Source organism: Chiroxiphia lanceolata, chromosome 24 (assembly GCF_009829145.1).
Source record: "Chiroxiphia lanceolata isolate bChiLan1 chromosome 24, bChiLan1.pri, whole genome shotgun sequence".
NCBI lineage: Eukaryota > Metazoa > Chordata > Aves > Passeriformes > Pipridae > Chiroxiphia > Chiroxiphia lanceolata.
This window is the reverse complement of record NC_045660.1, coordinates 723,677-864,021: the sequence shown is the minus strand read 5'-3', so window position 1 is coordinate 864,021 and position 140,345 is coordinate 723,677. Positions and strand designations below refer to the sequence as shown.

Here is a 140,345-nt window from a genome sequence, read left to right as displayed (position 1 = left end):
TCCCTCTCACTGGCTGTGTTATCTATCCTTGTGCATTCCAGCTGGGATGCAGTGGGCAGTGCCTGGCAGGTGGGCAGGAATCCCACACTGCAGCCCCTGTCCCTGGAGCTGGGACCATCCAGTGTCCCCACGTGCCTCCCACAGCTGGACAGGGCAGCAGCTGGGGGTGGGATCTGAGCAAACCCTTCAGCCCCAGGGCAGTATCCACATCACACTGTGCAATTCTATGTGTCCCAAACCTTCCTGACCATGCCTTTCTCTGTCTTGGCCATGCATCCCAGCACCCTTCCCATCATTCTTACACCACTTCTTCCCACTTGCTTGTTAAAGAATAAGAAAGAAAGATTTGGTTGGACGGTTGATTGACTTCATTGTTTATGTTTTTAAGCTCCTATTCCCTATGGACAGTTTCAGTTTTTGTTAAAAGTCTTTTATCAGAATGAGCCAAAATTGTCAAAGGCTGTGTCTGGTTTTTGATTAAAAGCTGAAATCTGCAGTGGAAAAAAAAAATATTTCTCTCCATTCTTTCCCATCCCTTCTCCCCATTTTTACTGAAATCCTCCATATAGAAAATGCCTTTGCTGATAGGAGGAGCTGCCTCACATGGGATGGAGCAGGGACTCCTTTCTCCCAGGCAGAGAGAGCAGGAGCATCATTGAGCTGAGCCAGCTCCTCGGCCCAAGCACTGCTGAAACATCACAGTGAGTTCAGAGCAGAGACATGGTGCTTGCTGCCATCCTTCGCTGTCGTGGCCAAGCTGGGACATTGGTAGGAGCAGAACAGCAGGAATAGGGATGCTGGAATCTGGTGGGCTCCCCCAGGGCTGGGCCTGCCTGCACAGCCCGACTGCCCTGCCCACACGACCACTGCAGTCTTCGTAGGACCACAACAGCACTGGTGGTGGGGACCTCCAGAGGTCCCAGTCCATCCCCCCTGTTGGAGCAGGAATGTCACCAGCACAAATCAGAGCAGCCGTGGCCATGCCCAGCCAAGTCTCACCAAGGATGGGGACGCTTGTGACCTTTTAGAGCTGCACCCCCCTCCTGGGGGAAAGCTTTCCCTGGTATCCAACCTGAAGTTGCAGTCTGTGGATGCTGTCCCATGTCACTGTGTCTGCCACAGCCAAGAGGAGTTTGGCTCCCTCAGCTTTGTGTTTACCCTTCCTGGACCTGCAGGCTGGGAACAGCCCACATGTGCCCAGACTAACCCAGCCCAGCTCCCTCCTGCTCTCTGTGTGGGTCATGTGCCCAAGGCCCCTCACCCTCACCACACCTTCACTCCAGTGTCCCCACATTCCTTTTGAACTGGCACTGGACACGGTTCTCCAGAGGCAGCCTCCTCACCCGTGCTGCATGGAGGGGACAACTGCCCCCAGTCTGCTGCTGTCCCAGCAGAGCATAGATGAGGGAGAATGGCTTTTAACTGGCAGAGAGCAGATTTAGATGGGATATTGGGAAGGAATTCTTCCCTGTGAGGGTGGTGACGCCCTGGCACAGGTTGCCCAGAGAAGCTGTGGCTGCCCCATCCCTGGAAGTGTCCAAGGCCAGGTTGGACGGGGCTTGGAGCAACATGGTCAAGGAAAGGTGTCCCTGCCTATGGCAGGGGGCTGGAATGAGATGAACTTTCAGGTCCCTTCCCACCCAACCCAAATGATTCTATAATTTCTCTTACATGCAGTGAGTGTGGGCTGCTGGCCAGTGCTGCACAGACTCCACAGTGACCTCCAGGTGCTCCATAACCTGCTGCTCAGCCAGCCATGTTCCCATGTGGAGCAGGTCACTGCTCTGGACTCCTCCTTGCCCTCACAAGGAATTGAGCAGCTCAGGCTGAAGTGCCTCCCACGAGCAGCTGGGGAGCACCAGAGGTTGCAGCTCCTGCTTTCCTTCCCTGCTGGCCCCGGAGCCGCCCCTCACACTGACTTCATGTCTAATGCCCCATTCCCACTGTGTGTTCCAAACTCACACATGGCATTAAAGGCAAGGCATCTTCCAAGACCTGCATATTCCCCATCATTCACAGGTACACCAGGAGCTGCTCCAGGGGACATCCATGCACCCCTCCTGCCTCCTGCCAGAGTTTATGTCCTTGGGTCATGCTGTCTGCATCGTTATCTATGAAACGTAATTAACCTCTGCTCCTTCCCTCTCCTGCCTTGGTTCCTCTCTCTCAATCCCAACATGGTTTCTTCCAGCCCATTTTACTGTTCCTGGAGGAAATGGGTTACCTTTCCTATCTTTCCATATGTGCAAACTCGCAGCTCCTACCCCCTGGCACAGCACCACACACTAATGGGGAGGAGGCTGAGATTGAAATGCATCAAAATGTGAGAACTCAGCTTTGCTTTTGCCTCCTCTGAAGCCTTATTTTGCTTTTTGGGCCAAGCGTATTGTGTATTTTCTGTAACAATGAACTTATCACACTTATTATGATAAACTGAGAAGGCACTTCCCACAGTAGATGAAAATCCTGCAGGTTGACTTCAGCTCTCAAATATCTTTGGATACACGTACGTTTTTCCATGGATTTTCTGACAAGGGGAGTATCCTGCCTGCAGCCAGTCCTTGTATGAGCACAGCTGATCTCCTGCTGCTCCTCCCTACACTGGGAGGGTGCAGCTGATGCCATGTCCTTGCTCCCTGGGCAGTGCCAGGGCATTAATTTCCCTGCCCGGGACTCATCTAGACATACTGGAAAATGCTTGTTTTGCCACTGCAAGGTAAGTCCATCCCAACCCTGTGACCACTCAAGGCACAGGGGATTTTAGAACATCCCACCCAGCCAGTGCAACCACCCACTGAACTGCAGTGCAGAAACCCCTCTCTTGAGCACCCTCCCCCGGGTTCCAGGACAGCAGGAGGCATGGGAGAGCCTCTAGAAAATGAAGCCAGGCATATATCCCTGTAGCTTTGCCCTCTTGCTAAGAAAAATGAGAGAAGTCTCATTCACCTAATGCCCCACCACAGCTCAGACACTGCTGCAAAATCCCGAGCTAAGCAAACATGGCAATTACAGGTGGAGCAGTTCCTGGGTGACCATCCACGAGGACAGCAAATGCCCCCCTTGTACACTGGCCACGTGCATCCCAAAGTCTCTGCACTTCCCTGACTGCACCTGCCCAGTGCCACCTCGACCTGCCCCCTCACCTTTGGCACACACCTGGTTGCACATTTCTCCAGACACCAGAGATTCTCCAGTGCCTGCATCCATCACATCCCCCCCCAGCAGTGTCCAGCCAGCTGTCTCTAGGGACCGGGGACAGGAATGAGCTTAAAAACACACCAGACAGGGAATAAAAGTGTTTTCACTTAGATTGGCCAAACCTGGGAGGATGCTGTGTGGGGATAAATCCTGAGGATGTAGCAGCCCACAGCCAGCTGGCCAGCCCATCCCTTTAAGCACATTTGGAGGCAAGGGGAAATAATCATCCTGTCAAACTCTTCAGAGTGAATTCTTGGGAAACAAGAGTGCCATGCTGTGGTGAGCCAGGTGGCACAGAGCTCACCCCACGGGTGGCCCTGGGCAGCCCCCAGTCTCTACCAAGGGCAGTGGGGAGCTGTGTTTTGCCACATCACCTCCATCCTTCACCTTCAGAAAGGAAGCGTGCAGAAAATGAGACCAAAATGCCTTTGCTGACAGGCTGGAATTAAGAGATTTCAGCTTTTTATAAACAGTCTTTGGATTTCCTGAAAGTTACTGCACCGGGCGTCATTTGTATGCAGGATGTGCTGTAGCTCAAAGGTACCAGAACTAATGCTGTCCTGTTAATGAACTGAGTGAGTAATAGCCATGGGTATAGAAAGCTTATGTCTGAAACTAATCCTAGTTAATGAATCTATTGTTACAGGTATTAAATGGTGACAGGGGGTTTCATCCATCAGCCCTCCATTAATCACAGCATCCCCGCCTATGCTTATTATTTAGAAGCCAGCAAAGGGATCTTAATGATATTAGTAATAGAGCGGTTGTGGTACGTGACCCGGGACGAGCCGGGGATTGGAGGTGATAAGTGTCTGATCGCATAAGGCATTTTAGAGGTGATCCAAGCAGCTTTGCTCCCCATGGCATGTTATCTTGTCTCTGCCAGCTTGTTCTGCTCAGCCAGCCCTGCCTGGAGAGCAGCCGTGCACGAGCCGTGGTGGCCACGCCGGAGCCTCCCCTCGCCTGTTGTTGGCAGTCAGGAGATCCCACTGCTGGGGGGCTGCCCCTGCTCTCCAGAACCCCTCCCTGCAGACCCCACCGGGTGCCCCAGCGTGCAGGGGCACAGCACAGGGCCGGGGTATGCCCGGGGGGAGCTCGCACGGGCACGGGAAGAATCTGTCTGTACAAGTAGCCAGGTGCAAACCCACGTGCATGAGCACAAATACCCACACACCCACGCAGCCTCGGAGCAAATGACTCAAAGGTTTCTCTGGAAAGACGTGAGGAGCATCTGATATTCTACGCTAATTCTCCATCTGGACATTCTCGGCATGTATGTTGGGGTGGGATTCATCTCATTGTGGCCCCTGGAATCAGAGATATTTCAGCCCAGTGGAGGAACACCACCATCTCCAGGGCAAGGCAGGGTCTCTGAGAGGGCCAGGACAGTGTCCAAGGTAAAGCAGGTCACCAGGGCTTCAGGGCTGGCCTTTGCTGCCTGCAAGGTGTGGTTGGCTCCTGCTGCACGCACTACGTTGGGTTGCTGATGGTGGGAACAAGTCCCAGCTCCGCACACCTCAGCTCTGAGTGGGTGAGGCTGTGTGGTGTGAGGACTCTTAAGGGGAGCAAGGACAGGTAGCTTTGGCAGAGGTCTTGCTCTGCTGGGTTCAGTACTTTCTCTCCATTCTTCTCCTGAAGAACACTGTGCCCTGAAGGTTACTTCTCCTGAAGATTTACCACAGTGGCCCTGGGTGAGGGACATCCACTGCAGCAAAGCTCACTGGCCACCACAGCAGCAGCAGGGCCAGCAGATCATGCTGATGGGGTGGGCATGGATGCTGTGTGAGTCAGGGGCTTCCCTCGGGATGTAAGTGCAAAATCCCAAATACAAAAACCTACTGCAAATGAACAACCCACAGGTCCCTGCTCGACTTTCATCCTCAGCCACCTCTGCAGCTCCTGGTCTGCCGAGAATTTCCAGCTGACAGAGCAAGTTCCCCAGTTGGTGCCACAGCTGCAGCAATCCCAGTGATCTGCTCAAGCTGATGGGAACTGAGGGATGCCCAGGCACCACACAGGCAGCCACGGTGCTGGAAGAGCAGTGGTCCCTGAGCCCAGTGCCCAAATACCCACTGACCCACAGAGCTCACAGCACCTGTGGAGCTTCTCCCCGCCAGGCCAAGGCTGTCAGGGACGAGATGGGCTGGTTTGATGATCAAATGCAAGGCAGTTTCCTTGAGCCAAACACTTCCTCCTCTTTAGGTCTGCATTGTTCTCTATGCAACTCCTCCCTGGACAAGGGAGGTCAATGGCCCCTGTCCTGGACCAGCCATGGCGTGTCCAGCAGGACGAGAGGCTGATGGAGCTGGGGGGGCTCAGTCTGGAGAAAAGGAGCCTCAGGAGGGACCTTCTTGCTTTCTCCAACTCCCTGACAGGAGGTTGGAGCCAGGTAGGGGTCAGGCTCTGCTCCCAGGAAACAAGAGGAAATAGTCTCAAGTTGCACCAGAGGAAGTTTAAGTTGGATACTGGGGAACATTCCTGTCCTCAGGAGGGGAACCTGCTCTGGCAGCAGTGTGGGAGCCTCATGTGACATCCACCCTGTATGTCCTGCTCTGGGGGAAGAGCTGATCAATGCTGGGTGTCCACACACAGGCTGGGCACCCTCAGGGTTTCTCTCCTCCATGCCCATTCTGCAGGGCATCCCGTGGTGCATTGGCACCAAGAAGCTGGACACAGAACAGCTCTGGAGACCTGCAGGTGGATCAGTCCTTTTCTGTTCTCTGCAAGGACTCCAAACCCTACATTTCTATGAAAAACCAAGACAGGTAATCTGCCACTTGGTTATATTTTTAGGTTAATAACAGATGTGTAAATACATATATGTCTCATCTTCACAGGTACTCGGAGCCAGTAGCTCACCACTTGCCAATGTTTAAAACAAGCCCAGAGCTAACTCGATAAGTTGACTGTAAATCCAGCTCTAACCTGAGTTCCAGAGCCCAGGCTGTGGCTGCAGACCTTCCTACACAGCTGACACCAAAATCTGCCCACAAGCACGAGGGTGATATCTCCAGCTGAGTGCTCACCCCAAACCCTCCTGCCTCAGGAATGATGCGTTTTGAGGGTTGCGTTTTCTTGCAGTGTCCAGAAACCGTCCTCACTTTCCTGCCTCCTCCAGAGGGAGAAGATGAATAATGGCTCCAAGGGATGCAGACACCCAAAAACCAGGAGATGTCTTTGTAAAACAGTAAGGAATCTCAGTGCCTTTGCCTTGGCAGTTGGTACTCACAGCTTTCTCCCCCGTCAAAGAAGAAGAAAGCTGTTTTTATCTCACAAGGGGAGCTGAGATCCTCCCATCACCTGCTTCCAAGAGCTGGGGTTTTCAACGAAATCTCTGGGGATGCAGGGTCTATCAAGCAAGGCTAAGCCCTGGCCAAGTCTGGCCAGAAAAAGCAACAGGAGTTGATCTGCCTGTGCCACATGAGCCCTGGCACGGAGCAGGTGGGTACCTGGTCTGCAGTAGTGCCACACTGCACTAGGACAGCAGCCAGCAGAGGAGGAAAAGGGAAGGGATAATTATTAGTGATTGAAAGTGATTGCATGAAAGAAGGACAGATGTTTCTTGTTGTGCTTGTGTGCCTGAGGCTACAGAGCCGTGCAAGGGACCGGGGAAAACTCCTTCTCAGCCTGGGAATGCTGTGGCACTGAGCTGCATTCAAATGAGGCTGAGATCCACACACACTTTCCCTCTGACTCTTGCAAATCCACACAGGCTCTGGTTAAATCCCAATCTCCTCATTTCCCCCGTACAGGCAGGTGATGTCCATACAAGACCCCTCTGGCCAAGGTGCTGTAGAGATCCCCCAGCTCCCCCCACAGCCCTTCCAGCAAGGCCCAGGCACTGGGAGCCGATGGGACTGGAGGCAGAGCAGCCAGGCCAGGCACAGCAGGAGGGGGGTTGAAATTTTGAGCACAGCATTGTATAAAGGCACAGGACTGAAGGCAGGGAAAGCTCCTGGTCACCCTGCTGCCAGAGCAAAACTGGCTTTTCTATGAGAGCAGAAGGATTTACCAGTCACCATCCTCCCTTGCAGGACCTGGGATGGGGGATGGTGCTGGTGTTTTCCCTCAGAAAGGATGGGTCACCATGGGGAGAGCCAGCTGGTGTCCCCCACGAGGCTGAGGAGTGGCTGTCGAGGGGGCACAGAGCCCCTGTGGTGTGTTCTGTGGGCTGCAATGCATGTTTAATGCTATAAAATATGCAAATAGAGGCTTGTCTTAGCAATGTTACTGATGGTGGTGATGTGCTTCTGGCACTGGTTCAGCTGGCTCTGGTGCCAAGGCAGGATGGAACTGGAGAAGTGTTAAGGGAGCTGAGAAGGGGTCTTGTCCCACCATGGAAGGAATCAGCCCCCTCCAACGTGGCCTGAGCTCCTCCTTTGGCCGAGGCCCTTGGAGGGACCATCCTATTTGCGACCACTGGGTCACACCAGCCACAGGCAGAGCTCCAGCCTTGGGGCACATAGGCTGGAAAGCCGCTTGGCAGGAAAAGGCCCTGGAGGTGCTGGTGACAGTGGCTGAACATGAGCCCAGGTGAGCCCAGGTGGGCAAAAAGACCAATGGCCCCTGGGCTGTACCAGCCATGGTGTGTCCAGCAGGACCAGGGTAGTGCCTGTCCCTGTGCTGGCCCTGCTGGGGCACCTCCAGTCCTGGAGGCAGTTCTGGGCCCCTCACAACAAGAGAGACATGGAGGGGCTGGAGCGTGTCCAGGGAAGGGAAGGGAGCTGGGGAAGGGGCTGGAGCAGCAGGAGCAACTGAGGGAGCTGGGGGGGCTCAACCTGGAGAAAAGGAGGCTCAGGGGGGACCTTCTGGCTCTGCAACCCCCTGACAGGAGGGGGGAGCTGGGGGGGGTCGGGCTCTGCTCCCAGGGAACAAGGGACAGGAGGAGAGGGAACGGCCTCCAGTTGCACCAGGTGAGGATTAGATTGGATATTTGGGAAAATTTCTTCATGGAAAGGGTAGTCAAGCCCTGGCACAGGCTACCCGGGGCAGTGGTGGAGGAATCACTATCCCTGGAGGGATTTAAAACATGTAGATGTGGCAGTTGGGGATATGGCTTAATGGTGGACATGGCAGTGCTGGAAAACAGCTGATCTTGGTGATCGTAAAGGTCTGTCTCAACGTTAATGATCCTGTGGTTCTATCCAGACTCAGACCTGTGCTGGTTTCACTTAAAAGAACAGTTTGGTGGCCTTGGATACCGGGAGGCTCCGGGGAGGGCCCAGGGAGGCAGCAGGGCTCAGCCCAGCGCGGGTCTCGCTCCAGAGGGGATCGAAGGGAGATCCAAGGAGCCGATGGTGCAGGGGTGGGAGAAGGTGTCGCTCAACAGTGGAGGTGTCGCCGGCGAGGGGAGGAGAGGGTGGTCACCCCCCGGCAGGTCCATGTCCCCGCTGACCCCAGGGCGCCCGGGACCCCCGGGGGGATGGTTTTGGATGCCCCGGGGATGAGCAGGGGGAGATCCCCACCCCCGCGGGGGGCCAGCCTGGAGCCCCTTCCCCACCCCGGGCCGGACAGGGCGGGACCCCCTCGGTGCCGGCGTGTCCCAGGGCCGGGTCCCCCCCGCTCCGCCGCCCCCGGCCCGGCCCCTCCCGGGCCCGGCGCATCCACGCGCGGCCACTGCCCTCTGGTGGGGACCGGCCGCCGGGACACGCGGTTGCCACGGAAACGGGATGTTCCGCTGCCATCAGCACCGAGCCCGGCGGGGACCCCGGGGACGGCGGGGACTGGGGGGGCACACCCGGCTCCTCCTGGCACGGGTGGGCGCGCAGGGGCCGCTGCCAGGGTGAGGCTGGGTGAGAGCACGGCTGCCCATGCCCCATCCCACGAGGATCCCCCTTCATTGCCACAGATCCGCCGACCCAGGGAATGGTCTGGGTTGGGAGGCACCTTAAAGACCATCCCATCCCACCCCTTGCCGTGGGCAGGGACACCTCCCACTAGCCCAGGTTGCTCCAAGCCCCGTCCAACCTGGCCTTGGACACTTCCAGGGGTGGGGCAGCCACAGCTTCTCTGGGCAGCCTCTGCCAGGGCTTCTCCACCCTCACAGGGTAGTGAGATATTTCTAATATCTAATATAAATCTCTCCTCTTTTAGCTCAAAACCACTCCCCCCTTTTCCTGTGACTGAATGCCCATGTAAAAAGTCATTCTCCCTCTTTCCCATTAAACCCCAAAGCACAGTGGCCCTTTTCCCACACAAGCCCCGGGTGCCCTGGTTCCTCTCCAGCTGCCCCTGCTCTGACACTGTGCAGAGGCATCACACACTTGCCTCTTCAGTTCGGGGGAAAGGCCCTGATCTTCAGGATACTCTTCCTTTTAGGCTGCTCCTGCTCATTTTGGGAACACCCACACACGTACAGCCTTTGGATGGGGCCACAGGGGCCTGGTGCAAGTCTGGGTCCAGCACCAGGGTTTCTTCAGTTGCTCCTGCCCTGCATTGGCCACTGCCAAGGCACTGCAGTGGTCTTCCCACTGCCAAAAATCTCCTGCTTCCAGCAGGGGAGGGCACCAAGTCAAGTCTTGTTCCTCCCACTCTTTAGACACTCCTTGGATACTCCATGTCATTCTCCCAGGCTGGGTAGGTGCCTCCCTGCACCAAGGTACAAGCCAATGACCACTCCATGCCCATCCACAGCTGTCCCCTGCCCACGGAGCAGCTTCTCCAACCCCATAGGGCCTCTCTCACACCTGTGCTGGTCTCACTTCAGAAGGAATGAGGCAAAGATCAGCCCCAGTCTCCTCCCCATCCCCTGAGAGCAGTCAGGAGCTTGGGGGCCAGGGTAAGCTGGAGCTGGAGGTCTCCTGGTACTTGGAATGTGCACCTGGGAAGGCCCTGGAGTCATTCTGGGGCCTTGGAGAAGGAGGAATCCTCTTTCCATTACCTTCTTCACGTCTTCTTGGGAAGATCTCCTCATCCAAGGCAGCTGTTCCATGGTTTGGGTGTTCACTTGGACACATCTTTCACCAGCCCTGTGCAAACTGACCCAGCCCTGGAGTGTGGGGTTGAGGTAGCAGCAGGGCAGTGCCAGCCCATGGCAGGAGGAAACAACCCTGGCAGCTGCAGCCAGCCCAGCACAGCCCTGCCCCTGCTGTGCCCAGCACTGCTCCTGCACCAGGGCTCACACCCAGTGATGGGCACTGCTCACAGAAGGGGTGCAGGAGGCAGGAAAGCAGGCAGAGGAGGTGGAGGGATTATTTATTCATCCTGGAGCTGCCCTAATGGGTCCAGGCTGCTGGAGGCTGATGTGCACCATCCCCAAACCTCCCCTGGGCGCTGGCAGCCACGAGCCCAGGGTGGGGGAAGTCCCAGCACTCCCTGGGACAGCCCCAGTCCCAGCTGGTAGCAGGGACAGCCACCTGGCACCGCTGGCTCCCATCCTCTCGACTGCTTCAAATAAAATATCGCGCCAAGTACACTCTCATGGAGGAACTGGGCCCCCAAACTGCCACCTGAGAGAAGGGCCTACAGAATCCCTGATGCTCAGGCACCTGCATCTCTCTCCCAGGTCCCTGTCACTGTGCAGTCCCAGGAGGCTACCCCTGCCTGATGCTCAGTCCCAGCCTGGCACACGGAGTTCTAGCCAGACCAGTCCCTTCAGGACTTCATCCCTTCATCTTTGACTCTGCTGCAACCCAAGGATGCTCTTCCCACCTTCATCTCCTTTATCCCACACTGTGTCCAGTCAGGTCCATCCTGCCCCCAGACCTGGCAGCCTCAACTACTGCCTGTGGGCCAAAAATGGATCCAGAACAATGGGGTGCAGACACCAGCCCCCGCAGTCTCCACCGCCCTGAGACACATTAGGTGTGCTGCCCAGGCAGCTCAGCCCCATGGTGAGAAGCCCTCTGGCATCAGCTGCATCCTGCCAGCTGCAGCTCTGTGCCCACCAGCACCAGGGCAGGGCAGGCAATGCCACAGCCCCCTCGGCCCCTCTGGGACGTGCTGCTGGCGTGGGGTCACGGCAGAGAGGAGTGTGGTCAACAAAGGGGACACCAGGCAGGGCTTGGAGCTGCCCAGGGCATCCCCAGAGCATTTGCCTCCCACAGAGTTTGGGGTGGAGCTGGAGCACAGCCCCACCACAGCAGCCAGGACAACCCATCATCCACCCCCGCTCCTGCCGGTGTGCACAGCCCCGGGGAGGGCTCAGTGTGGGTGTCCTGTGTGCTGGGGAGGAAGACAAAGCATTGCAGTCCACAAACCACCCTCTCTCCTGCCTTGTCCTGGGCTTGGAGCCCTGCTCCAGGCAGCTGGAGGGATGGCTGGGCTGGTCCTCCCTCACAGCTCTGCTCTAGGGCCACAGGCCCTGCTCCACTCTGGGATCACAGGTCCTGCCCAGGACGTCCGTGGAGATACAACCTGTCCAGAGGCTCAGCTCACCCCAGCACACCTCCCACAGCCCAGCATTGCAGCAGGAGCCCAAGCCAGGCTGTGTGTGCAGCTGCCAGTTTTGCCATCTCTCCCCACACCTCTTGCAAAGATCAAACCGTTCCCAGAGTGAGAGAACACTGAGGCTGAAAGAAACCTCTGGAGATGGTCTGCTCTGAGCCCTGCTCACAGCATCCATCTGTGTGTGTGTGTGTGTGTGTGAGCAAGCACACGCCTGTTCACATGTGTCTGCTGGGGTGTGTCCCTGTGAGCCTCGCTCTCCCCCTGCAGCTCCACCCGGGATTGCAGCTCAGCACAGCAGAGCAGGGCTGGGGTTTGAAGAAGCTGCTTCTCCAGACATCAGCACTGCCTTTCAAAGCACATGAAAGGTGGCAGTTCACGAGCAACCAAAGCCCAGCTCAAGGACACAAATGTCCTTCTCTGCACCCTCAGCCTTTTCCTGCCACACGTGTGACCTTCCCGCTCTCCTGGGCGCTGGGGTTTGGAAGGCTGAGGTTGGACTGGGGGCTGCAAGCACTTAGGAGGATCAGCACCCCAGGAAGGGGCCTGGCTTGGGTTTGGGGCTGCTGGAGACATGACAGCACTGGCCCCAAGGGCCTCGTGTGTGGGGATGTGGGAGCAAGAGAAGCAGCATCTCAGCCCCCCAGCGCTGTCCCAGCACCTCTCCCACTGTCCTGGCCTTTCACAGGGACCAGTCCCTGGAAACCTCAGCCTCTCCTGCACTCCCTGCCTGGGGCAGGACCAGCCGTCCTGCCCCTCCATCGGGGTTCAACCTCAGCCTGAAACTAAATATCAACCCCTGGGTTGAGATAAGAGCAGGTTAATAATGGAAATAAAGTAAAATATAATTATTAGAATTATAATGAAAAGGAAGATAATAAGAGGAGAGAGAGGAATAAAACCCAAGAGAAACAAGTGATACCCAATACAATTGCTCACCACCCACTGCCCAGCCCATTCCCCAGCTGCAATCAGCAGCCCCCAGGCAACTCTTCCCTGTTTCTATACTGGGCATGATGCCCTATGGTGTGGAATATCCTCTGGCCAGTTGGAGTCAGCTCTCCTGGCCGTGCTCCCTCCCACCTTCTCATGCAGCTCCTCACTGGCAGAACATGGGACACTGAAAAGTTCTTGATTCAGAGGACTCAGCCAACAGCTAAAACACGACTTTATCACCATTATTGTCATTCCAAAACCCAGCACTGTGCCAGTTACTGGGAAGAAAATTAATTCTCTCCCAGACAAAAGCAGGACACCCTCTGCCAGGCCAGCCTGGCACTGAAGCAGACAAGGACCATCCCCTGGCAGGGGCTGTGCAAGTGCCACCCCTGAGGCTCTGATGCACCACTAACCCACTACTCTGCTTTACAAACCCACCTTGGCTGCACTGCCTGCACTCCAGGAGACCCATGGCATGGGGCAACCTCCTTCTTCTGTTCCCCAGACAGTGCCTGAGCACAGGTCTCCTACCTGGACCTGCAGCAGGCGAGGCCACACTCACAGTGACTGCCCAACACCATTCATGACCCAGCCCCCCAAAGTCACAACTGTCCTCCAGCTTGTGCTCCAGCCTTGGCCAACCTTCTCTGCAGTCTCCCAAGACCAGGAATCATGCTCTGGACCGGAGGGAAGCTCTTGACAATGGTTTAATCACAATCAAAACCTTTCTGCAGGAAGTTTGGGGTTCGGGAAGTCGCCACTCAACTTTTGTCCTGGTGTAACTTGGTGTTCCCGACTCATCTCAAAAAGCCTCTTGTTCTTTCATCACTTCTCCCCTCACGCTGGAGAATAATATTTTCACTCACACTCTGAAATTAGATCCCGATGTTTCTGCCAGCAAGGCTTTCAATAACTCACTTATGTTCCTGGATGGAATTGCCTGGCAGACTGTTGGCCCCTGCATGCTCAGGGTGAGGAGGAGTGTGGAAAAATTCCCGTTAATCTCCCAGAGCAGCCCCCAGCCCGTGTTGGCTGCACCGTCAGAGCCCAGGAGAAGGACAGGCAGAGGAGAGCAGAGGGTGAGCATGGACAGGGATGACCCCTCAGCGTGGCTCCAAGGGGGTGGGTGAGCTCTGCAGGAACCAGGATCCTCTGCTCAGAGCTGTGCAGCTCCCTAATGCACACCCACAACACCCAGATCCTTCCCAGGAGCTTGCCAGGAGACCTGAGCTGCCCCTCAGCCTGGAGGGCTCTGACAGCGGACAAAGGGTGCCAGTGAGTGCGGTAGCAGAGCCCAGACCCTAAAGCACTGCAGTACCAGACACGGGATTTAGTTTTGGGGTTCCCCAAGTTCCCGGCTCTCCTGGCAGTCCCGGTGGTCCCGGGTGCTCAGCATCATCCCAGGGTACCACAGCTGGGTCAGTGCCCTGGGGATGGGCCAGCCCAGGGATGCCAACAGCCAGCACAGAGCAGAGGAGCCCTGCCAGCCAGGGGTCTGTCTGGAGAGCTGGAGAGTGGTTTGGCAACCCCTCCTGTGCAGCAACCTGCATAGCAAGCTGCTGAGGACTCAGCCAGCCTGGAACCACGGGTGCCCATCTGCCAGCCTGGCAGGCATCCGGCAGCAGAGGAGCCCTGGCTCCCAGTGCCAGCAGGGTGGAGCTGGGAGGCAGGAGAACATCCTGCAGGTCACTGCCAGGAGTCCTAGCAAGGGGCTGGAGAGCCCCAAACGCTCTGAGCCACTCTCATATTTCAGGAAATCAAGCTGGGGAGGAACCTCCCTTGCCCATCAGGAAATCACAATTCTCCAGGCTGCTGTTCCAAAGTTATCCTTGAACCACATTTCCAGCCAGGGTGTCATAGCTCTGTGTGGCTGATGCATCATGTGGGATCACAGCTGTACACCATATCCTGAGGCTCCAGGAGCTGCTGGCAGTGCCCACACATTCCTGCACCCCCCTGGGCACAGACCACCCCTGCGACTGCCTGACCCCGGGGCTCAAGACTACCTCTCCCCATAATTTCCCATGTCCAAGACAATACTACCCACAATTTCCCATTCCCAAGGCCACTAGTCCCCACAGTTTCCCACTTCCAAGCTTGGTGACCCATCCAAACCACAATTTGAAGTGTCTGGGCTTGGTGCTGGAAGTGCTGGGTGCACTGAGCCCCTCATCAGCACGTGTTGTGGATTCCAGCATTTCCCATGGGCTCTTCCAGCTGCAGAGCTGAACTTTTTGAAAAGACAAGAAGTTGTTTATAAACAATGGGGAAATAATATCTGTCTCTTCACGTCCTCAGAAGTATCATGGTAATTTTCCTTTGTTTTTCCCAAAACAGCTCATCCTCTAGCACAGACAGCACATAGGGAGTTGAGCTGAATGTTTCAGACAATTATGAACATCTACAGAAATATCTGTAAGTGGTCCCCAGTCTGCCCATAAACCCACCCTCCAGCGAGCAGAGTGTCTGTCCCAAGGCGCAAGGCAGGAGACCTGTGTGCCCCGAGGAGAGCTGAGTCCCATTCCTTGGAATTGCCCTACAGCACCTGGCAGGGATGTCAGCCTTCCTCCAGCCCTGTCCTCCTGCTCAGAGATGATGCTCAGCAGCTCCAGGAGATGAAGCCTCCTCAGGTCTTCGTGAGGTGACCCAATTTAAGCTGCCCCAGAGGCACGGAAGGAAGGCCACGCTGAGCAGTGAAGGGCAACACCGGCCTGGTGCTTAATCCTTCACTGCTTCCAGTGGGTTTTGAAACAACACTCACTGTAAGTCATTTATGTTTTTATCAGCTCTTGGGAACTGTGTCTCTTCCCACCTCCAAGCGCCTGAATCCCTGCCCGCACGTCTGGTGGTTTCAGCTGCTGAACAGGAGCCTGGAATGAGGAGAGGAACGACCATCCGCTCCTCTCCCTGAGCCACGTTTTCCAACAGCACTTGCTGGTAATTTGTGCCATGATCAACTGTGTAATTTGGAGATATTTCCCCTGGTGAGTGCACTGGCATGGGAGTGGGGGATCCCACGGCTCCCAGGCAGCCAGGGCTCAGCTCTCCCCTTATGCCAAGCAGGAGTCAGCTGGAGAAGGTCTGGCAGGATTTACAGCCTCTATAAAGGGGCAGGAGGTGGATGTTTGTTATTACTATGGGCTGTATTTCTTTCCTGCAGCAACCTGCAGCTTTTACCCCTTCCAGCAGGTTGCTGCTGCCATCCCTTGCTGGAGCCTGACAGGGCGAGAAGAGCTTGGCGTGAGCTCACACAGCTCCAGGGACTCACACATCAGCTCTTTGTAGGATTTTTCTTATGGTCTTGTTTCTTCTCCCTTACTAAAATTCCCCCAGGTTTTTACCTCCACACTGCTCATGGACCCACATCTCTTCCTGTGCTTAAACTGCCACAGCCACTCACTGACACAGTCATTGGAAAGTGTCTGATCCCTGAGCGCCTCCTGGAGCTCATCTCATTCCACCCTTTCCAAGACACATCATGTTCTTCTGGATTATCAATGGGAAATCACTGCTGGACACGCTCCAGGATGCCACGAGCAGCCACAAGCTCAGCACTATTATGCCCCTAAAATAAGAGCTGCTTCCTAAGGGGGAGGCAGAGCTCTCGAAAAAGAGTAATTTTTTGATTTTCAACCATTGCATGAACACTACTCCAGTGTCTTCTCCACCACAAGATTTTGGTCAAAAAGGGACTTGCCCTTCCCTGACCTGACAAAGACCAGTGGAGTTTTTACTTCCTTCACATCAGGAGCACTCACACTCTTCACCTCCTACTCATCTGGCTTATTTTCCCTAATTTTTGGAAAGCAGGAGCAGGAACTCAAGGCACTGGCAATGCCCATTCTCCTGCCTCCCGTAGGCCACCGCAGGCTCCAAGGTTCCATGTTCAGCATCCTGGAGATCCCGTGTCTCTGGCACAGCTGGTGACACTGTAATAAACACTACCACTAATAGCAGGTATTTTTGAGCCATGTTCTGTTCTCTGCAAAATGTTAATAGAGAAAAATCTGCAGCACCATGCCAGGAAATCTTTTTATATCTTATTTCCAGAATACCCTAATATCGATTTATATCTGCAATTCAATTAACGTTCTGGGAGAGGCAAATTAGCATCCCCGGGTCCCTCCGTTCTCAGCAAAGCAAGTTCCCATGAGGAGGGAAAGTCTGGCATGGCCTCTCTCAGTGTCCCAGAGTGGACCAGTGCAAGACCCCAAACACACAGAGATGCCCTAAAAAGCCAGGCGGAGGCTTCAGCCATGCCCTGAAACACTCTTTGTGTCACAGAACGGCACTTTCCCCTTCCTGACACTGCTGATGGGGTGTGTGACACTTCACCTGCTAATCTGCCTGCTATTAAGTGCATTTTGTTTGAGCTGTATAGATTGTAAAATCTGAATCAAATCAGGTGATGTCACTCAGTTGTGCACGTAAGCGCTGGATTTTATGCTCACAGAAGCAGCAGGATGCTGCAATTTTAATTTAAGTGGAACAAGGGAGCTGGTCTTAAAAGACAATCAGGGCCCTGTGGCAAAGAGGGCATAGCCTCGAGTTGCTCCAGGGAAGATTTAAGTTGGATAATAGGAAAAATTTCTTCACTGAAAGGGTGGTCAGGCATTGGAACAGGCTGCCCAGGGCAGGGGTGGAGTGACCATCCCTGGAAATGTGCAAAAGGAGACGTTTTAGGTGTAGGCTTGGCCTTGTGGTTAATGGTTGAACAAAAATCAACTTAGAGGTGTTTTCCAACAGTAATGGTTCTGTGATTCTATGGCCAGGGAACTTGTGTCTCTTAGTGTTTTGGAAACAACCAGCCTGGTAATTAGTGCCAGGAGAAAGGAAGGATCCTCATACCAATCCTACGGACCATTTCCCCCTTGGTGTCCCTGTTTGCAGCCAAAGCAGCACAACTGGAGTTGGGAGAACACCCAGAAGGCACCACTGCAGGACTCTGTGTTGCCTTGGAACAGGGACACATCTGCTCCAGGACACTCAGATTTTAGGTGGGCAGGACCCAGCTCCTCCAGCATGGCCAGAGAGATGCTGGAACAGCCCACACAAGACCTGTGGGCTGCACCGTTACAGCTCCCAGGCAGAGCAAACAACACCCTGGCCTGCTGGAGAAGCATCTCAGCTCATGCCTGACCTTGGCTGGTGAGAGCAAAGCAGCTCATCCCTGTTTCACATTTCCCAGCTGTCGGGATTCCCGGGTACAGCCACATCCAGCACCACCTGCCAGGCCGGGTGAGATGAGCTGGCTGTCCACAAATTCACATAAGTGCCCAAAACAACCCTGATTTCATGCTCCATGAGGTCAGGCCTAGAGGAAGAGGGAAGGTGGAGGGAACAGCATTCTCTTCCCCCTGGGTAGCCCAAACACACGCAGGTTTGAGGCTGTTTGGGCCTGGCAGGGTGACTGGTGTGGTTATGTCACCGCAGAGCCTGTGCTGCTTGCTCTGCCTGTCCTGCCCTCACCAATCCATCCATGTGGAGAAGGACTTCCAGAAAACTACCTGCACTGCTGGGACATCCTTCTCTGCTCCTCCAACAACACCAGGTTAGCTTCCCAAAGTCCACCCAAAGGCTCTCCCAGGAACTGCACAGATCATTTTAGGCACCAGCATGAAAACAAGCTGCTTAATTGCCTGTGAGGGTGGTGAGGCCCTGGCACAGGTTGCCCAGAGAAGCTGTGGCTGCCCCAGCCCTGGAAGTGTCCAAGGCCAGGTTGGATGGGGCTTGGAGCAACCTGGGCTGGTGGAAGGTGTCCCTGTCCATGGCAGAGTGTTTGAACAAGATGAGCTTTAAAGTCCTTTCCAACCCCAACTGTTCTGTGACACTGCAAGGGAAGACGGTGCAAAGCAGAGTCCATGGCTGCAGGCAGTGCCTGGTGCAGGCAGGGCTGTGAGGGTGCCCCAGGGTGCAGCACTGGCAGCAGGCAGTGCTCAGGGCTGGCACTGTGTGTCACTGCAGGCAGAGAATGGTGCCACAGGCAGCAACAGCAGCAGGGCAGGCACTTCAGGCAGCACAGGGCACAGGAGTGCAGAGCAGTGCAGGGCACTGCCAGCAGTGCACAAGGCAGGCAGGGCATGGGGGAAGTGGCATTTGGGCTAGGTAGATGCAGGCAGTGCCCAGTGTCACAGGCAGGGCAGGAGCAGGCAGCCCCAGGACTGCAGGCAGTGCCCCGTGCAGTGGGCAGGGCACACACCTGCCCATCACTTGGAGGCCTCATCTCTCCCCTCCTGTGTCCTTGCTTCGGCCCCTCCACTTCTCTCATCCCCCAAACCAACCTCATTTGAAGCCCTTGCAGTGGCCACACTTTGCCCCAGGCCCCCAGTGCTGACCTTGGAGACCTTCGAGCAGGGGACAAGCTCAGGAGCCTGAAAACTTGAGGCTGAAGTGGAGGCAACAGGAAACCCCCAGTTCTCCTCAACATCCCGCCCTGCACAGCCCCTGTGGGCAGGGTGGGACCCTCTGCTCCATGGTTTGGGCAGAGGCAAAGCCCTCAGAAAGCAAAAACCTCCTCATGCAAGTCTCCTCAGCGTGCTGGCAGCATCCCGAGGAGAGCGAAGACATTATGTAGGAAAAGTACTTTTGAGAGCAGACAGCTCCATTTCCATAGCGAACAGCCTGACTTCCAAGTTCATGTCCTGAAATAGCCCCGGGAGCCATTTATCAGCAGGATTGCACAGGAACCGCCCCCTTTGTCTAACACACTCCCTGGGTTCTTATCTGTATCCGTGGGCAATAAATAACCAAGTAACACATCTGCAGGAGAGCACAGGGATGCCCTGGAAAACTCTGCCAACCCCAGGAGCTGCCCGTGGCCCCCGGCACCCTCCTGCATGGGAGCTGTGTCCCACAGAGCCCGGCCACCCGTTAATAATCTGAGGGAACAACTCACAAATTAATTCACCAAAATGATTTCCCAGCCAGCTCCGAGCTGAGTCAAGGATCTGCTGCAAGTGGTGACGAGGAAAAGGCAAATGCTGGGTAGAAATGGTTGCCAGCTATGGATCAAGGGAGGAGGTAGTCTTGGCAGGAGTATCCCTGTGGCACCACGGTGATCCTGCCGGAGCAGAGAGTGAGGAGCTTTGGAGTTCAAGCTCTGCCAGCCCTGCAGGAATGACCAAGGGCTGGCCCTGTCTTCCCACCATCACTGGTTACAGGATTTATCCCCCCCCGGGCAAAGGAAAGCAGCTGAGATCTCTTGACCTGGAAGATGTTCATCCCATGCAAACAGGAAATAATGCTATTTAATTTGGAAGAGATGAATGGGCTGTGCAGCCATTCCTGCTCACAGAGGGGCTGCAAAAATTAAAGCCAAAAGTGACTGTTAGAGACCACTTATTGCAACTTTTATCTGTCGTAAGTCTCACAGAAATGCTCTCTGCTGAGCCCGAAGACTGTATTGAGGCTGGATATTTCCATCCTGTCGGACCCAGCTGCCAGCAGAAGGGGACCAGCAGGGCCACTGGATGGGTTGGGATCCATCATGATCCCCCCAGGTGAGCCTGGCAAACCACACGCTCCGAGTGAGATGGAAACCCCTCAGGTCTCTGCCAGCACAAGGAGCAGATCCTGCCAGGGTTTGTGCTCCAGTAACAGACATCACTCAGGGCCAGCGGAGGCTCTCTGTCGTAGGTGGAAGCAGAGTCCACCATGCTGCATCTCCAAGTGGCCTGGAGATGCCTGCAAGAATTTGTAGAAAGGAAATGCCAGAAAGGCAGGACAAGTCTTTCTACAGATATAAACAGAAGCTCTGTTAAATGCAATCACTGCTCCAGGGCAGGAATTTCCCTCTTCCACTAGGATCAGGGTGGGAGAGAGACGCTCATCTTCCCTGGCCCTGGTCAGGCCACCTGTGGCACTGACACCTCTTCCTGTTCTTCATCACTCCCGTTTTCATTCCCAGCTCCTTCATTTCATTGCAACTTCCAACTGCTTCTGTGCAAGCAGGCACATGCCATGGCAAAGATCCTCCAGCTTTCTGTGTCAAGGATGAAGAGCTCCTTGACCTCGAGTCAAGGGTGTTTTTTAGCCCCCAGAAGACCTTTGTAGCTTTCCTTGCAGCCCCCTTTGTGCTCCTGCAAGCCCTGTGGGGGGCTGGCAGCAGAGTTGCTGCGGTGTTCCTGGAATAGCTTTTCCGATGCATGTGAAGGATCTGGGTCACTCCTCACTCCTCGCTGTTCCCCTTTTGTTAGCGCCGTGTCAGGCGGATGCACAGAATGACTCTGAAGCTTCTCTGAGTGATGCCTTGTGAGACAGAGCCTCTCATCCTGAGGAATGCATTTTCCAGGTTCTCAGGTGTGGATTTGTGGATGCCTCCTCAAATGCAGTGGTTGGACTGGGGCTATTTAATGAGGGTTTGGCAGCACTAACCTGTCCTGCTCAAGCTTTTTGTCACCTGCAAACCTTACTGTAGATTTTATGATTGTCATCCACATTTTTACTAACATGACCCCATAGCTCTGTCTTTCTAATTTGTGGTCCCAGCAGGAGCAGCACCTCTCCACACACTGGTGTTGGTCAGGAGCTCTGTCACAGAGCACAGCTGACGTTTAGCATTCCCAGTTTAGAGCATTTAATGATTTCCTTGCTGGTGCTGTTTCCTCCCTGATCTGTATTCAGGCTCCCCACCTCATGGTGCTGCCAAGGTGCCTGCTTAGAACTGCTCAGGCATGGCCTGGACCAGCGAGGGTGTTTTCACCATCCCCAGTCACTCACAGCAAAGACCAGGAGTCTGTCCAGCCTGACCTATTTTTCATGCCAAAAGCCATTAATTGGGCTGTTTAGCCTGGCTGTTTAGCCAGGAACCCAATTATCCTTCCCACCATCTGATCTGGGTTTGTGGCTTCCTTTCTCCAATCATCATAATTTTGTACACCCTCAGTCCCTTGAGATTTTCCACATTTCCAAGGCTTGCTAAGTAAGTCTCTTGGTTCACAGCTCAGACAGCTTCCCAGCTGACTCCCTTGTGCATCCTGGCTTTAGGCTCTAAAATATTGAATGTCATTGAGCTTGCACCCTCCTCAGTGCAAAATGACTGATTTTCCAAGGAAAACCAGTTAAGCTAGAGCAGGATTTCACAGAATCACAGAACCATAGAATGGTTTGGGTTGGAAGGGACCTTAAAGACAACCTTGTTCCACTCCCCTGTCACTAGCCCAGGTTGCTCCAAGCCCCATTCAGCCTGGCCTTGGACACTTCCAGGGATGGGGCAGCCACAGCTTCTCTGGGCAGCCTCTGCCAGGGCCTCCCCACCCTCACAGCAGAGAATTTCTTCTTGATATCCAATCTAAACATACCCTCTTTCAGCTTGAAGCCATTCCCCCTTGTCCTGTCACAAAGAAAAGATGAATACAACCTTCAGTCACGTGTGGACTCTACATTCTTGTTTGTTGATTATGCATTCTGTCAATTAGCATAAAATAATATTATTTTGCATTCTAAAGGGATGTTCTGTTCTGAAGGGACTAGAAAGGTGTCACATTCACTGGAGGGTGAGTCCAGCCAGCAGACAATGACTCTGTTGTTCTAAAGGAACTGCAAGCTATTGGCTGTATTTTTTGGAGGGCAGAATTTAGTCAGAAAAACTGAATGGAGATGGGGAGTGCCTGGAGAAACTTTTTTTCAGATACTCGAAATGGTCACGACATTGTAAGGAGAGCGACAGCTGGAATCTGTCCTATTTCACTGGAAAAGGAAGGGAAAAAATAGTAAATTGATGATCCCAAATTGACATGTATGTGTTGAAGAGCAGTAAGGGCAAACAAATAGCAAGACATATAAATGATAATATTTTGTATTGATCAGTGAGTCCAAGATGACCCTGAATCTAAGCAATGCCAGAAATTCAATGGGTGATTTGAGAAAAGATGACTCAAATTGAATCAATAACTTGAGCTGTTTCCTCTGTCCAACAGTTTATTATGATTCTGAAAAATCTCTTGCTTAAAATTTTTTACAATAATTTGAGAAGCTGAGCAGATGCTGTGTTGGGAGAAAATGGCAAAAAGGAAAGAAGGGAGAAAGTGCAAGGGGAGGACTGAACATGAGAATGTTCCTATTAAATTACATTAAATACCTCAAACAGTTGATTTCAAAGTTTGGGTGGGGGTGGAAAGGTCAAAAACCTGAAAATGTTCCTCCAGCTCTGACCTGCGTGGTGTTGCTCCTGCGTGCCAGGTGTGGTGGGACAGGACTTAGAGGTGTGATTTACAGTCTCCCACATCCTTTGGGAAGGATGCCTCCGCTCTCTTGGCACGGGCAAGGTGCGGGCAGTGAGCAGCTCGTTCCTGCCCCTGCTGCTCCATCCCCGCGGGGCAGTGGCTCAGCCCCTGCCCCTGGCTCGCCCCTTGCCGCTGGCTGGGAGCCCACCAGCAGCCACGGCACTAATGACCCATCGCAGCAGCTCCTCGTATCCTGGGGAACAGTGTTTCTTTCCAGCACGTGGATCAAAGAGGGCTCTTGAGTCGTGAATCCCTATGGGAGGATGAGGGGTCGGTATGGATTAAGACGTGCAGTAATTTGTGAAGGGTATGAACAGAAGAAACGAGCTATTAGAGGAAGGATTCGTGGCTGGTAGGATCAAAGAGCATCAGTAGGAAATGTTTAGAAGACGCTGGGAACAAAGGGAATTCAAACCCATATGGGTCTATTAATAGACACACGAAATTTATTAACAGCAGCAACAAATCAAGTGTTCAATAACTTCCTAAATTCTGCCTTTGGAGAGAACACGGATCTTTTTTCATAAGGCTGATGAAGGACTTGCAGGACTGTTATTAGCAAAGAACTTTAAACAATATACACTGAAAATAAACTGATTTTTTTACACCTAAACCTGGATAACCCAAACAGAAGCATCCTTAAACTGTTGACAGAAGAATATAGCAGGCTTTGGAAATACCAGTCAACTGCTGAGTCAGCCTGAAATCAGATAATTATGGGTTGTATGTTGGTATTAAATAATAATTATATAATCATCTCATATTAGAATAACAGAAATATGATAAATATGCACCCAAGCTTGACGGGGTGCTAATGGCAAAGGAGGGGTGGGATCAAGAAAGCAGCAACTCTGGAAAGAAGTTCAGGGCGAGCAAAGCAGATCTGAACTGCAAGAGGGATTCTTTACAGAGGGATTTTAGCTTAAATTTGGGTGCATTTACTGACGGAAAGGGGTGTGTTGAACCAGGCAGGGGAGGGGAGGGGAGTGAGCCCTGGACGTGGCATGGTGACACCTTGGCACTTTGCACCCACACTTGGTGTCCACCTGGCATGTGGAAAAGACAGAAACAGTTGAAAAGAGCCATGAGAAATAGAAGGAGAGACGTGTTATAATGAGAAAATGTGTTCGTTTGCCTCACAAGGAGGTGGAAGGGGGGCTCATATGGGTTTGCAGTGGGCAGCCTTCACGCAGTGGATCACTCTGCAATTGTGACTGCTCGTTTGGGGCACAAGGCCAGGCAATTTCCCACTACCAAAATTCACTGCATTGGTATTCACAAAGGTGATTTTTCAGGCCACGAAATCTTCACTACAAAAATAGACTCTCTGGGGCAGACAGACCCTGGTAAATTCAACAGCTGGTCTCAATATGAGACTGCTTTGGGAAAGGAAATGTATGGGAGGTCCTGCAAGGTGATCTGCTGCTTGTCAGGGCTTTAATCTCTGTAAATAACCTTTCAAGGCATGGGGAAAAGACTCCCATGTCCCGTCTCCAAGGGAGATGTCAGGTCGAAGAGCATATGGATGAGAGAGGCAGGAATACTGGGTGCACATGTTCCTCTAGATCTTCCTGATGCCCTATTACTCACCTTTTTATTAAGTATCAGATTTAGGATAAGAAAGTCACAGACCAGATGACATTAGGCTTGCTTGCTTTCTTTCTTTCTTTCTTTCTTTCTTTCTTTCTTTCTTTCTTTCTTTCTTTCTCTCTTTCTCTCTTTCTCTCTTTCTCTCTTTCTCTCTTTCTCTCTTTCTCTCTTTCAAGCAGAAAATGGTTTATATTTATGTCATCCATGCCAGACTGAGGATCAATTTGTGGCAGAAAACACAGTTCATCAATGGGAACATTGCAATTAGTGGGAACCAACCTAGGAGGGCGTTTGGTGACGGATGTTGGCGGGCGATAACGCGAGAGGCAGAGGGAGGGCAGAAGGACAGCCCAGGAGGTTTTCTTCCCAGTCACTGCCTTATATTCCCCTGCCTTATATTCTCTCCTTCTGCAGGCACTGGGTACCAGTGCCCCTTTGAGGCTGTTCCCTCCCAGCCATCCATCACCCTGGCACTCTCTGAGAGCTGGCCCAAACCAGGCTGCAAATGCGCTGAGCTCTTCTGGCAACACTTCAGAATAAATGGCAAACCATTTCTGCAGCTCGTTTCCATTCTAGTATTAATCAAACTGAATTCCTGTGGTGCTCATATGGATGTCATATGTAAATCCCTCTGAACTCGGCTGCTGCTCATTCCAAATTAAAGTCAATGAAGAAATTTTGCTCCTGCCTCCATCTTGCAGCTCTGAGTTCTTGTGCATTTATTCCATTCATGAAATCCTGATTATTGTGGAAATGAGGAAATACCAGAGTTGATGAAACCCATGAAGAGCATTGGTAATACTTGTGAATTCATATAGAAGGTGCTCAGATGCCAGGTTGAGAGGCAGCACCATGAAGGAAGCAAACACACCTCTGTGTCCTACCATAACTGTGTGCTCTACATCTTAAAACAGAGTGCACAGTCCTCACCAGAATTTCCAACTGTCCATTTCTCAGTGTGAATATTTTAGGAACAAGAGGTTTTCCAGGCCAGTGCTGGTCCACGGCATGGTCAGTGCCACCATTCAGAAGACATGAGAAGCCTCCAAACAGCAGCTCTGGAACAGCTCTGTTTGATTAACTATGCCCCTTTTCCTGGGGGGGGGGGGGGGGGAGAGAGAGGGAAGAAAGAGGCAAATACAGGTTTATTTTGCTCTGAGAGTATTGATTCCTTTTTATTCCCCTGAGAAGGGGGTTGAAGACCTGTGGACTAGTTATTGTACCCCAGAAGTCAGCTGCTGGTCAGGCAGAAGCTTATTTGGCCTTGGGCAGGACCTTCAGCCTTACAGAGGCTGAACCGAGTTCAGCACCTGAGTGTGAGCACCTCTGTGGTGTCTCTTGTCTTCAGCAGAGTCCAGCCACGAGATCCAGTCCCTTGGGAATCCTGCAGCCTTCAGCCCAACACAGCCATGGCATTCACTCCTCTGAAGGGAAGCACTGGAGGAAGCACAGGAGCACAGGAATGGGCTGAGGTGCTTCCAGCCCTTCCTGAAGGCCTGGGCAGTGGTGGGAAGGTCCCCCATCTCGATGAACCCCAGAGCCCTTGCTCACCCTGTGCTCCCTGGCCGTCCCCAGTGCGGGTTCCCAGCCAGGACCAGGAGGTTCCACAGATTTGGCAGCAGGCAGGGAACAGCTGAATCCTGGCTTTGCCTTCCCACCATCACAGGTAACAACGCCACTCACTGCAGGCAGCCCCCAAACACAGCAGGGCTTTCTAGGAACAACCTTTCCAGACTCCATTAAGCCATGTCCACACTAGCAATGTTTCCTTCTGATCTTCTGCCTCAGTTTTGACCTAAACCACTCAAGTTTCCATGTAATCTCCCAGCACAAGAAATCACTCACGGAGAGACTCCAACGTTAGCCATGTCACTATAAGTACTTTGGAAATGGTTCAGATACTTTCTCCCTGAGAAGACTTGCCACATGCCTTTGTCACTCCAAGGGGATGGAGGAAAATATATAGGAAAATATACTAGGAAAGAATTCTTCCCTGTGAGGGTGGGGAGGCCCTGGCACAGGTTGCCCAGAGAAGCTGGGGATGCCCCAGCCCTGGAAGTGTCCAAGGCCAGGTTGGATGGAGCTCTGAGTAACCTGGGCAAGCGGAAGGTGTCCCTGTCCATGGCAGGGGTTGAAACTGGCTGGTCTTTGAGATCCCTTCCAACAGAAACCATTCTGTGATTCTGTGAAGCCTCCAATGTCCCAGTGAAATACCCAGGTCATGAGAAGTCACTGCTGCCACCAGAGGTCCTTTAGATCCACCGACCACTCACGTGAGCAGCTTTTAGATGTGAACTGAATCTCGAGAACACAAGAATTTTGTTGGGTTTTTTTTTCTCTGGGCAATCCAAGGAGCAGAGAGAGGATGTGAGGGCAAAGGTGGCCCTTGCAGTAGCCACGTGTCACACAGAACTACCGATCGTTTGGGTTGGAAAAGCCCTCTAAGATCTAGTCCAACCATTCACCCAGTGCTGCCAAGACCACCACTAACCCATGTCCCCAAGTGCCACATCTACACATCAGACTCCACCACTGCTCTGGGCAGCCTGTGCCAGGGATTGACAACCCTTTCCAAGAAGAAATTTTTCACAATATCCAATCTAAACCTCCCCTGGCACAACTTGAGGCCACTTCCTCTTGTCCTATCGCTTGTTACCTGGGAGTTCCCAAGATAAGGGGTGACAGGGAATGGTTTTCAGGTACCAGTTGCAGGCTCTGGTTGCTCTACACCACAGAGAAGTCTCTGGTCAGGAGATACCACCAAGGTCCATGGGTGTTCATGGTGTCAGCTTGCACAGGGGTCTGTCTGGATGGTGCGTGAAGGTAATGAGGTACAACAGTGGCACAAGGGATTCTCTTAGCTGGGAGTCACAGGGGTCTTACTTTGCCTGGGGGGAATTTAGGGACACTAAATTCCAAATAGTCCCCAAATACATGTGTACACCTGTGGTTTCTCTAGCTGGGACGGTGTTGCAGTGAGAGGCCCTGCCCAGTACCGGAGGAAAGGGAATATCTGGGGGTTGCCTGTCCCCAGGACCTGGCTGTGCTGTGTGGGGCCTGGCTGTCTCCAGTGGGGCCCCAGACATGGATGGACATCAGTCTGCAGTACCCAGGGGGTCTCTGATGGGCACAGAGGGTCCATCCCCAGACTGAGGGTCATAGTGGGGCTCTGCCCTATGCCCAGAGGGTCCTGGGCAGTCACTGGGGCACCACTCTGGGTGTGTAGATCATGGTGGGGGTCTGCCCCGTGCCCCTGTGTCCTGGGTGGGTGTCCTGGGTGGGCATGGGGGGCCCATCCTGAGGCTGGGGCTCACGGAGGGTCTGTCCTGCGCCAGCGGTGCTAGGACGGCACAGAAGTCAGCTGCACAGAAGTCAGGGGGGTCTGTACCCAGGCTGGGGCTCACAGTGGGGTCCAAAGGGGGGGCTGTTCCCAGGCTGGAGATCACGGTGGGGGTCTGCCCGTCCCTAGAGGGGCCCTTGTGGGCACACGGGGGTCCCTTTCCCATAGGGAAGACACTGAGGGTCTGCCCCGTGCCCGGAGTGAGCACGGCGGTCTGTCCCCGAGGGAGGACAGCCCGGAGTCGGCAGCGAGGTCGAAGGGAATTTGTGAGAGCCGAGCCGAACCTGAGCCGGGCCGGGCCGAGCCGAGCCCGAGCCCAGCCCGGCCGCTCGGCCCCCCCATCCCCGCTGTCCCCGGAGCCGCTCTGGCGGCGGGGCCGGGCCGGGCTGTCCGGTCCCTCCTCCCGCTCCCCCCGCTCCCTCCCCGCCTCCCTGCGCAGCGCGAACATGGCGGCGGCGGCGGCGGCGAGGGACTGAGGGATCGAGGGACTGAGGGACTGAGCAGCGCCAGCGCTCGGCGGCCGCGCAGGTGAGAGGGCGGCTCAGCCCGGCCCGGCCCGGCCCGGGAAGGCGCGACGGGGGCGGGCGAGGGTCGGGCCCTCAGCCGGCCCGGATCCCCTCCCGCCTGTCAGCGCGGCCCGGCCGCCTCCGCGCGGTGCCCGGGCCGGGGGCGGCTGTCACCGCCCGCACCTGCTGGGGACCGCCCGGCCCCGGCCCCCCCCGGCCCGAGGCAGCGCCCCGCGGGCCCCCCGGCCCCGCCGCTGCCCGGCCGGGCTGTGGCTCCCGGGGAAGCCGCTTCCAGGGCTTTGTTACTCTGCCGGGTGTCCCCGGGCAGGGCCTGGGGCAGCCGCGGTGCCGCCTCGCCCCGAGGCCTCGGAGCGGTGCCTGGCCCGGCCGGAGCCTCCCCCGGGCCCCGGCGCCGTTCGGTGTCGGCCGGACGCTCCCGGCAGGAAAGGGGAGGCGGGACGAGCTGCCGGAGGTTTGCAGGGGGTGGCCCCCGCCTGCGGGCTGTGCCGGGCGGTTTGTGCCCTTCCTCCCCGTCGAGCCCTGCGGGCTCAGTGACACCGTCCTGTGGCCCCAAGGGTGTGGGGATGGACCCCGGTGCTCCGAGCGGGACCCCCGCGGGATCCTGCAGCTGGAGGTGTCGGGGTGACCCCCGGGACCTGCCGGAGAAACCCCATAACCACCATCCCTGGGGAAAATCTGCACCTCCTTCACAGCCCCCCCGAGCCGGGTGCTGGGGTAGAGCTGGGAGTGAGACAACATTCGAGCGTTTCGTGCACAGTTGAGATGTTTAAAAATAACCCCCGTGTCGGCTGGCTCCTGCCGCGCAGGTTTAATCCGCAGGCTCTTTGAAGCTCCCGTGTGAAACTGTGACAGCAGTTTGGATGACTGAAGGCAGAGCTGGCAAATCCAAACAGGCGGCCCGAGTTTGGGATGCACTGAGCAGCTTGGCTCCCTCGGGCGTTGGGTGGTTTGGGTTCAGCGGCTAAATATGAAACTAATTATTTCCATGGGGAAAGTCAGAGTATGGAGACCCAGGTCCGGGGTCCCGGCTTTGGTTTTTTGGCTGAGTTTCTGTTTACTGTTTTTGTTTATAGTAAACAGCGTGCACTGAGTGGCTGGGAACAGCCATGTGGTCGCTGCTCTTCGCAGCCAGTAATATTGGGGGAAGATGTTCTCCCACCTCGGTTCAACGCCTGAGCAACGGCGTGGGCTGGGCTGGGCCTCCTCCTCCTCGTCTTGCCTTCCTCTCCTTACCCTCACACTTCTGCTGGCCAGGCTGTGCTGTCCCCACGCACTTGCTAGGAATATTTGGGGTATGGGATGGTGCTTCATCCCAGGCACTGTCTTGTGCTTGGTGTTAATATGGGGAATAAAACTGGGCTCGTGGGGGGCTCAGCTTGGCTCAAGCTGCCGTGGGCTGCAGCCCTACAGGGCCTCCATGTGCCAGCGGGTAGTTCAGGATCTGCCCAGTAGATGGTATGAAAATGCAGATGGAAATCAGGGAGTCCCGTACAAAAGGGCAGAAGGGAAATGCAGGTATTTCTGTGCTATTTAAAGGATTTGTTTAGTTAAAGGTTGGAGCCTGTTTTGTTTGAGAGAGATACGCTGCACCTTGGTCCTCCTGGTTTGGTATTTGCATCTCAGCAAGTGACAGTTCTGCACCTTGATAATCTGCTTTTCAGTCAAATATTTGGTATGAAATAAATCAGATGATTAGCTAATTAAAAGAAAGCAAATGCAGACTTTAGAACAGGAGGCCCAGTGGCACCCTCTGCAAGTGCTGAGCCTGTGCCCCTGCTTTTCCTGTGCCTAAAATTTTTATAAAGTTTAACTCTTGGCGCACTTCTTTAGAAACTTAATGAATTTTGCAAGACAATTAGGTGTCTTCAAGTGAAAGATGCTGTTGGGGTATGAAATGATGATGTTATTCATCAAGTAGCTGTGCTTCAGTCTAGGGTGAGAGTGCTCCGAGAGCTGTGTCCCTGCCCTGTGTCTAATTTAAAGCAATCTCTGAAACTTTGTTTCAAGGCCTCAGACACAGAGGACCTGCAGAGATGTCCTCATTTTTCCCAGCACTGACTAAGGTCAGGTACACAAGTCTAAACCCTTCTCAAGTAATGGTTCTTCTTCTAAGGCTCTTCCTGCTGGCAATTCCACATCCTGTACAAGTGATGTATGCCAACACTTGGGCCTCCTCACCATTAGGGAGGGTCTTTGGGGTGTTTAATCTAAATCTTTGTCACTTTAGACCTCTTCCTTCTCTGAGCTCCAGAGCATGTGGAGAACACTCTACATCCCTCCACTCCCTACATCTCTGCAGCTCAGTTTGAAGCATTTGAAGACTTTGTCTTCTCTTCCTGAGCTGACCAAGCTCTGTTTCTCTGCTCTTTTCACATGGGCTTGTCTGCCCAGCTGATCTCTGCCCCTCGCTGGGCTCTGCTTCCATCCACACTTTGCCTAAAGCGCCGTGGTCAGTCGGGGCAGGACTGTGTCAGTGGGGCTTCTGCAGAGCAGTTGTAATAATGGGCCCAAATGACCCCATTTTGAGTATGTCTGAGTACTGTTGTGTGAAAAGGAATGCAGATCACATGTTTGCAGATTTCCAGGTTGAACTGTGTGTTTGTGACAGAGGACTTTGCATGCTCCTGAGCTCCCATCTGCTCCTGGAGCAGTGTGCTGGTGACCAGGGCTCTGAGCTGGGCTGAGTTAGTTGGGGCTCTTGAATAGTTGAATAGTAATGTTTGCATGTAGCCCCCAGTCGTTCTTCCTTTTCTTTTTCTTGCCTACAACTGAAAGTCAGTTTCCGGTGACACAAAGAGATTTGGAGTCGTTTATGCCTCCGTTTATGTTTGAAAAGTTTCCTAGCAAGGAGGGGTCCCTGAGAAATGAGGCAAGATGCACTGAGGGCAGAGCAGGAGCTCTGGCTGCCAGTTTGTCTTGCAAGGTGGTTAAGCTCCTGCATATATGTAATTCAGAGACATGCCAAGGTAAAAATCATCCCCACAATTAAACTCTCAGTGTAGCAGAACTGTAATTCTGACCCCTCCCTCACCCAGCTCTACACCCTGGTGTAGCACCTGCACTCCAAGCTGCAACATGAACATTTCATCCCACTTTATTTGCAGGATAACGGGGCCTAATCCTAAAGGAATGGGTTTTTTGGTTTATTTGTGAAGAACTCTTCTTACTCAGCTTCAATACCTAACAGTGGAGGTTGTTATAAAACACTTGCTCAGTGTTTAAGCTGACAGTACAAGTCTGAGAGTAGCAAGAAGCACAAGAAAACTTCTTTCTGTATCACCAGGTCTCACTGGGCTTGGAGCAAACAGGCCTAGTGACCTGGACTGGTGGTATCAGACCAGTATCTGGTGGGAGCACCTGAGCACTGGAGATCAGCACCTCGTCCTTTTTGTGAAGCTGTACTCTGTCCTGTGTGTCCATGTCCCTTAACATTTCAGAGGTAGTTTCAGTTGTGAGCAGGAGAGTTTAGTATAGTTGGTGCTGAAAACTTTAATTCCTAGAGATCTCTATCTACATTAAATTCCCTTAAAAACCCAGAATAATACTTAGCTCTTTTACTGAGGTTTCTGACACACCACCTCTGGCAGATTTAGATGCTGTGATACACGGTTTGCAGTCTGCAGGGTTCACTCAGACACCTACCAAATGTCTCTGCCTCTGTAGCAGGGGTTTAAGCAGAGTTTGTGTCTATGCTGCTCTCACTGGGCAGAGTCTCACGCTTTTATGCAGACTCATCCTGAGCAAAAAAATCAAGAATTTGGCTGAGAACTGAAGGAAAAGATGAACGTCCGTTTTGCTGCCTCGGCTGTTTGCGTGGCAGCCGCGTCCAACAGGCCAGATGGACGGGTGATGTCTGAGCTGCGGCAGAGCAGCCGAAAGCACTTGGCTTCCTGAGGGCTGGGAAGTCACCCCTGCAGCTCCAGGGTCTGGTTAGTGTCATCAGTGGAGGTAAGGAACTAAGAGCAGAGCAGAATCGATGTGGCCATTACGAACACGAGGCAGCTGGCATGGCAGTTCAGGGCAGGACTGGTTTTTCCCTGGGACAAGCTTGTGCTTCTGAAGTACATCCTTCCCCTCTCCATTTCTTGGTCAGAAGTTTTTTTGTACATGTTGTAAATGGAATGGTGTTAGCACAGTCAGCAGCAGAACTCCTGGAGGTGCCTCCTGCCAGCTGATGTGCCCTGAGTTACCCAGCTTCAGTGAGCTCTGAGTTACCCAGCTTCAGTGAGCTTGTTTTCCAGACTGACAGTGTGAACAGTCCAGAAACCTCCCCGTGGCTTGGGTTTGTTTTCAGCAGCGGAAACTGTAGAAAGAGATGCCAGTGGAAATTTGTGAAGCTCAGTCTTTGCCCATTGAGTTTCATGCTATTCCTCCCCTCTCCTGGCCCTTCCAGGGTTTCACTGGACACTGTGCCAGGTCCTTTTTCCTGGGTGTTGTGACAAGGGAACAAGTTTGGTTCACCCCTTGCTGGAGTGACACATGCTGCAGTTTGCTTGGGGGTGAGGGGAATAGGTGCACCTTCTGATCTCCCCAGAATGCTGTTGATGCATGACTCCAGGGAAGTGTCCTGCTGGGAAAAGTGGGATTTGTGCCTGGGGGGACCTGGAGGATGCTTGTGTGGAGTTCAGTGTTGGCAGAGGCTGCACAGGGCGAAGCCCGGCATTTCTCCACCGAGTGAGCCACGGTCCCTTTGGCTGCTGCTTGCAGTCTCACACCACTGTCACCCACCTGGACAAGGCAGTGCTGGAACGCCTCCCCGTGCCATGGCCACACCTTATCCCTGCTCCTGGGATAAGGGAGCTCCCTGCTCCCTTCCCGTTTGGAACAGCCCCTGCCTCCTCCCCCGCACCGAGCCCTGTCCCCCCAGGTTGGCAGCACTCGGAGCGTGGGGCTGTGTGAGCAGCGAGTGGGGGGACAGCTGGTGTTCCCTCTGCTCCTCCCAGCTGTGGGAGCCTCCTTGCCTGCCCTGGCTGCGTCCCTGCCCTTGCCTTTCCTGCCCAAGTGGCACCCATAAGGGAGAAGAAACTTCTGCTCTCTCCACGTTAGTTAAGCGAAGGCACAAAGAGCAGGCAGAAGAGCTGATGGAGTCAGGATCGAAGAGGAAGTTGTACCAATTCCACTTTCTAAAAATAAGTCCAGTGACTGTTCCCGCAGCCCGGAGACTGCTGCTCCCTGCATGCTGGCTGTGGTTGCTTTTGGTTTTTTTTTTCTTGTTCCAGCAAATCTTAAAAAAAGATGCTGCAGTCCATCAAAATAGTGCAGTGGCTGTGTGATCAGAGAGGTGCTTATGGAGGCAGTCTTGTGGTTTCAGTGTTTCTAGAAGTGACCTTGAAGGATCACCTACATGTAGTGTTTCCTAGTAGCTTGTCTAAACTCTTCTTAAAGATTTCCAATGATGGTGATTCTGACTTTTCCTCAGCAATCCATTCCAGTGCCTGACTATTCTGAGATTAAGAAGCATTGCTTGATTTCAGGCCGGTATTGCTGCACTTTAACCCCATCATTTCAACATTTCACCTTCTCTTTGGCAGGCTAACAAAGAGAAGAAAAATTCTGTAAATGTAAAAGCAATCCTTGTGCAGGGTTTGATCTTTCTCTCTGCCTTTCCTTTCTGTGCTCAGAGAACATCTGCTGGCTCTGGGGCACTGCTGTGGATTTAATGACACGTGTGTGGCAGCTGGGCAGCCCCAGTCCCAGATCCGTGTGTTGTGCTGGCCATGACCAACAGTCCTGGATCTGTGCTGATGTCACGGAAAATGCGGTGCATGAGGTGACATGGGTTTTATTAAAATTGTATATCACAAATTCCCCAGTTGTCTTATACTTCTGTAGCAAAATGCGTATCTTGAACATTTAAAGAGTTTTAGTTAGTGATACATTTTATGAAGATGTCGTTAAAAGTCATTAGTCATTAACAGTCATTAAAAACCATTAGTTCAAAATGTTGTTGCCCAGAGAAGCTGTGGCTGCCTCATCCCTGGAAGTGTCCAAGGCCAGGTTGGACGGGGCTTGGAGCAACCTGAGTTAGTGGAAGGTGTCCCTGCCCATGGCAGGGCTGGAATGGAATGAGCTTCAAGGTCCCTTCCAACCCAGGCTGTTCAGTGATTCTGTGTGTGCACACACCAGCTCTCCAGACCTGTGGCACTGGTGAGAGGTACCTGGCAGTGTCAAACTCCCTGCTTTTCTCTGGCTGCAGGCCCAGGGTGAGGCAGCCCTGACTCAGGAGCTGGGATGCTGCATTTGGGCTGGCATGAGTCCAACTCAAATTTTCTGGTGTCTGGGGAGCTTGTGCCTGCTTTCAAAAAAGGCCGTGGAGACATCCTCCTCGTCAAGTGGTGTCCTAAGTTATTAATCACACTCTTCAAGAAAATAACTCTTGAGGCATTATGGCGTCAGTGAAAAGTATTTTCAGGTGGGATCTCTCAGCTTCGGGTGGAGAACTGAGACCTGCTGATGTAGTGAAGGGCCACCAGCCATGAAATGTTGTGATTATTGTTAGTTTACATCTGTGTTGGAAGTGGTTCCTAGTTCAGTAACTGGATAATACATGGTTCCCATGTTGTTCCCTAGGTGATGGAAGTTTAAATCTTTTGAGTTTTGGTGCTTAGCACGTCCTTGTGTGCAATAAAATGTTGATTTTTTTCTGTAGCAGAGTCCCTGCTGTGCCTGATGTTATGTCCAGTTGACACCATCCAGAGGATATTATCACTGACTGGCAGCAGGTATCAGCTCTATCCAGCAAGGCCACCACCTTGGTGCTTACCTGGAGCCCTTGACTCCTACCTCGAGGGCAATAACCCCTGGCAGCTGGCCCATCTCCTGGCTGCTCCTGTGCCTCCAGAGGGGAAGTGCACGTTGTCATTTCCACAGCCCCAGCCTGGAGGGGTTTGGGTGGCTGTATCCACATGTCCCCAGCATGGCAGGAGGTAGTGGCTCTCTTGGCAGTGAATTGCTGTGCCTGGAGAGGGCAGGAGGAACTGCTTCCACTTGGGCATTGTCCAAGCCCTGTGCTGTAGATCTGGGCTGTTGTTCCAGCATTACAGTGAGGCTAAGGGATGGCTTTGGAATCTTGGCTCCTCGTCCATCACCCTGAGCTTTGGTCTGATCTTGTGCAGTGCTGGCAGAGTCTCCAGTTGTGTGTGTGGCAGTGTCTGTTCAGTGTTATCCTCTGCCTGCCCAGAGGACTCGGGGTGTTCCGTGACTGCTCAGTTATTTCATGTCGTTGTCAGCTGGAAAATCTGTAAATGCTCTGTGATATTTTATGGCTTTATAAGCTGTACAAAATGTCCAGCAGGTACTTAAATGTCGAGCAGATACAGTCTGTAAGAGGGCCTTGTTTTCATTAGCTCGTTGGCAGACACTGAACATACTTGCAGAGCTGCAGGATGGACTTTTGGTTACTTGTGGTCATGGTTTGTTGTTTTTTTTTTTTATTGGCATCTACTGTGTGTTGTACAGAAAACAGTGAAGGGCCTCAAAATATACTTTTTAGTTGTCCAAACTCTTGGCCCTTCAGGAATGTAAAGCAGCCTAACAACTTTTTCTTTCCATAATTAACAGCCATCTGTTCAGGGTTTCCTACAGGAACTGGCTAGTGATTTTTCCTCTCTGGGAGTAATTCTCCTGAGATAATATTTCTGTGTACTGCTAGATTGTTCTTTCTTTTCTTATTAAAATTGACTGAAGTTTTGATGGGCACTTGTTAGAATTTCTCTATATCCAGACTTTGCACCCTGTAAAGGATCTTTCACCTGTTTCAGTAGATACACAGTTTTGGCTCCTGGGATTTTAGCTCCTTAAGTCATAGATGAGACCAGAGTTATACACAGGATAAAAATAGCAAGCAGTAATTAATACCCATCCTCAGTGAGCCTGGTTTCTCTTGACGTGTTGCACTGCTGCAATTTCCTTTCCTTTTCCTAAGAAACAGACAAATTAATATCTCTCTACATGAGTGAGAAAATAAAACAAAGATGCTTGTTTCCTGCCCTGACACGCCATTCCCTCGGGGTACAGTGAGTTTCTGGGAGCTGTTCTCCTGGGCAGCCCTTTGCCTTGGCAGGCTGCTGCTGGGCTGGAGCGGGCCAGGCACCAGGAGGAATGTCACAGCCTCTCCCTTCACCCTCCCTGACATCCCTCTTTCCCCCTGTGAGGGCTGGATTATCTCTGTCTCAGTGCTCCAAGTAGCAGAGACCAACTCCTCTTCAGCTCTAGCAGAGGTAAATAAAGGTTTTGTGGCTCTGCTCCATACCCTGAGGGTTTGGATATTTTATCTTTCTCATTTCTTTAGCAGATGGGGCAGAACAGTAGGAACTGTTTCTCATCTGTCCTCCGTTTGCACAAGAAGAATCAGTTACTGGGAGTGCTGGAGGGGAGAGCTTGACTGTGAGTCTGGCTCTGCTGCTTGGCAGGGAGACCCTGCGTTTTGTCACTCTAAGGATAGATTTTTATATATATATATATACTAAAGGGATCATTTTACCTTGCCTTCTTTGAGAGAGCAGGTTCAGGAGGGCAGAGAGAGTTGTATTTGGAAGGTATGGGAAGGTTGACTGTGTGGCTGTTCAGTCAGGGACAGTGGTTCGTATACGGATCTGTGAAAAATTCAGCCTTGAGTGTGACTGAAGTCGTGGGGCCCCCACTCCTTGTCAGTAGGGACATGCTCGTGTTGGTGCTGGACCCCAGGAAGTTAAGAAATACTTAACTCCAGGGAAGGTTGTTCCTTTGTGCTGGATGAGGGAAGAGAGCACCTTGCACACTCCAGTAACACGCTCAGTGATTGCTTTGATGCCATCAGAGGCTTCAGGATGACAGTTTTCATCCAGTGTATTTTCCCAGGGGACGTTGCTAAGCATTCCATTTAATTGTTAGGATTGGTTATAGAAGGAAAGCAGAAGGAAAATGTAAGTGTAGGTGTATGTAATGATCATCATCCCCCACATCTTAATATTTAGCTCATTAGAGAGTGGTGATTTCGTCCCTCACCTTTTCCTCAGGGCTGGTTTGCTCTCCTCTGCTCCTGGAGCTCTCATCTCCCTTCCTGCCGTTTCAGTGGAAACCTTTGCCCCCATGTGTCTGTCCCTGAGGATCATCCTCCTCCCCTGTGCTTGTGAGGTGCAGGGTATTGTAAGAGACTGGGTCATCTCCTTCCCGTCTCTTTCCAAGGTTTTCCTCATTTACATTTCTGTTTTGTCCCCTAATTACCATCCCTTTGGTTTTTTATTCCCCCTCAAGCTGCCTTTCCTTGCTTATGGTCTCCTGAGGATGTTCTGCTGAAACTGTGTCAAACTGACATTACTAGAAATAGTTAATGCAAAATCTTCTTTGAGGAGTTCTCCCGTCCTGCTTGTGACATTTCCAATAGGGACATGACTGGAAGTCAGAGCCTCTGGATTGCCTCCTGTTTCCCCTTACTAGGGAATACATTGTCCTGGCATTTAGATGTATTTATTTCATTAGTTAATATTACAAACCATGTATATATTTATCCACCTGATCCTCCCCTCCCGTATCTTTCATCCATAAAGAGCTTATTTTTTAATAAGATACAGTCCAGTAGAGAATTAAGTATAAGGTTAATTAAACATTTTTTATATAGATATATATTCTGAAAGTTGACCTGTGCAGCATTTCCAGACTGGAGCCCATTCTGGGGCCACATCCATCACATGTGTAACTGCTGTCTGGGAAAGCAGCCATGGTAGTCTGTGGGAGGGGGACTCTACTGGCCTGTCTGGTGATGATATGGAAACCATGCACTGGTTTTTAATGTACCCCTGTTTAAATTCTTATTTAAAGACTTTGAAGCATCCTATTGTGTGCTTTTGTGTGGAGTGACTTTGTAACTGCCACGTGCAGAATCCCATTTCAAGGTCCCCTGTAAGCCATCTGCTTTTGGTAATAGCTCTTGGCTTTGGCTTGGGGCTCAGTGCACACTGAAACAGCCCCATTGCTGCAAAACTTCCTTTACTGCTTGCAGCAGTTTGGCCTCCCCACTGTACCCCCTGGGCTGGGTGTCCCCTTGGGGGGCTCTGCATCACACCCTGCCCTCAGTGGGCACCCTCCAGCTTGTCCCTGGGCAGTGGGGGAGGCATGACCCAGCCCAGAGGTATGTGAGGTTCACCATATTCCACACCTCTCCGTGTTCCTGGGATTGCCATGAAAGGAAACCCAGGTATGTGCAGAACTGGCCTGTGGCCTGGCCCCTGGTCATCAGGGGATGGTCAGAACAGGCTGGAATCAGGCTACAGAGTGGCCCATGCATGATAATCTCCTCTGCTTCCAGGTGTCCTCAGTGGATTGGGTGTTGGGTGCACTGCCATGCCACTCTGTAACCCAGGCCATTGCTCTTCTAAAAGCAGGAGACTTGAACTTTTAGCTGTGTGAGTCGTGCTGACACCAAATAGCTGAAACACAGATGGTTCAGTGGCAGAAACAGCAGCCTAAGGCACACAGATTGACTTGCTTGCTTTGGCATGTTCTTGCCATATGGCACTGAAGTCCTGTTCTATATGGAACAGGAGCCTCAGCTGCCCAAAAAGCCAGTCCTCTCTGTTGGGTGCTGTTGCAGTGCATCTGGGAGAGCTCCACTGAGGTGCAGTGGTGGTGCAGGTGAGAAATGTCTCTGCTTTAACACCCAGAAACAGAGACCTGCCGCTTTTCCCTGAGCTTGTGCAGAACAGTTTTGGACAGCCATGGTGCTGGTGGCCTCGTTCACGTGGGGATGTGGGACAGAGGCATTGCTCACCCAGGGGAACAACAGCGACACAGAACCTCAGAGTGACTTCAGCAGCAGGACCAGCCATGAAGGGGTCGCTGAAATGATTGTGGAGCACAGTGAAGCTTCCTTAACCCCAGCTGTGGTCACAGGGGATTTGTATGATTAGCTTAAGTCTGTGTTCATGGTGGGCCATTCCCTGTCCCTGACAATGGGAGGCAGCCCAGGCCTTGGCTCCAAGCCTTGAACATGGCTCTGCCTGGGGAAGAGCAGCACAGGATCCTCTGAGTGCCGTATATCCCTGCCCATGGCAGGGGGATTGGAACACGAGGATCTTTGAGGTCTCTTCTGACCCAAACCATTCCAAGATTCCATGTTGTTCTGAATGGGAAGGCTTTAGGTTTTGCACTGTTTTCTTTCTGTTTGAGGGAGGGGAATGAGTTTGGGTTCTAAGAAACAAACCAACACCAGTCTTAGAACAAAAGCAGTTCTGATTTTTCCGCAGTGTGTGGATTTCTTACAGCAGTCAAGCCCCATCTTTCCAAGGGGGATTTGAGGGGCTGGAGGGCCCACTCCCCTCTCTACAGAAATGGCAGCCGTGGAGCAGGATGACTGTAACTCCCAGCTCGTCAGTAAACATGTCTGTACTGAGAAGATTCATCCTGGTAAGGGGCTTCCTTTACCAGACTCGAGCCAGATTATCTCACCTGGCTTTTGTTGTAAGCCCTTTCCCCTCTCAGTTCTCTCAGCCTGGGTATCCTGTTCCTGGAGCGGGCCAAACTTGTCTTTATTGCAGCCTCTTGAGTCTTCATGGAGAGCCAGGTCTGTTCACAGTGATATACATCAGGATATTTCTGGTTTGAGCCAAGGCCCATGCTGGGGGTTTTTTTGATAGGGAAGGAAACCTTTACTGGAATCCTGCAAGGTTTTATTTCATTTCCTCTGCAGTCATGAGCAGTGGTAACTGCTGTAGGTTCCCTCATGGTGATGATTCTTCCCACTGGTCCCTGGTTTTCACACTCATGCTGAAGGTGATCCCTTGAGCTCAACTCAGCAGTGTCTGATGGTCCAGCTGCCACTTTCTAGGAGGTTGACCCATCTCCTCTCCCTTCCGCCCTGAAGGTGTTCAAAAGGAAGTAATAAAGTTAATATTTTCATTGTACAGACATGATCTATCCAAGTTCTTCACATGTTTTTGTCTTTTAAAATATGTGCTCCCCTGAGACTTGGCTCAGGGGCTGAGGAAGTGTGTTACTTGTGATCACATCTTCGAGACACCTCAGTGTGTTAACACAAGAATGTGTTTGTGAGGAGCTTGTCGTGAAGTCTGGAGTTTATCAGTCCACTTCTTACGTGGTAGAAAGATAAAATTAGTTCCAGAGAAAGAGAGATGTTGGAAATGACACAAAATCCTTCTGGTAGAAAGAGGAGTAATGGTTTGCAGCCATCAGGTATTTCAGCTCACACAAGGGGATCAGTACTCCAGATGGAAATACCAACATTCATTGTACAGTACACCTCCCCCTTATCAGGGGAGGTGCTTCCAGAGGTGCTGTAGCTTCATCAGCCTTTGTTTGGAGCTGCCAAAAATGTGGCTTTGCACAGACAAGGAGAATTAAAACTCCACTCTTGTCCAGGAGGATGATAACAGGGAGATGGAAGGAAATTAACTCATTGGTCAAGAAAACTTCTGACTCCCCTCCTCAAACTCAGCAGCTGCTCCACTCCTAAGAGTTTCCTTCAGGTCCCACATAAGCATTTGTTTGGCATTTAGGTTTAGGACTCCTTGCCTGCATGTCTGGCTCCGAGCAGGCTGGTGCTCAGTCCTGGCAGCTCCTGCTGGTCTTTGGCTTCTGCCCAGGAGAGGGGTCAGTCAGCTCATCAGAGCATCGAGAGGAAAACTTTGGGTTTGTGAGTTTAGACCAGCAAAAGTTCTGGTGTCCACAGGTTAGGCAGAAATCTGAGTCAAGTGTGCTGTGAAAACCAAAAGTGATCAGAGGTGTCAGATCGTGCACTGACAGTCCTCTCGTTTCTCAGGTAGGCTGAAAGTGCCTTTCTTTCTCCACCACAGAGATTAAAAATGGCAAAAGAAGATTTTAAATGAGCAGGCTGAGGTTGGAAAAGGTTCTTCCCCCAGAGGCTGGTTGGGCACTGCCCAGGCTCCCCAGGGCAGTGGGCACAGCCCCAAGGCTACCAGAGCTCCAGGAGGGTTTGGACAACACTCCCAGGGCCAGGGTGGGATTGTTGGGGATGGTCCTGTGCAGGGCCAGGGGTTGATGGATGATCCTTGTGAGTCCCTTCCAATTCTATGACTGAATGATCTGCTCATCATGTGTCTGTGCTGGTTTTCTCATGGGGCTGAGATGCCACAGAATGCTCCCATGTAACCCATGGTACACAGATGGGCTTCCAGAACGGAGCTGAAACAGGACCTGGCACAGCCAGAGCCTCCGCCTGGGAGGTTGGAATGGCAGCAGCACTGTCACCCACGATGGGCAGGAGCTTACAGTGCTGCCCTGGCATTTCCTGAGGGAATCATAAAGGACAGCTCTTTATTGCTGGAAACTCTAATAGTGTTTGATGGAAAGATGACCGTGAGGGAAACCTCAGCTGAAGCAGAGGTTACATGGAAGGGATTTTTACTGGCTGCAGTGGTCATGGTGCTCCAGACCTGTGCTTTCATGGGGAAAAAAATCAATGACTCCAGGCGCTTTGCATCCTGAGAAACCATCAGGATTCTCTCGTGGCTGTCCCATGGGATTTCCAAGAAGCATCATTCTCACAGTCCTCTGGCAATATGCAGAATTCCCTTTTTCCCCCCCATCCTAATCTGTGGGGCATGCATCTGACCTCATAAAACCGTTTTTCAGCTTCACTGTTGGTAGTTTTCTCCCTCTCCTCTCTGGAAGCCTCTGGCCTGCTGGCAGCAGCATTGTCCAGCGAGGTTTGAAGCTTGGCACGCTGTCAACAAACCTTCAGCTCCCCTTTCAATCAAACATGGTAATGCTGAGATCCAACTTGGATTCCATCCCAAGGTTCACCATAATCATCCCTGTATAATAGGAAGTCCAAACAACCCCAGGAAATAATTCAGATGTGACTGGTGCCTTGAGTGGAATAAAGAAGTGCCTAGAAGAGACATTAAGAGCCTCAGCTTTAACTCTTTTCATAATTATGCGCTCCGAAGGAGCGGAGGCTTTGGAGATAAAGGGATTACATGCATCTCATGAGGTCTGCAGAGACGGGACAGTGTCTTCTACCCACATTTTCTCATTTTTGTTTTACTGCCATTGCAGTTGCCACATTTGGGGGAAGAATGTTGCAGAGCAGGCTCCCCTCTAACCCTGCAGGTCCCTTCCAATCTGGCACAGGTAAATTGAATCCGTCTCCCCTTAGGGATGAGCTTTTGGAAGAGCCTGTTGGTAAGAGCAGTGGGGGTGAGAGTTTAATTGGATTAAGATGCATTTCAGCAGTGCTTGTGCTGTGGGCTGTGCTCTGTGGCTGCCGGAGGGAGCCACGCTCAGAGCTGGGCATGCCCTGGGATACTCTTCCAGCCCTGGCTGCCTTTCTGCTGCCCAAGGAAAAAGCCCATACCTCAGAGGTGTGAATCTCGGTGTAACCCAGCACAGGGGTCACCAGGGTGTGAACAAACCATGTCTCGAGCTGGTGTCCTGCCTCTGACTGTTAGCCAGTACCCACAGCCAGGCAAGGGCTTGGCTTTTCCTCGCCAAACCCAGCAGCCGAGGCAGGGATGTGGTGGGCAGGGATGTGATGGGCAGGGTCCAGCTGAGGCAGGGATGTGGTGGGCAGGGTCCAGCTGGGCCAGGGATGTGATGGGCAGGGTCCAGCTGTGCACCCCACCTTCACTCAGCTCTTGCTTGGGGTCTGGGTGCCTTTGGCCTGTGCATCTTATACTTTGATACCATTATAAGTGCTCATTTGCTTTTCGATGTCTTTGTCATTTTTAAGGTTATTTAAAGGTTTGCTTCTCCTGACAGCTTCCTCCATGACAAAGTTGCACATCTGTTAGTTTCCAATAAACATTTCCTTCTCCCTGGTATATTCTTGGGAGTTTTTAGTTTTGTAGGTTTGCTCTGCTGCACTGGGAAGGGATAATTTGGAGTCCCCAGTTCACTCCCTTCATGCTACTCATTATTTTATGTGCCTCTCATGTGGTCTCTCTCCTTTTCATTACTAATCAGGTCTAGTCTTTTCAATCCTCCTTTGTGTGATAGTTTCGTTTTACAAAAGTTGAACTAGTTTCTATCAGCTCAGTTGATGTGATCTTACTCATATCAAAGGTGTTTAACAGCCGCAGTCCCGTGTACTCACTGCAAGCTGAACTTAAATTGTGTCAAGTTCTGCGCTGCTTTGCGATGGCAAGTGGGAATGTTTGTTACAGCTGTCTTTAAATTTAAATTTGGATGTTTTAAATGAATTAAATATGAACATGAATAATGCAGCTGGTAACGTAGCCTTTCTGCAATTAAATGCAAACTTTTTCATTTTGTCTCTCTGCTTTCAGGTTTTGCTATGCCGCAGTGTTTGTACTGACTCTGCTGTTATGGAGGAGTGATGGGGAACTAGAGCCCATGACAGTTCAGTGGAGCCCTTGACACTTTTGATATCTCGGTGAGTGAAAGTTGTTTGAAACTGTGGGAAAGGCACTTTATCTGCTACTAAAGGCAGCAAATCAGTTGGCCTTTTTCCATTTTTAAGGTAGCATCCTGCTGAAATGAATTTGCACATTGATCTGTCCTTTCAGGCTATAAATTCTGGAAACCAACACTGTAACACTGTGGTCCGTGCTTGGGAGATTATCTTGATCTCCACAAGCAGGAGAAACACAGCTTTTGAGAGAGTTTTAGCTCCAGCGTGCAGTTCTGTATGATTATCAGGTTCTGGAGATGGAGCATTGCAGTGTGTGCTGGGCTGTGGGAATCTCAGAGGCTTTGTTTGATGCAGCAGTAAGATTGTGTCCTTTGTGCCATGGGCTGAGCCAACAGGTCCCCAGCAGCAGCATGTTTGTGTCTGAGGTCATTCCAGATCTGTCTCCGTGGATGGATCATTTTCTCCTCTTGGATACCAAACTGTATCTCCTGCTATTTAGTACTTCCACGTTTTTTTGCTCTGCAGTGCCTGAGCAGAGCAAAGGCCGTGTCCCTCAGTACCACCGTGCTCCTGTCCTGGAGTGCCCTGAGAGCCTGTTCTGCCAGTCCCTTTCTTCCCTCTGCACTGAAGTCTGTCCCCACCAGGGCATTTCAGCCTTGGTGAAACCTTTACAGTGATTCCTCTTGCCTTCCAATCTGTTGTCAGGGAGATAAAATCCTTGGGTGTTTCAGGTTGGAAGGAGCTTATGGAGGCTGTCTGTCCAGCACCACATGCAGGGCTGGACTGACTTTGAAATCAGACTCAGTTACAAGGTTAGATCAGGCTGCTTGGGGAGGCAGCTGGTGATGTTTGGAATATCTCCAAGGGTGGAGATTTTACAGCTCCTCTGGGCAACTATAAATTACAGTCAGTGGGAATTATCAATTCCCAAGCCCCGTGTTAGTAAAACCCAGGGGCAGCAGAGGGGCAGCTCTGATCTCTGCTCTCTGTGACCAGTGACAGCACCCAGGGAATGGCTGGAGCTGTGTCAGGGCAGGCTCAGGTTGGATCTCAGGAAAAGGTTCTTCCCCCAGAGGCTGGTTGGGCACTGCCCAGGCTCCCCAGGGCAGTGGGCACAGCCCCAAGGCTGCCAGAGCTCAGGGAGGGTTTGGAAAATGCTCTGAGGGCCAGGGTGGGATTGTTGTGGTGTCTGTGCAGGGCCAGAGGTTGGATGGATGATCCTTTTGGGTCCTTCCCAACTGCGACTCTGCTCCACCACCTCCCTGGGCAGCTCATTCCAATACCTGACAGCTCTTCCTGTGAAGAAATTCTTCCTGATGTCTCACGTGAACCTCCCCTGGCACAACTGGAGGCTGTTTCCCCTTCTCCTGTCACTGATTACCCAGGAGATTGACCCCACCTGGCTCCGCTGTCCTGTCAGGGAGCTGTAGAGAGTGAGAAGGTGCTCCCTGATCCTCATTAGGGTTATTCCCTGCCTGAGGGTGGAGGGTGTAGGAGTGCACCCTTGTCTCCAGTCACAGGCTTCCACAATCTTGTGTGTGTAGGTGCTTCAGAAAAGTCCCACAGACAGAAGAGAGGCAGTGCCAGAGATTGCAAATGCTTGTCTGGTGCCTTTATGTAACACCTTTCAGCCTGGGTTTTATGTCTGGGGGACTTTTCCTGCCAGACTGCTAGTCTTTAATAAAAATGAATGAAGAAAATTATGAAAAGAAGCTTTAAATGTTTAAATAAGCTTTCACATGTAGGTTACCTTCCACTATTGAAAGGGAAAGAAACTTTACTGCTTTCACAAGTGTGTACAAACACACACAGTATTTAGAAGAGAGGCAATAAGTGACTACTGTGCACCTCTTGATTTGGATTAAAAAACAACCAGGGATTTTTTTCCTTTAGTATTTAATTCCTTCCGTATTTTTCTTCTCAGAGTATTGCTCAGTGTTGCAAGTAAAGGCTGTAGTTTATAGTGCTGTTGCAGAAAATTAAAGTCTTTATTTCTCTTAGGTTTGGAAAAAACCTGGTTTTCAAAATCCCAACTTCTTGCCAAGTTGGAGCTGTAAATAACCCTTTAAGCAGCGACTCGGCACAGTGTCCTGAGACAGCTTCCTGTTCCATCCTCCTCCTGACTGCCCCACTGTGAACAAAATGGAGTTATATTGACACAATTAATCTTTCATTAGTTAGTGGAGTGTCAAAACATGCTTTTCCTGCCTTTCCCGAGGGCTTGTTTGTGGCTCAGCCATTCATTTGGATATTTTCTGGCAGGCCTTGGTGAGGCTCGGTGTGTGCAGCAGGCACTGCCCTGGGAGAGCAGCTGTGCCAGGCACTGGACTCCCTCTATGTGCCCAGCACACATCTCCCAAGAGCCCTGATTCTCAGGAATATTTGCTTATAACAAGAATGTAAACGCTTCTACTTGTTGGGGACAGTCCAGCCAGTTTTCCTCCAACCAGGGAAAAAGAATTTGCAGCACAACTTGGACACTCGAGGCAGTGCTAACAGCAAAAGTATTTCCTGGATCATTGTCCAGTTTCTCATCCTTATTCCCCAGAACTTCTATGAGCAATTTGAATTGCAGCTGGAGAGCTGGGGATTGCTGTGCTGCTTTGCCAGAGTTAATGTTGTGTTTCCATGTGTTTTCTTTCATAAATTTCAGCTCTGCTTCCCTTTGTTAGTGAGTGGGAGCAGCCTCTCCTTCCACACACACACTCCAGACACACTGTGGGGTGAGCACAGAGATGGGCATGTGCTCCTTGTGCTTATTTATACTGCTCTTGCTGCCATGAATTTGAAGTTGTTCACAAATTGGAGGAAGTCTTGTAGTTTCAGGGGGTGACATGAACTGTGAGTGCTCTGGATGACAGAGCATGTGTTTCCCCCTCTGTGGGATGAGTTCATGGTTCAGTGTGCTCCAGAATGGGGAATTTTCTCATCTTTATTTCTTTTGTCCTAGACACCTTCAGTTCTCTAAGAGCAAGCCAGTCCCGGGGTCAGGACAGCAGCAGGTGGTAGAATGCGGAAACCAGGCCCTCAGAAAGGTGAGCAGTGATGTTGGGCACAGCCGAGGGCTGGTCGGGAGCTGGGGCAGCCTGGAGGACCCTGGGGGCGGGCACAGGCTGGAAGATGTGGTTGGAAGCCCAAAACCTGCGTGTGTCTCCATCAGTGTGCAGAGAACAGCCCATCAATCCAGCCCCAGCATGGGCTGAGCAGAGTCCCTTCTTGGGGCACCCCTGCGGCTCGTGGGGCGCGGTGTCAGCAGCGAGGGTGCTCTGCAGAACCCACGGCACACACCATCTGCCAGTGCTCCCAGTGTGAGGCAAACTGGCTCTGCTGGCACAGGCCTCCCTCTTCTAATGAGGCATGAAACCAGGGACCAGTCTACCTTTTGGAGAGGAAATCTGTCCCAGGCACCCTCGTGTCCCTTGGCCCCTCACAGCCGCACACGTGCTACCTGGGATGTGCATCCCCAACAGAAAGGGTGCAGCCGAGCCTGCTGCCTGCAGCTGAGCTGCTCTGGCTTCTTGTGCTTCACAGAACTATTGATTTCCGTTGGTGTTGTGCCCTGCCTGTGCCTTGGGCTGCAGTGATCTCATCACACGCTCCTGGGGCTGGGGGAAGGGAGGGCGGGAGGACGGAGCATCCTCCGCAGCTCTTTGTTCACATCTGCTCCACACTCCCAAGGTTTATTGCAGGAGATTTCTATGCTCCATTTCTCTCCTCCCTTATTATTTTAAGTGTCTCCTTTGCTTCTGTGGCGGTTCATCTTACGGCAGCATTAGCCTCTTCCTAACACTGCTTGTCCTTTAATGAAGTGAAAATAAATGAAGGAAAGCAGGGAATGGGGAGACCCTGCTGCGAGGCAGCTGGAGGGCTTGGCAATAAAGGAGGCAGGTTGATTAGTCAGCAGTGTGGCTGTGGACTGGGCTGACTGGATTTAGCCTCATACACAGCTTGTTCTCTGGGCTCATGGAACCTGGTGCCTCCAGCCAGCCTGGCTGTGTGCCCTGTGCTGCCAGTGCTGTGACATAGGTTGCAAAGGCAACACCTGCATCGTGCACACGTGGGTTTCTGTCCTACTTACCTGCTTTTTTAATAATGCATTGAACTTTTCACTGTTTCTTTATTTGTCTGCAGAAATTCTTGTGTTTCTCTCCCTCTCTGCTGCTTTTGTATCATGCTTAATGAGGATTTTTGCATGTTAAAGGTTAAGAACAAAATGTACCTTTGCCTGCAGAGTGTGGTGAGAGGCTCCTTTGAGTGCACAGATGCTGTTAGAGCTGTCCTGCAGCACTGAGAGGAGCCTTACCCACCCAGGGGGCTCTTTGCCTCTGACTTAAATACTTTATGTCCTTTATTCTTGCTTTCTTAGGGAGGTGGCAGAATACTGTCCTTCATGGTAATACATTTGTAGGAAGGGTGTCCTTCAATCCTTTTCATTCATTTATGTCTCTCCAAGGAGGTTCTTTGTCTGGTCTGTGTCTGGTGACGCTGTGGCCACACTCCATATGTCCCTCATGTTCATTTAAGGGATGCTGATCTGGCATCCCTCCGTTGGGATGGAGGCTGTTGGAGGCAGGGGTGGGCATCCCCTGCTTCTTGCTCTATCACTTTCCAGAGCTGTAAAACCTGTATGCCATCCTGTCCACCGTGCTAAAAAGAGCATGTCAGGAAGAGAAGATTGCAAAAATAATTGTCCAGAAGCAATCCCAGACATGTTAAGACACCCCAGGTCACTCCAGCAGCAGCTCATGCCTGCCTGTTCCAGCTGCTTGTCAGGAGATTTTGAAACTTTTCCTGTTTTCATTGTCCTTCCTTTCACAAGGAAGTGCTTTTTGTGGGGGCAAGGCACATTTAATAGGGCACTACCAAATTGTTGTTTACAATAGCCCTAAAGTGCTCTGTAAAATAAAGGAGCTGGAGTGCAGCAGCACTCCCAGGGTGCCCAGTCGAGCAGCAGCAGGTGGAGGAGCTGGCTCAGGGTGAGCCTGGCACAGAGATCTGCCATCCCTCCGTTGGGCTGGAGGCTGCTGGAGGCAGGGATGAGCATTCCCAGCCCTTTCCAGAGCTGACTTTGGGAACTTTAATTTTTTTGGAACTCTGAGGCCCAAAGCTGTCATGAGCAAAGGCAGCTCAGGTGAGCTGCTCTCCAGAGCTGGTGCTGCTTTGCCGTGCTCTCCTCTGAGCTGGGCAGGACACGTGGAAACCCGGTGTTGTGCGTGGAAAGGGCAGTTGTGCAGATTTTCAGGGAGGTCCTTTCCCCATCTCCAGAGAAGGCCGAGGCTGTTTGTGTGAAATGACCGGGAGTTGATACCCAAGGAGAGATTCAGGCTCCACTTCTCCACTTGCCCAAGATCCACGTGAGCCGTTTTCAGCGGCTGTTGTGTTTGTTCCTCTCGAGCTCTTCTTCTCATGGCTAAAATGATGGAGCTCTAGCAGTTTGCTGCTCTTTGTGTTATTGCTGATCACTGGGGGAGAACAGTGGCTGGTGGGGACTAGGCAGGGACCAAGGTGCAAATGCAGGTACCTTGTGTCAGGTATGTGCATGAGCTGTGGGGAGGAAGGGAGCACACCCCAGAGATGGGGGCAAATCATCCATGTCACCTGGGGGGCATGACAGGGAGCTCACTCTGCTCCTCTGAAGGGCCTGTAAAGCAGGCAGTGTTGAAGGATGCATTAGCTGGCTCCTTTCCCTCACACAAATGCTCTATTTCTTGTCTCAGCCATAGACTGGAAAGATGGTAAGAAGCACAAGTACAGCCGCCCGTCAGAGTCTCCGTCCCAGTACCAAGGTAAGAGAGCTCCCCTCTCCCCCTTCTTCCTCCCCCTTCTTCTTCCCCGCTCCTTCCTTCCCCCTTCTTTCTCTCCCCCAGCTCACATGGGCTGTGTGTACTCAGCCTTTGGGGTGTTGGGGGCTCCACTGCAGTTTCCCTGTGCTCCACGTCCTGCTCCATTTGCAGATGGCAGAGGATGGGCTGTTTTTCAGTGGCCACACTGACCTGAAATGGAGCTTCCTGTGAAATGCAGCACTCCTGGTGACCCAGCACACCAACCCTGCACCCACTGCATGCCAGGGCCGTGGCCCAGGGGGGCTGCAGGGGGGCTGGGGTGCACAGGGCTGCTCAACAAGCGCGTGGTGCAGCAGTGAGGATCAGGGGTCACCTCCCTGCAAGAACCTCTGTGCAGCTCATCACTGCCCGAAACTTGGGTGTACATCCTGGTAGAGTTGGGGCCTGGAGAAGAGAAGGCTCCAGAGAGAACTTGGGGCCCTTTCCAGTGCCTAAAGGGGCTCCAAGAGAGCTGAAGAGGGACTTTGGACAGGGGCCTGGAGTGACAGAACAAGGGGCAATGGCTTCCCACTGCCAGGGACAGGGTTGGATGGCATACTGGGGAGAAACTCTTGGCTGTGAGGGTAGGGAGGCCCTGGCACAGGTTGCCCAGCCCCATCCCTGGAAGTGTCCAAGGCCAGGTTGTACTGGGCTTGGAGCAACCTGGTTTGGTGGAAGGTGTCCCTGCCCATGGCAGGGGGTGGAATGAGATGAGCTTTAAGGTCCCTTCCAACCCAAACCTGTCTACGATTCTGTGATTCTATACAGTGAGGGGGAGAAACTGCAGCATCTTTCTGGCATGGCTGGAAGGATTTCTGTTCAAAGCTAACACTCCTTCTCTGAGGAGGAGCAGAGCAGACCAGACAGTCCTGGTGGTTGAAACCTCTTAGTTTTGACTCGCACGTTCTCACATTTTGCTGAGCAGGACAGGGAGTGATGGGGCTCCTGTTGTGGGCTGTAGCTGTTCCCAGTGGAGCATGTGCAGGCAGATTGATGGCTGGGCAGAGTGCCTGGGAATGGGAACGGTGGGACAGGCAGGAACCGTGCGGAGCCGGTGGCAGAGCTGAGCCCCAGGAGCCACAGTCAGACATCGGGGACAGCCCCCGTGGCCCGGGATCTGCAGCCCAGACGATGCTCTGCTCTTTTTCATACTGGGCTGCTTTCATGTGCTGCCTTGCTGCTCCTTAGCAGCCACACATATGGGCTGCAGACTTTAATGGGATGCCTTGATCTGAGCAGGGCACGTTCTCCTTCACAGATGTGACCTGAAACGCACATGTATTGTTTCAGTTGGATTGATGACCCCTCGGGAGCTGAAATGCTAATGGAGCCCAAATCAGACTTCAGTTAAACATATAAACAGAAACTCCATCTTCATTTAAATTCTGGGCAAAGGTTCAACGTTAAATGCAACATGAAGAGAATCCAAACATGAGGGTGCAGGGCTGCATTGTTCACAACTACTGGAGTTTGACCCTTTGGGTGTGCGGAGTGTTTTGTTTGGAGTAAACATTTTTGAAGGTTAAGACATCAGAGCCCAATTGTGACTCTCTGCTGCTTTCCCAAAGTAAGCACAAGTGACAGACCATCACCCTAGTGGCATTTCCAGGGCCGAGTCCCAGGGAGTCACTCAGGTTCACAGTCCTTGGCTTTTGTTTGGCTCACAGATGTTATTGCAAAAATGGGGTGTTTCTCATTAAATGTTTTTCTCCCATTTCTTCCTGTGAAAAAGATCTGATGAGTTGCAGAGAGGGACTTTGGACAAGGGCCTGATGCCAGGACAAAGGGGAATGGCTTCCCACTGCCAGAGGGCAGGGTTAGATGATATTAAGTTAGATGATATTAGGTGATATTAGGGTGAAATTCTTCCCTGTGAGGGTGGGGAGGCCCTGGCACAGGGCCTCCCAGAGAAGCTGTGGCTGCCCAGAGAAGCTGTGGCTGCCCCATCCCTGGGAATGTCCAAGGCTGGGTTAGACGGGGCTTGGAGCAACCTGGGCTAGTGGAAGGTGTCCCTGCCCGTGGCAGGGGGTGGAATGAGATGGGCTTTAAGGTTCCTTTCAACCCAAACCATTTTATCGTGTGATTCTGTGTGTGTTATCTGGAGGAACAATCCTTTCCAATGGGGATCCTTCCAGTGGTGTGTTCTGCAAGGCAAGGGAGGGAACGTGAAAGAGCAGGCAGAGACCAGATGAAATAGAGGGTGATTTTAGGGCTGGTAGGAGAGTTTGTATGTGGTACTGGAAGCCAGCAGCAGTGGAGCAAGCATTACCCTTTGCTTTTCAGGGCTAGAGAGGATTTCATTCCCTACAGTCAGCTCTGGCCTTGGACACTCCTGCTCCATCACCAATAAAAAGGACTGGCTGATGTCTCTTCAGGAAGCAAAGTGATTCATAGGCAAGTGGGGAAAAGCCATCAGGTTTTTTTGACCAACCCTCGGGAACCAGGGTTACATGCCCAGGCCAGATCAGAAACAAGCATCTTGCAGACTAAAATGTCCTGTCCCTCCACAGTAAGGCATCCAATTTATCAGTATGGATAAGAATATTGAGAGAATATAAAATATGAGACAGTTGGTCAGTGCTAAGGAGAAAGCCAGGCAACACACTGTCAGTTTTTCCCTCTGGCCTTGCACCTCTGTCCCCAGGGAGTCTGTGGAATGGCAGCAGCAGCACAGGCAGCTGTGGTGTCCTGGCTGACAGCACGGCTGGTGTGGAGCTCCAGGGGAGACCTGTCTGGGGCTGGGTGTGGAAAGTGAGTGGGGATCAGTGTGGTGAGCAGGATTTGGGTACAGGGGAGCTGAGGTTGAGAGGGTCGGGTGTGATATGTCCCTTTTCAACCACATGCCCTTCCTCGAGGACAGAGCTCAGGGCTTGTGTTCTGCTCCCCTGTTAACAAACCCTCAATGCATCCTGCTTTTTCTGTTTTATTGGCAACCAACGCTTCGTTGTAAAAAAACCCCACCTTTAGTGTTATGCCATTTTTGTCTGATTCTTCCTGCAGTCCTTAGGTTGAAGCTGCTTGTATTTGGTTAAGTTTAAGTGTACTTTGAAAGTCCTGCTTGAAAATATTATATTGTGATACTATTACTGAATTCATTTAAACCCATTCCCTACATTCTGTGCAGGATCTTCTCTCATGCTAAGGGAGTGATGACAGCCTCCAGTCTGCAGTTTTTATCCTGGTTTGAGAGTAATCCTGAAAAAGAAGTGCAGGCTCTACCTGTGCTAGTTGTGCCATCTGTGCAGGGGAATGGCCAGTAGTGAACAGAGGGGGAGGGAGGGAAGGCTGAATGCTGCTGTATCAGCTCAGTCTTTTTTTAGAAGTATTTCTGCTGCTCCTGTTTTTCTGTGCAAAATAAATCGCCAGAAACACGAGTCGTAAGACTCGGAGAATCACAGAATATCCTCAGTTGGAAGGGACCCACAAAGATCAACCATCCAACTCCTGCCCTGCACAGACACCCCAGCAATCCCACCCTGGCCCTCAGAGCATTGTCCAAACCCTCCTGGAGCTCTGGCAGCCTTGGGGCTGTGCCCACTGCCCTGGGGAGCCTGGGCAGTGCCCAACCAGCCTCTGGGGGAAGAACCTTTTCCTGAGATCCAACCTGAGCCTGCCCTGACACAGCTCCAGCATTCCCTCAGGTCCTAAAGAACTTGCAGTTCTAGTGTTGTGTGTGTCTTCATATGGTGGTTGAGTCCCAACGGGCTCTAGAATTAATCTCAAATAAGTTCCATGTCCAAACACTATTTTTGGAGGCCCACGGCTGTCTCAGGAGTTCCCTGCTCCCACTGGGATTGTGCAGGGTGGATCCCAGCTCTGGGGTGAGCTGCTGTGGGAAGCAGGAGGGCCTTGCTTGGTGTGGAGGGAGTGAAAAGTGGAAAGATTAAAATGGATTGAAACCAGCTGAGGAGAGGGGAGGGTTCGGTGGGTTTTTTTTTTTTTTTTTTTAAATTGTCAAGCACAACTGATCCTGCTCAAGCTGCTGAATTGGGGCCCGGTGCTGTCACCTGGGCATCCCCTGTGCTGCAGGGCCTCTAAAGGGCTACCCTGGTCTAAGATGAACCCAGGTCAGCAACCAGAGTTAAGGGGTGGGATGCATAAGGCATTTCTAGGCCAGGAGTGCCTGGCTTTGCTTTGCCTCCACTTTATTCATACAACGAGTTTCATTGACATAACTGAGTGTAAAATTGTAGCTTCAATTAAACCAAAAGATTTTTGGTTTGATGAGAACATCATTGCAGTAACTCACTGAATTTCTTCATTCACCCAATGTGAGGCTGTGGCTGAAAGGAAAATATGTGCCAGTGGATGTAACGGAGTACTCTGGGGCATGGAGAGCTGCTGTCAGTCTGTAAACAGCAATATTCAGCCAGTGTGGCAATGAAACTGTATTTTTTCTGTTCATTTTCCCTATATTTAACAGTGTGCTAGTCATCTGCATGGGAGGTGGCAAGAAAGCCATGTTCCTTGTATTTATTTGGAGCTCATAGATGATGAAGGCTCTTCTGTGCCCACAATGCAGCTCTGAAGCAATGTGTGCTGACCTTACTGCCTGAATTTTCAGAGGTGTGATATGTGCTGCAGTAGCTGAAGTGGCTCTTAATGTAGCTTTTGTTTTGAAAATAGGCTGATTAAGAACTTGCTGTGACTTGGGGAAGTGGTAGCTGACTTTAATTGTGCTGTCACCAGTGCTCTTGAAATGCCTTGCAAACAGTGGCCTCCTGGGAGCCCTTGGGATGAATACAAGCGAATGTCAGCCTGGAAGGATCCTCTCCCAGCTGCTCAGTTTAAATGGCAAAAGTCATGATTTGCTCAGATCACAAGAGCTTTTAATTCCTCATTTAATAACAGGTTTCCTTGGGTGGCATATTGCTGTCACCCTTCCTGCTGGACGTGTGGAAGGGGCAGGCAGGAGGAAATGTGCTGCACTCGGTGGAAGGGGACTTGTGTTGGGTGTGAGTGAGGTGCTGAGCCCAGTCAATCGCTGTTTGGAGGATCCCTGCTCCCATCCTGCCTGTGCTGTGGACTCCCTGGCCACTTCAGGGAGTTGTTTGCTGGCCTGTACTGATTGCTGGGGTTGGGCTGATCCCTGCTCTGAGCTGCTCGGTGGGCTGTGTGTGCTGGACCAGGGGGGACCATGTAGTCACTACAGAGCAGGTTCCTGTTGATTTAGAATCATGGAATTACAGAATGGCTTAGGTTGGAAGGGACCTTACAGATCATCTTGTTCCAGCCCCCAGGTTGGGCTGCTTGTAGCCCACGGTGACTGTTCATAAGCCTCAGACTGAGTGATGTGTTTAATTAATGGTTTTCAAGGGACAGTTGTCTGGAAGACCCTGCAGCTTCCCATCTGTGCTGGGTGTCTTCCATTAGGCTGTAGGTTGTTACCCTGGCTCTGTGCAGCCCCTTCTCGGCAGCACAGAGGCAGGAAGATGCCGAAGGCAGCGCTGGGCTTTGTTCTGCCTGTCACTTGCAGTTGTAAATCTTCTGTGCTCACAAACATCAGAGGTTCCTGATGAAAACATGTTGCCTGTGAGCACCTCCTCTGTGAGAAGTGCAGAACTGCCGGCGTCAGGAGTCCAGCCAGCTCTTTTTCTGAGAAATCTGCTCATCAATTTCTGTTTGATTCCTTTTGTTTTTACTTCTCAGGTCACTTCACCTGGGAGAAATACCTGAAAGAGACATGTGCCATCCCAGCTCCTGCCCATTGCTTCAAGCAGGTAAGGGTGAAAACAAGAAAGGTCAAGGGTAATGGTCCACTGGGGACCCCCAAATTCTGTACCTGGGATAGGCCCCTGGTTTGGCGAGGAAAATGCTTAAGGATATTGGAGACTTAACAGAAATCCAAGTGTACTGAAGCAAAGATTAAAGAGATACATTTAGAGTAGAACAGAAAGTTTTACTCTCGAGGTGCACAATGGGAGCATGAGTGTGCTTTTACTCTGCTGAGCAGAGGCCCTTGGAGAAAGTGTCCTGAATAGGCTGGGATCCAGCTTCTGGTGGATCCTGCCCAGTAAGGAGATTTTGTGCAGAATTCACCCATCTTTGTGAATGGAATAGCAGCCCCTGGGCAGCAGGCAGTGAGCACAGAGGTGGTTTTGCTGAGTACAGGGTTTGCAGGATAAATTGCAGTGGGACACGGGTCTGGGTGGAGGGGAGTAGCACAGGGAGGGGTTTATTTGGGTCTGGGGTTGGCTGGATGAGTCTTCCAAGAACAGGTGCAACCCTACCTGTGCTGAGCACTGGTAGGGATGCACCTCAGATTCTGGGTTCTGTTTTGGGCCCCTCACTACAAGGAAGACATTGAGAGGCTGATCCATGTCCGGGAAAGGGAACGGAACTGGTAAGGGTCTGCAGCACAAGGAACAGCTGAGGGAGCTGGGAGGCTCAGCCTGGAGAAAAGGAGGCTCAGGGGGGACCTTCTCACTCTCTTTAACAGGAGGGTGGGGCTATGTGGGGGTCGGGCTCTGCTTCCAGGGAACAAGGGACAGGACAAGAGGAAATGGCCTCAAGTTGTGCCAGTGGAGGTTTAGGTTGGATATCAGGAAAATTTCTTCACTGAAAGGGCAGTCAGGCTGTGGAACAGGCTGCCCAGGGCAGTGGTGGAGTCACCATCCCTGGAGCAGTTCAGAAAACGTGTAGATGTGGTGCTTGGGGATGTGGGTTAGTGGTGTACTTGGCAGTGCTGTGGGAATGGTTGGACTCGATGATCTTAGAGGTCTTTTCCAACCTCAGTGATGCTGTGATTGCAAGAGAACAGGCTCAGTGTAGTTGCTGAGCTGGTGCAGTGTGGAAGGACAATGCTGTGTGTCACAGAGCTGCCAGGGCTCACTGACCCTTCTGTGGTGCTGTTCCTGTGCTGTGCCCAGGGGACGCCTCGGTCCTGGCTGGGCCCCGTTCTTATGCCCTTAGCGCTTAAGCTTTGTGCCTGAGCGGGTGCTTGTGTTGGCAGTCCTGGCTCTGAGCAGCTCCCCCTTCCTCTCCTTGCAGTCATACACTCCTCCTGCCAACGAGTTCAAGATCAGTATGAAGCTGGAGGCCCAGGACCCCCGGAACACCACGTCCACGTGCATCGCCACCGTGGTGGGGCTGACGGGCGCGCGCCTGCGCCTGCGCCTCGACGGCAGCGACAACAAGAACGACTTCTGGCGCCTGGTGGACTCTGCCGAGATCCAGCCCATTGGCAACTGTGAGAAGAATGGAGGGATGCTGCAGCCTCCCCTGGGTGAGCTGGAGTTCAGCTGTCCAGCCAGGGTTATGCTGACTATGGGCAAAACTGGGGGATTTTATAGATCTGTGCTTGGGACAGAGGCCCATGGCCTGCCCCTGCCTACACTGGCAGATAGGATATAGAAACAGATGTTTCCCAGACCGGGCCTGTATTTCCATGTGGACACCGTGATGTGGATGGGGGGATGCTTTAGGGTGTAGATGAAAGAGGTCTCTGCACCAAGGTGAGCTGCTTGCCCTCGTTGCAGCTCAAGCTCAGGATTGTTGCCCTGGGTAGCTGTGGCTGCCCCATCCCTGGAAGTGTTCAAGGCCAGGTTGGACAGGGCTTGAAGCAACCTGGGCTGGTGGAAGGTGTCCCTGTCTGTGCCAGGGGGGTGGAACTTGATGATCCTTTAAGGTCCTGTGCTGGTTTGAAAGTTAACCAGCAGAGGAAACCGAGTCAACTCAAAGAGAGATTACAAGTCAGAATAACAATTTAATAAAATAATACAATAAGTACGACCACACAGACAAGCAACAGGCACTAACCCACAAAGCCCAAATGTACAACCCAGCACCCCGGGGCACAAACAAAGCGGTGCTACCTGGGCCCCCCCTTGAGTCCAAAACAAAGGGAGAGGGGAAAAAACCTGCTGGTGGGAGAGCTGCTGCAGTCCAGCCAAAAGTGGTGATTGTAGTCCGGCCGAGGGTGGTGGTGAGCTGCAGTCTGGTTGAGAGCGATGAGCTGTAGTTGAGAGCGATGAGCTGCAGTCCTCCTCTGGATCCCACGAGTGGTCCCAAAGGTTCCGAAACTCCAGGTTTATATACTCTCCAGTTCAGGTGGGAATGTTCAGTCCTCCCCTCAGAGCGGGGAATTCCATAAAAGGGTATGAGGGTGCTCATTCCATAAAAGGATATGAGGGTGCTCAGGAACATTCCCCCCCCCTCGCAGGCCTCTACTGACAACAGTTTCTGGGAAATGGCATGGAGGGCTATAGAATACACAGTTTGGGCTATACCCATTCAGTGATGAATCGGTCCCAGCTGTTCTAACCAGGACAGGTCCCTTCCAACCCAAACTGTCCTATGACTCAAAAGCAGGTTACCTGCACAGGAGACATAACATGTGAAAAGGTTCCCAGTGATTTCAGTCCTGTCTCATGTGAAGGGACACTTGCAGTAGTTCCCACTTATTTATTTAATTTTTCTTGACTACAGCTTTATAAATAGACTGGACAGTCCAACAGTTCTTCCAGTCTAGTCTTCAGTTAAACACACAGCTCTTTCCTTTTTTTTTGACACTAGCCAATTGATGAGCTGATTTGCTGATTCTTTCCTGATAATCAGCAAGATTAACCTGCTTTTGCATTCTGCTGCCCATTAGTTTTAGTGTCTTCATAAATCTCTCTCAATTAGCACATCCCCAAATAATATTTTTGAGGCCAGGTTGGACGGGGCTTGGAGCAATCTGGTCTAATGGAAGGTGTCCCTGCCCATGGCAGGGGGTGGAATGAGATGAGCTTTAAGGTCCCTTCCAACCCAAACCGTTCTGTGATTTACTAACACTAGAGCTGCCATTTTCTCTGTTACTTTCATGCCTGCTGCTGTCCATCTCTTAGAAATTTCAGTCCCTGGTGCAGATTCCAGCTCTGGTGTCCTGCCCCAACAGCTGTGGATATCTCTCCTGGCTGGCAGCTGTGGGTTGCTCCTGTACCTTGCCTGGAATTTGCCAGCAGATGGCATCAAGTTTAAGGAGCTGCAGATAAAACTCACTCCTGGTTGTGCTGGAGGTGAGGGACAAGCTCTGGGACAGGTCTGGGAGCTCTGATCTGTGTCACCTGCTTAACCTCACACCAGAGAAGAGGGCAGCTTTAGATTACATACTGGGGAGAAATTCTTCCCTGTGAGGATGGGGAGGCCCTGGCACAGGTTGTCCAGAGCAACTGTGGCTGCCCCATCCCTGGAAGTGTCCAAGGCCAGGTTGGACAGGGCTTGGAGCAACCTGGGCTGGTGGAAGGTGTCCCTGCCCATGGCAGGGGGTGGAATGGGATGATCTTGCACCAAGCATAAAGACGGGTAACAGAGCTGGTGCTGCAGTTGTCCTTCCTGCCTGCAGAGTGCAAGGGCTGAGAAAATCCAGCAAGGGTTTCCTGTGTTCCCTGTAGTGTTTTCCATGTGCACACATCTATCTGCTGCTACTCCCTCTTAACATAGATAATTCCAGTGAAAGGACCCAGGGAATGGCTGGAGCTGTGTCAGGGCAGGCTCAGGTTGGATCTCAGGGAAAGGTTCTTCCCCCAGAGGCTGGTTGGGCACTGACCAGGCTCCCCAGGGCAGTGGGCACAGCCCCAAGGCTGCCAGAGCTGCAGGAGGGTTCGGACAACGCTCTGAGGGCCAGGGTGGGATTGTTGGGGTGTCTGTGCAGGGCCAGGAGCTGAACTGGATGATCCTTTTGGGTCCCTTCCAACTGAGGATATTCTGTGATTCTGTGATTCACACAAAAGGTTATCTTTGCCCCTCTGGGAGCTGAGCTCTCCCATCTCCTGAGCTCGTGGCTGTCTGGGTTAGTGTCCAAGCTGATGAGACTGTTGAGGGCTGCAGAGGGGCTGTGCTGAGCCCTCCAACCCTGGCAAAGCTTTGCCATGTTGCTCATCATGGGCTGTTCTCGGTCCAGGTCCAGTCCCAGGGTTACCCTCAAAACCCCACAAACACAGATCAAACACAGCTGAGCAGCAGAAACTACCTGTGCAGGAAGATGCACAGTTAGCGAAGAGGATGCTTTGTGATATTCAGGGCCTCCTGTCAGTTGTGGAGTTGTACTCAGTGCTGCAGACTCAGAGCTTGTGAAATTGTGGATTTTTTTCTTCCCATAAGCCCCTTCTTATTATTTCTCTACTTTTTTAACAGAAGGTGTTGAGCCAAAACCTGCCATCCTTCCCTATAAGGGTTAAATCTGTTTCCCAGCCAAGTCACAGCCTCTATTTCTTCAGGTTAGCTTGCCTGCAGCTCACAGTAAAGGTAGAGGAGGCCACCCAGAAGGTGTGATTCCCTATTGAAGAAGAAATTCCATAGGCTGAGTGTGCACTTGCTGATTCATGTCTCCCCATAGCAGGATCCTTGGAGCTGCCAGCACTGGCACAAAGTGCTCTGCCTAGATGTTCCATGGGCAAGCTTTTGTTATGATAAGTGAACTTTGCAGTCAGACAGCTGTTTCCAGATGTTTCTTTTCAACAACACAGTACTTTGCATTCAGAGTATCTGGAAAAGGTCAAACCTGACTGCAGCATGAGGAGGAGGGTGGTGTGGAATCACAGTTGTGTGAGTTCCCGTCAGAGCAGGCATGTGCTGCCAGAGCCAGTGGCCCCCACAGCCTAAAAGTCTCCCTCTCTGCTTCCTTCTCCTCAGGCTTCCGGCTGAATGCCTCCTCCTGGCCCATGTTCCTTCTGAAGACTCTGAATGGAGCAGAGATGGCTCCTGTCCGGATTTTTCACAAGGTATTTTACTGTTTGTGCAGATCCTTCTGGCATGGCCCCCTCGCTGCAGAGCACCCACTTAGAGCTGCTGATCCCAGGGGAGGTGACATTGCTCAGCTCTGCCTTGGTGCTGCTGCTCTAGGACAGGCCTGTGCCCTCTTCAGCGGTGTCAGGATGCAGCCAGAGCTGTGCTAAACAAGTGGCCTGGGCTTCAGTGTTCGGGCTTGAGACATGATTCTGCTTTTCACCAGGGCTGCACATGCTGCTAGAAGTGGGGAGTGCAAGGTGGAGAAGTCAGCACCTCTCTGAAACTTTTTAATGTACCAGAGCTTGCAAGTAGAGCAGATACTGCTGTGAGGAACAGTATGAGTTCATGGGTTGTGTTCTCACACCCTTAGTGCAGTCAGAGAGAAACTGGCTACAGATGTGTGGGATGGGATGGGGTGGGGTGGGATGGGATGGGACAGGATGGTTGGTGAGGCTTTAGTGGATCTCAAGAGCAAGCCCCAGATAAGGGTGGATGGTGGATCTCTCACGTCTTGCAAAACTGAAGGTGGGGGAAGAATGATGGAGAGACACTACCATATCTCAGGGTTTCCAGGTCTGAGGTAATAAGGTGAGGGTATCCTCTGGAGGCTCTTTCTTTGGAGCTCTGTTTTCTGCCTATGGTGCATGACAGAGCTGTTGTAGGGCACAGTGTTCATGTGGCACATCCTGTGTCTGGTCCAGCAGCCAGCTGGGGGCAGAGCAAGCCATAGTGGACTTTGTTCCCTCTTGGTTAAGGGCATGGGGCTGTGTAGCTCAACCAGTGTGTTGTGGAGTGAACCCCACACCTGCTGGGGTTCAAATCCAGCCCACTAACTCCCTTCAGTGGAAGTTAGTTTGCTGATGAGGGCACAGCCCTGGTCTGGGGAGGCACTGGCATGTCCCCTTTGAGCACAAATTCTACTTCTTCTTGTAGGAACCACCATCTCCATCCCAAAACTTCTTCAAGACAGGTATGAAGCTGGAGGCAGTGGACAGGAAGAACCCTCACTTCATCTGCCCGGCCACCATTGGGGAGGTGAGAGGTTCTGAGGTCCTCATAACATTTGATGGCTGGAGAGGTGCCTTCGATTACTGGTGCCGATATGATTCCCGGGACATCTTTCCTGTAGGCTGGTGCTCGCTGACTGGAGATAATCTGCAGCCCCCTGGTACAAAAGGTAAGGCCCACGTTGTTGCTTTGCTGTCTTCCTCCTCCACTCAGCTCTCTAAATGCAGCCCAACAGGCAGAGACTGGCAGCAAGGACACCTGGGTGCCCGGTCTGGCTTTCTTGTACTGTTTCATGCATGGTAAAGGCACATGTGATCACACCCACAGCACTGGAGCAGCCTGGCTCGAGGTGCTGAGGAGCAGCTATCCATAAAGATGGGCAGGATGATGGCTCTGGGGAGGGACTGTGCTGTACAACACTGCTGAGGTCTACTCTGCTCCAGGGATTTCCTTGGAGTCCTTCTTGCGTCTTTGAATCACATATTCCTGTGGAGTTTTTCTCAGGGGGATTGGGATAATGAGAACTGTGGAGTTGCAGGAATGTGCCTGTTTGTACTTGGGACAGTTTCCCTGCTCTGCCTTGTGCTGTGAACGTGGGAAGAGCAGGTGTGGAGACGTACCTGCCTTGCTCACAGGGCTGTGACTGTGGGGCAGGAGTGGGACTGGGGACCTTGCTGCCTTGCCAAGGCTTGAGCAGTGACTGTTTGGACTCTGGGACGTGTCTCTGGCTTGCTCACATTGCAGTTGTGTTTAGGCCCAGGGGAGCTGTCACTGTACCCAAGCACATCCCTCTGGTGTTTGCTGGCTGGCAAGCCCTGCGTGTGCCTGTCACTGAAATAAGGGGCAGGAGAGCTGAAGGATTGCTTAGGAAAGGCATTTCTCTGATGAGACTGTTCCTCTGGAAAACCCAGGGTCATCTGGTGCTGTTCTGTGTCCCCTGGTGTGTCCCAGGGCTGTGCTCTGTGCTGCCAGGCCGGTGGCAGTGGATGGCCCAGGGTCATCTCCCATGGCCTGTGTGCAGGCCAAGCCAGGACTCCCTTGGGTGGGATGATTCCTATTTATCTTGTATTTCTACATTTTGCCTTGATGTTCCCAGCCTCCCCCTCTCTTCCTGCTGTGTCCTGCCTGCTGCTGCCCTGAGGGCTCTGCAGAGCACTGGGACCCTCCCAGCTGGTGCCTCACCCCTCTGGCAGCGCCCTGGGGTCAGGAGCCCTCACCTAACTTCTCCAGGGTGCTTTCCAGGTACTGGTCGAGTGGCTGAAGACATTTGTGCTGGCGGGAGCTTTCCTGGCAGCACACTGGAGGTGGAAGGTTTCAGGAGCACACCTTCACAGGAGAAGTGGGAACGTCCGTCTGTCCTATGGCCACTGGCACGGGGAGCTCTGTTCCTGCCCAGCCTCCCCTTGCCAGGGGCTGAAGCTATGAGTGAGCAGAGCCCAGTTAATTATCCAGAACCAGCATCCTGTGGTGGGGTGATATGGTTTGAAGCTGGCTCCCTGCCAAGTCTCCAAACCTTGCCACAAAAACTCCCCTCCACCTCCTGAACCAAGGAAAAAGAAAAAAAACCAAGAGAACCAAAATGAGAGAGAGACAGCTAAAGCAATATATATAAATATAGTTACACTTATATTACAGTTATATACAATTGAAATATATATACAATTTCAGAAGGAAAAGGGAAGGGGGAGGGGGAAGGAAAAAAGGAACAAAAACAAAATAAAATATACACCATCAATAGCCCAAGATCTAGCAACTAAAAGAATTAGCAGAATAATATCTTACTATTCCTTGAGACAGCAGCAAGTCACGCTGGAATGATCGCTGGCAACCTCCGCCTCCCAAGGTCGACAAGGCCTTACCAGGCCTCGCTCCCCAACCTGACAGACTCAACAGCAGGGAACCTGCACCTCCAAAGCCGCCGGAACGAAAGAGAGCGAAGGCCTCTCCCCCTTTCTTCTTATACCCCAGCTTACATAAAAATCGTAGGGAATACCGGGTAAATCTGGGCACTTCCTTGGTTACAAACTGGTCACCAAGGAAGGCCTAGACTAAACTACCCCATGGGGTAACGTGGAGCCATCCTGTGAAGCACATGCTTCCCCCTTGGCAGGTGGCAGGGACAGGTTCTCCCTTTCACATCAGCTCCATCGGCAGCAACTCTGCACGTACGTGAACAGTGGCCCCCGAAGTCACGGCTTCCCACTCTCAGGAAGAGGCAGCCTTCACTCTCAGGCAGATTTCTACTCTCTTTCCCATTTTTTTGAACTCCTGAGACAAGAGCAGGCATTGGCAGGGGTTGCCTGAGCCATGCAAAAATGCTATGGAGCTGAGATGAGCCTTGTCTGTGTGGTATTTTACTTCCTTCTCTGTGGCTGTCGCCTCCCTTTCCTGCCCAAGACTTTCTGACTTCCACTTTGTGAGATTAAACCACAAGAAAGGAATACTGGGAACTTTATTTTCTTTATGAAATTCCTCCCTTGTTTCCTCACTCCTCAGCCCTGCTGTGGAGGAGGGTTGAGCATGGTCCTCCCAGGCCTGAGAGTGCTGCTCCAATAAACTTTCTTCGTGTGCCAACCTGAAGCCTGGAGGACCATGCAGTGGAGTCAGGCAGTTTCCCTTTCCTGGTGGGAATTCCTCTGAAATGAGGGAGACCTGGAGAGACATGCAGGGGGTCAGTTGTGGTTATACCAGTCTCTGCTCACATACTGAACTGGCTGTGTGAGGTCTTTTGGAAGTTGAGGAGTCCTGTGAGGAGTTAACTCCATGGAGACTGATGGCTTCCTGGGGCTGAGCAAAAAGAGGCCTCATGGAATGAGCTCATGTTCAAGGGAAGCAGAACTTCAAAGAGGGCAGGCTTGTTTACTTACTACTGGTAACTTCATTCAGCTCTAATCTGTCTCTGCTGCTGGTTGCCAGTGGAGGTGGAGGAGTGCAGGGCTTCTCCCAGGCACAGCCTCTATCTGGCTCCAGGGCCTCCCACTCCCACCAGTGTTTGCTTAGCTGGGGTGGCTGGGCAGGGTGGGCAGGGTACTGGTGGAGCTGGGGCTGGCCAGCCATGCCCAGGGGAGCTTTCCTGAGGGCACTCGAGTGTGTGTGAGGGGAGGAAAGGGAGGTCAGGTGGCAAGGAGGAGCAGCCTGGATGCCGGGTTGGTAATATTACACTGCTGCCTGCTGGCTGTGCAGCAGCCTGCTGGGAGAGCCTCTCCTGTCTGGATGCAGCACACCGTGGAGCTGGGGGTCCAACATAGCACACGACCCAGGGGAAATGCAGCTCTGGGGGTGCCTCCTCACGCGGTGGGTCCCGGTCATGTCTCTGCGTCAGCCTCGAGCCGGGGTTGGGGGTCAGCTCTGCTGGGCTGCAGAGCCAGGTGGAATGTGGGAGAGCTCATCCTGTGCATCCTCAGCTTCTCCACGCCAGCCAAGCAGCCATTGGGGGGAGGCAGGTCCCAGTGGCCATCCCAAAAGGAGGGGCAGTTCTGTAGGTGTGCAGCAGACTTCCTCCGGCATCCCACTAACACCAGCAGGGTGTCCTGGGGTTGTCCACTGGCCAGGAATCCCCACTCCATTCCTCACATGTGTACAGCATCTTACATGGCTTTTCATGCCTCTTACACACGTGCTTTTTTACCCTTAAACACATATCTGGGCTTTTAGGAATACGAGGTGAGGTGGACTCTGTGTTAAGCTGCAGCTGGGGGCTGGAGCTCTGCTCAGAGGGCAGGCTGGGCAGGCACAGTGACAGTGACAGCTGCTGCTCTTGCCTTGCTCTGGAGCTGCTCAGCACCTGGGAGGTCACTTTCAGAAATTACTTTTTTTTTACTTTTCTGAGAGCTGTTGCATGGTCATTCTTGCTGAGTCAGGCACTCGTCCTAGAGAAATACTGGCTGAGAAATATTTATCACAGCACAAAGACATAAAGCAGCTGAATTAAGGTTCATGGGGCATTGAACCCCTTCAAACTTCCTGCAGAGAGTTTGGGCTTTCTGTTGCAGAGTTTAGAATTAGGGCAAGCAGAGAATGATGTTTCCCCATCTTTAGATATTGCACCACACAAAAGCAGGCCAGAATACACTGTGTGCACGTTACTAACCAACGTGGCTTTTTGTCAACAGAAGGCCCTGAAGGTGTGTTGGGTGGGGAAGGAGTTACCCACCCCTGCCAGTCTGTGTGCTTTCACACTGTGACCCAGCTGCCATCACAGCAGGTACATGCAGGAGGTAGCTGATGCTCCTCAAGCTCAGAGCTTCAAGGTTTAAATGTTGTGATGCACATAAAGAGTGCATGGGTCTGTGCACTGCAGCAGCATTTGGTAGAACAGTGATCTGGGAGGAAAGCAGAGACTGAAGGAGTATATGTCAGGTGTGGTGAGTTGTCCCAGGGGGCAGCTGAGCCCCCTCAGGGAGATGGGGGAGAGAATCAGAAGGGTAAAGGGGTGAGAACTGGTGGGCCGAGGTACAGACAGTTTACCAGGGGAAACAAAAGCTGTAGGTGCAGGCTCTCAGTCACTGCTCCCCACTGCAGGCAGGGGCTCAGCACCCCTGGGACAGGCACTGGGGACAACAAACCCCACCACTCCATCCCCCTTCCTCCTCCTTCCCCCAGCTTCACATGCTGAGCATGGGGCCCTGTGCTCTGGGATATCCCTTGGGCAGTGGGGTCCCAGCTGTGCCCCCTCCCAGCTCCCTGTGCCCCCCCAGCCTGGCACTGCCCATGAGGCCAGAGCAGAGCTTGGCTCTGTGCAGGCCTGGCCCGGCAAAGCTGAGCCGTGGTGAGTTGTGAGCCCTGACACAGCGGTCCCCGAGCTGTTAGTGCAGAGAATTAACTCAGCCCAGCCAAACCCAGTGCTTTTGGAAAACTTTCGTATGCATTTTACTTTTTCTAACCTTCCTGGTCCTTGAGGAGCCTGTGGGCTCTTAAACGGGACAGAAACTATCCTGCTCTCAGGTAAGTGGAGCATGGACTGGGGAAGCTGCTTTGGAAAGTCCCTCTCCATTATGAGCACTACAGAAAATCAATATTTAGGATCGACCTAAAGAGTAAGGATTGTTGTTTAGTTACTTTAAATCATGGCTGGGGAGAAAGAGAGAGTGAGAGAGAGACTCACGCAGAAATAGAGGTGCTGCTGTTGAGCTTCAGGGAAACAAAGAAGGAAATAACTGTGATAAAAATCAGTGAGAAGAAAGAAGAAAGAGATAAGAGGCTGGTTAATGATTGTAGTTTCTGGGGCCACCTGCCCTCAGCTGGGAGGTGGGATGATGAAAATCCCCCTTAGCCAAGGCATGGTCTTACAGAGAAATGTGTCTGCCTCTGTAATTCATGGGAAATGAGGGGTTCACAACCCATCACAGAGTAGAGGAAAGTTCAGTTCTTTGTAGTCAGGGAAGCACACATTGGAAGAGGATCCATGAGAAGTTTTTTTCCTTTATGAAGTGGTTTGTGGGATGGAGAGTTGTGAGCACCTGGGGGAAGAGAAAGCAAAGCAGGGTCTTCTCAGGTACCTCTGTGAGGCAGCTTCCAGCTCTGAGCCCTTCACCTGAGGTGATGGGGCACTGGAGGGTCTGTCTCTGCCAGGTAAAGGCACAGGGCTGGGAAAAGGGCCCGGGCAGATGGGATGGGGGCTTTCTGTGACCTGTGATTGTGGGCACAGGCAGCTGAGAATTTCTGCAAGATCTGGGTCTTTGCACAAGAAAGCAGATAGGGCTCTTATTTAAACACCAGCTTTAAATTTTGAAGAAACATGCATTTTTCTGGGATTTCTGCCACAGTATCAGGAACTTTAGATGGGATTTGTTTCAAAAAGTGTGAGACCTTTGCAGGACACTCTTACAGCCAAGTACCAGTGGCTGTGTGCACGATCCCAGCAGTGCTGCTGCTGGGAGATGCTGTGGCAAGGACAGTCTTCCCTGGACTCTTGAGAAGCAGCTCGTTTTCTAGGTCCTGAGAAATCCAGATTCAGTCCATACCTATGAAAGGATCTTCCCCCCACACACACCCCTCTTCCATTATAACAGTGTCCCTTATGTCTTCTCCCATGTTTTGTGTGTTACTGTTGGAGGGCAGGGAAATACTGCCACTGGGAACACAAGGATGCAGGGACACCCCTGCCCTCAGTGTTTGTCACTCAGAAGGTGCATTCCTCTTTGGGCTGTGCCCCCAGCTGATGCTGAGTTCCTCTGAGTTCCCCAGTGGGTTTGCTACTCCCTATTCCACCTCTGTGGATGCTCTGTGACAGAGAGAGGGGTGACTCCGTGCTGGCTGTGGGAGAGGGGCAGCAGTGAAAGCGTTAAGGCTGAGAGGGCAGAGCTGGAAGCAGCTCCAGCACTGGAATTTGGAGGAGTGGAGTTGCTGCCTTGGCACCAGCCCAGCTGGCAGAGATGCCCCGAGCCCAGCAGGGCAGAGCAGAGCTAATACAGAGCAGGTCCTGTGCTGCTGTGCCAGGGCTGGTGGCAGCTGTGGTGAGGGCACTGGGGACACTGGTTAGCAGCAGGCACTGCCTGCATGAATCTGCTGCGGGCTGTCAGCACCCTGCTCCCTGGCCCTGGGCTGGCTGCTCCGGAGCATTCCCTCTGCCTGCAGAGCCAGCAAAAGTTAATGGGTTTAGATAGTTACCATGGGGATAGGCTGAAGTGGAGCTCCCATTCTCCCTGGACTCACCAGCTGTGCATTACTCAGCCGTGCTGCCTAGGGGCTGGAGTGTGCCAGGAGCAGGGACTCCGGGAGTTATGAGATGCTGACCCTGCATAGGAGACACGTGAAGTTCTTCATCTCTCACTGGGTGATTTGTTGGTTGACTGCTTGGTGTCCTCAAAGGAAGAGGATGATCAGTGGCTAGATTTCCTGCCCAGGGGTGAAGGTAATGTGTATTTTATGACTTTATTTTGGGTGTTGCTTGGTTTCTCTTCCTTCTTCGGGGTGAGAACATAGTGGTGGGTGGAGGAGCCTTGTCAGGAGTAGCTGACAGGGCAGCACTCAGGTGAGCTCATGTGCTTTCCTGCTTGGAGGAGATGGGAAAATAGTCATTACTGTCACTTCAGGACTGAACTGGGGTTTGGAGCTCACACATCAAGCTGGGTGATGTTCTTTGCATTGGGTGGCTGGTTTTGGGACCACACAGGTAGAGCTGCTGCACTGACGGGGGGAGGAGGGTACACACAGGAGTTCGTGGTGTTACCTTTGAGTCTGAGGCACGAGCAGCCGTGGTACCTGGGTAGGGCTGCCTGTGAGAGGGCTGTTGGAAGAAACGGGCTGTTTGGAGCACAGAGAAGAGGCTCTTAGCAGTGATCTTGGCTTGGTTAGGATGTGTGCCCTGGAATATGCATTGGGTTGGAGGTCTGGGGGCTTGGATAAGAGAGCCCAGCACTGCAGGAGGATGTGTTGTTCCTGCCACCCTCTTGGTATGTTAACAGTGCCTGTGGCTCAGCAAACAGCAAATCTGTGGCTCAGTGGGAACCATGTATGTGGTGTGTCAGATACCTGAGGTTACTATGGGATGTCTTGGGGCTGGCAAGAGCCTCCTGAGAAGAGGAACTGACCTGGGAAGGGCAGTTTCCTCGTTCTCTCTGCCTGTCCTTAGTAGCAGTGTCTAGGCTTCCCTCCTAGCTTGACTTTTCCTCATGTGTTTTATTCTAAAGTATTTTGTATCCCAAAGAGGCTGGGTTGTGTTCAGGATGTTTCCTTCCCTTTTCCACCCTGCTTCCTGGTCCAAAACAAAGTTTCAGCATCTCAACTGAGCCTTATTGAGGCTTGGCAGGAGGTTTAGCAGGACCCTGCTGTTGGAACCTCCCTCTCTTTGGGTGAATAGCACTGGCGTCACCACTCCATTTCTGCAGGATCTCTGACCAGAAACAACACTCCTCCTACTGGGACATGGTGCAGAGCTGTGCCTGTGCAGGTCGAAGTCTGAGTGCTTTCAGGATGAGATTGCACAACCTCAAGGAAGAGCAGCATTCCAGGGCTTTTATTTCTGGGGGCCTAAGATTGTCAGACTGGGGATGTTCCAAGCTGCCGGTTACAGACAGGGCTGGTGTCTCTGCACAACCATCCTCTGCTGCCAGGGTTGAAAGCAGAGTTCAATAAGCTTAAAGTGTGTCCAGGATGACAGTTTGTATATCTTTAGGGGAACAATAGGGACAGCAGTTTCCCATCAAGATGAAGGGGTTTAAACACTCAGTATTACGAAGCGTCACTTCAAGGATTTAGGGCTCCACACCATGTTTCTGCCTGTCACCAGCACACATGGCCAGCCCTGGGGGACAGGAGCTTGGCCCCTTGTAGGGATGCTGATTCTGATGTGGGCAAGTGCTTGAGGAGCCAGAATGATCGACCTGACTCTTCTCACACAGACCTGTAAAGGCTGCACACGGTGACTCCCAGACTGGTTTGGGTTGGAAGGGACCTTAAAGACCATCCCATTCCAACCCCCTGTCATGGGCAGGGACACCTTCCACTAGCCCAGGTTGCTCCAACCCTGTCCAACCTGGCCTTGAACACTTACAGGGCTGGAGCATCCACAGTGGGATGGTTGTGATTGGTAAGTGGGACAGGATTTGATCATGTGTATATGGGATAAACAGCCCCATTGTGGTGGGACTTTTGACAGTGACTCTATGGGAGCAAGAACATTACATCATCTTTTCTTGACCTGCTGGGGGGGTTCTTCTTTTTTTTTCTTCCTTGTTTTTTTGGAAAGGGGAAGTGAATGCTGGTGAGCCCAGCTCTGACCCTGGCTTTGGTGAATGGTCCGTGTTGCCACAGTGTGTGTTTTTGTGGAATCTGGGAACTTCATCCTGAACACACAGCCCCACTTGTTACAAATATCAGACCTTTTACTGCTTGTCATGCTCTTCTCTTGATCTTTGGTATTTTTATAACTTCTGAACAGCTTTAAAAAGAACAGAAGGTGAACAAACTGCACCCACCTGGCAGTCTCCTCATTCTTTGTGCACTGATAAGGTGAAGGTGTTCTGCTAATATTTAACCCAGAAACCAAGCTAAAAAAAAGAGCTTCAGAGAAGACCAGAACAAGCAGAAACCCCAGGAACAGCCCTGAATAGCCTGAATATGGGGGGAGTACAGAACCATTCCCAGCAGGGAGTTTTGGAAATCCACTGGCAGTTCCCTCCCAGGGGCAGAGGACGTGTCAGTCGGTGTGGCCGTGGTGGCCTCATGGCACATTTGTCACTGAGGGTGTCCTTGAGCTGACTGGATACAAACGGCACTAAAACCATGCAAACTTCCACAGGTGTAAATGTGTGAGGAAAGCAGTTTCTCTGTGCTGCTGCAGGAGTGGCTCAGGTGGGTTGGACGTGCTGCCCAGGCTGAGGGCTCACCCAGCCTGGGGCTTGGGTGCTCGACAAGAGTTGACTCTGAGATTTCCTTGAGGACCAGACCAGACGTGTCAGTCATCCCTGGTGCTTTTGGAGTCCTCTGTGGGGACGGGCTCTGTGGCCTCTCGAAGCACCAAGCCTGGAAGAGCTGCAGTGATGGTTTTCCTAAGGTGTGGAAGTGAATTGATTTGTGTTGTTTGTGTCAGGACCAAATGTGCCAGTTCAACTCATGTTCCATCTGCTGAACAGCTCCAGGGGTCACAGGTGTCATTGCTGCTGTGTACTCACCATGTGCCCACAGGCACTGCCATGCAGGAGATGGTCTCAGCCTGGTTTTGGGGTAATCAAATTAAACTTGGGTACTGAGCTTCAGATTTTTAATTAGTTCTGCTCTGACTTTGCCAGTAAATATCGGCATTGTCATTTTTCTTGGAATGCCCTGATTTTGCCCCTCTGTCTTTTCTTTCACCCACTGGTGCATCCCCTCCATCAGGAGCTTGAGTTTCAACTGTGCTGATGGATTTCTCAGGCCAGAGCTGCCCAACTCAGTTCTCATCTGCTTTCTGTAGTTCAGAATTTCTGTTTTAATTCCAAAACTGCTTTCACAGCTGCTTAAAACAACACACTGTTATAATAGCTTTATTTTTGCAGTGGAGAAGATGAGACTGATAGAGGGAGATCACAGCAAGCAGGAACCCAGGTTGTTGCAGCCAGTTTATTTGAAATAAGAGGTGATGGGGTGGGGACAGGAGGAAAACTGCTGATTTTTGAAGTGAAAAGGGTGACTGTAGACAAATCTGGCATTTCCCTCCCTCTACCCTTGAACCATGTGCTGCAGTAGGGTCTCTGCAGCTCTTTGTTGTCCAACCTGGGAGCTGGGCTGGCAGGAGAGCCGTGCTCGGGAAGGCTGGGGGAACTGGTGCCCCCTGTGCTCTTGGCTGCACCTGAACAGGAACATCTGACAGGCCTTAGAGAACTGGACCTAGACTTCAATAGTCTGAGTGCTGGAGAAATAAAAAAGATGCTGGCACAAAGAGTGTGAGCCAAGGCCACCAGCTTGGGGCTGCACAGGTTGCTGGACACTGGCTCACACAGGTGAGTATTTCTCTGTGGCTGATGAGCATACTCTGCACAGAATAAATAACAGCCCTGCTGTAGTCCGGGCTGTAATTCTGCTGAGGGCTTTGTGCAGTCCAGGTGTGCACACTGAGTCCCTCGAGCCAGCCCTGCTGTCCAGAACTGCAGTTCTTCTCCTGTGCCAGGTTCATTCCCAGGATGACCTTTCTGCTCCTTTGCCTTCTGGGAGCTGACAGAGGGGATGGCAAGGAAAAGAGGGGCTGAAGGAGCAGGAGTGTGCTGCTCCTCCAAGCTCCACAGGTGTCATTGGCAGCGAGACGTTTGTGGCTGGTTGTGCAGGTGTTCCACAGGAAATGTACTGAGAGATGAGGGACTTTGAGCTGCTGTTGGGGGAGAATGTGCTTGGCTGCTCCAGTGGCAGGACATGAGACAGTTTTCCCTGTCCAAGCACCAGCCTTTGCAGGGTTTTACAGAAAAGGTGTGTGACTCAGTCTCCCCATTCATTTCCTAATGCTGCCCAGGGGGTACAGAGCAGTTCATTTCTTTCCGGTATGGGGAGAAGTGAAGACCTGGGTTTGGGACTGGGGAAATCTGTGTGCTCAGCACAAAGCTGAAAATGGCTTTTCCTGAGGACAACAGTTTGGGCACCCTTACTCTTCCCAGGCTGTCCCTGTGTCTGATCAGGAGCCAGTCCCTTCTCTCTGTTTGTTTTGCCTTCAGCAGAACAGGGACGGTGCTGACCCTGGGGCATTTTGGGGGATACTCTATTGTGTGGCACATCCTGCCACGCTTCTTGTGCTGAGTTTCAAAGCACTTTCCCTCTCCCTGAGGAGTATCTGCACACGGATGTTTATACTCTAAAAAGCATCAATTACTGCTAAGTAACAATAAGAGTTACTGCCTCTGAAATGATGCTGGAAACTGGTTAAAACCATTAAAAGACGTTGCATGTTGTGTACTAAGCAGAAGAGCCAAAGCAGTGTGAAGGAACTCTCAAAAATGCTTAATGTGATCAAAGAGTTTTTAACAGGACAGAGAAGGGCAGACTGGGGGGATCTCAGCAAGGCAGAGCTGAGCCCTGGCTGAAATGTCCCCAGAAAGGCTGGAATTCTGTGGAAACGAGACTCCAGGAATCAGCTGCAGGTCTGGGGGCTTTTTGTTTGATTTGTAACCGGTAAAATGAGGATTTCTATTGAGTTGGTTTCTACTGGTGACATCCAATGTCCTGATCTCTCATTTTTCCGAAGGGGACTCTTTCTCCCTGGCTCTCTCTGGCCACTGCTGTGCTTGGAGCTGATGTTCTTGTGCAGTGAATGTTGCAACCCAAGTTCTCTGTCCTGAAGGGGCACGAGGCAGCTCTGAGCCCGGTGTTGTGCAGCTGGAGGGAGCAGTGGGTTTCTCCACACTCACTGTTTTCCATTTATCAGTGTCATGGTCACCTGCTGTGTTCTTGCCATGAAACTCAGTCTCTACTCACGGGCTGCCATAGTCCTGTCTGCCCTTGGAATCATTAGAAGGCTTTCTCACCTCTCTCATCCCCTCTCCAGGTCTCTCATTGATGAGCAGATCCTGGTGTGCATCCCTGTGTTCCCCACATAGATGTCTCTCCTCTGCAAGAGTGGTTCTTTACCCCTACCTCTTCTAATCCTTGATTTGTCCCTGTAGAAACCTTTCCTCTTGTCCCATGGCTCTGGAGGTTTTATAAAAGCTTTTGGTGAGGATCTTGGAGACTTTGTGGAAAGGCAGGTGGGCTGTGTCACATCCATACACATGGGCACTGTCCAGTCCAGCCCCCTCCAGGTTTCTGTTACAGCAGCTGGATTGACACTGCCCGAGTAGGTCAGATTCCTCTTGGGGGCCATGATATTGGATAAAGCCTCTGTTTTGTTTTGGAAAATGTTTTAGGCAGTGGCACCCTGTGCTTGGGTGGAATCAGCTCCTTGGGTTCAGTGAGTGGGTAAATGGGGGTTGGTGATGCACCAACGGCAGACTTGGGGGTGGAGAGGTCTCCTGGGCCCTGAGTTCTGGTGTTTATTGGTGTAAGCAGACCCTGCAGGTCCAGAATAGGGGGTTTGTGGTCTTCAGCTCCAGTAGCACCGACTGCAGTCTCCAGTTGTTCTTTTCTACATGTCCATGGGTGGTTGTAACCAGAGGTGGGACACTTGGGCTGTTTTGCAGTGCTGTTATTGGTCTGGCACTTGAGGCAAGTCCCCAAGGCTGGGGATGCAGCCCAGCACCACTAGGACATGGGACAAGGTGCGGCAACACCTGGCAAGGCTTTCAAGATCCCTCTGTGCTGCTTCAGAGAGAGCTGGGGGTAATTGCCAGGGTGGTTTGGGGCACACGGGAATGCTGCTGTGAGAGCTGAAAATGTAAGACTTGTGCAAATAGCAAGCGGCAGTTGATGGTATCACTGTGACTCCTGAGACTTCTTTTTTTTCCCCAATTGTTTTATTTTTATAAATTTTTATAAATATAGCAACTGGAAAAACAAAACAACCCTAAAAATGCCAGAGTTGGTACCAGTGGGTGTACAGTGGCATCTGCAGTGACAGAGTTCATCTGAGCACATGCCAGCAATTAAGATGAGAAAACTGCTGCTCTGGACCGTGCAGATCTTTAAGCCTTTAAGAAGTAGGACACTCATGATGAATGTTCAGAGCCTGTCTCAGGTTCAGTAAATGTGCAAGGCATTGCTTTAGTTTGAAGCAACAACTCTTCATATGCTTGTGAATGTGCTGCCCAAAAAAAGACATTAAAATGCAGCCTGATGGTCAAGATGAGCAGGATGGAGACTGTTTTGGGGACTATGGATTTGGGTTTCTTTGTGTGCTGCCATGTTACCATTGGCCAGTGAGGTCTGGCAGAGGATCAGTGGATAAAGAACCTCAGTTCAGGAGTGGAAAGCTGAAACTAGACAAATCTTGTGTAAAAAGAGACTATCTTTGGGAGTTCAGGTTGCGGATGGTGAGAACAGGTAGAATCCAGCAGTGCTTGGATCCTCTTGCTGTGTTACTGTGTTGGATATCTCCTCTGACCTCAGCCTTAGCTCCAGCAGGTGTTCCAGGCTGGAGAGCAGGAATCCCTGCAAGAATGACTCAATTACCACAATAGTTGCCTTCTGACTTTTAAATTCCAGGATTTGGAGTCCTGTTCTGAATCCCTGTCCTTGCAAGGAGCCCATGTCTCCCACCCATGCTCTGATCCTTTCTCCTGTGTTGTGTCTGCCATGCCTGCTGAGAGCTCAGGACTGTCCCAGTCTGGAGCCTTCCCAGAGCCTGTATTTCTGTCCCAGTTGTGCTCATGGTGGCCACTGATGATGGTCTCTGCTTGGGGAAGAATCACAGGGGTTTGAAGCTTTCACAAGTTATTTTGGACAGGCACTGAGCTCTAGTTCCTGTCCAGCTCCAGCCTTCAGGATGTCTAGGATTGAAATGCCTCATCCAGGGAAGGATTCAGCCAGATCAAGATTTCTCAAGATTTCTACTCTCTGGCAAATTTGCTTTTCTTAAAGGTGTCTCTCTAACCTACCTCTGATTCCTGTGCAGTGCTGAGGGTGGGACAAGGGGCAGCTGAGCACTAAAGAACCCCTGGAGGGGTGGCCTGCAGGACAGCCTTCAGAGGGGCTTTGGGATGGGCATGAGTGGTGTGCTCAGGCTGCTCAGAAACCACCCCCTACCCCTCCAGACACTGCAGTGGTCACTACTGAGGTCTCCAGGGAGAAGTGTGGGAGCTCCAACTGCACCTGAGAGTACAGAGCTCTTGGCACAGAAAATGGAGATGTGGAGTTTGGGCTGGTAAATAGTAGAGAAAGGCAGGAAACTTTCTGCAACTTCAGTATTTCTGTTCCATATTTTCCTACATGGTTTGGCTTTGTAATTCTTGTCCCAAGGACTTAATTTTGTCTTCTTCAAGCTGTGCCAAGCCTGAGATAAGCTTGGGTGACAAATGCTGCTTTCTCTGACTACCCTCAGAGTGTGGATGGCAACTGTGAGAGCCTGCTGTAGGTGACAGTTTGAGTCACAGTGTGATGGGCAGCTGCAGGTGCTTCTGTGCCATGTGTCAGCTGGCAGGGGGCACACTGGCATTAGGAAGTAGAGCCTGAAATCCTGAATTCGCTTTGTGTCTGCAGGGAGCTCACAATTCTTGTGTAAACTAATCCTTCAGTGATCAATAACACCATGAGTGATGTCTGACTTTTCTTTGGCTCTAAGTTCAGCTGGTTTTCGTCCTGGATGTTTAGGGGAATGTTTCTCACTGTGCCAAATGGATCCGATGCCAGCCGGCCCAACAAGGAGCCAGCTCACTGCTCCGTGTCTGCCCTGGTGCTGGATGCCTGTATGACCCAAAACAAGACAGTTCAGCCAGCAGAAAACTTCTTTTGAGTAGTTTTCTGTTCCCATAATGAGCTGAAATGGTTAACCATGAGTTCAGATCGCTGAATAATTCAGGTCAGAAGGGATCTCTGGAGGCTGCTGGCTCAGCTAGCAGCTAGACCTAAAGCAAGGCCAGCTTTGGAGCTGGTTAAGTTTGCTCAGAGCTCAGGTGAGCTGTGGGGCAGAGAGATGCTGCTTTTCTCAGCAACAGCAAACTGTGGATTTTTTAAGTAAGAGGAGCCCTGCTTGATTTTCTGAAAATGTGGCTCAGTGGCTTCTACAAGGAAGAAGGAAGTGGGGATGTCTCTGGCAGCTGCTTACTGTTGGGCTGTCACTGTCTCCAGCTGAATCACAAAATCACAGAAGATCCTGAGCTGGAAGGGACCCACAAGGATCATCCAGTCCAACCCCGGGCTCTGCACAGACACCCCAACAATCCCACCCTGTCCCTCAGAGCATTGTCCAAACCCTCCTGCAGCTCTGGCAGCCTTGGGGCTGTACCCACTGCCCTGGGGAGCCTGGGCAGTGCCCAGCCAGCCTCTGGGGGAAGAACCTTTTCCTGAGATCCAACCTGAGCCTGCCCTGACACAGCTCCAGCCGTTCCCTGGCTGCTGTCCCTGCTCCCCAGAGCAGAGATCGAGCTGTCCCTCGGGAGGAGCTGCAGCCCCCACTGAGCTCTGCCCTCAGTCTGCTCTGCTCCAGCTGCACACACCAAGTGCCCTCAGCTGCTCCTTGTGTGGCCCCTCCAGACTCTTCAGCGTCTTTGTGGCCCTTCTTTGGACACTCTTTAATAGCTTTAGTTTCTTAATAATTAAGAAGCAGTAATAATATGAATAAGTTGCAGTAAATGGAAGCTTTTGGCAGTTAAAGGAGATGTGAGCAGTGGTTGGAGCGGTGAGATAATCCTGCTTGCTGGACACAGTTGTTCCCACCTCTGGAGCTCTGTGTATGCCAGGTTGGGTGCAGACAGGGCTGAGTGCTCAGCACTGCTCCTTCCACAGCAATCCTATGCTTCTAGACAAGGTCCATGTGACAGCAGGGCTTGAAATCCTGCAGGAAAATAACAGGCCACTGAAGGGAAACTTCAGACTTCTTTCGGAAGCATCCAGTCACCCCAGTGCCTGGGGGATGAGACAGAGTATGGGCAGCAGTATCCCTGTGTTTTGGAGGCTGCACCATGGCTGTGTGGGTGAGCTGTGGGATGACTCTGCTCTGGAGCTCTTGGTGTCTCCTCAGGATGAGTGCAGCTCTGCATCAGGCAGGGCAAGAGAAAGGAATTAACACTGGCTGTTGTTTTCTCACATTCTGGTTAAAATCCAACAAAAGTCCAGGCAATCTGCTGAGTGGTGTTGGATTATGGGAGTATAAGACCTCATTTCATTAAAGCACTCTGGGTCAGAAAAATGTGCATTGCATCAGTGTGGTGGCAGCAGCCCCAGGGAGAAGAGCAGTGCCTGTTCTGCAGTGTGCTCAGGGCTGTGCTCAGAGCTGTGCTCAGGGCTGTGCTCAGAGCTGGGCTCAGCACCACTGCTGGGCACACAGCACCAATGGAGCTCACAGGCTGTGTCTCTGCCCTGGGCTGGCTGCACATTTACACGTCATTTCCCTGTTCCGTTGAACAACCTCCTGAGCTGTGGCAGCTCCTGCATCCCTGCAGGAGCTGTGGCTGTGGCAGGGACCAGAATGTGCTGCCAGGGGCACAGGCACAGTGGGAACTCCTCTGGGTGGCTGAATGACATGAGGTGTCCCATCATGGGATCTGCCTGCGCCCACTTACGGGCTTTTATTGCCCAAAACCCAAACCCAATTCTCTAAGCCTGGCAAATTACTATTACCTGTGTTGTCTTTACAGCTGAAGTGGGCACCAGATGTTTCTTGCATTTATTTCACCAAAAGATGAAGTCAGTTTTTACTATAAAATTATACAGTGAGAGCTTGCACCCCAGGAGTTCACCTGGCAGCAGTTTCTTTTTCCCTGGCACTGGGTTCCCAGCAATGTGATCCCAGCCTGGGAACCAAGGGTGCAGTCCAGCTGCTCTACCTACTGCATCCCAACTTCCCAAATGCACCATTTCTGTGGGTTTGTCACAGGAAAAACTGAGATCACCGTGGGTTTGCTTCACTGCTTGTCTGTAGAATCCTCAATTTCTCCTCCAGCTTAGAGAAAGATCATTGTGGCACTTGGTTTAGACACTGAGCATTGTGCAGATCTCAAATGAAATGTCCTCCACCTTTGCTTCCACATCACTTTGATGTTTGATATTTTTTTTGAAGTATGGAATGTTTTAGAATCGTGCAGTCACAGACTGGTTTGGGTTGGAAGGGACCTTAAAGCTCCTCTAGTCCCACTCCCTGCCATGGGCAGGGACACCTTCCACCAGCCCAGGTTGCTCCAAGCCCCGTCCAACCTGGCCTTGGACACTTCCAGGGCTGGGGCAGCCACAGCTTCTCTGGGCACCCTGTGCCATTTTACTTGTGTTTATCCTTGTTCTGTCAACTTGGGGGATTCTGATAAATCCTGTAATGCAAACATTTCAGCCGTGCACACGAGGCCAGAGCCCCCACGATTCCCACCTGTGCCATTGCTCCCTGCTCAGTGCCAGATGTCACCTGTAGCAGGTGACACTGATTCTCCTGGAAAACCATCAGCTACAAGAAGCACTTGAGCTATCGTATTCATTTTCTTACCAGCATTGCTGTTAATATTAGCATTTCAGACAAGGAGTAGTAAAACCCTGTTTCTCCCACAATTCCTTGTGTCAGCCTGACACAAAAAAGTCATTACTTGGGAAGTCAGACAGATTCTGAGTGACTGTGTGCTTCTTCCCAGCTTTTGATACAGAATGCTAATGCACAAAAGCAAGGAAATAAAATTCAGACTAAATCTTACCCTACCCACATGACAAGCAGAATGGGGCTGGATCCTGCATGCACCATGTTATTTGGGTTGGAAAGGACCTTAAAGCTCATCTCCTTCCTGCAGTGGGCAGGGACACCTTCCGCTAGCCCAGGTTGCTCCATGCCCCGTCCAGCCCGGCCTTGAACACTTCTAGGATAGGGCAACCACAGCTTCATTGTGCCAAGGGAATGACTCCTTGCTCACAGTATCTGCTCATAAAATCCTCATTAAAGAACCCTAAAATCTCTGTATGTGCCCACAGTTGTGCCATCCTGGTATCAATCTTTTATTGCACTCTGTTTCCTTGGCCAAGAGTTTTTTCCTTAACTACAAAGCCCCTCACTTCAAAAGTGTTTGTGTCTTTCTAACTCCTTGCCCCTATGTTTAATACACATTGAGGTTTCCAGGTGTGAGAAACAAGACATCCTAAAGGTCACTCTGCATTTTTCAGAATACAGGAGGATGTTTGTTTGTTTCTTTTTAGCAGAATTTTAAAACTGAAGGAAATATTGGTCTGCTGAGCTGGGCCAGCTCATCTCTAGCCTTTAGCAGGACTTAGGAAAGATGAATGACCAAATTTAGAGGATCTGTGGGCAAATTTACCAGAAATCTGGTTTTGTCATGGAAAGTGTGAGAAGATAAGAAGGAACAGACTTGCCTCTGGCAGTACCTGAGAGGAGAGGAGGGGACAGCTGGTCCAGCTGAGATGAGCTATTACAGGAGCAGTGATCCTTGCAGGCATCAAGGATGGAGCTGGTCCCTTCTACTGCAGTTCAGTGGAAATTTAGGACGGAGCAAATTTGACTTCAGCCTTGAGGGAGGGATTTCCCAGCACAGTCCTGACTATCAGGCAGGTCTTGGCTGATCCTTCCCTAGGAATGCTCTCAGAGCCTTTTACGTGGTCGCTGGCAGGTCACCACTCGCAGAAGGAAGAGCTGTAGGTGTTTGTAGCTGTGTGTTTGGTTCTTGTTCTGGCACGGAGAGCAGTGCCCCCGCTCAGGGGACTGTGAGTACTCCAGGTTTTTCCGTGTGACTCTGTATAAAAATGGAGGCTGCTCTTGTTTCATTCTCGCCTGATTTAATTATATTTGCTTTTCTCTTTTATTTCAGTTGTGATTCCAAGAGCCCTTTACCTGCCTCCGAAGTAACTCGGAGAAACCTAGCATGCACAGTAGCACAAAGACTGTTTTGGGGCATCAACAAGGGGCAAAGGCGTCGCAAAACAGGGAAGAAGCGTGGTCGAACGACCAAAGCGCTAATCCACCACCCCATGCCTACACCCTCCAAGTCAGTGGAGCCTTTGAAATTCCCCAGAAAGAGAGGCCCCAAGCCTGGCAGTAAGTAAAAGCTGATGCTGATGCAGGCGGGTGAACAGCAGATGCTACAGGTCCTGCAGGATGGGCATGCGTGTGTTTTGTGCACGTTTGTCTCAGCCTCTGGCTGTGTGACTGCAGCAAGTAGGAGACCCGAGGGGTATGTGGGCTGGGAGCATCCTCAGAGTCCAACCCCAGAGCTGTAGAGAATGTCTGTGTCCTAAAGATCATTTCCATCAAGAAAACCGTGTCTTTGGAAGTGCATTGGCTGTGGAGTAGCATGGCAGATGCTGGGAGCACGACAGGGTGGCCAAACGGTAGAATAAGTTCTCCTGTCCTTGTATGTGGCTGGTCTGAGTCAAACTGAGGTGGCAGATCTCAGGCTTGTTATTTTTCAGGATTGTGGTTTATAAATACACACCTTTGATTACTACGTTCTTGGGACACCCCGTCGTCACCATCAGAAATGTGTCATGTTCCACAGTGCCTTGTCTGTTGATGCAGAGGAGGAGTTTAGTGACACGGGTGGTAAAGAAGAGCAGGGATTAAAAGGAGAAAATATCTCCTCTTTTTTCTGCAGAGGAAACCTAGGACATTGCTGAACCCAGCACCCACCTCTCCAACAACCAGTACCCCCAGAGCCAGACACAAGCCCTGTGCCCCAGGCCCTGCTACAATCCCCAGCTCTGCATGCAGGCTCCCACAGGTAAGGAAGGGTCTCAGACCACATTCTTGACAGAATTGCCACAGTTAGGAACGGCAGCAGGCAGACAGTGACACCCCCAGGAGAGTCCCCATTTCTTCCTAGCCTGTAAACCAGCAATCTTTACAGCTCCAGGAGGCTGGCTGCGAGAGGCACTGAGTCCAGATCAGCTGTTCGTTTATCTCTCTGTCCACTTGGAATAATGAAGTCGTAGGAAGATGCAAGGCCCCCTGTTGAGTGTAGAGACCCCTGTTGAGTGCATGTTGATGACTCCACAGCTCTCCAGGGACACTGCTCATGGCCCTTCATGCCTGGGGGCACTCGAGTGTGCAGTGACCTTTGTGAGCTCCTGAGCTCTCCCACACCGTGCCAGGCACAGCTGCTGGAGCTGCACAAGGGGCAGAACAGTTACCAAAGGGCTGTGATCTGTCAGGTCCAGCCAGGATACCAAGACACTCAGGGAGAGGGAGGGAGTAGGGGAGGAGGAGGAGTGGCAGTGAAGAGTATGTACACTGCTGCAGATGTGAGTGCAGCTGAGGATGAATCTGGCCAGGAAAGTCTTAATGCAAAGCTGCTTTTGTACATGTTGAGGTCAAGCTCTGGGATATGGGCTGAGCCCTCTGTTTCCCCAGAATGTAATTGACCAGTTTTTCAGAGGAACCTAAAGAACCAAGTTTCCCTAAAAAGAAAACCCTGTAGGAACCCCTAAAAAGTGGGAGTTGCGTTCCTTCATCCCCTCTGAACATGACCTGGCTGGTGTGGAAACCACTTTACAGACTGACTGCAGGGAGAAACAGCAGCAGCTTGGAAAGTAGCGTGAGGCAGGAAGGTTTTGGAGGCAGTTTCCCTCTAGAAGCAGCTCTGCTGTGAGGATGCAGACAGGCAGTCGTGGTGGATTACCCCTTGTGAGCCATTGGATAATCTTAAAATCTCAGCATCTCTCAAGTTGGATTTTAGGCATCTGTTTCTTGCTTTCTTGAGTGGGTTAATGGCAAACACATTTCTCACCTTGGCAGTTTGCATTTACTTGAACAAGAATGGCAGCACTGGGCCCCACCTAGACAAGGAAGAAGGTTCAGCAGCTGCCAGACCATTTTGGACCAGCTCGAGCTTCTGTTGTCCTGCAGCAAGCAGTACAGGCCTGCATTGATTGTGCTTATCATCAGAAAACAGTCTTCTCCTTCTTAAAACAAGGCCACGGGGGAGAGGTCATCTCAGGTGAGAATGGGCCCACAGCACTTTGCCTTCAGAGAGGTCGTTGCAAGAGTTCTCTCATTGGAAGACGTTCTGTCCTGGAGCCTGGTGCAGCCACAGGCCGGGGGCAGACAGAAGAGTTCTGTCTTCTCTTTCTTGCCACACATCTGTGTCAGTGAAGCAGCAGCTGGTGGCTGACTCGGAGCAGAGCAGTTCCCATGGCCTGCGGGCACAGCTGTGGGAGCAGGCAGTGAGCAGGCAGTGAGCAGCCCTGGCATCAGCCTGGGCACCATCCTGCCCCAACCGACCGTCCCCTGCGCTGCCCACGGCCCCGGGAGGAGGCACAGCGGGGGGGATTCTCACAGCTCCTCATGGAAAGAAAAGAAACTACCCACGTTTTTGGGTTTTTAATGGTCCTTTTAAGCCCGTGTGTAGCTGGGTCTGGGAGTGCAGGCCCCTCCTGGAATCCTTTCGGTTCCCTGGACCGTGGCTCCCCCGCGCTGCCGCCTGCCCGGTGCTGGGAGCAGCAGGCTGGTCCCGGCCTGTCCCGGCGCTGTGCCAGCCCCAGGCAGTGGCTGTTGTTGGCTCCAGACTAGCCCAGCGATGCTGAGATCCAGGAGCTGTGCGGCCCTGGGCGTAGCCTCCGCCTCGGCGGGGGGTTCACGTGTTGGGCTCTGTTTGTTTCTGTCTCCAGCTGTGTTTGATCGGGAACAGCACACTCTGAACCTGCCAGCAGTAAACAGTATCACCTACGTCCTCCGCTTCCTGGAGAAGCTGTGCCACAATCTGCGCAGTGACAACCTCTTTGGGAACCAGCCTTTCTCTCAGAACAGCCACATGCAGCGCTCACACGAGTACGACCACGACAGGTATCTACCAGGTAGGAGCTGGGGCGGGGGCGGCACTGTAGGGACCCCCAGTGCTCCATGTCTTAACCCAGATTTTATCTCTATCTCTGGAGGCAGGGCTGTGTACCAGAGCCCTCTCACAGGGTTCATTACATCACACCCAGTGTCGTGCACATGCCCGCAGGGCTCTTGCAAGAATCCAGCTGCGTTTTCTGCCTGTCAGTTTGATTTCCATCTCCGCTCTAGGTTTCCGCTCATCCGTGCTGTCTCCTTGTCTTCCCTCCTCTCCTCATCCCCCAGTCCTCCCTGCTCCCTGTAATCTGATTATGGTGACTTCATAAGGTGAGCGAGTGCATGAGAGTGATAACGTGCAGCAGGTGAACTGGAATCAGGAATGAATTAGAGCCACAGTGGCCGTGGACCCGCTGCCAGCGCGTCCAGCCCTCGGTGACAGCGTGGCCCTTCACAGGTGATGGTCGTGCAGCAATCCAAGGCAGAGGTGGTTTTGTTGTCCTTGATGGCTGATGCTCTGCTGCATTGACTGGCACACCCCAGCTAGACAGTTCATGCCACAGTACAGGTCATCAGTCTGCAAAACTGCTCTTAAGCCAAAATAAGCCCAGTAGCTCCCCCCACAGTGCTGGGTAGTGGCAGCAGTCCTGGGGCTTGGCTGCCCCCTCAGGCTTTCTGGGGGTTCTGGGGGAACTCCTGCTCTAGGAGTGCCGGTTGTGGAGAGCATCAAAGCTGTCTGCACCCTCTTAGGTGGCTGACAGGTGCTCATCTCCTCTCCTGTCTTGCTTTCTGCCTCCCCAGTCAGCAAATAGCTATTGTGTTCTTTGAGGTCTTTCCAAAGTTAATCCTTTGGATAATTATGGCTCTGACAAGAAAAGCAAGAGTTTGGAATGTAAAAGGATGAGCACTTAGGAAGAACTGTTTAAGTTGCTAAGCATGAGGTGCAGGGGCAACAGCCAAATGCCACAGTGCTTTGTTCATTGCACCTCACAAAACAGCCTCTGGGAGGGGATGAGCAAGAGGATCTTTAGAGAGAGTCTAGAGAGCGAGGATGATCCTCTGCTTTCTCCATGGCTGAGCAGAGCCGTGCTGGAGCCAGCAGTGCCAGGAGCAGGGAGCTGTGCTGTGCTGTGAGGAGCTGTAGGAAATGCAAGGACAGGAGCAGCATGATCAGTTACTGGGAGTGGAGATTGCCCCTTGGGGAACCCTCAAATAGAAGAAATCTCCATGTTTCAGTGTGGAGATACCCTGTTGTTGAGAGATAGAGCAAAACCAGAGTGGGAGGGAGAGGACTCAGGTGTGGGCATGGATGAGAGCATCCTGTAGCTCACACACAGGGTTTCCAGCCTCTCAGAGAGGTCAGTGGTAGCTCTGCCAAGAGCTGGGCTGCCAGGCAGGGTGGAGAAGTGTAAATCAGAATTCAGGGAAGCTCAGGAAGAGCACCAGTTCTGACACAATGCCCATCCTGAACTCTTGAATGGTTGCAGGGGTTAAAGAAAAATTAACCACAGTCTAGAGAAGTGACAGCACTTAGTCCTGCAGTTCATACTGATGTCTCAGAGCTCGTTGGTCATCTGGTCATCTAACACCTTTCTCAGGCACCTGAAAGAAGATGATAAACATAACTATCTACACATTACAGTGGCTTCTGGTGAGGGCAGAGAAACAGTACCGGCGATTTTGGGAGGTTTGGGCTGGTCACGGAGGAATGAGAGTGCAGTTGTACATCCTGAAATCATGCCAAGTGTCAAGGTGCCATGGTCTCACCTTCAGCTCTGCATGTCCTGCCTTGCTTCCTCTGCAGGATGGGAATGTATTGGATGGGGCTGGTTCTTCCAGTAAACAGCCACTGGGTAGGGCTGGGAGCTGCTTTCAGTTCCCAGAACAAACTGGCTTTCCAGGAGCACCCCTGGGGCTGCTGTGGAGAATTGGTGTGTGTGCTTGGGGCAGAAGGAAGGTCTGCAGCAGCCCTTGGGTCAGCTGTGTCCTGCCATTCTGTCTTACCAAGTAAGGCATGGTCATGGAAACAAGGGGAAAACAGGTCGAGTTGTACATCAGGAACAGTAGTTTGCAAGGATTCAGGAAGCTGGTTGCTGTGCCTGGGCTGGGAAATGTTCTGAATGGGTAGATCTACCCTGGAGCCATCTGAAAACACAGGACTGGAGGGACCTTCTGGCCCCCTGAGCCCTGGGTCCTGCTGTTACAGGCACCACAGCACATGGGGTTGCTTTGACTAACTCTGGAGTTACAGATTTTGCTCTTCCACTAGAAGCTGCTCCAAGGTTTTTTGCTGAGTATTTAGAAACTATATTGTAGTTTCCAGCCAAAATTTATTCTTGGGCAACTTGGTATTTGTGTCTCCTGGTCTTAACATTGTCTTTTAGCTCAACTTGGATCTCTTTCTTCTGGAAGTAGTTGGAAAGCAGTTGTATCCCTCTGGGGAACTCACCTTTTGGCTGCTCTCTGCTCTCCTCAGCCAGTGTTGGTTTGACTTAAACTTCATGGGGTTACCAGAGTACCACCCAGCCCTCTGGGGAGGAGCTCGTGGGGAGCTGGTGCCACAGCACTGTCACCACCATGGTCACAAGAAATCTCTCTACAGCCACTTTCAGTCAGTGTGTCCTTGTAACAGACGATGACCAGCCTGTCCTGGTCACGTACCTTGTTCTTCTCATCCGCTGTTGTCACCTGCTGGTTCCCAGCTCATGGGACAGTGTTTCAAGTGCACATCTTCATTTGGCTGCTGGATTTACCTCCTGACTGGTTCTTCATTCTGCCTAATTACAAATGCTACATTGACTGGCCTGACATGGGAAGACATCAGCAGATTTCATCAGTAAATCTCTAAAATTTCTGTCAAAGGTTTAAATAAAAATACTAAATGACACTGGGTTCAAGAATGATCTTCAAGCAGATTCATTGGCAGTTACTCCCCAGCCTTATGTGTCACTCAGTGCTGCCAATTGCCTTTCCTCTCAAATCAGATTTCTGTGCATAGAACAAGGCTTCTGGTAATTCATGTTCTCAGTCTCGGCCGGTGGTTCTCTGTATCTGACATCTGCTGAATTCCAGGGAAATGAGACTGACCTCTGTTCCCTCATGTGACAGATCAGGATTTCCCCATAGTAGGGAGGCTGTTGGGTCAGTCTGCTGATGGACACCTGCCATGCTATGTACCATGTGGATTTTCCCTGCCCTTTCCTTCACAGCCTACCACAAGCCTTGCGGTGCTGCTGAGGTCACACATGGGCATTTTGTTGCCAAAATCATTCACCTTCTGTTTTAAATGTTGGCACCACATCTCCAGTCACTCTGAGCAGTGTGTCGCTGAGTTCTGTTACAATTTGCTGAGTTTGCAGAGTTTCAGGTGCACCATCATTGGCTTCCTCTGCGCCCTCACGTCCCTGGTTTGAGAACATTCAGTTGACTTAGTCAGTGGTGGATATTTTCATTCCTATCCTGTTTCTTTTATCCTCTGAGCCCTGCCCCAGTGTTCAGCCTGGCTGCAGATGGAAGTGAATCCCAGAATGGTTTGGGTTGGAAGGGACATTAAGGCTCCTCTCATTCCACCCCCTGCCATGGGAAGGGACACCTTCCACTAGCCCAGGTTGCTCCAGGCCCCATCCAACCTGGCCTTGGACACTTGCAGGGCTGGGGCAGCCACAGCTTCTCTGGGCAACCTGTGCCAGGGCCTCACAGGGAAGAATTGCTTCCTGATATTCAGTCTAAATCTACCCTCTTTCAGCTTGAAATGCACTGAGTGCAGGTGGGTTTCACAGATGGAGCAACACCTGAACCAGGTGTGTAGGTGTGCTCTGCAGCCAGGGAGGAGGTGCCAGTGCCATCAGTGCAAGGCACAGTGTCCCAGAATGGGAGCCTGGAGTGACTTTGGCCTGACAGGATGAGGTGAGTGACTCTGGCTGCCTGTGAAGGTGTCCATCCCATGGCCTTGGGGTGGCCCACAGCACCATGCAAGCATGGGCAGGTGGGCTTCTCTTCCTCCCACCAGGCTCCCGAGTCGGGGATGTGAAATACCCTTCACAACTGTCCCATCATCTGCAGGCAAGGACAACCTGCTTTCCTTTTCTCTTCACCCTTACCTTTGTGCACAGTGTCCCCTCGCTCTGTTCCCCTGTGCTCGTTCCTTCTGTAGCTGAAGCACAGGCCTGTCTTTGCCTTTGCACTGTCTCAAAACACAGGATGAGTTCAAAGCCTCCCTTCCTCCCTGCACTCCCTGTGCTCTGAGGTGCACAGCTCTGTGCTGAGCAGGGCCTTTTTTTCCCACTAAATGATCTGCTTGTTCTCAGCATCCTTCTCAAAGTGAGCGTTTGTCCACTGAGATTTGGGGTCCTTCCTTCTCAGATTATTCCCTCTCTGATGATTCACATTCATGACGTTTATGGCACCTTTGAACTGAAGGTACTTTCTTTTTTGCCCCGATGATCTGCTGAGTGCAGCTCTGGATGTTACTCCATTTCTTTATTTTCTTAAAATTTGTCCTTTAAAACCAAAATTCTATTTTTGGTTTATCCTTTCATGAACTTACACCAACCTCACTTCTGATTGCTGAATTGTCTTCTGCAGCCTGACCTTCTGTGTTTGCATGACTTTTAACATCAACCACTTTAAAAAAATAACCCAAACCAAAACCTGATGAAACCTTTCCAAAGCCTCACCTTGTGTTGTGGTTCTGTGGCTGTTGGATGAAGAAGGTTGGGTGACACAGGGATATCCAGAGACATTACCAAGAGCATTTGTTCCCATCTCTGCTGGGCAGTAAATGTTTCTTACAGGGATTTGTCCTGAGGATGGAATTTGTCTTTTTAACAATGTCACAGTGATTTTTGGTCGTACTCACATGGAGTGCCAGGGCAAGCAGCTTGTCTTTCCTTTCCCTGAAGGATATTGATACAACAGGTCCTGTTCTCTACCTTTGTGTTTCGCCTTAATCAGCTCAGCTGTGCCCGTCTGGGGCTTCCCACCCGCCTGTCCCTCCGTGTGTTGGGTGTGATGCATCCCCTTGGTGTCAGTCCCCGCCGTGCCCGTCCCCCCTCCCGCACCCTGTGCCAGTTCTGGGGGCTGCTCTGGGCTGATGTTGGCTCCCGGCACATGTCTGTGCCATTCCACCCCTCTGTGCCCAGCGTGCAGTGCTGGGGGCTCACTGGAAGGGGCCTGGGAGCCGGTGGCCCATGTGGACAGAGGGCAGCTGGAGGGTCACCTCAGCTGGGACATGGTCTGCCACCCCCTGTGTCGCTCACCTGGCTCTGTCCTCATCAGTGTTGGCACTTCCATTCTGTGTCCATCCACCCACCAACACTGTGTGTACAAGGAGCTGTCCCAGCCCATCCCGACATCCCGCGTGCCCCGCGCGGCACAGAGAGCCCCATCCTTGCGGTGTGCTTGGAGAAGAGCAGCAGCCACAGCTGGGGGGTGCACTGGGGGGAAGATTGCAAACTGGAGTGGGGTTTAATCCAGCACTGTGTGTGGCACAGAGGGTGTGTAAGTCATCCCAGGGTTGTTTGCCAATTGTCCAAGGGTTACGTGCATCTGAAAGGTGAACAGTGGGATGAGCAGGAATTGTGTGGGATGAGCCAAGGGGTAGAATGAGGAGAAATGGAATTAAGTCAACTAGGGGTGATATTTGGGGTAAAATATGGCAAAATGTGGCTAAGATTCTTTGTTAGGTTTCTCGCCACCCTTTTTCTCTAACACTTGTTGAGCCCTCTCAGATGTTCTGAGTTGCAGCTTGAGCAGGGCTGGCGATGCACGCAGAGCTCAAGGGACTCTGGCAAGACTGAATTTTCCAGGGCATCTCCACTCCTAAATAGGGCTTGTTCTCTTTTCCTAGACAGAAGCAGTTCGTTAGACGGCTCTCTGCAGGGACCAGGCCGGGGTACAAAGCGCTATTCCCAAGATTCCCCTCCATACACTGCTCCTCTCTCCCCCAAGTTACCAAAGAATGACCGTCACCCTTTGGAAGGTGAGCACAGCGTCTCTTCCCAAAGCTGGCTGTTCACAGTGCCCTATCCTGGCTCAGCAGGGTCACCTCTGCCGTGCCAGACTGAGCCACAGCTTCAGGGAGCTGCTTTGCTTGTCCCTGGCATGGGTTGTGCCTGATGTTCCAGAGGGAAGGGAACTGCTCTGTGGTGAGACGGGTTCCCCACACGGATGCGTAAGGCATGTGGAATGCAGTGGGAATTCCTTCTAACCCTGATAGTCATCCTCTCATACCATGTAATTTGGGGTTTAATCACCCGTGGTTTGGCTTCTGTAGCCACGCATGGCGTTAACATCCTTAAACTGCCCAGCTGCTCCAGTCAGTCTGCCCTGGCTTGTTCCCTCAGGGTTTGCTGGGGTGTGTTGTACAGATGCTGATGTGCAGCTGGGCAGCCAGGAACCTGCTACCCTTTCCCAGGATCTCATCTTGTTCCTCACAGTCCTCCCTGAAAGAGCTGGGGGGTCTCACTGGCATGTGCTCCACTGGCTCAGCCAGATCATTCACATCCTGCTGCTGCTTCCCACAGAGTCCCTTGGAATACCACTGTTGTGCTGGGCCCACACGTTCCCAACAGCAGCTACTGGAATGTCCTCTTTGCTGTCTGATCCACAGGGGTCCCTTGCATGTGCAGGTGGGACATTTCCAGGAGGTCCAAGTAGCTGGAGGACTCCCTGAACTGAGCAACCTTCAGTAAAAATACTTCCACTTTTGTTCTGAACTGCAAACCCTCCATAATGCAGACTGGAGATTTAATCTTACTGAGGCCCTTTAATTAATGGATGGTGAAATCTACCAAGGTGTTAATCACAGTTCTTTGTAATATATCCCTGAAAAAGTGCTGGAGACTCCTGGGTGGGCTCACAGTTCAATGGCTTCGTGCTCTGTTGCTGTCCCTTTAGAATCCCCGTCTCCCTGGTTCTGCTGGGGTTGCTGATCCCAGGTGTGAGTGCCCAGCCTGCCATCCCTGTGGGTGATTTTGGTCTCCATCCATCACTGTGTCCTGTGACCCTGTCACTAAGCACAGCTGCTCTGAACTTGCACCCTGTTTCCCAGAGAAGCTGGGGCTGCCCCATCCCTGGAAGTGTCCAAGACCGGTTTGGACAGGGCTTGGAGCAACCTGGGCTAGTGGAAGGTGTCCCTTCCCATGGCGGGGGAGTGGAATGAGATGAGCTTTAAAGTCCCTTCCAACCCAAACCAGTCTGTGATTCTGTGGCAGACAGTTTTTAGTGGCCTCAGTATCTACAGTAAGAACAACTGTAGGTTTGTCATAGAGATGAAACGAAACCCAAGGTGATATGTGGGGACTGTCTCATCTATTCCAGCACACTGACAAGTCAGAAACTGTTCCCTGAGGCCCCTTCTGTTTTTCACCTCCGAATACACATCCATGCTGGTCTCTTTGCCATTCCCCTCTGATCCATCAGCCACTGCACTGAGGTACTATTAGCATGGCCCAGCCCGTCCTCCTCCCCCAGCAGGCGGGACACACAGTTCAGCCTGTTCTGGAAGTGCTGGTCTGCTCCAAAGGTTCAGGTGCCTTAGCTTGGTGGTGAATATTGCACACTCTGTATTGTCAGTGAATAGAGAAGGCTTCCATTATGGGTAATTCCAAGGAAGAATCTACATTAGATTGTCTACAAGATTGATTCTTGGTCTGCTTCAAAGTCTGTTCAGTTATCCCTTGGCCTTTGAATGGGTTGTGCCATCTGGATGCAATATACTCCAAGCCCTTCCAGAAAAACACAGACAAGTGGGCAGAAAGCGTGTCTGTGTATGAGGGGGGTGATCCTGTCAGTGTGTGACCTTCCTGCAGCAGCTTGGGCTGGTTCTGTGCTTGGTCCAAGCAGGGAGGAATGAGGTGCAGTTCCAGATTCCACCTAGAAATTCATTCTTATCCCATAGCTAAAAGCTGAAATGAATATGTCCTCCTCCACCAGGAAATTGAAGTGCAGACAGGAATACTTGCATTTCAGAGGATATATTTTAAGAATATGCACCTGAAATCCTTGGATATTGAATATTTCTTGAGCAAGAAGGTACATCTTCTCATGGAGCTGAACTCTGGCTTCAGCAGAGTGACAGACAGCAGCCCCTGAACACTTCCCAGTTTGCCAAATGGAAGGCTGTGAGCAGCAGTGGGATATCCCATTCACCATGCCTTTGGCAAAGCAGTGAGACGAGGAGGGGTTCTCACCTCTTACATTGTTTTCCTCTTGCATCCAGTGGCATTTGTGTTGCTTTTTGCTGAAACGCTGCAGTCCCAGCCCAGTGGGGACCTGCCTTCACAGCCCAGCATTTGCTGGAAGCAGTGGGTGTTCAGTAGTTGTGCAAATCAGATTTGTGCTTGTGGCCAAACTCCTGTGTTTTAGCAGTAAAATGGCACTGTTGAGTCTGTAGCACTATTTGTTTAATTAAACTTTAATTATCTGCTCCCTGCCTCTCCGCCACTAATTGTGGTGTGTTTCCCTACAATGTGCCAACTGCCAGCCTTTAGTTAACTCTAGCAGTTGGTGTAGGGAAATCTGCCTAAGAATCGACCACCTCCTCCCTCCTTCAATGCTGGCTGTGGAGGGTGAAGGATCCTAGATCATGCCTGAGCACAGTCTTGCCCTGCCCATGCCCGGGAGCATGTTTTCTGCTGCAGATGACTCACAGGGACAGTAATCATTGCCCTCTTGCCTCATCTCCCTCTCCCCTTCCTAGAGGTGTCAGTTCATCTCAGCAGTTCTCTGTGTACTTGTATTTTTAAGAAGACCCTCAATCTCTCTTGCATTGCCCCTGCCAGGAAGCCTCCAGCTCTGCTGCAAAGTTCGCAGCCCAGCCAAGTACTGCCCTGAGCTGGGATAGGGAACCTGGGGGTCAGTATGCACCTTCACTTCCACCTCCTGGCAAAGCAACGTGGTGCCCCCAGGCCTGGCCTCACCCATGGCCTCTGGGTGTGTGATCACAGTTCCTGTGAGAACAGGATCACATATTTGCAGAATGCATCACATTCCCATCAGGATAACAACAGTGTGTTGACTGTTGAGTGAAGTATTTTCTGGGGTTGAGTTTTGGATCCTCAGCATGGCACCAACATGAACCTGTGCATGTGCTCTCCCAACCTCCCAAACTGGGCCTTCTGCTAACAGTGGGGAGAGCTTTGGGGTCCTAGGGAGCAGTTAGAGACAGGTGTGCCTGACCCAGCACATCTGGGTGAGTGTCCTGGGGCTTCCTGAAGCTGTGTGTCACCTCAGGGGGGCTGTGTTCCCTTGGAGGCTGGAGATGTGCAGCATGGAGCTGTTTCCATGCCCACAGCCTGTCCTGTGGCAGTGCACAGGGCTGTGCCCACTGCCCCCTCTCTTGCCTCTGCCCTTCCCTGGCAGTCAGACAGCACCCTCTCCCAGATGTTTAATGGGAAGTCGTTTGGGGTTTAAGCAGAACTGTCCTGTTGAAGAGGAGACCAAGTGTAGTTCCTCAGAAGCAGCTCCAGTGGAGACCCCCTGGTGTACAGGATAGCCAGTGGTGGGTCTGGCTGAGCAGGGGATCTCCACCCACCCCTGGGCCAGAGCAGCCACTGTGTTCTGGCTTTGTGTCCAGCTTGGAGCTGAAATGGGATGCTGGGAGTGCAGGAGGGGTTCACAGTTATTCAGGAAAAGCCATGAGTCAGAAAACCACCCTTTATGCACTGAGAGCAGGTGAGAACACACCTGCCCGTGTGGGAAGTGAGTGACACAGGACGGGTCACCAGAGGGGGGTACAGTCTTACCACCAGCAGTTTCTAGTGAGACTGCAGGGCTGTGCTGCTGTTTTTAGGCATGTCCCAGAGACCTAAAAGGAAAAAAAGGCAGCAGTGCCTCAAGTGCAGAGTGACAAAGCCCCCGAGGTGGAAAAACAGCAGTTACCCAGGTGATAACCTCCCACTGGCCTCACCAAACTGGCCAACAGCCAGACAAGGGGGGTTCCCAATCCATACCCTTATGACCTGAAGCTCTGGAAGGTCAGGACTGGATATTTCCAGCTGAACTGGCTCTGGGATCTCTGCTGAAACACAGACAGCAGAACACTGAGACCAGAGGACCCCAGCTCACAGAACAGTCCCATAGTTCATAGAAACCACAGCAAATAAGGTGCCTTCAGGAGAGGCTGCTCCAGTCGGGTGGGACCCTGTGTCAGCAGCACTCAGGGTTAGGCTCAGGCTCTGCACCTCCCTTCCCTGGAACCTGGCATGTCAGCAGGGAATTTGGGAAAATCTCAACAGCTTTTGGATCTCGCAGGCTGCAGTATCGACTCTGCACCCTCACCACCAACCCAGCTCAGCACAGCTTTGCTGCGCTGGCTTCTCAGCTGCTGCTCCTGTGGTCTGGGAAGCCCCAGGGAGCAGACCCAGGGCCTGGCCAGAGCAGTGACTCAGGATTCTTGCCCCTTGTCACCTGCTGTGTGTTGGAGTGGCAGCAGCTCAGGGCTGTGAGCTGCTCTCGGGGTCTCTGCAGACCCTGGTAGGGGAGCTCCAGCCCCAGCCCCAGCCTTGGCCAGGGGTGCTGGCCCCGGAGTGCACTGGCCCTGCCCCTCAGTGTGGGAGCTGCTTTCCTCCTCGGTGCAGGAACTTGCCAGGTAATTCCTAGGAAAGAATGCAGGTATTTGAAGGATGACTCAGGAGGCCTAAGGGCCACGTGGGCTGAGACTTGGTTGTGCCATAGTAAAACCTACAGACACATGGCCCTGAGGTGATGCTGTCACAGCGTAACAGCAGAGGCATGTCTTCCTGGCTCAGATACAACCCTGGATAGTCTCCTCAGCCTTTCTATCCCAATAGTGCCACCAACAGCTGGAAATTCAATGGTGAGGAAGGTGAGGAAGCTGCTGTTGCCCTGGGACCCTGCATGGGGAGAACCCTCAGCCCAGTCCCTCCTGGGCATGTGCCAGCACAGGGAGTTGGTCTCCGACATGGTTAGGCTGGAAAAGGGCAGGAGGTCAGGAGGCATGAGCAGCTGGTCACCAGCATGTTGCTTTTGGGGCTGGAGGACCAGCGTGACATGGGAGCATTGCCTGGCCATGACAGTGCATGCGTTACCCTGCCATGACAGTGCAGCCCCTCCTGCCCTGCATGTGGTGCTGCCCTCCGGGATCCCGCGTGTCCCCCACCCCAATCCCAACCGCCGGGGCCAGTCCCTTGCACGCTGATGCTGAGGGTGTGCAGTGTGTGATCCCCCAGGGAACCTCCCCTTCCCTCCCTGCTCAGGGAGTGTGAGTCCTGTGTCTGTTGGCATCCAGATGGAGCAGGCCTGCCCTACCACGGAGGGGTCCAGGGCCGTCAGGGCACAGGGCGGGGCCAGAGCTGGTGGTGGCACGAGCAGAGGAGCTGCTGCCTCAGTCTGGGCACCAACCATTGTCACTGCCCACTAGTTGGACTGGCGTTTGCCAGGTGAACACCAGGCAGTGCCTGGTTTGATCCCTGTGCTGTGGAGGAGACCAGTGAGAGGGGTCAAAGCCAAGTGAGTGCTGCAGTTCTGCCCCCGAGCAGGAGCGTCGGGCCATGGGGTTCGGGTGCACTGACTGCAGCTTGGTGCGTTCCAGGTGAAACCTTTGTCCTGGGAGATGGCCTCCCAGGGCCCTTGGAGCCTCGCCTGGACCCTATGGACTCTGCCTTGAACTCTGTCAATTCCTCCAGCCACAGCAGGAGCTCCAGAGACTGTCGCCTGCCAGGATACAGGCACCTGCACCAACCCTCGAGCCTCAGCCAGGGCACCTCTGCCCTACGCAGGCCTAGCTCTGGGGGTAAGAGCTCAGAACAGCCCTGCAGCTGCACAATGGCAATAGAGGGCCTTCCTAATTCCAGTTACACCTTTCTGACTTCAGCAAGTACCAGCCTGGGCTCTGCACAGCCCCCCAGCTCTGTGAGGTTTGGTGGCACCTGGGCGGGTGGCAGTGTTGACAGTGACACTGCTCCTGTGGCTGGTGACCAGGGGGACCTGGAGGTCAGTGGAGAGGAAGGGCAGGCAGGAGCTGAACTGTGTCCAAGTGACAGATGGGCATCTGGGTCCGTGAGGATGGATTGGGAATGGCCAGGGAGTCGAGAGCTGCCTGGGGAGGCTGGGAGGGTGGGATGTGTGAACAGCACTTGTCTGTGTGGAGGGAGCGGGGCAGGAGAGCTGAGCTGGTCAGTACAGCATATCAGCACATCAGGTTGCAAAAAGTGTGATTTTGGGTACATGGTGTCAATAAAAGCCTCTCAAAAGCTCAGGCTGCTGGTGCCTCCCCCCAACCTGCGTGTGAGGGCAGAGCTGGGACAAGGGGCTGTGCCGATGTCAGAATGTTGGGAACAGGACTTGTGTCAGCTCAGGTCGTGCTTCAGGACCACAGGATATCACCTGTGGGCTCAATCTGTCAGAAAATGAAAACTTAAACCAGCTTTGCTGTGTTAAATGTGCTAAAGGTGTTGGGAGTGGAGGAGGAACTGTGTGTGAGGAGAGACGTGGGAGTGGGAAGGGTGTTCTGCAGAGGTGGGAGCTGTCAGCTGATAGTCAAGGAGGAGTGGGAATGGGGGGGCAAACAAGGGGAAATTGTGGTTGAGGGAGAGGAAAAGGGCTCAGTATAGAAGGCTGCCCTGAAAAGGAGAGGGAATAAGGCTTCCGTGCCAGACCTGCGCTGCAGGGATGTGGGGCCTGACTGGGATGTGATCCTTGCTGTGTCTCTGCCCTCGCTGTGGGAGAGGAGGCTGAGCAGTGGGTTGAGGGTCAGTAACCGTGGGCCACTGGAATAACAGCCCTGTCTGCACCCGCAGGCTCCGACAGGTACCTGGGCCCCCGGGACGTGTCCCGGCTGAGCGGCCGCGACCCCTCATCCTGGTCGGTGGAGGAGGTGATGCAGTTCATCCGCGAGTCCGACCCGCAGCTGGGCCCCCACGCCGACCTCTTCCGAAAGCACGTGAGTGCCTCTGGCTGTGGGCAAACACGTGTGTGTCACGTGGGGGGGGGGCAAAACAGCACACAAGGAAAACGCAGGAGAGTCAGAAAATGGCAGCACTTTGGACCAGCTGGAGTTCTGTGCTTAATAAAAATATCCTCATAAATCCTGCTCATCCCCTGTCCGGGATTGGGATCCTCACTCAGACCCCTTCAGGGGCAGACCTGGCAGCTTTGAATCTCAGTGCTGAGAACACAAACCCTGCTCACCCTGGAGCCTAATACTCACCTCATGGCAAATTTCTCCTGTCAAGAAGCACATTCCAAGTGGGATTCATGGAGTGCATCGCTGCTCAACTCCGTTTCCTATAGCAGGGAGTCCCCTAAGGCTCTGCTCCTTGTGCACATCTGTAAGTATAAAACAGCTGCAGACACAGCATGGAGTTTGTACCATTAAAGCTACAAGAGGTTTGGCAGCTCCATGTCCTGATTCCTGCCAGAACTGTCTTCCCTCTGCGTTTTGATTGAGTCCATGTTCTATCTGGTGCTGCTTGGGAAGTCGGAAGAGCCCTGGGAGCAAACACCCAGTGCTGCATCCTGCTCTGGGCTGTGCTGACACAACACTCCTTTTTTTAATTAGCTCTATTTTAGAACCACCAGTAATTGAAAAATGTTTGTTTTAATTATGCAAAAGCTGCCAAGGGTGGGAAGTGCCCTGGATTGGAGGTCCTGGGGAGAACCTTGCTTTTATCTGCAGAAGGGAAAACCAGATCCAACCTGGTACTGGAGATCCCTGGAGATCTCATCAGGCTGAAATCTAACTGGGCATTGACATAGGGCAGGACATTCTGTTGTTTGAGGTGGTGATTTTTATTTTTCTTTTATAAGTCCATTAACATTTTTTCATGGAAAACTGTCCAATAGCAAAGCTCTGGCCCCAGCCTGGACTGGGTCATGGAAAGGAGCACTGAAAAGGACTGTGAGACTTCCACTTGCAGATGCCAAGGACAGAGTTGTTCTCTAGTTATTCTGAGCTCATGATCCATCCCTTCCTGAGCCTCAGGTGGGACACACCTGGACTCTGCTGTAAAGCATCGGCTGCTTTGGAAGCTGCTGTGTTGGAATCAGCCCTGCTGGGGATGAGGAGCTTCACCACTCTCTGCCAGTGGCTGGGACTGTGCTGTGAACTCCAGAAACACAGAATAGAATCCCAGAATCATTCAGGTTGGAAGAGCCTCTGAGCTCATAGAGTCCAATAAGACCCCAGCCCTGCCAAGGTCACCACTAAACCATGTCCCCAAGTGCCACATCCACATGGTTTTGAACACTTTCAGGGATGGTGATTTCACCACTGCCCTGGGCAACCTGTGCCAGTACCTGACCACCCTTTCAGGGAAGAAATTTTTCATAATATCCAGTCACAGAGTGCAGACTCTTTGAGTTTCAGGGTCTGTTCCTTCACCTCCATCTTCATCCGTGACTCAGGGCTGTGTCATGGCAGGGCTGTTGTCACCATTGCTCCTGTGCTGGGGTGACAGTGCCCTGGAACGAACCACTGCTCCCCTGCCTCCGTCATTCCCCTGTCAGCAAAACCTCCCTTTTCCTCCCTCCCCACCTCCCTTCAGGATTTGCTGCCCCTCTGGCCAAGGCACCTGGATGTTGATCACCCAGCAGATTTCCTGCTGCACGTGGGGTCTGGGGCTGAGGCCTGTGCTGGAGCAGGGTGGATGCAGTTCTGTCCATGCTGAGATGTCCCTGCTGGGATGCTGCTGCCCGTTGTCCTGGCTCAGCGGGCAGGGAGGGGCTTCCAGGGGCGTCACAAGCGCTGTTGGTTCCTCCTTGCAGGAGATCGACGGGAAGGCCCTGCTCCTGCTGCGGAGCGACATGATGATGAAGTACATGGGGCTGAAGCTGGGGCCAGCCCTGAAGCTCACTTACCACATCGACAAGCTAAAGCAAGGCAAGTTCTGAGAGGACATTGGCAGGACAGATCCTGGAAGCTCCGCTCCTGGCCACCCCCACCCGCGCTCACCTGCCGACAGGTTCGCATGCACACACCCCATTTACACCGCAGACAGACAGACAGAGAGACGGACACCTCGCCGACAGCCCGGCCCTCCCCGGGTCCCGCTGCCCCCGCTCCCAGCAGGAGGAGTCCGGCACAGTTGGGCTTCACGCCAGACTCGAGCCATGGGCGCCCTGTTGGAAGCAGAGGGTCTCTCCCAGCACTCCTCCGTGGGCTCCCGGTCCTGCTTCCCCGGGATGGAGCAGCAGCTCTGGGCAGTGTCTGTGGGGACTGGGCACTGGCACCACCTCCTCCCTCTCGCCTGCTTGGGGCAGACACTGGGGGGGCTGCAGCGGAGCCGTGCCCCGACTGTGCCCTGCGGCAGCACGGTGAGCTCGGAGCATCCACCGCCTCAGCCCCTTCTGCCACACCGGGGGGAGCCCCGGGGCCACTCACCCCCCTCAGCTCTGCCTGCCCCTGGCTTCAGACCCGGCTCCAGCTGGGCACACCAGGCCAGGGATGAAAGCTTCCATATTTATTCCAGACTGGAAAGGCCACACGGCACTGGCTGGGAGCTTGGAGTGCGCTGGGAGAGCCGAGGAGCGGGGCTGGGTGCCCTTGACACGTGTTGGAGGCTGCCTGGATGCTGCAGGACTCGGCTGATACTTCTCGCCTTTTTTTTTTTTTAATTTTCTCTTTGGGAATTTTTTTTTTACTAAGGAGTTGTGTGTTTAAAACGATGAGATGATTTTCTACCTATGTTGAACTTGCAACTCTTGGTGATTTTTAGCCAGAGCTGCCAAGGTTTGTCTTCCCAGGGGCACTTCCGCTCCTCCCAGAGTTTTGGTCCGTCCCAGCTCAGCGTGTGAGAGGGTGTTGGGTCTGCCCAGAGGATCCCGGGGTGGTGACCCGTCCGGATGTTGCTCTTCCTGTGAGGGCTTTGTCCTACCCGGTGCCCCTGTTGGTCTCAGGCAGTTTAATGTATTTATTTTTGATGGCACTTGAGCGGTTCCCGCGGTCCCAGACACGTTCCTGCAGCTGCACGAGGAGTGTGGAGGCCACCGGCTGTGCCAGCGCCGTGTCCCCGGGGCAGCAGTGCCAGCTCGGGGCTGCCTGCGGGGCAGGGGCTGCCCAGACCCCCAAGTCAGGGCAGGGCTGGTGGGGCAGGCGGGGCTGACCCCATTGTGTCCCCACACACCCCCAGCACGGACCCGCCCGTGCTCACGCTCCCCTGCAGTGACCAAAGGGCTGGGACGTGATCTCCACTCCAAGCACTTCCTCCTCCTGCCCTCAGCTCACCCTCTGCATCCAGAGCCGCGGCTCAGCCCCCCCGCCACCTCGAGGGCCCTGGCCAGCAGCAGGATGGGCCCCCGCGGTGACCAACCCTCCAGGCTCTTGCACTGGGTCAGGTTTACCCCTAAGGGGCAAAGTTGCAAAAAAAAAAAAAATACCCCAACGTCCAAAGTAATGAGAAGGCAAAAGGCTTTTTGTCACAGAGCGTAGCCCGTGCTGGGCCTGGGACACCCCTTGGTGTGACCCGCGCTGGTCCCGCTGCACCCAGGGCCTGGCAGGGTCAGCCAGTGCTTTCCTCTGCACTTATTTTACGTTGATCTGTTTATAAATAAAAGGATACCAAGTTCCTCCCTGCTGTTTGTGCACTGAGCGCTGGGCTGGGCCCTGCAGTGGTTCCTGCAGGCACCTGCCATGGGGGAAGCGCAGGGACAGGCGGGTGCTGGTGCAGGACAGACCCGCGGCTCCCTGCCTGCCCTGCCCGGCCCTACCCTCCCTGCCCTGCCCTTCCTCTGGGGCTGAGGGAAGCGGAGGCACTCGCAGGGTGGCGATGGGATGACATCCATCGCGCCCTCCCGATCTCTTCCCAGCCCCTCTCATCCCCCCCAGCCTGACCCCCCTCTTGCTCTTCGCGGTGCTGCCCGTGCTGACAGAGGCTTCTGCGACTCCTCGTCCCTGCCTGAAGCTTGAAGGGGGTGTTGGGGCAGGAGCAGCCCCGGCCGAGCCCCTGAAGCCTTCACTGCCAGCACAGCTCAGCCCTCAGGCACCGGGTTGGGCAAACAGCCCCTGCAGCCGGACAGGGAGGAGAAGGGGGGGCCGATGAGCTCTGAGCCCCCACCTTGCTCCCCAAAAGAGCAGTGCCATGGCCCAGACCCCACACTGGGGCAGGTCGGCCCAGAGCCCCTGTGGGCCTCGGGGGCTGCTCCGTCCCACGGGAGGGGCAGAGGCCGAGGGGGCCCGGCCCGCCCACCCCAGGGGCTGCTCCCCCACAGCACCGCGGCCGGGGAGGGGGGGTCTCACCCCATGTGCTAAGCCGGGGTTTGTGTCCCAGCTCGAGCTAACGCCTGCAGCACCTGGAACAGCCCTGAGGGGCTGCTGGAGGGAGGGACAGCGAGGTGGGTGCTGGAAATGTCTTGGCTGGTCCAGCCCCAGGTGAGGGGGCAGAAGCCCCGGGTCTCTCCTGCAGCCTCAGGGCTTGCTGGGCACCCCGGGGTCCCTGTTGAGGTGCCTCCGGCCCAAATTCACCCCTGGGGCTGCTGTCACAGTGCAGGGTTCCGGCCCCACCCCCCCACAGCCCCGGCAGCAGAGCCTGGGAGGCAGCTGGACCCAACCGTGTTTGGGGCTGAAAGGGACGGTGCTGTTGGGGCACAGCGGTGCCGTGGCCAGGTCCCACAGCCACCAAACTCCCAAGACCTTGAAACAGCCCTACAGAGGCCAAATTTATTTGCAACATTTCACTGCATCTTCGACTTTCAATGCTCGTTTTTGTTGCCTGCCCAGTGCAGGAGCTAAAATGCAGCAGCTCAGGGTGGGCACCAAAGCAGAGCCTCCACCCCCTGGTGCACTGCCCGTGCCCCGGGGGTTGCCATGGGCCGACCCTCCCCACACCCCTACAGCAGGAGCCCTGAGGGGGCTCTGGCCAACAACCCCAGCTGTGGAGCAAGGAGGGACAAACCCTCGCAGGAGAGTTGCAGCCTCGTTCTTCCATTAGGAAGTGACTCCCCTGCCCTGCAGCACCTGCAGGCTCAGCCCAGGTTTCTCTGCTGCTGGAGGGAGATAATTTCAGCCAGCCTTGGAAATCCACATCTAAAACCACTGGAGTGCAGCTCACAAATTTTCCCTGACTTAGAAAGGATTAAAATTGAGTTGTACCTCAGCCCCTTCCCTCCCTCCCTCTCTCTCCAAGCAGGGCAGGAACAGAACGAGCTCGGGGCTCCTGGTTCAGTTTGTTACAAATGAGCATTTAATGACCGAGTAAGTGGCACAGTTTGGCCAAACAAAAACATCTCGGGAGAAAGAAAACACAGCTGTGCTGCAGCTGAGGAACAATCTCACCCTGCCCCACGCCAAGGGCAGGGGCTGGGCAGTACCAGAGCATCAAACTCAATCATTCCTCCAGAACAGCTGGAATTGGCACACGAGGAATGCTCAAAGCTCTCTGGGCTCACAGCAGCTTTACAGGGAATACTGAAAACAACTGAGGACTAAAGCAAGGGGGGCTGGGGAGGAGATCACTGAGGAGGGACAGGACAGGGTTTGGTTACGTGGCTCAGCCAGGTCTGACTGCAGCTCTCCCCAGACTCCCAGGCCCTGCCAAGAGCAGACACTCAGACAGTGCAGACACTTCCTTCCTTCCTTCCTTCCTTCCCTCTCGATCCCCACCGGCCAAACACGGTGTTCCACGGCAGCACGAGGCAGGGAACCAGGGAGTCCATCCCCCAGCACTGCACAGCACCACCCGGCCCCAGAGCTGGGCAGCACCTGGGGATGGGGAACAGCCCTTGGGAATGGCAGGAGCACAGGACACACGGCTCCGACTGTACAAAAAGGCAGTGGAAGGCTCTGCTTCCAGTCCATGAAAAAGCACCAGGAACTGTTGTGTCCAAGGCCAGGGACAGCAGGAGCAGCTCAAGGCAGCAGTGGAAGTGGTTCAGTGGTTCACTGTTCTCACCTCCCCCTTGATGCAAGGGGTGGGAGGGTCCCAACCCAAGGAGCAGCTCCAGGAGCATGGACCCCTCGGGTCAGGGCTTTCCTGGCAGCTTTGCTTTCCACCCCCCCAACTTGATCCCAGTTACTCACATCCCTGCAGTGACACGTCAGGCAGAGATGATCGTATTCCAGAGTAACACTATTCCAGGAGAAGTTTCCTGATTACAAATTCATTGTGGCAATGAATGCACTGAGAGCACCAGTGCCAAAGGTTTGTAAATACTACTGAAAAAAAAAACCAAAGAAGAATAAATCATCCTTCTTTCCCCCCAAAAAAACCTCAAAAAGGCTGCATGAGCCTGCCCAGCCCAGAGCCCTCCTCTGCAGTGCAGCCCAGCTCAGGCACTGAGCCAAACCCCAAAAGCTTGTAACATCCACATAATTTCACTAGTAAGTAAAGAGTGAGGAGGAAGCAGAAAGGCTGGAGAAAGCAACTCCACTGTCAGTGTCCAAGGCACCCTGATGCCACTATTCCCTGTGCGGAAGGACGTGTGCCATGGGATTTCCCCCCCACATCGAACCCCATGCCCAGTTTGCTTTGATCTCCAAGCTGGTGCAAACTGAAGGAACTGAAGAAGTCTGGAGGAGCCTGTGTGAACTCTCCTCCACAAATAACCAGGATCTACATGGAAAATAAAGGAAGGACAAAAGAGCTGAAGAAATAAGGGACAGGATCTCAGAATGAAAATTATAAACCCATAAGTCAGGAAAGCCCAAAGCTGAGGTGTTGAAGCTATTGCTGTAAGAACGCCTGGAAAACCGAAACGAGACTCCTCTCTGCAGCAAGGACACACCTGGAGAGGGAAAAGGAGCAGGAGTTACTGACAGGAGAGAGCCACAGGCTGGAGCTGCACAGCACTGGAGTCAGGCTGAGCCATGTCCCTGGGATACCCACACTGCCACTGCCCCTCTCCTACAGTTTCAGCTGGGGACAGCCCCCAAGCCTCCAGAGCACACAGGATGCTGTCAGGGAGCCAAGGTTCACAGTGTCTTTAGGATAAAATTTACAGGGAGAATTCTTCAGCTCTTAAGGTTGTACCAGGCTGTGGAAGAGCCCAGCACCCAGTGATCCCAGCATCCAGTTCCAGTCCTGTGCCCAGGGGTGGGGAGCACTCCTGTACCAGACAGGGGCCGACCCTGCTTTCCCTCTGCAGTTTGGACGTGTGCCTGTCAGACCAAGGGAAGGGGGAGAAGGGTCCCCTGGCACTCAGCAGTGGAGCCTCCTCTCACCCCACGGGGGTGTCCACAGATGCTGCTCAACTCCTCCAAACCAGCACACGAACCAGCCAGAGCAGGAGAAGGTCACATCCATGATCATCTACTGCATAGAGGGAGAACTTGACATTTAAGTCTGCCTGTCCTGCTGGTGCAGTCTGAGTGCCAGGTTTTAGCATCCCCTCCTTCCCTGGATTGTGTACCTCCATTTTTCACATCTGCAGCCATTACAGACCAGAGCTTGAGCCCCTGGTCTGACAGAACTGCTGTCCCAGAAGATGGGCAGAACAGCTACTTCCAAGATGTTCTTTGACATCAGTGAGAGACTGCTCCCAAAATACTGAGCTTCCTAAATCCAGGAACCCCTTGCTCAGTTCTGCCCCCATTTTCAGGAGCGTGTGCTCCAGTGGTGCTCTGGTTCTTAACCTGAATTTAATCCCGAACTCCTGCCTGTGTATTTATACTTTATTATGTGTCAGTTTGCTAAGGGAACACCACCCTCATCTGTTCCCCAGGGGCACTGCCCACCCCTCAGCACAGTGTGTGAACACCAGCACACCCCACAGCCTGCCAGCCTTCCACCAAACAATGTGCAAGTCAGATGCCAGGAGAAAAGACTGGGCAAGTAATTTTTTCCCCAAGGAAGAGGTTGAGATCATTAAACATTACCAGGGATCAGTCGTGATTGACTGAGGGGAACTTGAGCTCTGTGATCTCCAGGTCGGGGGAGCTGCTGCCACTGCGGTCACTGTAGGTGTCCCTGCAAGGGGCACAGGGTGGGTGAGAGAGCACAAGTGTCTGAGGACCCAGAGCTGCACCAGCAGGCAGAGTGCTTGGTGTGAGTGCTGCCAGCTCAGGGGGAACAGCAGAGTACACACAATTTCCAGTGTAGCCACCCCTTAGGAAACAGGGCTGGGTCAGCACCTGTTTTGAGGTTTGTCAATTAAGATGATTACACACGTAACAGGCATTTTGAAAGGCAAAGTTACTCTAAATGAAATTAATTAAATCACTGTCACATTCTGTAAAGATCCTGCTTTCATCTTTGATAACACTTTGGCCAGTGTTGTCAGGCTGCTCTTGGGTCCCCCATAACCTTCCCTTCTCCAGGCTGAGCAAGCCCAGCTCCTTCAGCCTCTGCTCACTGGCTCCTAGCAGCTCTCTGCTAACCCCTCTCCAATTGATCCATGTTTGACTTGTGCTGGGCAATCCCAAACTGCACAGAATGCTCTTGATGGGGTCTCTTAACAAATGCCACGTAAATAGACACAATCACTTCTCTCCATCTCCTGGCTCACTCTGACAGCCCAGGATGCTGTCCATGCATCCATCCCTCCTCAGGCAGCCCAGGATGCTGTCCATCTGTCCCTCCTTCACTGCCTTGCCCACTGCTGCTTCCCATTCCCTTGCTGTTCCCCAGTCCCTGGTGAGCAGAGCTGTCCCTGCCCACTCCTGGTCCCCGTCACTGTGAGGGATTCCTGGATGCAGGACTCTGCATTTGCCCTTGCTGAGCCTCGTGAGGCTCCTGCTGCTCCCCTACTCCAGCCCAGGCCCCTCCTCAGGGGTAAAGTGTGTGTGTCCCCTGGTTCTGTGTTACATGGAGCCTCATCCCAGGGCAATGACATCCACCACAAAAGGTGATGACAGGAAGAATGGGGAGCACAGGCCTAGAACTGCCACCAATACTTTTAGGTTACATGCCAGCCATGAAACTATTTGTGACCACAACACAAGAGACTCCCAGGGCAGTGGGATGCTGCAGCACAGAGAAAACTTCAGCTCCTCTGCTGTGAGGAGCCATTTCAAACTCAAATGTGCAAAACCAGGTAATTAAAATATCCCTCAACCCTCACTGAATTGAGTGACCATCACACAAGAAGCTCCCCTGGAGTATCCCTGACACACTCACCTGACTGCCCTGCTGCCAACACCAACCAGGAATCCCATGGTGCAGCTGCACTGCAGCTCAACACACGAGGCATACTTTCCTCCGGGCATTGCACTTGCCTGGGTTTGACACAGTCAGTGCTAATTCTCCTTGGCATTCAGTCTGTTTTTTGTTTAGTGCCTGTCAGCACTCAGCAGCTCCCCAGTGTTCTCTGGGAGGAGCAGAAGGGTCCCCACCACATGGTGGGTGTTTGTTGCTCAGTGTCCAGTGTTGACCAGAACTGCAGGCACTGGGGAGCAGCAGCACAAGTAACTGCACCACTAAACCTACCCAAAACATCAGCTGCTTTGCAAACTGAAATGAAGAAAGCTGAAGTCAGCAGAAGTCAGCTGCAACCACCAGGACCTGTTCTTTAAACCAGCAGCAGGAACAAGTTTCTTACAGACCAACCTGTACCTGGGACTTGTATGAGGAACGTGGGAAAAAGCCACAAGGTCTCCGCTCATCTAAAAGACAAGGCTCTGCCTCAGTTTCCCCAAACACCCCTGACCGGCAGCATGAGGCTGCAGGTCTTCTCTCCCTGAAGCCAGAGACAGCTCTGTGGCCCCAGTCAGCCCCAGCACACCAGACAAGAGCCTTCAAAGAAAGAGTGGAAAGAAGAGGTGCTGCAACACCACCAGTTATCCCCAGTAAATCTGTGCCAAGAGGATTTTCCAGTCTATTGCGCAGGAAGCAGCACTGTCCTGTGACAGGGCTGAGCAGGGTCCTTCTTAAACCCACCTGGGTGAGAGCCTGCAGCCCTTCTGTAGGTAATGGGTGAGTCTCCCTGCAGATGCCAAGAGGAGCCCAAAGTATGGGGGCGATGGCTTGATGGGCCTGGAGAGGAACTCGGGATGGTACTGAACACCAACGAAGAAAGGATGCTCTGGGGGGAACAAACAAAACATTCGGTCACATCTCTCGAGCCTGTGGCTGAGCTGCAGCTGAAATGCTGATCATGCTGAAGCCCTGCTGATGGGGAAGTGTCACTTCTATCCTGCCTTCTGTCCCTAATGGACAGCACATGGGATTCTTTTTTTACTGTCATTTCATGGATGGAATCACTCTGAGAGAGTCTGGTCTGGTTGCTCAATTACCCTCCAACCACTTTCCCTTGTCCATCCCACACCCACAAACCAATTGCTTAAGGACTCACCTTCCAGCTCAACCACTTCCATCCGCTCTCCCTCCTCATCCTGCCCTACAAACTTCAGACCTTGTTCTTCAAAGCACTTTTTCAATTCTGGATTGACCTAGAAGAGCAGAGGCAAGAAAAGCCATGATCTCTTGTGTCTGGATCACACAGAAAAGCTTAATACCTACCAGAGCATTTTTACCTCAAATCTGTGTCTGTGTCTCTCTTCCAAGAAATCATGATCTCCATACAGCTTCCCTGTACCAAGAGGAAGATGTTCCTTAGAGCAGTGATACCAAGTTTGAACACATCCATATGAACAGCATCCATCAGCACCTGACAATTCTGGAGGGGACTAAATTCCCCCGTTTCCATTTCCCTACTGGAACTGTCTGAACACCTGCCATTTAAGGATGCTTTAACATTCCCAGGTCTAGCTTCCCCATACCCACCACACATGCACAGCATTCCCAGGAAACATTTCCAGAAGAGGGAAGAAGTGCCTTACTCATGATTGAATTCTTGGTTTGAAAGAGTGTCCTCCTCTTGCCAAGCCTCATGGTCCCACCCATCTGCCCAGGATTATGTTCTGGCATGTCTATGACCTGTGAAAAACATTCAGAGAGGGAGGTGGGAATGGGGGAGGAATAACAGTCCCAGGCAGACTCTGAAACATTAAAGGGAAAAAACCCCACCAACATTCATGCAAAAAACAAGCAAACCACCCCAAGGAACATTGTCTTGACAAGGCAGACCAACAGAACTAGGTTAGTTGTCCGAGTTACTCTAGTAAAGGTTGCACAGAACATATGGAAGGTTTTTCAGGAAGCTTTCCCCATAGGAAACAGCCTAAGTCAGAGTCTACACAGATCCCGCACACCAGTTCTGTGCTATTTACTGAACTACATGTTAAACACACCAGCAAATTACAGAAACAAAACCCTTAATCACTTATACTTTGATAACTTCACAGGTTGGTTTTTGAAGACTTTCTCCTTTAGAGTAGCATTTCGAATTCTAGTAGAAGAATCATTATGGTGGACACTGTATGAGGCACACAGAGTCTGCAGACTAAGAAATGCAGACGCAAAAATCTGTCCACCAGTGTTCCAAGGAATTCATTATGACTATTATAGAACAGTTTGGGTTGGAAGGGACCTTAAAGCTCATGCAGTTCCATCCCATGCCATGGGCAGGGACACCTTCCACTAGCCCAGGTTGCTCCAAGCCCTGTCCAACCCGGTCTTGGACACTTCCAGGGATGAGGTAGCCACAGCTGCTCTGGACAAACGTGCCCAGGGATGTGCAGAGCAGTCTGACACAGTATATAAGGATATTACAAGCAAATCACCATAAACTCACCACTGGATGAGCAGTTTTGGGGTCAAATTCTGTTGAGTTCGCATCTGCAACATAACATTCAGCAATTACAAATTCCCTCACACCACGACAGGCACTTACAGGACCTGCCCCAGGTTCAGTTGCTTCCCATCCCCAACCGTGCTGAGCCCCTCACAGGCACAGAGCTCATCCCAGGCAGCAGGAATGGGGCTGTCAGCACTGCCTGGTATCCATTTCAGAGGCTGCAATCTTGGGGCAACCCACCTCATGCAGTCACTGATGAACAAAAAGGGTCATTCAGGAAAAACACACATTCAACAGCTTCAAATACAGAAATAAAGGCAGGGAAGGAGGGAGCAGAATGCTCCAAGAAACACTTTTTCTCCACTCTCACTCCTGGTGAGACTCAGAGTCAGGCTGAGAACTCAATTTAGCACCCTGTGAACGGAATTTTGTTAACAGGGACCCGCTCAGTCCAAGCAGTGGAGCTCAGAAAGCAATTGTTCTTTCTCCTTTGAATTAGCAAAGGAGATGGGAAACATTAAAAGTTACAGGTATTTTAAAAAAAAAGAAAAAAAAATCACAGGTATTACTCAAGCAATCCAAGAAACGAGCAGAAGGCAGGAAGGGTTTTGTGCCATTACCTTGCCAGCCAAGAACACTGCGAGCAAACTCCACCACGGCCAACTGCATTCCCAAACACACTCCTGCGGAAGGAAGGGCAGCACATGGATCATCAGGACAAGCACCTCTGAGCCCGTAGTGCAAAGCACACACACCTTCACAGAGCATCCCGAGCCAGAGGAACATCTGGATGGGGCAGACCTTGACTGGGATTTAGGGGTCTGTGCCCTGACCAGCTCTCCTGCCCTCCCTTTCCCCACGCCCTGCTCACACCTCAGTTCCAGTCTCTCACCACAGCCATTTCACTGAAATGCAGTCACGAGTTCCTTGGTGCCAAGATCCCTACAGCCTCCTCTGAAACTTCCTCCGAGACTCTCACCCCCTCATTACAGAGATTCCTTGTCATCCCATCCCAGCCAACTCCAACCACTTCAGAGCTCACTGGGGATGAGGCTGCATTCCCAGTTCAGCTGAGCACAGATTCCTGCCCTCCTCAGCCTTCACAACTGCACACCAATGAAAACCAGGGAGGCTCTTGCTGTTATTCAACCTCCTTCCTTGCTTTATTTCTTCTTGAGGATAGCATGTTTCTCACCTAAGAAGGGTTTTTTCTGTTTTCTTGCCCAGGAAATAGCTTGAATTTTGCCTTCTGTTCCTCGAACACCAAATCCACCAGGAACCAGAACTCCACTGCATGAGGATGAAGAGAGTCCATTCACATGGGCACACCAGTGTGCTTCCCCCAAACCCATGTACCACCTCCCTCCCATAAAATCTTGGACCTGCAAGACCTCCCTCCTGAAAAGGGCTCTGAAGCAGCCTTCATGGCAGGGCCTGGCTGCAGCACCATTTCCATATGGCTCCACATGAACAGTCACATAAAATGTCACTGAACTGTCAGTGAAATATTTTATAAATGCCAATTTTACCCTCCCAAGAGAGATCCCAAATACAACACAGGTTACCATACTGGAATGGTTCATTTTGTGGGACTCACGCTCTGCACCAAAAGTGTTTGCAGACACACCACCCAGCCAGGCCTGTGCTGAGGAAGTCACTGGCTGCAGTGTCAGGCTGTCCTAACACCAAACTCTGCAGGAGGTTCTTTGTTCTCCTGATCCCACCTAAACTCTGAGGGGCAACAGGCCCCCCTTGTGCTAATTCTTGGCACTCCTCTGCATACTACCTTCTCAAACTTTAAAGTAGTTTATACCCCATTTACGCCTTCCATTCCCACTCTGGCTTTTACAGCCTTTATCAGGACCTTTCCTTTCTCCTTATTTCCTCTCACCCTGTTTCCCCCTGATCATGCAAGTGAGTCTGGGCACATCCTCACCTGCACGATCATTTCCCCCACTGCTGCCTTTCACCACCTCCCTCACTTATTTAACAATTCTCCATTTAACATCTTATCCTCAGTGTCCCCGAGAGGTGTGTGGGGGTACGTCAGTGCTGGTGCAATGCCCAAGGAAAGAGTCTCCAGGGGGGCCCTTGATCCCAAAGCTGTCAATAACAGCAGGTTTATCAGCCATGCTCCCAGGAAATGGTCAGGGAAGGAGAGCCTTACTCAGCCCCACACAGCTTCTGCCAGGCCTCGTGGTACCGCACAGGCTCCTCCTGCAGCGTGTCGGGCTCCAGGTCAGCAGAGTCAATGTACTGGGAAGAAATCCAAAAACAGAATGATGAGATACTGCCACAGGAGTGTACAGCATCTCCTGAATTCTCATTAAATTAAGATAGCATCGCTCCTCCTGGAGAGCTCTGCATCTGTCTCCTAATGGATACTTGTGTTTTTTCTGGGCCGATTTCCCATGTCAGCCAACAAAACTGCTTTCCCCACCATCCTACCACCAGTGCACAAAGAGAAGCCAGGATTCTTTCCTCCCCTCTCTGCAGCTCTGCTGTGACAAGAACCCCAGACTCTAATGTTAAATGTGAGGTGTGAATGGAGCACAGTGAGGTGGGAACATGAGGCCACGCAGACACAAACCACCACACAGCAAGAAAAAACTGGATCACTCTCTCAAATATGCATCCTCTTCAAGCAGCACTGCAGAAGAAATAGGATATGGTAAAACTCAGGCCTCTGTAATTAAAGGGTGCTATGGACATGGAAAAAACACCTGCAATTTTTCCAGTGTCTCATCTCCAGTATTCCAGTACCTCAACTTCTGGATGTTCTGGCAGGCTGTTAACCCTTTAAAACAACCATTTTGTTGTCTTGTTTTTGGGGTTTTTTTTGGGAAGGGGAGGTTGCAGTGCTGGTAGTTAGTTCTTTAACTAACTACTGCTAATCAGTTCTTTAACATAAGATCTCCACGTACAAGGCTTGCAGAACTCACTCCCCTCCTGAACCACTCAGATACAGCTGTGTCAGGGACTACCCACAGTTGTTCATGCAGGGTTTGCACTTCGCCAGTCCTACTTGTTTTTCTTCTTCTCACCTCTACTGACTGATTTTGGAAGCTGAAAGATAGCCCAAACCTAGACCAGTGCTGTTATAAAGCAACTACCTATTTCAATGACTCACTGGCAACATAAGACTGATGAACACTAAAAAAAGTATATTTAAATGAAAGTAAAATTTCTGGCAACAGATACATGTTTCACCTCTTCAGAGCATCCAGCTACAACCAAGACCCCTAAAAGCACCTATGCAGTCAAAACAGCATGAAAACCTTAATGAAGCCTGAGGTAGGAGCATATAAAAGCTGTGAGTACCACAAGGTTAATGGCAAAAATCCTAAAAAGGCTGACTTGCAACAAATGTCAGAAATTAAAGCAGACAGTGCCTTCCTTCAATCCTGAGCACTGATGAGCTTCCATCCATTACAGACACTTGGTACAGCTCACAGCACGAGGGGCTGGTTTGCTCTGAAGCCATTTTAGGCCTGACAACAGCTGTTTAGATGCTGTAACCCAGGGACAATTTGGAACTTCTCCCCTCCTGTCTCTGGGTTTGTGAGTATCTGAATTAGGATGGGCAGCGCTGCAGGTGGAAGGAAGATGGGTGAAGGGGGGACTTTTGTCTACACACAGAGAGCCAGCCCCACCTTAATGTCAAGTTTGTGGTTGATGGCCAGTGCAGAGTGCTCCAGGGCCTTGATGACAGACGCATAGGAGTCGGAGAACTTGGTGTATTTGCCCACGAGCGCAATGGAACACGTCTCAAGCAGACGGTCATACCTACAGAACACGAGGGTTATTCCACTAGTGACAGGAGACAGATGAGATTCACTCACGTTCTGTTCAGCTTTTCAAGGAACAAAGAGTTGGGCTCTTCCAAGTCTGTCCAGCAGAGCTGACGACTCTGAAAGAGTGACCTTTTATAATAATTATGATTTAAACACATCAAAGCAAGATCAAAACCAAAGCAATGACAGAGGAAAACAGTTGCAGAAAGCCACATATAAATTAACTCATCTCTCCTTATGCTGAAAAGCCATTTTGAGCAGACCCAAACCAAACTGTGTTTTCAGGGAGCTGTATTACATTCAAAGGCTGCAGTGACGGGGATCAAAGCACAACTCCATGAGTGTTTGTACTGCACAGGATCTTCCCACGGTGCTGCTGACTGAGTTCACTTCAGCAGCTGCAAACACAGAAAGGAATTCTGGAGTCCTGGGGCTGTGCTGCCTACACCTGCATTCCCCAGCACCTGGCAGCATGGGATTTACACAGCATTCCTGGCCACAGCCAAGATTTGGTTTAGTGTTTATCTCAGAACTGCCAGGTACCTTCAACCCATTGGGTACCAAGGGCTTTCCCCATCAAAAGGGAATGTTACTGACAGGCCTGGCTTGTGTCAGGCACAGAAATAAAGGGAAACATATAGATCTTGAAAACTAATCTCTTATAAGGAGACAAAGGTTTCAGAAAGAGCCTGAATGTCAACTGAAAAGACTCTGTTCACTATTTCCCCCTCAAACATGGAGTCTACTCCTCACAAGAAAAAAATCCAGTGTCCAGGGATTCTCAGACAGAACAGGTTACACTTGTCTTACCTGCCTGAAAGCACACTCAAAGGTACTTTTTATTGACATTCCTGATGTCTCCATAAGCCTACAAAAGATTTCGACACTTTTTAATGTTATGAGAGTTTTTTGAATAAAAAGGGAGGGCAGAGCTGTCCAGCTTTTAATTACTTCAGACAGGGTTTGACACAGACAGGACACCACCAACACATGATAAGGACCTCAGGAAATTTGTCTCACAGGATTTTATGGAAAAAGGTTGAGAGAGCTGGGGTGGATCAGCCTGCAGGAGAAAAAACTCCAGGGAGACCTTATGGCAGCCTTTGAGTGAGAGGGTTTATGAAAGAGATAGGGACAGACTTTTCAGTAGGGCTGTCGTGCTATGACAAAGGGTGATGGTTTTAACCTAAAAGAGGGCAGATTTAGGCTAGAGATCAGGATGAACGTTTTTACAACGAGAGTGGTGAAGCACTAGCACAGGTTGTCCAGAGAAGCTGAGGATTCCTCATCCCTGGAAACATTCAAGGTTTGGATGGGACTCTGAACAAAGAGGAAAGAACGGTGTGAGGACGTAAGAACACCTGAGGAACAGGAAGTAACATTCATCCCCTCACCACCAACAGCCAAGAAGAGACACCAACCTACAGCCTGAACTCCAGCCCAGCTCACCTGTCAGCCATCTCCTTCCACTTGAGGAGCATCCTCCTGGGCTGCCTCTCGATGGGAAGGTCCAGCCTGTGCCTGAAGTAGTCAACAACCCCCTGCTCCTCCAACAACAGAGGAACCCGGTAGATAGAGGAGACATCATGAACACAGATGACCTGTTCATAAAGCACAGGTGCCATCAAAACACAGGAATCCAGTGCCTGGGCAATTGTTTTTAGACAGATATTCAGAGTGTTCCTGTCTCTAGCAGAAAAACACCTAAACTTCCAGGCAATAACATGTGTTTAATAACAGAACAGCACAGGAATAGCTTCATATTAATTTCCATATGCTTGGAAACGTCATCTTGCAGTAGTTCCCAGGTATTACTGCTCCCTGGAGCTCCTTAGGAAGGGCTATAACACAGTAATCCAGCAGCAGGAAAGGCACAGCTGCTTGGCAAGTTATGTGAGCACACAGCAAAGTTCAAAGAACACTTCAAAGAGACTCCTGGATACAGAATCCCAACTGAAACAACAGCCAAACTGCCACAAGCCCAGCTTCCTGCTTCCTTCCACTGTCCTTCCTAACCAGGGCTCCCAGTTTGATTTAAACCCAGGGAAATCTGTGATCCCAATACAGCAATACATTTTACAGGGTGTTCTTCATCCAATTTAGGATTAAACAATTAAGAGCAAAGAATTCTTAGGTCATGAGGAAAACCTGCATCAACAGTTCTACTTCACTGAAATGAGCTTCCTTGGAAAACATGGCTCTGGACAACTGTCACCTGTCCATCAAGAATGAGGCTGTACTTTACGGATCCAAAATACACTGGCACAACTATTTTTAAATCCTCATTTCTCCTGAATGAAATGAAAGCAGAGTTCAACACTGCACCAGTCAAACCCCCCTGGCTGCACATTTTCCTCCTCTGCAGCCAGGGCTGTTTCCTGCTCAATCCAAATGCAACTGCAGTCAGAGCAACCACTACATAGAGCTGCATTAAACCTCCCAGACAGCGACATGGGCCAACTTATTTTGAGTTCCTGGCCAACTCGAGGTAGATATTGTGCTGATGACACATCAACATTATTGCCAGCTACTTCTGAATGCAGTGCTTGAATGCGCAGGGCTCAAGTTTGGTCTTGTTGTAGAGTAAACTAATTAAAATGACTTGACAGAACCTGGGACTGGGAAGTGACACTCAAATCATTCACAAAAAGACAAAATCTTTCAAGCTCCAGCTGGATTAGAAAGTGCTAATATTCAGCCTACAGACTTTTTGATTATTTTCCAAGGTCCACCTCAGACTGTGCTCTGAGTCTCAGTATAAGAAGGATCATGCTAACATGGAATTTCTGCACGTACGTAACATTCAAGTAAAGCAGTGCTCCCAAATCCCATCTTGATTTCTCCGTGCAATCTCTCCTCATGAAATCTTGGGCAGAAGAGCAGTGTATGAAACACAGCAGTGTATCCTTTAAACTTAATTTTGGGCAACTCTTTGGCCTCTAAATACTGGAAAATCTCAATCTTCTTGAATACAGAAGGAAAGTGGAAGGATAAATAAAGTCAAAACAGGTGTTCAGAAATTGCCTTGGATTCCATTGAATTCTCTAAGCTTGCACTACTTTATAAGAAAACCTGGGTACTGGCACAGAAAGGATTGGTTTAGCACCAGGTCCATGTGTAAGGAAGGTAGGTAAGACAAAGCAGCACATGAATTATGCAGCTACCAAAACACAGAGCTAGAACAGAAAACCACTACACTCAGATAAAACTCCCCTCAGTGTTTGACAAACAGCTGGAATATTCACTGCAAGGAAGTGCAGAAAACAACCTTTACCTGTTCTGGTTCAACATGACAGAACATGGAAATCTTTTCTTTTACTGAGGTATCCAGTGGAGTGGAGCACCTGCAAACAATCTAACAGAGCAGCAACATCAGGGCTGTGAGGCACAACACAAGTACTCAGGCATTCATACAATAAACCTGGAAAAAGAGCTGACTTTGTGCAGCCTGCGATTTGAGGAAAAACAGACCAACTCAGTCACTTTTCCTTTTTTATCACCAGTACACAAGAGCTCTCAACTTAAGCATTATTTAGACAAGAATGTTGTTGCAACATGCCAGAAGTGCCTTTTTAAATTCCAAGCCGTGAGCAAACCTTACCAGATCTGGGGAGAGACCAAGACCTCGGAGTTCACGAACACTGTTCTGGGTGGGTTTGGTCTTCTGCTCTCCTGTCGAGCTTGGCTGGGCAGAGAAGAGCAGGAGTTGGTATGTCAGATGATGATGATGATATGCAGCAATGATTCATCAGGCTAATCAGGACTCTCCACTCTATTAATCTTGCAAAAGCTTTGCCTCAGTTCTTGGACAAATCACATAAATCTTATGCACCCCTGTGTGCTGCCTTTTTAATCTCCAAGACTGAAAGCAACCAGCAGAAACCTCAGTCCCAGTTCTGCCCAGTAAGCAGGCCTGCACTGGAGTATGGGAAGGAGAGGAACAGAGGTTTATCCACTGCTTCCAACAAATAACTAATATTTTATATTTCTGATTTTTCTCTGTAAATCACCTGGCCTGGACAGAAGCAGAAAGAGAGAGAAGAGAACAAAGATTGCCCTGTACTCCAGGAACTATAAATCTGCTCTGTCAAATGCAGTTCCAACACAAGGAATGCTCACACTCTCCCAAATTTAGCATAACCACAGAAAATTTTTTTCAGCAATGACTCCTGCGCTAGAGATTTTTTTTGTTTATCTAGGACTGCAAATTGTCTCCAAATCCAGAGCAGATAATACAGTTGAGGTTATATCAGGCATTATATGGCATAAAGCACGTTCGTAAGTTTTTGGTATTAACCGGAGTTCACCTCACCTGCTTGGCACACAAAGATACTTCGTTTTTCTTTGTGATTCCTAATTAAGTGATTCTTATCAAAGCACCACTTCATAATACCTTTTCTTAGGTTTATCTTTGACCCAAGAGCCCCTCAGAATGTTATGGCTCACACAGCAGTCAAATGTGAGAGTCTATGAAATTACTGTTAAAGATCAAATCACATTAAAAATATGGTCTAGGGCAAAAAAACCAACCAGATTTTCTTTCAAAATATTATATTTTCAAATTTCAGAAGTAACTCAGCATATCTCATGAGCAACAGCTAATGTAAATCTTGCAGGGGGAAGGCGAAAGCAAACAGAATCAAGAATATTACAGAACTCCAGGAAGAGCTTGGAATATAATCTTATTAATGTCTAAATGGCCATGAAGTAGCTTTACAGGCCATGCAAAGGAAATGAAAATGAAAGCTTTCAGCCCTGAAGATCAAGTTTACCTGCAAAAGCTAGGAGACAATTCCATAGAGAAAAAACAGCAGTTAAAGATGCAAAACTGCACTTGCTGCAACTCCCAAGCCTTTATTACACATTTGTACACTTTTAAAAGTTTCTGTTCACTTCCTGCAAGACTTAATAGGTAACCACGTAATTTCTGCATTTCTGCATAGAAATACAAAAGGAACAGCACCTGGAAGTACAGCACTTCAAAAACACCTATTTGAGGAAGCAAGTTTTGGACTGAGGAAGCCTCTGAGCCCCGAAATGTTTTACCTGGGGAACGAGACTGACATGGATGTTACAGAAGTTCTCTCTCTTGGCTTTGAACTGGAACTGGCGGAAGGCCTCGATGAAGGGCATGCTCTCGATGTCCCCCACCGTGCCCCCGAGCTGGGAACACACACACAGGGACAATTTAGTACCAAAACATCACCTGGAAGTTCTATACTACAGCATGGGAAAATACACATAACACACAAACATCTCCCCAGCACCTCCCTCTGATTCCCCAAAGGAGCATCAACACAAACACAGCTTCCTCCCAAGGGGCAGCTCCGATCTCTGCTCTGGGGGAGCAGGGACAGCAGCCAGGGAACGGCTGGAGCTGTGTCAGGGCAGGCTCAGGTTGGATCTCAGGGAAAGGTTCTTCCCCCAGAGGCTGGTTGGGCACTGCCCAGGCTCCCCAGGGCAGTGGGCACAGCCCCAAGGCTGCCAGAGTTCCAGAAGGGTTTGGACAACGCTCTGAGGGCCAGGGTGGGATTGTTGGGGTGTCTGTGCAGGGCCAGGGGTTGGACTGGATGGTCCTTGTGTGTCCCCTCCAGCTCAGGATATTCTGTGATCCTATTCCATGTGAAGCACCAGAATTTGCCACCTCTATGCACTACTTCCACAGCCTCCAACCTACTCCAACTATTATTTTACCTTCATCATTTCCCCAAAAATCAAAAAGCCACAAGAAAAACAGCTTCTGATATGGGCAGCACCTCTCCGGAGACATCAGCTTTACCTCTACTTTCTCTTCAGGGAAAAGATTTAGATGTTAAAATTACGATCTATGAAAATTAGGTGGCACTGAGAAGCAAAATTTCTGCTAAGTTTTAGGAACTATATAGTGTGCTTATACAAAGGCAGGAACAAAGACAAGACTTAGAGCCTCCCGTCCCTTGTGAGACAGAGTCTCCTAAGCACTTCAGACCTGGGTTTGTGATCCTGGCACATAAACTGTCACTCAAACTGCAGGCAGTCACGACCTGGGCACTGTGACAAGCTCCCTCTCCTGTGTTAGCATATCCCAGCAGTCTCAGCCTTCGCCCTACTGCATCTCCTCTGGCAGCAGAAACATTCCATAAACACACTGGAAACTGCATGTTTGTCACCACTAACTCGTGCCGTTCCCTGTCCAGGTCTACGCTCGAACTGGTCACTCCAAGGCTCCTTTTACTGCTGAGAGGAAAAGACAACCCTTTCCAGAGGGAGATTTACCTGCTCTCCCTCCACCCACCAAGGAAGAAGAGGGTACAGCATGATTAACTGAGACTTTGGCATATTAAGTTACAAGAGCTAAAATTCATTCTAGAGGTTAATTCGTAGAATTTCCTGAGCTGGAAGAGACTCACAAGGATCATCTAGTCCAACATCTGGCCCTGCACAGACACCCCAACAATCCTACTCTGGCCCCCAGAGCATTGTCCAAACCCTCCTGGAGCTCTGGCAGCCTTGGGGCTGTGCCCACTGCCCTGGGGAGCCTGGGCAGTGCCCAACCAGCCTCTGGGGGAAGAACCTTTGCCTGAGATCCAACAAAAAACCTCCCCTGAAACAGCTTCATGTCCTTCTCTAGGGTCCTGTCACTGCTCACAGAGAGTGCTGCAATTCAAAAGATTAGTCCCAGTAAGTCAAGTTACCAAGGGAGATTTTTAACCCATTCAATAACATGCAAAGTGGAACATTCCTGTAAAGAAAATTTACTATGCAAAATACACACATGGTTCAGTTTATTCTATACAAGAAGCAAAACTATCAGTTTTTTACTAGTTACAAACCTCAATCACACAAACTTGGGGTTCAATGCCATCTTCATCCACAGGAATCCGTGCCTGCCTCATTACCCATTCCTGTATGGCATCTGTGATGTGGGGAACAACTGGAAAAAAAAGCCAGGCAAGGATTAAAGCCCCCCCATGCACACATTTCTCCCTCTTAACTCATTACAGAGCAAATTACTGACAATCACCAACCACGGCTTCTCATATGGCTTGAGCAGGGGTCTGTGTCTTTAAAGAACTATGCATTTTTGAAGTGATTATTCTTGGCTGTGACTTTCAAGGGCCTTGGCAGGAAATGGAATCCTGCCTCAATTTAAACACATGTAAGTAACACTTCCTTTAAGCTAAAAGATTCAAGTACAAACTGTTCTTTGCTCTAAGCAGAGAGAGTTACTCTGTTTTTAACTGTTTGTAAAAGTCCTAGTGCAAACCAGCTGTGGAGATTGGTTAAAAAGGGAAGGGACTGATCTGATCCTCAAAGATCCTCTGGGTTCTCTAAAGACACGACAGTTACCAAAACCAATAACCATTTTATCCAACTTACAACCAACCCCCAGGTGTATGTCTGCTCCCAGTTATCACTGGCTACGTTACACAGCTGGACCCAAGGCCAGTGCAGTCCCAACACGCAGGATTGTGCAGAGCCTCAAGTGAAGACGAAAGACAAAAACATCCAGCCAGGACTGAACTACAAGACGTATTTCTAAGGACCAGAAAACAAGCTTTGCATTACCTTGGACCGTTTTGCCAAGATAGTCTCCCTTCCTCTCCTTGTTGATAACATACTGGTAGATCTTCCCTGTGGTCAGGTTGTTGTCTTTGGTGAGTCGGATATCCAGGAAGCGCTCGTAGTTCCCAAGGTCCAGGTCCACCTCCCCTCCATCATCCAGAACAAACACCTCCCCTGCACACCCACAGATGGGCACAGTACACATGTCAAACAGTCCACAGAAAAAATGGAAGAATTCAGCGCAAAGAAATACCTTCTCTGACTGCCACGGCAAGTTTAGAAGGGGCAAATAAAACTAAAAGCCTTATACAACAGAGGACTAGTGCACTGGGGACTGAGCCCCCCAACCAGGCAGCAGGAACAGAGCAGAAAGCACATCCTTGCTGTGGGCTGGGGCACGGCAGCCCCACCGGCCAGCCCAGGGCATGCTCAGCCCGGGGTGCCACAGACAGGAGCGGGCACAGAGGTTTGTGCAGAGCGCAGCGATGGATGGGGATGGATGGCTCCTTCCAGGCCAAGCCGCGGGACCACCTGGCAGAGCCCGCACTCACCCGGGGCCACCCGCCCGCGGGGCACTCACCGTGCTCATAAGGCGAGAAGGTACCGGCGTCGATGTTGATGTAGGGGTCGATCTTGATGGAGGTGACATGCAGCCCGCAGGACTTGAGGATGGTGCCGATGCTGCTGGCGATGATCCCCTTGCCGATGCCCGAGATCACCCCGCCCGTGACCAGGATGTACTTCATCTGCCCCGCGCCTGGACCGGCACACACGGCACCGCCTCAGCGCGGGGCTCAACACTCCCGACAGCGACCCTGCGGCACCCTCGCCCTGACAGCGACCCCCGAGCTGCGACCCCGCCCGCCCCTGAGGGCCTGTCCCCCGGCCCCTGAGGGCCTGTCCCCGCTGTCCCCTCCTCCCGTCCCCTCCTCCCGGCTCCTCCCGCCACAAATTCCCGCCACAGCCGCGTCCCCGCTGAGCCGCCCGTGTCCCCCCCTGCAGCCGCGTGGGGTCCGCGCCCCCCCCCCGCGCCGCCCCCATGGTCCCGCCCGCCACCCTCACCTGTGTCCGCCGGGTGCGTGCACGGCGCGGGCCGGGGGTGCGGGCGGTGTGGAGCGCGCGCAGCACCGGTCCCCAGCAGCTCGGCGGGGCAGCGCATGAGGCCAGCGCTGGGCGCGGCGCACGCGCGGCTGCCCCTCGGCGCCTGCGCAGTACGGGAGGGAGGGAGGAGCGGGGCAGAGCTCCCGCGATGGCTCCGCCCCCGGCCCCTCCTCGCCCCCCTCAGAGCCCTCGGAGCCGAGGAGCGGTTTGGGTTGGAATAAACCCTTTAACGTCGGTGGGGCCAACAGTGCCCCCGGCGCTGCCGGGGCCACCACTAACCCGTGTCCCGGAGTGCCACACCCACACCTTCTCTGAACATATCCAGGGATGGGGACTTCACTGTACCAGAGCTGAACAATCCTTTCAGTGAAGAAATTTTTGCAATATCCAACCTGAACTTCCCCGGGCACAACTTGAGACTATGTCCTCTTGTCACTTGTCAGGCCAAGCCTACCCCTTAACCGTGTCCCCAGGTGACGCATCCACAGGTTTTTTGAACACATCCTGGGACGGTGATTTCACCACTGCCCTGGGCAGCCCGTTCAGTGCCTGACCACCCGTCCCTTTGTTGAGGAATCCTTTGTTGAGGAATACCTCTGGTTCCTTTGTTGAGGAATACCTCTGGCGAAGGTAGCTCAGTTTGCAAGCTGCAGATTGAGATGCAGATTGAGCTCTAGGTGTGAACTGCCAACCTTTGGGATAACAAAGGACATGAAGGGGGGTGATGCCAGCAAGGTGGATGGACATCGAGAGGGGGACAGGAGCAGGGGACTCAGGAGGAAGAGCAAGACTTGCTCACTCATGGATTGTGAGGGTATAAAAGCCCAGGGATCCTTTGCTCAGGGTCCCTATTCTGAGGCACCAGCTCGGAGCTGTTCCTGTGTTACTGCACCATGAATAAATTGCATTATGGAACGAGGCATCTGAGGGTCTGCTATGGGAAACCTGGGGTGGAACCGGTGAGGAAACCTGGTCTGATTGTGTGACTGTTGGGTGTGTGGGGAGTCAGTGACTTCCTTGGGTCACTGGAGAGGCTTCGGTCCCAGCAGTTAAAGTGCCTGGAATTGGGAGTGTGACTGCCAGAGAGTCTCAGGAACGGTCAGATTGGGAAATTTCCTTAACACAATGAAGAAATTTTTCCCTAATATCCAACCTAAACCTCCCCTGGCACGGCTTGAGGCCGTTCCCTCTCCTCCTGTCCCTTGTTCCCTGGGAGCAGAGCCCGACCCCCCCTGGTTCCCCCCTCCTGTCAGGGGGTTGCAGAGCCAGAAGGTCCGCCCTGAGCCTCCTTTTCTCCAGGCTGAGCCCCCCCAGCTCCCTCAGCTGCTCCTGAGGTGGATTCTGTCGTTGTTGGTCTCCTCTGCCAGTGTGCCAGCACATTTCTCTGTGGACATAGTCCCTGTGTGTTGATCAGCTCTGGGGGCAGAGCTGTCTCTTGCTTTTCCAGGGACAGGGGCTCTCCCCCACTGCTGACACAGTGAGCTGCACAGTGCGCACAGGAGTTCAGGGCCTGGGGCTCTCCTGGAGGAAGCATTTGCTGCCAGAATTGCCTGGCCATGCTGATCTTTTTCTCCATGAAGGGCCCCTCTTGCTTTCTTCTGTTCTGCAAGTAGCTCCTAAGTGAGAAAAACATTTCCAGCAGCTTTTCTGAGGAATGCTGGTGCTGGGTCTGGGAACAGTGAGATAGGGTGACAGTGCCCAGCAGGAAGGGTGTGTCTGTGCTCTACCTTCTGCTCGGGCTGTCACTATCTAAGGGCATATCCCAACAAGGCACAGAGAGGCTGAGCTCTCCCAGGGCTGGGTCTAGATGTCCCAGCTTTTCCCATTTCATGAGTAGGCCATAAGACTCATGCCTTGTGGCTGAAGGCAAGTCCTTATTTGCGGGGGGTTGTGTAACCTAGATGTGAGCATCTCCTTTTGGACGCACAAATCCCTTTCTCAGAGCCTCATTAAGGCCTCAGGGGTCAGACGTCCTGTGGTGCTTAGAAGAGAACTACACTCAGTGGGAGCTATTATGAGCATTAAATGGTGTGGAATAACAGTGACCCAGAAAAGTCAGATCACTAATATCTCAACTTATGCAAAATTACATCAACTTTTTGGAGGAGAAGTGGGGGAAGGTATGTGTGTGTGTGTGTGTGTGTATGTGTGTGTCTCACCCTTAACTTTACCTTAGTAAGTTTTGCCCTTAGAGTGCCTTGTTTTCAGCTCTCAGTAAAATACAGACTGAATATTTTCCTTTCAGAAATGTGAAATGAGATGAAATGGATCCGCTCTGTTTATTTAACCGGATTTGATTAACAACAAAACAAATTAACTGGAAAGCATTGCTGGGAGGACTGGCATAGCTCTGGGGAGTGTTAATGTGTTACTGGGATTATGCACGGAATGAATAGACTGGAATCCTCAAATACTCACTTGAACTTCCTTGTTATTCAGGGGCCTATTGGTACAGGAAAAGGTTTATTGTGATGTTACATGTATATTGTGTTAATGACAGTGATAATAAATTACATAATATGTTACTATGTTGTTATGTTATATATTTGCTTATTATTAATGTCTGCCAGATGCAAGCCCTGCTCTACAAGCAAAAGGTTGGCCAAACCTGCTTCTGTGGGCCCTTATCCTCCAGCTGAAGAGCATATGAGAGAATGATCAGATGGAGAAGACAAAGATGCACAAACATTTTGAAGCAGGTGATGGTGTTTTATGTGCCATGTTGGTATGAAATGCTGCTCCAATTGGCTCAGTGTGGAGTGAGGTGGGGTGTCCTATAAACAGGTACCTTGGCAGACATGTCTGTGGGTTCATGTGAGACCATGGTGCCTGTGAGGTCACTGCCTGCTCTGGACCTCCCGATGTACCAAACCTGCCAGAGCTCAAGGAGCTCTGCTCCTGTGGGGTCCCCCATGGGCTCAGGGGCACAGCTGCCTCACCACGGGCTGCAGGAGAGCCTCAGCTCCAGCTCCTGGAGCACCTCCCACCTCTCCTTCTGCACTGACCTTGGTGTCTGCAGAGCTGTTCACATGTTCTCACTCCGCTCTTCTCTGACTGCAATTTTCATCTGGACAACAACTTTTTTTCCTTCTCAAATATGTTATCCCAGAGGCATTACTATCATTCCTGATGGGCTTGGCCTTGGCCAGCTGCTGCTGGTCTATCCTGCAGCTGGCTGGCATTGGCTCTGCGGGAAATGGGGGAAGCTTCTGGCAGCTTCTCACAGAAGCTACTGCTGTAGTTCACCTGCTACCAAAACCTAGCCATGCAAACCCAATGCACACTGTCAGAAACACCCCAGTGCAGGGTCATCCTTAGCCACTTCTTTCACTGATCATAGAGAAAAGACTCACTGCCTGAACTGAAATCCTATTCTCAAAATCTTGTTGCAATAGGTCACGCTGTCATCTTCAGGAGGGACCATGCTAAGAGGAGGCTGCAAATGTCCTGACTGGAGTAACTGCATTCTTCCTTACTGGTGAAATCTGGCAGGTCTGAGGGCTGGCTGCCACCCCACGCTGGGCAGCACTGCACAGAAAACACTTTGTCTTTATTGTTACCGGTGTTGCTCATCACCACAGGTGTCTGATATTACGTTTGATACCTGTCTCAGTCATATGGGGTTGGGTGGGTTTCAGAGTACATGAGCACTCGGACTGGTGCCTGCTCCAAATGCCCTCCAAACGGCAGTGGCATGGGTGAGGACATCCCTGTCACCATCCCCATCCACCCTGACCTATCCCTTGGTAACAGCAGAGGGCTTTGCAGGAGAAGGTTAGAATCACCAAGAACAGACTGGACACTTGGAATCACAGAATCCTATAATAGTTTGGGTTGAAAGGGACCTTAAAGACCATCTTTAAAGACCAGAAGAAGTTCCACTCCCTGCCATGGGCAGGGACACCTTCCACTAGACCAGGTTGCTCCAAGCCCTGTCCAACATGGCTTTGGACACCTCCAGTTGGAGCATTTTATGTGCTGCTGAAGTGCCATGGATGTCTCTGCCTCTGAGTACCTGTGAAAAGCATCTTGGCTGATTTTTAAATACAGAATATTCCAGGCACATCAAAATCAAAGCATGAGGGTGACTGTCATCTGCCCTACTCCAGATTCACTCTCACTTCTTACTCTGTGGATGCTGAAGCGGTGATGAAATAGTTCCTGCTGTGATCCAAATGTCTTCTAAAAGGCTTCTTTGGTGGTTTGGAGTGGAAGCTCATTCTTAGTAATTCAGATGTGTACTACCTGAAGTATGATGCTGGTCTGTCTTCTGTAGAGGTGACTGTAATAATCCTCATTTTTTAGTTTTTCCTAACCAATTCCCATCAGCACATGGAGCAAAGCCACTGCAGTGCCAGCCAGGCCTTGGAACACACCAGTGAAGCTCTCCTACATTTGGTTTCCACTGTGTGCTGACCACTGGATTTCACCTCATGATTGATATAAACTTCACAGGGGCAATGTGGAGTCACTGGCAAATGGCAAACACTGTCCTTTCCCACTTCCATATTGCAGGATGCTCCCTGTGAATCTTCTGTATATGGCTCCTCGAGGTTTCCATGTAGAGGATTAATCAGGGTTCGTGTAAAGTGCTCAAATCCTTTACAAGTCTACACTTGTGCTCTGAACTCAATCAAGTTTTCATCTAAGTGCAAAGTAAATACATCAGGTTACCCTGAGTAACCAAAGGGTCTTGGCAGATCTTAAATAAAATACAGAATACTGTAGGAAGGAGGGAGGAACAAGGGGTGTGTGAAGGAGTGCACACTGTACATGTACAGTGCTCTGGAGCACAAGATGAGGAGTGGCTGGGGGGTGGGGGGGACTCAACCTGGAGAAAAGGAGGCTCAGGGGGGACCTTCTGGCTCTGCAACTCCCTGACAGGAGGATAGAGCCAGGAGAAAATCGGGCTCTGCTCCCAGGGAACAAGGGACAGGAGGAGGGCAAATGGCCTCAAGTTGTACCAGGGAGGTTTAGACTGGATATTAGGGAAAATTTCTTCACTGAAAGAGTGGTTAAGCATTGACACAGGTTGCCCAGGGCAGTGGTGGAGTCACCATCCCTGGAAGTGTTCAAACAACGAGTAGCCGTGGCACTTCATCATCTGGTTTGTGAACGTGGTGGGCAAAGGTTGGACCTGATGATCTTGGAGGTCTTTTCCATCCTTAATTGTTCCATGGTTCTGTGTTCTGTGGTAGCTCTTGCCCTGTTGCCTTGGTGTGTGTCCTCTCCAGAGATCTCCACTAGATGGTGGAATTGACCAGTAAAAGAGTTTCTACAGTAACAAAGGGAGGCAGCCAGGCGGTGGTGACACCCGTGGTGACCTCAGAGCTGCACTCAGGACCGGATACTGGAGCACTGCATGCACCCTTGATTCTTTCAGGCAGGGGGTTTTCACCTTCAGGCCTCTTCCTATCTACTTCTTTTTCTCCATGGCGAAGAGCTGCCTTTTTCCTGGGAGAAAAGGAGTTGAACTCACTGAGGTGCTGCAGAGCTCATCCACACTAGGAAGGGAATGCTTTGGCCAGAGAACTGTGACCTGACATGGAGACAGCAGTGAGCAGAGCTGGCTGAGAGTGGGGCAGTGCATCACCAGAGAAGAGGTGGGAGGGAAGAAAAAGTTCTACAGGTGCAGAAGACGTGTGATGGGGATTTAAGCTCTCAAGTCTGTGTGCTGAAGCCTGTGCTGCCCTTGGACAGAGTGTTGGACTGAGACCAGCTCTCAGTCCTCAGCCCTGGGGGGTCATGTCACGGTTCTGTGCCTCAGTTTCTCACGTGTAAGGTGGATTCAAGGATTCTGACCCTTTTGGGACAGTCTTTTGTTATCTACAATAACATGGCCCTCAGAGCTCTCTAGTTTCATTACTGACTCTGCTGGTGACTTGTGGTCTTGTGTCCTCTGTACCTGCAGTCCCAGAGAGATGAAGCTTTAGCCCCCTTGTGGGACTGTTCAACAGTGGAGGGGTTGACCCTGCCCTGTCCTGGGTCCCTCATTTCGTTGAGGGTTACATCTCCTCCACACAGCACACGGAGCTGTGCCAGAGCCAGCTGCTGCTGAAGGGGGGACAGATCGTGGTCAAGCTGCTGGTCACTGTTTGGCCAGGCTGGTGAGGGTGCAGCTGCAGGCCTCATCTTACTTATGCAGATTTGATGAATGACACAGAATGAGATGTTTTTCTTTAAAAAATGGAGTTTGCTTCCATGATGGATGCCATGCTGGTGGGGGCTTTGCCAGGAATGCTTCATCTAGTGGAAGTTGTCCCTATCCATGAAGGATGGAATGAGGTGACCTTTAAGGTCCTCTCCAATCCAAACCATCCTGTGATTTTGTGGTTCTGTGACACCGTCTTTCTGAGAAGAGAGACCAGACAGACCATCTGAAGCCTAAAGGGTGTCCTCAGCTCCTCCAGCACTCTGGGTTTCCAGCTCATGGGTTCTGGAGAGGAGAGGCCAGCTGCCAGGCACGGGATGTTACGGAGGCGTGCAAGGACAAGAGGCAGGATTATCAAGAGCTGTTTCTCTACCTGCATGACTGAGCAAAATTTAATTACCTCTGCTCCCAGGAGGGCTGCCTGGCCCTGGTACATGACCCATGAGATTTAGGTTTCTAACAATCTGCAGTGCTGTGAGGGGTCTGTGAGTCCTGTAGCCTCATAAGGTGCCTCTGGGAGTGACCAGGGAAAGCTGGGACAAGGACTCTGTACTGAGTTGTTCAAGAAAAAGAATGGTGTAGGGAAAAGAGATCATGCTACCCACGGAGAACAAGCTGGCCGGGGTTTGCACTCAATCTTCTGCCTCTAATGTTTTTAGCCTGTCATATTTCCATATTTTCCTCACCCTCTTTGATGCTGTGAGCTTGCTCATCTGGGGGATTTCTCTGTTATCTCTCAGACCAGAGTCCAAATCTTCATGCACTGATTGTTGGGTTTGTATTTTCAAGACTTGAATTTTATCTGCTGCCAGATAACACCTTCGGCTCCTATTGACCAAGGAGACTAATTGTTCCCTTTCCTTTTAACAGCAAGAGGGAGACATTATAAAATTATCTCACAGAGCTGTTCTTCAGTCATTCTCGTGGTAATGAACCGAGTTTTCAGGAAGAGGCTTGGTACCGAGAGCTGGAAGGACGAGATGAGAGACCTGCAGGAACGCTTGTGGAGGTGACTCCAGCCTGGGATGGCAGGGTGTGCCTGCAGGTTCCACAAGCAAACCCAAGCCATCCCTGCTGCTCATGCCCTTGTCAGTCCCGTGTGTCTTGCTGTTGTGATGAAGTGCAGGACAGCTTGTCTGTTTGGGCGTGTGGTAAATGGGCAGAATTGCTGGGGTGGGACCTGCCTGGGGACCAGAAGGTCACTGCCAGGCACAGAACAGGGGTCAGTGCAGTGCAAGACAATGCAGTCACTCAGGAAGGGTCAGATTTAGCAAAGGTGAAGCAAGAGCTCTGCAGAGCAGGAACACTCAGCAAAGCATCAAGGTGCCAAGAGGCAGAACAGGTTTTGGCCTCATTATTTGCAGTGTACAATACATAAACAGAGTGTGGCCAAGGTTTACTTTAGTGCCTGCTGTTTGTGCCAGCCAGGAGTGCCAGGTCCAGAGGAAGAGGTGAGACACTGCCCAAACACATGTGGAGGGGTCACATCTCTCCCAGACAATTTGTATCCTCAACAGAAAAGTCAGAGAAAAGAATAAATGTGTCTCTCTGTAACATTTTTCCTTGAATTAAAACATACACCAGGCTTATTGTTCCCCCAGCACCTTTTTGGCTCCCATCATGTCTCAGCCTTGATCCAAGAGGAACATTTTGAGGTATGTGCTATAGGAAAGGTGTTTGTCTGTGTGTGACCATGGGCAGGATATTCAGTAGTGAATGACAAATTCCAGCCAGGACTTCAAGGTGAACCCTCTCCCCACATGGGGACTGGGAGCCATCTGGTCACGTCTGGGCTGTCACACACAGAGGCCACCACTGCTGGTAAATCAGGTGAGATCATCCACTGGAGACTTGTGTGTCACAGGAAACCCTGTGAGGGAACACCAGAATCCCAGAGGAGCTTTGGGGATGTGAAGTTACACCTGTCCCTAATTCAGGATGCTTCTGTGGATGTGCCGAAGACTGGAATTTTTTTAAAATACTGTTTCTCTGCCACACAATTGTAAGTGTCCCACAAGCTCACTGATCACAGGAAACAGTCCAACTGGAGCTCACTTAAAGCTCTGTCCACATGCTTCCTTTTTCTGTTCCTGTCTCTAAACCTGTACTGACAATATTTGCATTGTAATGATTGAACTCAACACTTGCCTGGTACCAAAGGTGATTTCTGCATAATTAGAGAATATTTTAGCCTTCCCATTCCTCTGGGAATAGTCTCACCTCAGTGTGGGATTCAGCTCTACTCAAGGCATAGGGAGCTACTTTGTCCCAGTAATACAGAGGAAGGTTTGGAGCTGCAAAGGGGTTCCAAGGTGCAAGAAATACCTTTTAGGGACCAGCATCAACCAGATAACTCTGGGAGAATGTTGGGTTCTCCCACAAGTTTGAAAAAGGAGGGAGAAGGACTCCTGGTGACAGGACAAGGGGCAATGATTTTACGCTGCCAGAAGACAGGGTTAGACTGGATATTAAAAATAAATTCTTGGCTGTGAGGGTGGTGAGGCCCTGGTACAGGTTGCCCAGAGAAGCTGTGGCTGCTCCTGGAATCCCTGGAAGTGTCCAAGGCCAGGTTGGATGGGGCTTGGAGCAACCTGGGCTAGTGGGAGGTGTCCCTGCCCATGGTCTCATCAAGATGAGATGGTCTTTGAGGTCCCTTCCAACCCAAACCATTCTGTGGTTCTGTGATCCTGTGATGTAGGCATGAAGGCACTCGGTGTTTTCCTGAAGGCCCCATAGGATTTTGGGCAGAGTTAAGGGGTGAGATCAGATCTCCATGTTTCACTCCACAACATAAATCTGACAAGGTCACTGTCATTCAGAGAACAGATGACACGAACTCTCACTCAGGTGTCCCTTTCCCTCAGGTTTTTTTACCTGTAAAATGGTGGAATCCTCCTTCCATTTTCGGAGCAGAGCATATGTGATCATCAGCAGGAGAGTGTGTGCTGCCAGCAGAGCGATGTGTGTGAGCCCTGGGACTCGGCCTTGGCCAAAGAACAGCTCAGAACAGCTCAGCACACTCAGAAGGAGCTCCACTGACAAAGGGAAAAGCAAACAGAGGAGCTGGTGTGAGAGGACATCCGCATGAGCAGAGGGTTGGAGAAAACGAGAGCAAATGTGCAGGCAGAGTTGTTTGCAGGTCAGTGTTTCTGGCTGAGAAAGATGAGGTCCCACAGTGTCACTCCTGAGTGTCTCTTTCTGGCAAGCTGGGTGAGAGGAGGAGAGGAGCAAAGGCTTCAGACAGAGAATGAAGGAAATGCAGGTTGACACGGAACAGAGAGAGGAAGAATGCCCTGGGGGTTTCTTGGATGGACTTCTACAGAGGTGAAGCCGAATTGGCAAGGAAACCTCACAGGGCAGGTGAGCTCGTGCTCTGCCCAAGTCATGTGGGGTCTGCTGTCCCACCCAGAGGGATGGCAGCTCCAGGGGCACACCCATGGGGTGTTTTTGTCAGTGCCCAAAGTCAAAGACATCTGACAAAAAACTTTGCCTTTAACAACCATCCTCTGTCTGCAGCAGGTAACAGGAACAGGGGATCAGCAGGACTGGGGTGATCCTTTCAGGAGCTGGATGGGCTTTGAGCCACTAGATCAAACACAAAAATCCTAAGTGAGACATGTGGCTGTGTGCATTGCAGGTGCAGTACAGCACACGCTATGACTGAGCAGCACAGCGCCTGTGAACAGCTTGTCACCACCAGTGACACCCCTTACCCACCGCAAAGGGAGATAACAGCCCCACAGAGCAGCCCCTTAAGGGATACCTGCCAGGCTGAAATGTCTGTTATTCTCTTGCACTGATTTCTTTGGACTGCTACACTTTGAACCTGATTGTGTGGGTGACCTCTTCCTTCTGCTCTGCCATTTAGTTTCTAATTTTGAAGGGGCAAAAAAGTTGAGGCATTTCAATCCCTTTCTGGGTGCATACATGCTTTGTTGGTTGGTAATGAGAGTGCCACACAGTCAGTGTGGGATGGCTCAGAAAGCACTTCACAGGAAAGGACAAATCACTCCTAGGTCATACAGCCCTAAAGACACCAAACCCTTCTGTAAGTGCTCTTTAAAATTTTTGTGAAATGTGTGAGAAAGACAGTGACTTTCAGTTAATTCAATTGCAGGATAATTTGGGCTTCTAGCTAATTCAATCAAAACTCCTGTAATAAAACCATTTGCATTCTTGACACAAACCCATTTGCACTCTGTTTCTGCTGGGCTGATGGAGATGCAATGGGTTTTTCATTTAGAGGCCACTTCATAGCTAATTTTTATACTGTTTTTGCTTAACTGTCAATAAAGAAAAATTCACACACTTGTGCTACAAATTTCTGCCTCAATTTCTTACATTGCACGAAGTGAGTCATTACAGAAGAAACCCTCAAGTGCAGTCAGAGGGTTTGGGTGCTCTCTCCTGCTGAGCTGCAGCCAAGCTCTTGCTTCCAGCTCGTTTTGTTGAACATTCCTGTCCACAGGGACAGATTGTGAGGTGTGAGCAGGTTGTAAACCCAAACCCTGCTGAGAAGAGACCAGCTCTGTGAAGGGCATGAAAGCATAAAGAGCTCAAAGGGGCTGAAGGTGAGAAAAGAGAGGCGGCACCTGCAGACTGAGCTCCCGCATCCCAGCAGGGACACTGAGAGCTCAGCTGGGAGTTCCACAACCCTGGGACACCCCAGAGTGTGAGGGGCAACAGGGCTGATTGCTTTCAGCCAGGAGGACTAGAAGGAGCTGGGTCAGGAAGAGAGAGGAACTCTGTGCAAGCACACCTGGGTTGTTTGCAGGTGTCCATTGCCTCTGTTTGAGGAGAGAGGGAGCAGCGAGCAGCCCATGGGAACATCAGGAACATAAATTCAGCAATATTCACTCCAGGGGGAACCACTGACATCTTTATTTCATCTCTCCCTCTTGATCTCTCTAGCATAAGGCTGATCACGGCCTTAAGAGTCCAGCAGCGAGCAGGGGCTGTGCCACAGAGGCAGATCAGAGAGCAGCTTTTGTCCCTGCCACCACCCGGGGCTGTGGTCCTGCTGTGCTTGCACTGGGGCAAACTCGATGGGCCAGAGGAATTTTAATCCTGAATCATTTCCACATTCCTTCCAGCCTGGCAAAGGATTCTGCTGAGGCATCAACTGCCTTGTCCAGCTCAGCCTGTCCTACATCTGATAAGCTAATTGAGGATTTAATTGAGGAATTAATTGAGGCATTCTGCTGGTTACCACAACATAATCAGTCAGCTTCCCAGAGTCTGAGCTTTCCAGTCCATTTGGACTCAGTCCTGTAAACAACTAACTACCATCAACCTCCTCCGAAATCCCTGGAGTGGTGGCTGCTGGAAGCTTGAGGGATCAGTACCCTTTTTGCAGGCCTCTGAGTGCTGTTGTACTCAGCTTGAGGGAGAAAGTTTACTTTGGAAGCAAAAGGACTTTTTCCTTCGTGTCCTGGTTTTGGAGCTGCAGCTGGTTGTGCTCTGATTCTGCCATTTTTCTTGGTGGCCTAGGAAGATATTCAGTTTTTGTTCTCAAAATCATACAATACCCAGAGAGATTTCAGTTTTGTTCAATGCATTTGTGCTCACTGGAGCTGTAGGATGTAATGCAGCTGGAAGGTAATAACTGCCCTTCAGGTAAATTTGAATTGCTGAACTATAACATGTAGAACCAAAAACTTGACAGGATTAACTCTAACCTTTTCTGGTTCGTTCTGGTCTTATTCAAATTGGTGTGAATGGCAATATGGTAGCGGGAAAGTCCTGACACAAGGGAGCAGAGGCAGGTCTGCATTTTTATAGAATCCTGAAATCACAGAATGGTTTGGGTTGGAAGGGACCTCAAAGACCATCTCATCTTGATGAGACCATGGGCAGGGACACCTCCCACTAGCCCAGGTTGCTCCAAGCCCCATCCAACCTGGCCTTGGACACTTCCAGGGATTCCAGGAGCAGCCACAGCTTCTCTGGGCAACCTGTGCCAGGGCCTCCCCACCCTCACAGGGAACAATTTCTTTCCAATATCCCACCTTATCCTGCCCTCTGTCAGTGGGAAGCCATTCCCCCTTGTCCTGTCACTCCAGGCCCTTATCCAAAGTCTCTCTCCAGCCTTCTTGTTCCTTGTGATACACAAAGTAAGGAAGATCCAACTGAATTATGGCAGGTTCAGATCCAGCAGAAGTGGTGTTTCCCTCCTATTCTGTACTTAAACTGGAGAAACTGGTTGTCAGACTGATCTGTTGAAGCTTTCTCTCAAGCCACGTTTCTGTTATTTGTTGTCAAGACAGTCAAGAGACAGGGAAACGGGATATAAAATTCCTCAGAGCCAACTTTCCGTACGCATTTCACAGTTTTCTGCTCTCCAGCACATGCCAGCTACCAATAAATTTGGTCAGCTCCAAGCAGAGGGGGGATCCAGGTTGCTGTTCACTTTGCAGATCTGGACACAAGGGACCAGCTGGCCCAAAAGTCAAAGCACCTGGACCTGTCCCCTTTTGAGAGATGACTCTGTGCCATTTCCCATCTCCTTCTTTCTCAGTGGCAAAGGGGTTTTTTTGAGCAACACTTTTGCAAAAGGTCTTGAGATCACAGAATCACAGAATATCCTGAGTTGGGAGGGACTTACAAGGATCATCGAGTCCAACTCCTGGCCCTGCACAGGACAACCTAACAAATCCCTTCATGTGCCTGAGGGCATTGTCCATTGATGAAAGATCCATTGGTGAAAGGCTGTGCTGAGTGTGTCCCTACTAACACAGGCTGTTCCTGTCAGGGATGTTACACGTGGTCCCTGCCTGGATCACCCAGGGCAGCAGCCCCTCTGGGAGGAGCAGAGAGGGAAGTCAAGGGAGGTGTCAGCAGAAACAATGACCCTGGGAGATGCTGTCAGAAGGTCTTTAGTTCAACCTCCTGCTCAGAGCTACAGGATGAATAAAATGCCCACAGGTGCCCATGTGTGGCAGAGAGTGAACGGCCGAGGAAGAGACCAGTGATCCCAGTCGTGTGTGCAACCAGCAGGGAGCCAGTCTGGATTTAAGGTGTCTCTGCCCATGGTCCCTGACTGAGCAGATGCTTCATTACACCCATGGAGCTGTTCTGGGTCTAACTGAAAGTTCCTCTTATGATCCTGTCCTCTATAGCAAAGAACAGAAGATTCCCAGGAGAGTGTGTAGAGACATATCCCCAGGATGCTCCAACCTCCCACAGTTTGGAGTTCAGGAAGGTCCCAAGCCTAAATAGAGTATTGCAGTATTGCCTTTCTCTGGTAGCTTCATTTGAAAAGTTAAACTAAGTGGATTATTTCCTCTGAAAGGCATTCCAGGGAATCCAGCCTTGTACTCTGAATGCTCCACCCATGGCAAAATTTCACAATCCTACCGAGACATCAGAGAATCCACAATGAGCAAAACCATTTCAGAAATTAGGTGCTCCTACAACAGTGTGAGTTATTCAGGGTCCAACATGTAGCTATGGATCCTCAGCAATATTGGCTGGATACCACCAGGTGTTTTTCCTGCTGCCCCCTGTATTATCATGGAATCACAGAGTGGTTTGGGTTGGAAGGCACCTAAAAGCTCATCTCTTTCCACCCTCCTGCCATGGTCAGGGACACCTTCCACTAGCCCAGGTTGCTCCAAACCCCATCCAACCTGGTCTTGGACACTTCCGGGGATGGGGTAGCCACAGCTTCTCTGGGCAGCCTGTGCCAGGGCCTCCCCACCCCAGCAAAAAGATTTTGGCTCTGTTGTTGTTTCTAACTTCAACTCAAGAGTCCCCACACTGCCATCACATTGTCCTTTACCCTCTCATCTGGACTAATGCAGCCCAACCTCCTTGACCTCTTCTTGTTGTACTCCAGGCCCTTGGTGTCCCGTTACTGGCCCCTCTTTGGGTTCCCCACATCCCCTCTCCAAGTGGGAGTCCAGTAGCACTTCAGGAGTGGCTTCAGCAGTACTGAGGAAGGAGGGTGGTCACTGGGCTGCACCAGGGGCACTGGCCATGTTGCCCCAGGGTGACACAGTGGTTCCCTTATCTGCAGCGAGAGCTCATCCTGTGGGGTCACCCCCAACCTCGTGCCCACTGTGACACCCAGACCCTTCCCAGTGTGCCGCTCGTCCGGCTGGGTCTGCACTGGATATTCGGGATTATTCTGCCCCACAAGTTTGCAACTCTCTTAGGTGATGTTTCTGTCGACCCCTGCAAGGTCCTGTTGCCAGGTCCCTGTGGTTGATCCCACCTCCTTTGACACAACCCCTAATTCTGCACTGTGCATTTGCTGAGGGTGAGCCCTCTGTCACCGTTCAATGTTGAAGACGTGAACCCTGCTGTCCCCCTGGGGTCACTCCCTCCTCACTGCCCACCAGCTGTCAGTCTGTGCTGAGCACTGTTAAATCCAGTGGTCTGGCCAGTTTTCAGCCACCCACGTGCAGGTTTCCCCGGCCTGCAGTGGGAGGTGGGGGTCCCTGACAATGACTTGCCCTTGGTAAACCCATTCTGGCTCTTTGTGGTTGCTTCTCCATCCTTCATAGGTTTGGATAAGGACTCCAAGAGAACATGCTTCATGACCTATGTAGGCACTGACAGGAGACTGGCCCATAGTTCCCAGTCCTCTTGTTGCCCCAACTGATGCAAATTCATCAGGAATGTAAAACCCTGCCCAACTCTATCCCTAGGCATTCCTTCTGGCTTGAGATGATAAAGGAACACCACTCTGATGAACACAGGCAGAGTATGGCTCCAAAGCTCTTCTGGGTTGGAGGTGCTTTTCAAACCAACAGTCCTGTTGTTCTTGTGTCTCTTTCTCTTCAGCTGAGCAGCTGCTGCAGCTGTGCTTGTTTCAAGTTGCAGCATGATGGTAATATTCTCAGATCTGTCTATCAAGGAGGATTTCATTTCAGTTGGCAAAAGACAATGAACAGCTATAAGAAACAGCTACAGCTGAGACAAAGACAGAAATTAACATTTGTAAAGGGAGAAAGGGACAAAAGAAATGTTGCTGACAAGGAAGAAAGTGAAACAAAATTGAAATCATTGTCATTGTCTGACTACAAAGGAGAAGGATGCTGGTCCAGAGATGAAGATTCCTGCCGTGCCTGTCTTCTGCCTGGGACCTGCTCCAGAGGGGGAAGCAGTCTGTGCACATCCCTGCAGGAACAGGGCACGGCTGTGAGCACAGAGGGCTGTGTCACCCACCCTCAAATTGTCCATTCCCATGGTACTCACCAGCAGAGCTGTGCATATACCCATTTGTTGGGCAGATTGTTTTAAAATGTTCCCCCAAGAAGAGGGAAGATGCCTCCAGTGACTGCCAGGTTGTGTCACAAACTCCTGACAGATCCCTGATCTTCACTCCTTGTTGGGAGGTGGTGGATTAGTTGGAAGCAGTCCTAACCCTGGGCTGAGAAGGTTACTCCTACCTTGCACTCTTGTCTAGTGAAAACACAAATTCCTCCTCCTTTTACTTCCAGGAGGTCTGAGAGAGGTCTGTGGTCCTGTTAATGTCCCTACAGTCACATCCATGGCAGGCACCATCCTGTCCTCATACACCAGTGCCTGGCTGGCTCAGCTGGTGCCCTGCCAATGCTGGGAATTCCTGTGCTCCTGCTCCGTTTGCTTGGGAGGACTTTCACAGGGTGACCTGCTCTGCCTTTGTGCCTCAAACTTCACCTCTGAGAAGATGAAGATGAGCCCAGGGAAGATGATCCAAGGAGTCCTTCTTTGAGCTGGTTTGTGTCTTGTGTATCATCTCTGCAGTGCTAAAAATCGTCATAGGAATATGTGCTCCTTACCATGACTGCCTCATTCTTCACAGAGAGGGACTTTGGACATCAGCATGGAGTGACAGGACAAGGGGGAAGGGCTTCCCACTGACAGAGGGCAGGGATAGATGGGATATTGGGAAGAAATTGTTCCCTGTGAGGGTGATGAGGCCCTGGCACAGGTTGCCCAGAGCAGATGTGGCTGCCCCAGCCCTGGAAGTGTCCAAGGCCAGGTTTGGAGCAACCTGGACTAGTGGAAGGTGTCCCTGCCCATGGCAGGGGAGTTGGACTGAGATGAGCTTTAAGGTCCCTTCAATCCCAAATCTTTCTGGGATTTTTTGATTCTCCAGAAATTTAAACTCTGGTATTCTGAAGGGAAGAGGGCACCAGCCACTGTGACAGATGGAAGGGTTCACCCTGACTGCAGCTCTTGCTGTAGCAACGTCCTCCCCAGGGAACAGCAAAGAGGTGTCAGGCTCTGGGTTTCAGGTGACTGGATCCTGCGATTGAGCCCTCGAGACTAGGAGCTGTGGTGGTCAGGGACCTGCCCACAGCCACTGTGGTCCCCAGGACAGGAGTTTGGGGCACATGGAGGAGGCTGTGCCTGTCCTGCAATGGACAAGTCACACAAATCTTGCTGAGGCTTTTCCCGCTCAGAAAGTGGTGACCCGTGAGAAGAAGCCAGTTCTCAGTGTCCTGCCCATCCCAGCCTGCTCTGCTCTCCTGGGTGGCAGGAGCTCACCATATGCACAGTCCTGGAGCAGGTGCTTCATCTGTTCCAGGAGAAACACCCTGAAATTGGGGGGTTAATTGCAAACTGCAACAAAACTCATTTTTCCAGTCTGGGATGGTTCTTCTCTGTCCATCTTGGATGACAACAGTCATTGATCTGGTTCAGAGGTGATGCTTAAATCACTCTTCCTAGAGACACAATCAGGATGCCCCTGGGCACTGGTGGTGTTGGTTCAGGAGAACTATTTTGGGCCAAGATCCACACTGGACATGAGTGGACTGATGTGGGGATCGTGGGGAAGTGCAATTGCACTGTCTCTAGATCTTACTCCCATCTCCCTGTCTGGAGCTGATGAGTGGCTTTGTCCTGGAGCTGTTGCCCAGCAGGGATCTCACTTCACAGTCCCAAAGTCAATGGAAACTCTGGAACCTCCAAAGAAAAGGTCTTTTTTTTTTTTCAAGAAGAGGAAACAATTCTTCTAAGGGCAGCTACTACCTGTGACTCCGTGACAGTTTCCCCAGTAGCAGGCACAGGCACAGGCGTGAGCAGCAAAAGCTCAGCCAAAGGACAGATCTGAGGATTTTGTGAGGCTGGGAATCAGCTTTGCAGGAACCACAGGGACTCATTTACAAGTAATGAATCATGAAACAGCAGGAAGCTAGGGAGCCAAGAGAAAGTGTGAGCTCTGCAATTAACTCGGAGTGCTGAGGTGAATAACAAAGCAGTGCCATACCAAGGCAGAAAGCAGCTCTCCGAGCTGGGGGTGTTGCAAGACTAATTTCTATAAGCCACAGTTCTTCCAAGCAACTTTTAGTCAAAGCAATTGCTACTTTCTCTTGAACTGAAGCAAATCCCGTGTGCACATATTTATCAGGCAAAACTTTTTACTCAGCTTTAAATTTATGAATGACCCAGATCAGCAAAAACCAGGAAACCACCTCCTTGGAGAGTCCCACTGGTAGCTCCTATGCTGAGCCAAGGTGAGCAGCAGGTATCAGATAAGCTCATGGAGCAGGTGAAGGATGAGTTTCCACTATGTAAGAGACACTGGTGGGTTATCAGTTTATAGTGAAGGTGAAGGAAAACATGTCTTATTAATTATCCCCTTGATATGGGGAGGGGTTGGAGGTTCAGGTGAGAGGGTAAGAGACCCAGGGCAGCACAATGTGTGTGTGGCAGAGCCAATATGAGCAGGACCCAGAGCTGGTGCAGGGGTGGGTCTGTGCTGTTCCCAGCTCTGTTATGGACACATGTGGGTACATGCTGCCCAGGAAGTGAGTGTTCTCTTGGTATGGAGCTGGAAGATAGAGTCAAAACTACTATTTCAGGACAGCTATCTATTATTAATGTCACTAAGCCCCGGTAAATCCATCCTCTTTGTCTGAGGCACCGTACCAGGAGGAATAGTGTCCCAGCAGCTGGCTCCCCAGCCAGGTGCAGTCATGGGGAAGTGAGAAAATTTCTCCAGAAAACATGAATTTCATCTGATAAGCCCATGTTTTGTGTTCCTTTCTCCCATTTCCTGTAACCCCAGAAATACAGATTAGCATAAACCAAGCTGACACCTCTCCTGGGCAGAGACTCTGGATTGAAGTTCAGTGTTACCAAACTGTCATAGCGAGGAGGCACCAGACACCATCACCCTCTGGAAAAAGGGATGGAGAACATCTGGGACCCCACAGCCTCAGTGGATCCAATGAAGATCCAGTGGATCCTGAAGAGTGCACCCCTGCCATGCCAGGGCTTTACCTGCTGTCCCTTTCCTCCTGCTCTGTATCCATGAAGTTTGGGTCACTCTGCCCCTTCACGTGCCCCACTCACCCTTTTGCTGGCAAACATCAGAGAGGAGCTGCTCTCCTTCCACCTGTGCCTCTCATGTGGAATACTGGAACAGACGCAGAAGGAGCAGGAGGAGCAGAGACTGTTTCATTTTGTGCCCCTGGTGCAAGTCCCCTCTGAGAGCCGTCAGTTCACACGTGCAGCTCCAGTATTTGCTGGGGCACTGGGAATCATCAGCACTGGGAATCACCAGCACTGGGAATGCCAGTTGGCTGGAATAATTGCTTCCAAGCATGCAAAGGATAAAAGAGGTGCCCTCTTCCCTTTGGATTGCTTCCAAAGCAGTGATGTCCCACGCCTGGCATCGGGAGACTCTCATTCTTTTGTGTTTGTTTTCTCTCTCTCTGCTTCTTCTCTGACCTCTTTTTGTTTTGTTTGCACCTCTTGCTGGTTTCCCAGACCCATGAGGGGAGCAGATCAAACAGATGGGTGCTCTGGGCTTGTCTCCTGAGGATTGGGAAAGCTGAGTTAGGCAGAGGAGGGAAGGTGGTGCCTGTCAGTATAAGGCACCAAAGCTCTCTGCAGATGCTGTCACTGAGCAGCAAAGCAGGGCTCACTCCCTGGAGCTTAGTCTCCTGACCTCAGCCCTGTGTCACTGCAGCCCCAGGAGTAATTCTTGGTGTTTACATGGGTCAGTAGCTAGACAAGGACTTGACTTGGATTTTCCCGGCGGGTCACACGGTGATTTGCTAACCAGCAGTAGCACAAACACTGCCAGGCCCCTCATGGGTCACTTGCTGGGGACAGGCTAAACAAACCAGATGAAAAGCAGCATGGGTGAGTGGATGGGATTGGAAACAACTGTACTGGAGTCCCAAGTCTGTGTCTGAAGGGGTTTCAGGGCTTGTGAAATGGAGAGGTAGTTAGCTGGGATCTCAGCCTGGGTCCTACCCAGGGTAGGGGAGAGCACATGGGATGGACCCTGTGTGAGCACATGAGCTTGAACTCACCAGGGCTGGGGAGAGCCCCTCAGGCTCAGTGTCAGGCAGTGCTCCAGGGAGGTTGGTCACACCTTCATTTAAGCAACTGCTCTGGTTTGCCCCCTGTCACCTTTGTCTGTTTACCTGGAGATATGAATTATCCCTGGAAATCCCACCTCAGCTGCCCTGGCAGAGGAGTGAACTGCACACAGCAGCAGCACAGAGGGGACCTGATCTCCCAGCTGGCAGCTGCAGAAGGTGGTGTTTGTGGTTCTTGAGGTATCACTCCCTTCCACCCTCAGCTACGGCACAGTTAAATACAGGGGTGAGTGTGGCACAGAGTCACTGAGCTCTGCAGAGACTGTGCCAGCTGCTGGGACAGGGTGGCCTGACTGTTACTGGCACAAGATTGAGGGCACAGCCTGGGCCAGGAGTGTGTAAGATTTGCTGTTAAAGCATCTGGAGAGGTCAGATGCCAGCAGTCTGTGTTGTCCAGAACCATGTGAGAAAGAATTTTACAAATCAAAGTTTTAAACTGTTCTCACTTACAAATCAGCAAATGACAGAACCACAGAATATCCTGAGTTGGAAGGGACCCACAAGGATCATCTAGTCCAACTCCTGGCCCTGCAGACACCCCAACAATCCCACCCTGGCCCCCAGAGCGTTGCCCAAACCCTCCTGGAGCTCTGGCAGCCTTGGGGCTGTGCCCACTGCCCTGGGGAGCCTGGGCAGTGCCCAACCAGCCTCTGAGGGAAGAACCTTTCCCTGAGATCCAACCTGAGCCTGCCCTGACACAGCTCCAGCCATTCCCTGGGTGCTGTCCCTGCTCCCCCAGAGCAGAGATTGGAGCTGCCCCTTGGGACCAGTGGGGTGCTGTTCAACTTTGGGGGAGCTGTAGGACTGTGGGGGAGCTGTGGGGCTTCTGACTGATAATGTAAATGCCAGATAGGTCAGTGCTGGGGGGGGGGCCAACAGCTATCATTAGGTTCTTACAGGGTTTCTGGCTTGTCCCTGCTCCCTCTCCTGCCACACCGGGGCAGGAGCAAAGAGGGGAGAAGGGAGGAGAGAAGGTGGGGAGAGGATTTCTTGCAGGGGGAGGTAGCAGGGAACAGGGATTGTCACTGCCGCATGACCTGCTGGGTAGAGTTGGAAGAGAGATCTGTGGTCCTGCCTGGA

General features: G+C 51.7%; 2 protein-coding genes and 1 long non-coding RNA gene across 6 annotated transcripts; 2 read left to right on the top strand and 1 right to left on the bottom strand.

Annotated features, from left to right (window-relative positions):
* Window positions 1–28,097: 28,097 nt before the first annotated feature.
* Window positions 28,098–99,345, top strand: SCMH1 (Scm polycomb group protein homolog 1). 3 transcript variants are annotated; one of them, XM_032710044.1, is made up of 12 exons: window positions 28,098–28,203; window positions 43,445–43,551; window positions 46,481–46,565; window positions 49,248–49,316; window positions 55,002–55,072; window positions 56,343–56,577; window positions 59,967–60,055; window positions 60,996–61,239; window positions 88,667–88,798; window positions 94,373–94,573; window positions 95,580–95,722; window positions 97,546–99,345. In XM_032710044.1, the coding sequence occupies exons 3-12, from the start codon at window positions 46,541–46,543 to the stop codon at window positions 97,669–97,671; spliced, it is 1,335 nt and encodes a 444-aa protein (XP_032565935.1). In that variant the 5' UTR covers window positions 28,098–28,203; window positions 43,445–43,551; window positions 46,481–46,540; the 3' UTR covers window positions 97,672–99,345. The 3 variants fall into 3 exon arrangements, with proteins under 3 accessions (XP_032565935.1, XP_032565936.1, XP_032565937.1); XM_032710045.1 differs by lacking the exon at window positions 88,667–88,798; XM_032710046.1 differs by lacking the exons at window positions 88,667–88,798; window positions 94,373–94,573.
* Window positions 67,713–81,943, top strand: LOC116797997. The gene is made up of 3 exons (XR_004360795.1): window positions 67,713–67,923; window positions 80,642–80,767; window positions 81,781–81,943. It is a non-coding gene; the product is annotated as an uncharacterized LOC116797997 (long non-coding RNA).
* A 1,590-nt stretch (window positions 99,346–100,935) lies between the features above and the next one.
* Window positions 100,936–120,395, bottom strand: CTPS1 (CTP synthase 1). Of its 2 annotated transcripts, none has more exons than XM_032710043.1 (19): window positions 120,381–120,395; window positions 119,266–119,442; window positions 118,689–118,859; window positions 117,953–118,053; window positions 116,187–116,303; window positions 114,742–114,825; window positions 114,415–114,495; window positions 112,590–112,741; window positions 111,000–111,132; window positions 109,514–109,602; window positions 108,542–108,636; window positions 107,967–108,029; window positions 107,344–107,387; window positions 106,490–106,586; window positions 106,184–106,239; window positions 106,003–106,099; window positions 105,588–105,732; window positions 103,589–103,679; window positions 100,936–102,498 (listed from the first exon to the last, which is right to left on the bottom strand). In XM_032710043.1, exons 2-18 carry the CDS (start codon window positions 119,429–119,431, stop codon window positions 103,595–103,597), a joined length of 1,776 nt encoding a protein of 591 aa, XP_032565934.1. In that variant the 5' UTR covers window positions 119,432–119,442; window positions 120,381–120,395; the 3' UTR covers window positions 100,936–102,498; window positions 103,589–103,594. The 2 variants fall into 2 exon arrangements, with proteins under 2 accessions (XP_032565934.1, XP_032565933.1); XM_032710042.1 differs by lacking the exon at window positions 120,381–120,395 and adding an exon at window positions 119,748–119,828.
* Window positions 120,396–140,345: the final 19,950 nt, after the last annotated feature.

What these genes read in the sequence shown, in the direction of transcription:
- CTPS1 (XM_032710043.1), bottom strand. Translation starts at nt 119,431, where the DNA reads ATGAAGTACATCCTGGTCACGGGCGGGGTGATCTCGGGCATCGGCAAG. An exon ending in CTTCTCGCCTTATGAGCACG is followed by an intron (nt 118,860 to 119,265) that starts GTGAGTGCCCCG and finishes GTGGGTGTGCAG; the next exon opens with GGGAGGTGTTTGTTCTGGAT. An exon ending in GGAAGTGGTTGAGCTGGAAG is followed by an intron (nt 105,733 to 106,002) that starts GTGAGTCCTTAA and finishes TGTTCCCCCCAG; the next exon opens with AGCATCCTTTCTTCGTTGGT.
- SCMH1 (XM_032710044.1), top strand. Translation starts at nt 46,541, where the DNA reads ATGCGGAAACCAGGCCCTCAGAAAG. An exon ending in CTGCCCATTGCTTCAAGCAG is followed by an intron (nt 55,073 to 56,342) that starts GTAAGGGTGAAA and finishes CTCTCCTTGCAG; the next exon opens with TCATACACTCCTCCTGCCAA. An exon ending in ACGCAGGCCTAGCTCTGGGG is followed by an intron (nt 94,574 to 95,579) that starts GTAAGAGCTCAG and finishes CTGCACCCGCAG; the next exon opens with GCTCCGACAGGTACCTGGGC.